This window comes from Larimichthys crocea, chromosome XVIII (assembly GCF_000972845.2).
Source record: "Larimichthys crocea isolate SSNF chromosome XVIII, L_crocea_2.0, whole genome shotgun sequence".
NCBI classification, from domain to species: Eukaryota; Metazoa; Chordata; class Actinopteri; family Sciaenidae; genus Larimichthys; species Larimichthys crocea.
The window spans coordinates 9,084,821-9,228,999 of NC_040028.1; the positions used below are offsets into that span (position 1 = coordinate 9,084,821).

The 144,179-nt window shown below is 40.1% G+C and overlaps 1 protein-coding gene across 1 annotated transcript; it reads right to left on the reverse strand.

The window, feature by feature from the left end:
* Positions 1-5,288: 5,288 nt before the first annotated feature.
* Positions 5,289-104,040, reverse strand: epha3 (eph receptor A3). Its single transcript, XM_027291040.1, has 20 exons — positions 103,873-104,040; positions 101,393-101,562; positions 100,995-101,070; positions 98,120-98,350; positions 90,372-90,436; positions 81,013-81,673; positions 49,429-49,584; positions 45,533-45,892; positions 39,593-39,717; positions 33,212-33,374; positions 32,436-32,541; positions 31,728-31,792; positions 30,134-30,259; positions 26,311-26,496; positions 22,954-23,015; positions 20,697-20,906; positions 18,873-19,022; positions 18,264-18,457; positions 12,854-13,009; positions 5,289-7,653 (listed from the first exon to the last, which is right to left on the reverse strand). Exons 4-20 carry the CDS (start codon positions 98,211-98,213, stop codon positions 7,548-7,550), a joined length of 2,985 nt encoding a protein of 994 aa, XP_027146841.1. The 5' UTR covers positions 98,214-98,350; positions 100,995-101,070; positions 101,393-101,562; positions 103,873-104,040; the 3' UTR covers positions 5,289-7,547.
* Positions 104,041-144,179: the final 40,139 nt, after the last annotated feature.

Consider the following 144,179-nt stretch of genomic DNA (forward strand, 5'->3'; position numbering starts at 1 on the left):
ATGTATTTTGTGTAATTGTGATACAGAAACTATTTCAAAACTGAGTAAGGAAACTATTAAAAATAACTAATATTCTTATGGATATTGTTTGGCCTGTTTCAAACCTTCTGTTATTGTTATTATTATTAATATTATTAATAATATGATTATGATTATGGTTATTATTAGACTCTTTCCTGCTCACGTGTATTTGTTGAAGAATGCAATACACGAGGAAAAAGAAAAAGACTATCACGCCTAACTGTGTGAGATTCTCATAAGAGAATGATGCAAAGAGTGTGACAGCAGTGGAAATCCAGCTCTCATTTAGCATCATGATCTCATCATGCAATCATTCTGTCTGCTGCTATACGGAGAGAGAGAGAGGGAGAGAAGGAGGGAGGAGGAGGGCAAGAGTCGCCTATTTACTTCAGTTTAATTAATACTTATACGCTGTTAATGTCTATAAATTAATCTTACTGGATACTATGTATATCACTGTGATGTCAATAAAGTGGAACTGACTCAAAGACCAGAGGAGAGATGATGAGTGAAGGAAAGGAGGAGCTGAAAAGTGAGGACAGAGGGCAAAGAGGTAAAGAACAAGGAGATGATACTGCTGAAAAAAAAGGAGGGAGGAAAAGGAGAAAAAGAGAGAAAGGAGAATGTATAGAGTACAAGAGATGATGTAGAGACAGAGAAAGACAGAGAAAGATGACAGACGACTGACATCAGAGGGCCAGTAGACCGTCCACATCACTCAGCCTTCATGGAAAATCAATTCTCTCCGGTTCGGACAATGGTGTCAACAGGAGGCAGGACCAGCAGCTCTAGCCTCGCTTCAACCATTAACATGAACAGACAGAGTGGTATTAGCACTCTTCAGGTGTCATTACAGTCAATGTGATCTTCATATGGTGTTCTGGGATGTGTTCCAAAGTGGGTTTTTCATTACTAATAATTGAATGGCAAATTAAATTTTAGAGGTTATTTTGTGAGAATTTGCGGGAAAGAACAGATTTATCACTACGTAATATAACCACCAAATGCCGTCAGTTGTTCAAATTTAAACATAAAACATATATTTGCTCTCTAAGTAAAATCCTTATATCATTTGTAACTTTATACATCTTGGCTTGTGGCTATGCCAACCTTTCTAGCATTGCGATGGGTATTAAAACTCAACTGTGTAAATGACGTGTGAGTGTACCAGGTAATGTTTACATTGGTCGCTATTGTAGTTTAGCATGTTGAGATGGAAACATTTAGCTCATTTGCACGTAACTTAAAGTGATCGTCATCATCATCAGTTGAGGCTGAAAATTGTCACAAATTAACATTTTGACCAGATGATGAGATGGTGGTGAAGGAAAAGTCAGGGATCACTAAACTCATTTGGATACATTATCTGGGAACCAGGCATATCTTTCAAACATTTCAATGCAATCTATAAAATAGTTCTGGAGATAATTCATCCTGGAAAAAACTGACTAAAATTGTCATCTCCCAAGCTATACAACTGAGTACATAAAACAAGGAGATCAAGCGACTTTGAGTCACCATTTCAGTGACTTAAATGACCTCCTCTTAGTGTGAGTCGAAGAGGAGCTTGAAGCTCAAGTCACTGATGAGCTTTCTTTGAACAGCTCAGTATGGACTTTCCTACCCATAACAGTAGCTGAAACCACAAACTTTAAATATACAGACTTCATTTGATGGGACTGGATATTCCCCTGTTAAAATACAGGGTGTAAAACAATGTCTTGTCTCCTCATGCATAGATGTTTATGCTGATGTTTGTGATCAGTCGCTGAAGACATGGAGAAACATTTCATTAATCTAGGGGTGACACGCAAAAATCCTTAGTGTAATTTTAAACCTCTGATGAACACACTTTTCTTTGCGAGATTATCCCACTTGAGACACCTCTGTGACAGTGGTTTTACCTGAGGCCTCGCTTGATCAAAATACACCCCTACCTGTAAAAAAAGATAAATATCTTTGTAGTGTCTCTTCACCGTACCATCGCTGTTGAGGAGACGGTGATGATAGCTTCACTTCCCTTTGTGATGACACCATTTGTTAAAGTGACAGAAGTGGTCTAAGCATTGCAGTCCTGGGACCTGTGTGTGTGTGTGTGCATGCAGTGATGATAACACTGTATGTTACTTTGGTAATAAAATGATTGAAGAGTCAGTGTGTGCTTAGGTTCCATAGAGAGCACAGGCATTACGAAGCCAACAACCAACATCCATTTGTCTGTGTATGTGTGCACATGTACGTGTGTGTGGCGGAGACAGTATTGTGACAGCTTAGTGCTCCCTGCAGTGTACATGTGTACATATAACATCCTCTTTGTGTCAGCACAGCCTCGCTTCGTGTGTGTTCTCGCACGTTCTGCACAACACTTGTGGGGGGAAAAGCCTTAATTCATCCACAATCTACTGCTGGAGACAAATAAACATAGATTGCAACAAAGATAATTAACACATGACATTCTGGTTCCTTGTCAGTGAACTTTGAACCCAGGAAGTGAGCTTATGAGGATGACATTCTCACAGCGGGCCGTAGGGGTAGCTGAACAGAGCGATATGAGTTTGCAACATGGCGTCAGGCCCTGCGAAGCAGCTGCACACAGCTGGAGGCCAGTTTTTACCAGAAACCAAAAGGGGAGAGAGAGAGAGCAGATAGACGGATGAGGCCACAGAACGGGCTTCAAAGGGATAAAATTGCTACATGGAGAGTGTAGGATGGGATATCGGCCACTGTCCGCCTCTTTTACAAAAGAAAAAAAAAAAAATCAGGTGTGTTTCCATCAGCTGTATTTAAGTGACTAAACATGCTTTTGAATCAACGGATAAGTGACTGACTGAAGCTAATGATGACTGTAATTCCTGCTGTCTTAAAACGAAAATAAATAAACACATAGATCAAAAACACGATGGACGATATAGTCAGGGAGGGGAGTCTGTATAACCATGCTAGGACAATAAATGAATAACTTGTGCTTGTGTGTTTTTTTTTGCTCTATTCTTTTTACTGTAGTGTGTACACATGCATAACATTAAGAAGATGGTTTGGCCCATGAAGAGGGCATGTTATTTACTCAAATAAAATTCAAGTTAAAAACCACAGTAGCAAAACTGTCACTGATGGTTCTGTGACATCTGAGCCCACATAGAAACAGTCTGGGAAAAAAAAGCAGAGTTGTGGGCCTATTTTGGATGATTGCATATTACCCCTGTTCAAAATGGGAAATGGATTTTACACATCATGACTTTGTTTTCTCATTATCATTACTCTCCAAGTGGAACCATGCTTTCTGTATCAGTAGCAGCTAAGGGAGCACATTTCAACAGCATCTTGCCAAGCACGATGATGAATGGTGCTGGTTAATCTGCATTATTGCATTATCATATGCCACTGTTCGGAAAGTTCTTATCAACTTGGACAGAACTGCCACAGGCATCATACTGCCAGCACACCTGACTTCTATCCTCCTCTCCATGGTTTCCTCTCCCCTTCACTCTCTACCTCCCCCACTTTTTTTTTGCCTTTCCCATCACCCCAGTGGTTTTAGTCCCATAGAGGTCTTTCTTAGATAAAAGCAACATACTGGTGCTGTTGTCAAGCATACTGTGTTCATTGTTTCCTGAATTGGGGAGGGCAATGTCCTGTTTTCTCTCTGTGCACATCTGCCTGGAAACATCTGGATAATGTCAGCCTTTCAACATTGAGCAGAACGACCATCACTCTTTCCCCTGTCTGACACATCTCATCTCCTCCCAAAAAGAAAAAAGAAGAGAAAATCCAGATCTTCCACAATAAAATCACACAACAAATCTACTTTAACTACGGACGATCGGAAACAAAATGCTTTATTAGATGTGGCCAGGAACAAGGATGGAAGGGATTAGAAACAGAGGTTGAGGTGGTTAAGTTGGGAGCTGGTTCACAGATGTGGGAGGGTTTGTGGACAAAGTGGATTAGGTCCAGTATAGACAGGTTGAGTGAAAAATGTGATGATGCATCTTGTGACAATCCTTTAACCAGACAGAATGATAATATTTGGCAAAGCTGATATTTAATGATATCTAACTTTTATTGTATCCAGACTGAGAAGAGAAACAGACATGTCCTTTTTCATTAGCATACACTGGATTCTCTCAGGTGTCTTTTAATGAAATCTGTCAAAGCCGCACATCAAAACCACAATGGCAGGTTAAAACATTCGACAAGGTGAAATCAATCATAGTATGTCAGTAGTATAGATGTATGTAAGAATTCAACCACACTTTTCACTTAAACTAAGAATCTGAAATAAGTTGAAAGTAATAGTTTTGGTTCATGATGTTGTGCACCTAAAGGTTATTTCTCTATTTTACCATATGATATTTAATATTACACACAATTTTACTGCTTTTTCTTTATCTTTCTTTACTTTCAATATATAATTTGCACGTCAGATGTGTATTTCTATTTTGTTAGAGAGAGCCTGTATTTTACGGATTCTTAGAGTTTGGACATTGATGGCGAAGACCTTTTATTCGTTATGAATGACCTCTCTATGGACTCTTTCTCTGTTCATGTTGATTGCCCTGTGAACTGTAGTAATTTAAAACACCTGTCCTGTACACTATATATGTCAGTCAGATGATTGCTGTCTTTTATCTTGAAGAAGGCAGGATGTGCCAAAAGATTGATCTATGGAATGTAAAATAAAATAAAATAAAAAGAAAAGATGACATTTGAGTTATGAGTGTTCCACTTGTGATCTTTTAAACATATGGAAATATGCTTACAGTTAAAAGAAAGGCCAGCGTCATTTGTAGGTCTGCAACATCATCACACACGATGAAATAAAAACACGGGAGCAGGTCTATCGTCATCCATTTTTTGGAAAATATTTTGCGAATATTTATTATAAAAATATAAATGTTTCCACTACAAATCATTTTACATTAGTAGACAAGGCCATCTACATTTGCACACATAAATTCTCACACAGACACAGGGGTCAGTCTTGAGACAGAAAATGAGGGATCTGGATATAGGGTGCATAACAGTATTGCTCTCTCAGATGTCCCAGGTTTATAAAGTAAGTCAAAAAACCAAAACACAGATAGCACTGACACATAATTTACTGTATGCTACAAAAAAACAAAAAAAAAACATTGACATTGCGTTGTATAATGTTAACAAATAAATAATAATGTAATCATAATTGCCTTTTTATTGTAGAAAAGAAAAAAAAACACAGAACAGAGAAATATAATTCAAAATAAGATAAAATATAATACAGATGATTTTTGTCTCTTTTTTTAATTAAAAATGTTGCACAATTTTTTTTATTTTTTATTTATTCTTTTATACATACAAACATTTGTACAAAGAAGGATGGCCATGTACATATAGTGGGATCTGTAGCGCTAGTTGCTATCATTACGATGGTTTACATTATGTACATGCTAATTAGAACACATAGCAGCAACAGCAGCATCCACAGGTAGACCAAGTAACAGAGGACTGACTGACACACTGAACAGGGCTGGGTTTCCCAAAAGCACCAAAACTCATCCCTGTCCATTAGATAAGTCTATAGCCAAGGCAATTAGATTTCCATTCAAAGTGCTCAAATATTGTGTACTACAGTAAGTGCTTGGAAAAAGCTTAAAGATAGTACCCTCATGATTCAAGATTACCCATCCAGCAGCACAAAGTACCAAAGCGCCAGTTTAGAAATACTGGGTATATGTTGCACTGAGGGATTGAAAGGGTGATATCAAAGCAGGAGAGTAACATCTTTAAGTCTGTACTTCATAGTACAAACATCATCTCGGTTCTAAGGTGCCTTTAGGAAATCCCATCCTGGACATCATGATGTACTAGGATACTATCTCAGAAAGTAATCATTTATTGGAAGTGTTGCATTTCTTACAGGGCATGTTCACACCTTGTTAGTTAAGGGCAGTGATTTAAAAAACCCCAAAAACATGCCCCTAAGAGAACAGAAAAAAATACTTCTTTCAAAATAAATCAAGCTTTTTGCTTCCTAATCCCACCACGATCCAACCCAACTAGAGGAGGCACTCTACTTTTTGCATTAAACACACCAGGATTTATAGACTAACAGCTAATTTGAGTTACTTTTTACAGCAAATGTATGCTTTTGTTAATAAGTTATGGATTCAGACCAAAGCAAATGGACTAAAACACTCTCAGATCAGCAGTGTTGATTTTCTGAATTGATCGTAAACACAAATGAACAAATCCCATTCCTTAGAAGGAAGTGATACTTGATGTGTGGGGTTGATGATGCTGACCTGTCTTACCTATAAAAAAAAAAAAACTCAAGTACAAACTCACTTCTAGTTTAAAACACTTTTGTCACACAGCAACTCTCTGTAGCAGAGGTCTTCATAACACCACTTCATCTTTATAAGTTCTCTTTTTCCTCTTGTCAATTTCTCTCTTACAGTTTCACCTTTTCTTGCTCCTGTCTCTCTTAACCTGCACTCTCAGTTCCTGGCTCTGTTCTCTCTTTCTGTTTCCCCTTGTTAGAGAAAGTAGAACAAATAACGTATACATCCTGAGATTTCACACAAAGGGCATTGGGTTGAGGGAACAGCACTATAACTGTACAATATCTGTTCAGAAGCACATAAAACATAGATGTCGCCATAAAAATAAAAAAAAATGTGTGTGTGTGTGAAGTGTGTTATGGCCCCTCTCCCTTCAAAGCACAGCGTTCAATACATTGTATATGTGACAGAATCATGGCTTCCATACAATGAGACTATTTAACTGATTATCATAATTATTGCTTTTATGTGACATGTCTACTGAATGCAAATACTATAGGTTAGAGCTACAGAGTTAAAATGGCTCGGTTATTGTCTAGGTGTGTCCATACCAGCTCAGTTCACTCATGGATAGAGACAGTAAATGTAGGTAGTTACAACAAAATCTCACGCCTCAGACCTCATTAGTCCAGGAAGGGTCCACATCCAGGTGAGCTGCTGCTGCTGTCTGCCATGCTCTTCTACACAAGGCATCTCAGCCGTTTCACCGCCTCTTTCCACAGGCTGCTAGTCAGGCATGGTGGGAGGAGACTGTGAGCATGCCAGTCCCCTTTCAACCGTAAAGGGAAGGCTATGCAATCCAGCTTAGCCAATATGGGAGAGCTCTGGCTTTATGTTAGTCCAAGTCCTTGCCCTGTATCCCAGTCCAGTCCCAGTTTGTATCCCTGGCCAGATCTCACTGACCTTCTTGGCTTTACATCTACCCACCTATTTGTCTGTAAGGCATTTCAACTTGGGCATGGAGGTACGGAGGAGTTGAAGAGTCAGCCAGTTAACTAGCTGGCAGGTCTGCACTGAACTCTTTCCATATCTCTGCCAGGACTTGACATCATCTTTCAACGAAACAATGGAAGCCCTCATTTGAATCATATTTTTCCTCCATTTCCACCCGTTTCCAGTTTAAATATGAAGCCACCGTGTTGGACTGTGATTAGCAACCACACCGACAGACAGGTCTCTGGTGTTAGAATTTGTTGGGCTCATTTCTTAAACAGGTACTGGGCCATTCTTGGTGTGGGAATCTAGGGCTTTGAGGCTGCTCACGATCTTCTTCTGTGGTCCTACGATAGTCACTCCAACCTTTTTCAGATCCCTGATTTATGAAGGATAGGGCAGAGAAAGGAAAAGAGGGAAGTGGGGGTGACAAATCAGACACAATCAGGGAGAGAGAGAGAGAGAGAGAGAGAGATATGCGATGGAGAAAAAGATCGGGAGGGGAAAAAAGATGGAAAGTGTGCATTAATGTTGGAGGATGTGACACCCATGTGACATTTCATGACATGCTCCCAGTGCTGCTCCCTTCACTTTCCCATGCATCTGTCATTCACAGAGGACTGCATTTCCCAGAAGGCTAGTGGGCTGCCACATGTCTGGAAGTGGTTTGTGGTCTCAGGTCTAATGCACGGTGGACTCTCCATCACTAAGAAACAGGGAGGTGGACCTATGGGGCTACACTGGGCTACACTGACAGCTGCTATTATGACCCTGTCAGTGTAGGAAACAGAGGCCAGCGAGGGCCACAGTGGCATAAAAGGCCTAGTTTCCTGCATTGAGCCGGATTGCTTTGACAGGGTAGGTATAAGTATGTAGAAAGGAGCAGCATTGGTACATGTGTAGGATCTGATGCAGATAGATCTTTTCTTGTTAATACTCTTAAAAGATTAGTTACATGCATCCAAGTGTAAGAAAAGACCGTTTGTATAGAAAGATTATTTAAAGCTGCAGCATCGGTTTCACGTGTTATTCATCATACACATCAAATACACACAGTGGTTAGTCTGCTTAATTAACATCAAGCTCTTTTTTTTGCAACATACAGTAACTACAACCTTAAAATACATAATATATACAAAGCATCATTCATATTACAGTACACAAGAAGTCACAGCACATCTCTTCTGCTCATCTGGTAGTAATAACATTTGTATTGTATTAGTAGAAGCAGTGAAGTTGCAGTCGAAGTGGTGGCATTACTACAACCAGCACTTTCAGAGACATTTTAGTGTTATTCGAAAATGATCGCAATAAAGTTTGTATTATTCAGATGCAAGCAGAGCATTTAGTCCTCCAAGGCAGCCAAAATAGCAGACATTTAGAAACATCTTGACCACCCAGAAACTGAAAAATGACAAATATCACAATGTTGTCTCTCTCTGTGTTACAATGTAAAGGGATAGTTTATTCAAATTTAGTATTATTTAAATAATTTTTAATGTTAACTGTACAATTTATTATGAGATCACAATAAACAAAACCAGCTTTTTGTTGCTGCCAAACAGCACCAGTATGCCACAGACAACAGCTATTTTTCCATCCATAAACTAATACTGTAAATTATAATGTTAAATGAATCAGCCTTAAGTAAACTAACAGTTTGTTGTATATCTCCTAAATGTTTGACAGACATCAAAGTTCATATGACACAAATGCCATAACAGCCTTTACAACCTAATATTGTCTATTGTAATACTCATGACATGGTATGTGTCCAAATGTTCTTCTGATTTGCATTAACACACATATTAATAATCATATATGTAATATTAATCAACATTACCAGGTGCTAACTGTCTAAATGAATTATAGCTTATAGCTGAATGGAAACATAGCTGTTGAGTTATCACTGAATAGCAACTATCCCTTTAAAAGTCAGACGAGTGAGAGCTCAGTCAGCGGTTCTTGAGGTAGGTTAGTGCTTCCAGACGGAGCCTAGGTCTTGGTCCACCACCCACCATCCAGAGCCTGAGGAGGCGGAGAGGAGCTGGGCGTTAGAGAGTGGTGATTCCCATGGACGGCTCCCATTCTGGGCAAGTGGCCGGCGTGACATGGACCTCCGTCAGAACCACTCTACTGAGACACAGCCAGGTCCAGCAACATTAACACTTTAAACTGGATGTCATAAACATTGTGCTTTCTGTAGATTGGTATTTAAAGTACATTTTAGCTGTAATAAATCAGGCTAAAGTACCAATACGCTGTAAAACAAACATTAGAGACAGGAAAGGAAAATACTCTATGTATCCTTAAAACTTGAAGTACTGTGGACAGTAACTCATATGTTTGTGAACACTGTAACATGACATATGTATGACCTCAAAATATATAGAAAATCATATTTATTGCACATAGACGGACAGTCCTTGATGGTTGTTTGCTCAGCAATGTGAAGTTGTTTGCTTTTGGGATTTAACCATTAATCATTTGAATACTTTTTTAACCAAGGAGCTGGGATCAGAAGGGTAAAAGGGCCTTCCACCCATAGACTGTCCAAGAGTGCAATGACATTTGAAAAGCAGAGAAGACCACAGCATTAACCCACAACCCAACAGCGTTAAGTTAAAACACATTATAATTTCATAGAGACAATCTAGAAGCCATGCATACTCAAGTTGTTGAAATCATTAACCATAATGCAAAAACTGTGTGCTGCAGACGCTTCCCAATATGTCATGTAGACAAGTTTTGATGTCTTGTGGAGACCAAAAACTGAAACATCATTATAAATTTGAAACACAATAACTCATCTATGCAGAACGCTGTTCTATTGACAGTCATAACAGTTGTTTTGTCATCTTTTCTTTGCATGACAAAAGTTAGGTTTTGCATTGTTGAGTCAACATGTTCTCCTCATAGCAATGAAACTTCTTCCTCATGTTAATTAGAAGGGTTGTTGTTTTTTTATGTAGAGGAAGCCACAAGAATCATCTGAAGAACAGACAGTGAGGAAACGAGAATACATTAAACTGCTGCCACATGAAACATATGAGGTATGACCATGAAATATAGAAAAAAAATGTCATTTGTGTTTATGCAGAGTAAAACATCTGCAGACTGTTTTTTTCAGTGTAGTTAAAAGTGAATTTTGGTGGTTTTGTGAACAGAAACAAACTAGCTTTAACCACATGGGCACAGATACAGTACTCGTCCCATTTGAGCTGCTGAAAGAAAGTGGACACTGGGTAAGGTTAGGCTATGACAATGTTTTCTCACCCTGTGCGAGGACGGGTTGTTGGCCAAGGAGCACAAATTCAGTGTATCGAAAATGTCAATGTTTTGTCACTCCCTTTGTCTAGCACTTTAGATGAAGTACCTGAAATGAACTTTACATGCACTCTGTCCACATGAAGAAAATAGTCCAACTGATGCAGTATTTTCTCGTCAATCCATTTGATCCCATCTCGAAAAAAGGACTTCAATTACTCCAGCAGATGAGTCAGCAAACTGCAGCCAAGTATGATTACTGTTCCTCAGAGGTCAGTGCATTGCCAAGCCTTGTGCTGAATATCAAGGACTAGATTAAGACTGTACAAATCAATAGAGCAATCCATACTGAGCAATGCATAGTCTCAGCCAAGTCTGCTAGCCTTGTAGCTGAGCTAGCCTTGGGTGCCTGAGCTCAGCCTTCAGTGGATTAATACTGCAGTGATCCAATTTAGCATCAGGCTACAGAAAAAGCATCACAGACAGTATGATTTCTTTAGTATGCGGTTACTTCGGTGCAATTTATCAGCAATGTATTTGTGTCTATACAGATTGTGAATATCCAACTAGTATGCAGAATAACAGAACTTTCCACTGATTAATTGCAGTCATTGAATGAAAGGCATAAGAAACGTCACAAGAAAAAAACACATCTTTTGTGTTTCGTCCTTGAGGAAAAAAATGAGCGAGAAATCATCATTAAAAAATCTCATTATTACTATTCAAACAGATGTCTTTTCCGCACTCAGTGCTCTCTTCAAAGAAAACAACACTTTGCCTCAAATTTCTAGAAAATTAAAAAAAGTTTTATTTTTTATTGCAACTCATAGCTGCCAGACTGTGAAGCTGCCATTGCCAAAGATTTAAACTCAACTTTTTTTGTGTAGTATTTTTAAAAGGTCCAAAAAGAATTCATAATTATTTAAAAGGACACATTGCTTCTTTTAAACACATTAAGCGCAACACTGTTAATGACTGGAGGTTTGGAGTTACAGCTGGCTACAGCACTGACCACCACGTTCCAACTGCCCCCTGTTGCTGCCATCACCACAGTGAATGGCTGCTTTGATCACAATGATTGGAAATGTCCAATTATTTCCCCTCTCACATTCCACATCAATTAGACCAGCAGCAGGCCAACAGAGGGAGGGAGAAAAGAGAGAACTGTATTGAGCAAACACCATAAAATTTAAACTAGTCAGCTTTTCCCAAGTAGCTGAACTCTGAACTCCAAGTCAAAGGGAGGCTTGTTCATCAGTATAATCTCTCAGTCTATTATCACTGTCCTCTGGATTTATAATTCCTTTCAGTATGCCAGTGCAGGACTCTGGCCAGAATATGATCCACTATCTCAGAACCTTTTGTCAGCCTGGGGATCCTGTCAGCTGAAGTCAGTCCTATAATCTCTGTCTCCGGTTCTAACTCTCCTTTATCCAGGGACATTGACACAATAAACCCTATGTTGTGACAAATACCATGTCTAATGGAACTTTCCACCAAATGTTCCTTGTACTACAGATGTGTACTAACTCAGATCCAATAAATAAGATCCAATAAAGATCCAATAAATCCTAAAAAGTACAACTAATTTCAGGCAGTGCCCAAATAATTAAGTAACAGTAATTTACAGTGAGGATGTGAGAGCGTGTCAACTTTCGTGCTTAAAGTTGAAGTTGTTTAGGGAACAAGAGATATGCAGAACCATAAAAATAACCATGAAAATATCTGATTGCAGATCAGTTCAGTACCACCTCTCTTTTTTACTGTACGAACAACGATTGACCAGACTTTGGCATATGGACAGTGTTACTTTGCTTTGTATTTTTATGCTTCACTGTATAGCGTGCCATGCTTACCCTTTCGCTACACTTTTATTTTCTCTTTCAAAGGCTTTTCTCTCTACTCTTTTACATTGTCAAATCTCCCACTTGTTTGCTCCCTCAATAGTTTCTCTTTTATTCCATCTCCTGCAACTCTTCTCCTCTTTTTGCCCTGTCTGCCTTTTATCTTTCTCTACTTATCTCTTTCTTTTAATGCTCTCACCTTCTCTCTCTGTGGTCATACTTGCAACATTGTGAGCATATCTAAAGGCCTGTCATTATGAATTACCATGACTCTCATCCGGACACCTTCAGTAAGAGCTCTATAGCTTTCTTTACTCACTGAGAACAAGTGTGTGTGAGTGTGTGTTCTTCACCAAGAACCTCTTCAAATTCCTGGGTCTTGCCATGGGCACTGAGGCTCTGTAAACACTGCTGACATGAATAGGCAGAGAAGCTTAGTGTGTGTATCTGTGTGTGTGGTTGTCTTACTCTGTGGAGGTCTTGGCCAGGGTATCACAAGAGCTGTAGCTGACCCCAGAGAAGGCCTCCTTGCAGGGCAAGGTCCTCATTCCATCCATCCAGTCACCCATCGTCCCCATTGAGGGAACCTCTGAACTGCTCCTGTCCAGCAACAAGTTGGCTGGCCTAAGAGAACACAGGTGGAGTAACATGAAACAAACATAAATGGATAATGAAAAAATGATAATTTCCATTTCCTTACCATATGTTGTAGAGTGTAGTTGGACAATCTATTTAATAGCACCGTGTATATGTATGCCATGTATATAATAATAATTTTATTTAAATTATATTTAAACATTCAAACTATGCATTCTGTGCTGGCACACAGATACAAAGCTAAACATGAACCAGACTGCTGTTCTCGAGCAGGACTCATCGGGGAGCACACCTACACAACTACGCACACATACACACACAGTGGCCATATGTCTGTTGCATACAGCAATCCTGAAAAATGCCTTTGGGCTTTGAATACATGGGGGAAATCAAACCATCACAGAAAATATTTCCATAATATATTTAACATATTCAAGAACAAGATTACTAACAAAACCAGCATCAGTTTCTGTCTAATGTCATTACAGTTTCCTGCAGCACATGTACCATGCGGCAAGATGCAGCATTAGATTTGATTAGACTTGATGGTTTCAATTGGATCAAATCAAATTAAATGCACTGCGTTGGGCTTCAGAGTGCTCAGTCAACAGTAGAGAGTGAAGGAAAGGCTGCGGGCTCTGTGCTGACTCGCTCTGATTGATGGTTGCCGAGGAAGGGGGAAGAGGAAGGACGAGGGAGGAAGAGAGACATACAGAGAGACAGAGGAGAGAGAGTGGAGGAGAAGCTGAAGACAAAGAAAACTGGTTTCTAGTTTCAGCGTCTAATCTCTAATGTCACTCCACATGACGTGTCTTATACAAATGCGGTTCACTTTGCTGTAGTGAAAACTGATCACATCAAGGTAAGAACCTTAGGCAAGAAACTGAACACAATGATCAATCACACTTGAACTGTGCATTTATTGCTGAATTTGTGAGTGGCATTTAAAACTGGGTTGCAAAGGCACTCTTTTTTTTATTTTTTATAAGGACAGCCTGCACCTGTCTTGCAGCGTAGACAAAGGCACCTACGTCAAGATCTCAAGGCTCAAACACAAACACTCACACACACACGTACACACATGCACACAAGGGAATGGAGCCTTGCGAACAAGGCAGGACAGAACAGGAAAAAGGGTAGTTCTCCCTTAGGGAATACTATTCATAGGCTTGTAAATAAACTCATTAGAATACCAGGAAGTCCACCTCTGCCTGGCTGATTTGGATTGGCAGGAAGGTTTGGAGCCATTGTGTGTGTTTACTGTATGTGTATGAGAATCTGGAAAATATAACCCAAGGCTAACTTCAGGGAATTAAGAAGGTGTAATCCCATAAGGCAGGTGGAAAACTGACTGACTGAAAAATGTTTGTAAAGTAGTCCTTTGTAAAAGGTGATTTGACAAAAAAATAATGTATGTGAAATTACAAGTTAAAGTAAAACACAAGATGCATTTCCTCTGATTCTCTTGGGATGCCTCATTAAATTAATAATTTATTAGCTGTCACTTAACACAAATAAAATGTCTAAGATACTTTAACTCACCGAGAGTTTTACTTGACCATCATCTTATTTCATAACAAAAGATACAAATATCAAGGTGGAGTGAGAGGATCAAGCTCTTATTCATTTAACAGGTGTCTATGGAGATATTGGAAGGAATGGTCAACGCTGTATAAAAACTTGAACTTGGAGATGAGAGATACCTAAACTAGATATACTCTCTGTAGCCTTCATGCTGATTTAATATATTTTGATTTTAAAGAAGCAATAGAACAAATAATCGAACTTTACAATCAAAAAATCATCAAGCTGCCATCACACAACATTGACAAAAATGCCATATGAAGCCAACAAAGAGGTAAACAGGGACAAGAAAGGCAAGATGACAGCTTAAACAGACAGAGTGGAAAAAAAGGCAGAGAAAAAAAAAAAGATGCATCTGAGATAGTCGAGTGGGTGTTGTTACAATGATTGAGTCTTTTCCTGCCAGATCAGAGGGCTGTCAAAATTCTGAGGGCCCCCCAGGACCCCTTAGGGAGACTGGTTTGTAGGGGGAATCGGGGACTGGGAGGTGGGGGTGGTCTACATGAGGGGGAAAAAAAGTATGACTCTCCCCGAGAGGACAGTAGTAAACTTTTTACTAGAAAAAGTGCAAAAACGCAAGTTGCTATATATATATATATAGATATAGATATATATATAGATATATAATATATAGCGATATATATTATATATATATGGGAATGATGAGAAATGTCTTGGATTCTCGAACTTTTGGGCTGTCAGGATAAGAATGTTCAGCCTATTGATCCTGTCTTCGTCTCTCCTCTCCTATGCCCCTTTGCTTTTTTTTCCCTCCTCAGATCTCCTCTTCCCCTTTATCCTCTACTTTCTTTTCCCCTCTCCAGTCTCCTCTGAGAGATAAACTGCAAATGACCTTCTTTCCCCTCCCCTTATCATTTTCTTTGTTTTCTTTGTTGTTACATTTTCAGCAACATCTCACTGCAACTCAGGAGACAAGATGATTGGAGAGGAAACAGAGAAACAGAGAGATGCTACGAAGAGGTAAATAAAGAGAAAAGAAAGCATCTGCCTGACGGTAGAGGGGGGTTTAAAATCCCTTATGGACTTAACACCATATAAGAATGCAGAAAACACCCGCTCAAACAGAAGGAGGCATAAATACACCGGAGAGAGAATAAAGTCTACCCCCCTTCTCGTTTTCATTTCCCTTCCCCTTTTCTGCTCCATCTTTCATTCTTTTGACCTCTAAATAACCAGGGCTGTGTAGTCTCTTGTTTTTAGAGCTCTCATGGGAGGAGTAAGGAGAATGAGAAGAAGAGCATCAACAGATACATGTGGGCAGGACAGAGTGGGAGGAATTCAGCTCTCACTGTGTTACTGGGACAATTCCCAGGGTATCAACAGGGAGAGGTTAGAATGATGTACTGTACAGGACCAATATTAGTCCTTTGAATTGAAATTTTGACATGTGGCCATTTGGTATCCTCTGCTGGATGTGATGGATACGATGCATTTGTAATCAATAGTACTCAGGTGGTCTGAGGGAGGCTATTGCCCTAAATGATTCAAGTGTGACATTTTAATTTGATTCCAGTCAAGCATGCATGGCTCTTAATATGAACTCCTAATCCATCTTACTATGCAGCATTTCAATATAAAGTCTTGGCTGTCTTTGACAAAATATTGCCATTTGGCTAATTTCATTTCAAGGTATTGGTCCTTCATGCACTTGAAACAAGAGCTAACCTGTTCCCTGGTGAAAGGCAGGGGAAAAGTAACTCGGACTGAGGCTTGGGCAAAGCAGAGTATCAATGATGTACCCCCCACCCAGGTTACCCATCATACACATTTAAAACTGTTTAATTTACTTGCCTGGTGGATGGTTTTGTCCTATGATCTGCATTTGCATAAATACATATATATAATGGGAACCTTCCCTCCCCGTTTCCATTCTCAGTCCTAACCTTACCCTACGGGCCAAGATCCACACCAGCATAGTTCTCCATCAGTGGCGATGGCCCAAGCCTCAGTCCCCGTTACTTTCTCCCCTGCCTTTCACCAGGGAACGGGTTAAGCTCTTGTTTCAACTCCAACCCCATTTCCAGCCCACCCCTAACTACTGAAAATTAACCAAAGACCCCTATTCTCAAGACGGAGATTGTTTAAATTATATAGCAGATTAATGTAATAAATCTGATTAGTTGTTATGTTCAGTCTTGTCATTAGTCATTTTGCCTTGTATAGCTTGGCGAAAAAGCCCAAACCGACTACGTCTGTAGCAATGCATTGCTGACCACTGCACATTAAAATTGACTGACATGTATTTAGAAGGAGGACTAGTTGTATTCTGAACTTTGGTTGCAACAATTTCTATGTTTGGATGAAGAGAGACATTTTTCTGTTTGAAAACAGGATAACCTGTGATCTCATATGTTTTAGACACTCTGTAAAGCCAATCGGATAGACGGTGGCCTCTAACCCTGGCTGGGCTCCTGTTGGCCCATAATTAGTCTCTGACAGCCAACCTTGGCCCCCTGACCCCAGTCCCTCTCCATCCACATACAGGGACACTAAACTCTGACCAGGTCCCACCCCTGAAATCTCCAGATGCTCTACTCTGGTCCCAGGCGTTGGTTTGAGCTCTGTGGAGGAGGGGCTGTTCCATTAGCGAGCCAGGACAGCCCTGAGACAAACGAGGTGTGTGAAGCTGAGTGCAGCTGCTCCCGCTGTGCAACTGCCACCACACACACACACATGCAGATACACACATGCACACACAGTTCTCATAAATCACCACAGCCGCCTCTGTCGGCCAGCCTCTGCTCGCCCGGTGTTAAAAGCCAATCAGGGAAATTACATACAAACTCCAAGGGACCTATTTTCACTTTCTTAAGAAATCATTAGTCAATGTTATGAGCTCTGACTTCTCCATAATATCACGGCCGTCTGCCACAGACTCAGCGCCTGTCCCCCTCCCTGCTCAGAACTGACAACTGTACAGTACATGGGTTGCCCTGGTTCCCCATAGACCCCTGGGAGAGAATGCTTGTCCCAACAAAGGATCAAAGCATGAGGGAGGGTAGAAAGGAGAAAAAAACACAACATAAGAACAAGGGAAAGAGTAGAGAGGAATACGACCTTAGACTGCATGGGAAAGGGAAATTAATAAATTAAAAAAGGTTTTAAATAAATATAGGGGGAGATGATAAAGCTAATTGTCATGCAAACACAGTAAGCAGGAAGGCAATATTTACATCGAGCTCCCGTAGTGCCTGGTTCCAAAAACAAACAGTAATGTACCAAGGGAGATTCACTCTAATACAAAAGCTCAACTGTATCCCTTCATCCTTTCACTGACCATTACATTGTTATTAGTCTATTGTGCTCCACTCATGGAAAATAAAGCTGCCAGTACTACCGCAATTCTTTCTGATCAGAGCAGGAAGTGCAGTGAGCATTAACCCATAATGCTGTGCATAGAACGTATAAATGGGAACTACTTCCAGTTTTGGACTGCCTGGAGCCAGGTGTCTGTTAGTCAGACACATGTGAACTAAAAAAAGGAGAAAAAAAAAACAGCCTGGAATACAATAGGCATCCGTCATCAGACAATCTATGAAACCAGCAAAGGTCTAGACCAGCAGATGATGGCGCCTCACGTTTGCTTCTTTGGAGGCTATGAGTTCTTTACTTCCTGTGTTAAAGCAACAAACAGCAAAAATTTAAATAAATAAAAAGCACAATATACTTCTGATACCTGGATGTGGTATTGGCCGTGATTTTGAGGCTACCGGGGTTGCGGATGAGTTTATCCAGGATGCTGACGATCTGTTCAAACTTAGGCCGGTTGTTCCTCTCTTTCTGCCAGCAGTCCAACATCAGCTGGTAAAGCGTGGCAGGGCAGTCCATAGGTGGGGGAAGGCGGTAACCCTCATCTACAGCCTTTATTACCTAAATGTAGAAAGGAAAAGATAGAGGAGCTATGTTCAACATCCATGTTCTACTGTAGTAGAAGTACCAAGCTTTTTTAGACAATTCAAAAGAAACTCCTGGAGTCAGTATATGGTCATTAGGCTGAAACAACATGTTTTCATTATATTGGTCTTGATATTTCAAAGGTTTAACAATACTTCTTTGTCCCAAACTGACTTTGTATTCCAGGCAATGTTTTTTGCCCTGAATGTCTGAAGTGGCCTACTGGGATTACAGTCCCTCGTTTCCCCACATGCCATAATCGTGAACTAAACATCTCAGCTTGCTGGTGCCTTACATCCCATCAAAGCTGGCAGCACTAATGGAATGGTGGGCGCACCACACAGACTCTCCTGTTGAAGGAAGTTAACTTGGCAACATTGGCATTACTTACATCCTGATTGGACATCTCCCAATATGGCCTCTCCCCATATGACATCACTTCCCAGAGCACAATGCCATAGCTCCAAGCGTCACTGGCTGATGTAAACTTCCTGTAGGCGATGGCCTCTGGAGCCGTCCAGCGAATTGGGATCTTGCCACCCTGAGAGCAAGAGAATGATTAATAGGTCTTTCAGTTTGTCTGTCAGTCAATCATTCAATACATCAACATTTTTTATGTCAATCACGCTACCCGATATTACAGTATAATTTGGCTATTTTGGCAAACCTAGCAACAATTATCTGACATATTATTGTGGTGTAGAGGACCATCAGTGAAATATTTTTCAGACAAAGTTGAAAGTGGTCATGTATAATGACAACGAACCTTATTGTAACAAACAAATAAATTATAACAAATAATAACAAATAATCACTATATTCAGTTTAAATGTAAAAACAAAAATAAAAAAATAAAAAATAAAGTATCTGCATCAACCTTAAAAAAAACAAAGAAAAAAAAACATATTACAATCAAACCATAATCCAAAGTTTCCTGCATAACCTCTCAATGTAATGTCTGCTCCATTTGTCATTCTAGCTGAAAAGCAGGACAAATTGGGCTGAGGAAAAGAGGCCATTGGCAGCCAAAGCTAACAGAGACGTTGGCCAAGTTGCTCAGCCCTTGCCTGGTGCTGTGCAGTCACACACATACACACTGGCCTCTAAAACACACTCTTATACTGATCTGATCAGTAATGGCTCCACAAATGAACACAGGTACACACAGAAACATACAATGCAAGCACAAACACATGGGCTGCTTACATTTATTCACACTGGACTTGAATGCACAGAAACACTCAGAAACAAAGTATGCTATATGTTCTGTCTAAAAAGTAGAGGCTAGAGAAGTAAAGTAAAGTAAAAAGCAAGTTTCAGTGAAGGATTGATATCTGCCAGCATGTGTGGAGTGTTGTTAGTTCCTGCAACGTGGCAGAGTTTATTATTCTGGCTTATTATTTTAGATTATGTATTTCTGGGAGAAAGGCAAACGGCACGCCGACTGTTTATTTGACAAGCAATTCTCAGCCAGCAAATTATACTGTGTTTAAAGGGGCTGCACGGATTGTCTGGACCACAGGATCCTATGATGAAAATGACCACACACACACTGCATAAATCTAGATAAATGCCTGTGTCATGTCATGTCTATTGATAATGTTTAATTTTGTGACAAATGCTTTAAGAAGTTAAACAAGTAAAATAAGGTGACCTGAATATATTTCAGTGCAAATCTCGTCCGTCTGTCATCTGTTTACCTCCAAGATGTTTAAACTTGTTTCTCCCACCCACTGGGGTGACTAGTTAGAGGTTTTTATTCTCAAGGTTTCTCCTAAGATGTTAATTTTTCCTTGCTTGATATCTCAGAAGATATTAATTTCCAACAACTCAGTAAAGGTGCTATGGGAAATCTTTTATTTCAGTTTTGTGCAAATCAGTTGAAACCCAAATTGTCCTTGAGAGCAGTAGAGTTTGGGGTTATTCATAAAGACAAGCACATAATACTGTTTCTGTTTCTGAACATTTTTGCTAGAGAGAAAATAGAATTATTCCGATTGAAAAAGGAAACAGGAGATGCTGTATCCAGTTTTACAGTAAAAGGAAAATAATATAAGGAGCACCATATTGCACTGCTGTGTTCAGTGAGTTTTATTTAGCACTACATTTTAAGAAACACATTCCTCTAAAAAAAGTTGTGTGCCCCAGGACAGTGCCCAGCATATTTATTCATGCTGTCATTTATGTCCTTAATTGTGTTTTTGTTCCAGCTCACCCTGGTGGTGTAAGCAGCCTCCGGGTCGTCCTCCAGGACTCGGGACAAGCCGAAGTCTGACACCTTACAGACCAGATTGCTGTTGACCAGGATGTTTCGAGCTGCCAGGTCTCTGTGAACGTAGCCCATGTCTGACAGATACTTCATGCCCGAGGCGATGCCACGCAGCATGCCAACCAACTGGATGCCTGTAAACTGGGCATCGTGTTTCTAAAAGCAAGAGGGAAAAAAAGAGAAGTATTAAAGTAAAGAGGTATAAACTGTTAATGCAACACTTTTAATATATATTACATAGAACACAAAGGGAGTCTGACCTTTCTGACTATTTGCATAAAATGAAACATTTCTACATTAGTACCCCCAGCATTTTCATTAACCTTTAAACGCCACCTTTGGCATTCTGTACCTCATCTTCAGCTCAACTGTGAAATACCACAGCTACAGACACAGTAATGTATGGAAATTAGCATCAGACCAAAATATAAATGAGATTGTCTTTCTTTTTAAATCCGTCTAGTTCCACTACTCATACGATGCAATATTCTATTCACCATATTTATTGTATAATGGCGAACGATGATTAGCAATGGCAACCCTTTATCTTGAGCAGACTTATGTCTGTGACATTTTGGTTGATCCATATCCATAAATATGTATTTTACTATAATTTTCAGTTATGCAGTCTCATATACAAATACAAATACTTCTCTCTGACAAGTACATATACATATACATATGCATAATGAAAGCAATGTATATAAAAAATAAATAAATGCATGCATTAAGCACAGTGGTATTTAAAACATTTGGGAGCTGATCTTCAGAAAGAACCAGGTAAAAAAACTTTAAAGCTACTCAGACAACACAAAGAAATCAGTTCATAATGCAAATACTTAAAATCTCAATGTGTATTTTTTTTTAGCTCAACAAAATGTTTGCAAAGTGGTTAGATGCAGCCTTTAAACAGAGACTGGATGAGATATAAACACAAATCACATTTTTTTTTTCTGTTTGCATTAGTGAGCGAGAGTGTTTACATTGTTTTACACTGGCAAATGTTTATAAGTAAGGCTATATGTCTGGTTGGGAAAGCAACATCAACAAAGCAGACACGTGGAAAGCAAGATGAAAAAGAAATACTGTTAGAAAGCAGACAGTGTTGAGCAACACAGTATTTGGTCCTATCTTTCGGATCTGTCTGTCTGCCTGTCTGTGATACTTTTTCACACTGGGTTTTATTTAACATGTGGAGGAAAATGTGTCCACTTGCATTATCATCCATTCCTCCTTACGTGCACTGATTTGCTCTTTGTTAGTCAAAGACTGCATCATTTGTCAGATGACTACGAGATGAGTATGTTTCTTTTTGTAAACCGACTGGACCCACCTAGCCTCCCATTTTGTCTGGAGCAATTTTGTGGCCAAAACCACTTGGCTTATTCATCTCAAAGCTTGGCAGATGTATTTCGCATGTTTGAGTGTGTTTGCACATATGACACATTTCCAATGATGAAGTGCAGACCTCTGAGAAAATGTCAGGAAACAACAGCTACTCCTGCTGCATGTGTCCTGGATACTGTGCAGACACATGTGGAAAAAAGCTAAAACAGGCATCAGTACACATGCTTCCATGCCAGTGTTGTGGTTTGGCTGTTGTGCTTTGGCTAATTTCAGTGAGGCAGGTCAATTCCTCTTTAAGGAGAGAGAGGCATGGCAAGAATCAATTTCACTCCCGGCCAGAAGTGCAGTAGGGATAAAGTTCATAAAACCTTGTCATTTGATAAGTCCTGTGTGAAGGGTTCGGCTGAACCAGTCAGAACTGCTAAAATCAACTGTTCTCAGGTACAGTATTTACTGGAAACTACAGAGTCATGTTTTTCTTTAAAGTGAGGGAATTTGCTTTTTTTAATAATAATAATTCCACTACTGTGAGAAATATATATATAGAACATAAATAAAGTCATATGTTTGAACCAGATGTATTTGCATTTGACAAATTCAAGCTTTGTAGACAGATATCAAAATGTTAGATGTTAATATCTAAAAGCAAAGATTTACTGTACGGCTTACAGATTGACCTGATGTGTCCTTGTTTGATCAGACTGTGTTGTACAGGTGGAAGATATTAAAGTGTTCCCTGGTGTCTGTTCCTTAATCCTCACCTAGCCATATGTGATCTCCCAACTGCCTCAGGGTGTGTATCTCTATGATACATCATGATCCATGCTAGACTGTGTTTATCCATGTTAATACTCACCCTCAAGAAACTGTCCAAGGATCCGTTCTCCATGTATTCCGTGACAATCATGACGGGTTTACCTGTGACAAAAAGGGAGGTTTCAGTCTACAGTCTTCAATTACATCATATCAAAGTCAGAACAACAGCTTCTGTTTGCTGTGCAATAGAACTACCAGCCAAACAAAACACACTAATAGTCCAACATAAACTCTCCGAAACTGGCAAATCATATGGAGTCACAAGGGAGGGGCTGCAACTTGACTTAAAGCAGACATGCTGGGACCAGGTTGAACTCACACTCTTTCCTGTCTGTCACACACACACACACACACACACAGACACTCAATAGAATAAAACGATCTTAGTCACAGTTTAAGGGTCCCAGCAGGTCAGCTGTCAAAGTGTGACATCTTTATTTCTGTGGAAGATCTGGCTGTAAATCCACACTGCCTGCTATCATCTGTACCTGATCAGACTATACAGCCAACACGAGGTTTATTACAGAGGTGGGGGGGAGGAGAAAAAAAAATCTCTTTAAGAAACCTTTAAATCAGCCATTATTAAATGAACAGCATGGGTGTCAGGACTTGTTCGTGTCCCAGATGGCTTTGTTCTCCCTGCTTCACTCTTGACTTACCACCAGCCGTATGCTTCTTCTCCATTTTATTCTGATTAATGTGCCCTCCTCCCTCCTCCCCTGCCCCTTTTCATTCCCGACCTACCTTTCCTCTATCACCCCTGGCTCTCTCTTTCCCAATCACCCCATCCTTCCCTTTTCCTTCCATCTCGCTTGCATGTATTAATGTGAACCCTCCCCACATCTGGCGAGACAGACTTTCTTTTTTTTTTTTTTTCCTTCAGGAATGGCACAGGTTGAGTGGAGAGGGTGATGGAACCGGTCGTTAAAAGAAACAAATCCATTACAGTTATTGGGAAAAAAAACAATGTTTCCATTAATAATGATGGAAGTTGGCTCACTGAATATATTTAATTAAATCAAAGCAGATCTGAACAAAGCATATTGAATTACAAATCAAATTTTGTCCCTGTGAGTCAATCAGAAAAAAAAAGTTGTATTTGGCACAACGAACAGCTTAAAGTAAATGAGCCAAGACAGAAGGTGTGCTTGAGTTATGTTAGGGCTGTGGAGATAAATAAACTCTGACTTCCAATTTGTGATTATCACGAAGCAAACAAACGGCAATTTAAACAAACATATTTTTGTTTCTCCCCTGTTGTAGTTTATTACTGACATATGCTTTTCTCCCTTTTTGCCACTGTTAGAAAAGAGATTTAACTCTCCCAACAGCATGGATTGTTTCAATACAGTCACGACACTTCTCTTACAATTAAAGTAAAAAATACAGATACACCCTCCACCCACAATCCCATCCCTAAAAGGCTGTGATGGATCGCTCCATTTACCAGCGGACGGCTTTTATAGTTGCAGACGGGAACACACACACACACACACACACACACACACACACACACGGTCCTCCCTCCTGTCCTCCACCCTCTTCCCTTCCCTCTTTCTCTCTATTCTCAACACTGGCAGCAAAGATAAAGGCCCCCAAGCCCCGTTTGTTCTGTGAACACTGTGTGTCTGTGTATGTGTGTTTATGTGCATGTGTATGGACGTGAGAGAAAAGTGCGCTGACGTGTGTGTGTGTGTGTGTGTGTGTGTGTTCCTGCAAATATGCTGCCTGTGGATCAGCCAAAAGCACCAGCAAGGTAAATGGGGTGTGAAAGTCTCAGGATTATTAAGAATTAACAGGAGCAGCTTAATAAATCACCCTACAGCACTGTGTGTGTGTGTGTGTGTGTGTGTGTGTGTGTGTGTGTGTGTGTGTGTGTGAGAGTATATCAAATGGACCTCCTAAAACTGTGCCCTGCACTTATGCTGCTTCAACTCACGCACATGTGTTCAGGGTATCCCTCCAGAAGTCATGTATACTGTACACACACACACACACACACACACACACGGACTCTCCCTATTAGTCTAAAAGCAGCAAATGAAACCAAAGTCTTATTGCGGCATTTCTCACTGGCTGGACATTAATAGGACGAGTGGTGTAAGATGTGTTACACAAACACTCTCAAAGATGAGGGATCACACACATAAAAATACAGGGTGTGCTGCGTTCAAGGCTGAATAACAATGAGCAGGAACAAAGCTAATTTTTTGAGCGAATTGGATTTTTACAAACGTTTTTATTGTTATTTTTCACTTTTTTGTGTTATTCACAAAAAATTGTCAATGAAAGAAAAAATGTAAATGTGTACAACCTTTTTTTTTTTTAAATTTCATTCAGAGTTTGAAGAAAAATAATGTTTACCTTAAAGAATTTAATCTATATTATTTTTGCAAGAAATCCCACAACGCAAAGTTTATTCTTATGGACAGATGTGTAAACATTCAACATGGAACATGATTCCTGTCAACTGTGACTCAAAACGGTAAATCATAAGTTTGTCTGAAATATCAATTTTCAGTCTTTTGCATGTTTTTTTTTTGCAGTTGTTTGACGTGTCTGCAAAAACTATAACTACAGAGAGAACACAAGAGAAACAGAAAATGAAGGGCCATTAAATCAACACATTATGGTTTAAACGCCCTGTCTGCTGATGTCTGCGCATCACATTTGTTCTTTATTTGATTAGAAGAAGTCATGCGACTAAGTGATTGAGAAGACGCAAGGAGCAATTAAAGCACATTACACAAAAAAATGTGGTGACGAAGAAAAGGAGAACAAAAATTGGGGACAATAAAGTAAGGAAAGTTCTCCATGTATTTTATTCTACTCTTTAGAATAACCATACTGGCAGAGCTACTTAACAAGCCCGGTGCCGGAGGGAGAGATAGAGGCCAGGCCCGTTTCTCAGCGACAAAGTTCAGACTCATTATTTCCCCTTTTCTGCAGTCATTCTTTTTTAAAGAAGCCTTCTGTGTGCTAATGATAGTCTCATAAAGAGGCCCAGAGGGGAGCGAGTCAGAGATATGGATTTATGGATTTATGCCCCGCTTTGGACACAGGCTTTGATCAGAGCACATTGATCTGCAGAGATTTACACCACGGCAACTCAATAAAACTCCTGCGCTCTTTCACAGAAGTGTCGGCCACTTTAGAGACATTTGTCAAAGACAATTGCAAATTCGGAATCGCTAAAAAGACTCTAGTGAGGCCAGATCTGTGATGGAATGTGAATGCAAATCATAGATCTGTTTTCTCTTACTCTGCCTTTCTCTATATTACTCTCTTCTACTCTATTCTTCTTCTCAAACTTTATTTGTTAGACCTTATTGCTAATTGTCTGATGAAAGTAAATTCCCTTCAGTGTGCCTTTAAGTCATGAGTTATGGATACTTACTGCGTGTTACCACCCCCTCCAGTCTGATGATGTTGGGATGGTCAAACTGCCCCATGATTGACGCCTCAGCAAGGAAGTCCCGCCTCTGTTTGTCTGTATATCCTCCTTTAAGAGTCTTGATGGCCACACAGATCTCCTTCTTGCTGGGCAACTTCAGGCGACCACTGCACACCTCGCCAAACTCACCTGGAGATAAAATCATGGAGGGAAAACAAAGTGTTAGAGACAGTGTTTTTTAAACAGAATGATTAATATTTAATGCTATGAGTTTGTATTGTCTTGTAGTTATTGGCGAATGTGGTGCAAATGTTCAATGTCCATCTAAAAATCCAATGAGAAATTATTTTGAAATTCTTTTAATTCCTGATAAAACTTCCATCTTTATTAACTATGGTTCAAATAGAAACGGACACAATCTGTAGAAAAGCAAATGCTTTCTTCTTCTTAGTATTCTTGTGAACATCCAAAAACTTGTTTTTCATAACTCATTTGAAACACCAAAAATAGCCCCTGGATTAGCTATTGCAACTAACCGGAGGGCAACTTTACTGGGAAACTAAACCAGCTGCCGTGTCCGGAGTGTATTTTCATATTGAGCCCAATTACAGCAGAGAAAGAAGCTATGTTCAAAGTATCATTAATTTTTTAAAGGGGGTTTGAAGTCACTTAGGTGCCACCCATGGATGACACGACCAATTTCACCGTTGAGAGTATTGCTAACAAGGTTAGCCTGAGGCAAAAAAAAGTACTGTACATACAGTTCTTGTGAACTGAAACACAATAGTGGCTCAGCTGTTTTTTTTTTTTTTTTTTGAAGTTTCATGATATAGAGATGAAGCAGCAGATCAAAGAGGATCGTGTTGATTGCTCTGCCATTACTTAACTCCCATTATTCAGGACATGTCTTTATTGATTTTGGAGAGAAATGACTGCATAATTATGTGTTACGACCGCTAACTACACTAATGACACCACGTGTAGTAATGCACTTTGAAATCGATCCACCTAAATCCACATTCCATACAACAACTCCACATTGAACAGATCGCAAATTGACCTTTCAGCTTTCAATGTCGTATTAAAACTCAGCGTGACTCAACATCCACTCTGGGAGAGATCAATTAGCGTTCCTCGCTGGTGAGGGGATGTCTGTGTGTGTTTACCTCAGCCCACACTTGTGTTAATGTGTGTGTTTCACTATGGGCACTGTGAGGTTTGTAGGCACAACTTCAGTCTATAGAAGGTGAGTGAAATGTGTATCTGTGTGTATGTATTTCTGTGTGTGTGTTACACCATGATGCATATGCATATTGAGTGTGCTCATGTGAGGTGATGTCACAGCTAAGACATGTGCAGAGCCCTCTCAGTCCAGTACAATCATTCCCCACAGCAGCTCTGGATCAGAGAGCATGGGTCAAACCCTGGACTTGAAGCAACAGGGTCTGGAAGAAGTTAAGCCAGAATAATTACAACCTGTCTAAATACCAAACGCATGCCTGTTCTTTCCTACTCCGCTCTGTTCTTCTGGCCCTCAGCAGTGGACAGACGAGCCAGACTGAGGCACCTTTTTATGTGGTCACTCCAAGAAAGAAGATCTCGGTCTAATAAGGCTTGATTAGGGACACTCATTCCTTTTCCTGCTCTAGGTATCCTACTTTGATGTTAAAACCTGACCCATGTAAGCAGAGTGAAGCATGTGTTCTGTCTTTTAACACACAATCACCAATTGGCAAGCAGATCAAAGTCTTGTTAACATGTTTAATGAAGACAGATGGGGATTGAGGCATGGATAGAGAGAGGAGAGGCATGTTGTGTATTGTTCAGTGTGCTGTTATGGTTTCAAATCACACAGATGGGTGGCACGTTGTATTCAAGATGACGGACAGAAATGTTAACATCATGGGTTAAGCGTTAATGTTCACCTCTAGTGTTGACTTCAAATTTACTTTTGAGATTTAGAGTAGAGAGCTGATGTACTACTCCCTTTCCTAGCAAACCTACGTCCATCTATAACTCAATGGGGGGTTCTGATAGTCATGACAATGACAATGTCCATATTTTAAGATAAGTTGCTGTCTTCTACAGTAGTGGTGATTACGATTTGATCACCTTGGTGTTTTAATCATGGTAAAACTCTTATTCTATTAGCACTCAAAAGTCTTTAAGAGAGCTTTGGATGCTGAATGCTAAAACAATAATCATCATTTTGTTGAAACGAAAAAGATATAGGTATGATTTTGAGGCCAATTGAAACATTGGACCATCCAGAGTTTTCCCCAAGTGGCTCCAATCATCTCACATCTAAAGTGTGTATGTTGTAGTGTGAAAGCAAAGCAATTATTTGTTACTAGTAGTAAGATATATAATTTGCATCCTGAACATGATTTCGCAGTTGCTTTCCAGCATAGATAAACATAGACTTATTGCACAATATCAACTTTAAGTATGGAGACATACTAAAATAAATATACTTTGTCTCAGCTATGCAGTGTGGGCATTAAAAATGTAAAATGTATAGCATACTGTAGTACAGGTTTCTTTAGGGTGAAGTGGCTGTGAGGGTATTGATCTTGATATCAATTGGTTTTATATATTTTATATTACAAAGACAACGTTTCTCTCATGTTTTTATCAAAAATAATACAGGAGCTAACTGTATTTTTTTTACTCATTGTATATTGCTGTAAATGTGATATTAACTTATGTACTGTGAACTCTGAACCTTTGTTGATGAGTAAAAATTGAACACAAATACTTCATATCTGAAGTAGACAACACTGACTTGTCTGTTTCTGGTTTCTAATTTTTTTAAAAAAGGCTAATATCTACCCATGTATCACTGTAGCCCTATAGAGATTAATATGCTTTGTCTCTACTATATACTATGAAAAATGCATTGTGTGAGTGTAGCACAGTCCAGGGTGGACTCAGGTATTAGACTTTCAGGCTGTCCTGACAGTTTTACAATGTGGAGGGCTGGTGGGACTCTGGAGACCAGCCTGCCGTTATGTGCTGTGTGCTTTAGTCTCCATCTATTCTGCCTGCACTCGACATGAATCACAATGCATTACCCTCCCGTCTGCACTCCTGCTTAACTTATCAGGGACTGCATGAGGAGAGTAGAGGAGAGGAGAGGAGAGGAGAGGAGAGGAGAGGAGAGGAGAGGAAGCTACTTTTACTGTTGCGATCATGAGACTTAATGAGACATTAGACAGAATTAGAACAACAGCCAACTGCCTATGGGAAATGTACAGAAAGAAGGGTATTAAGGGAGAAGAATAAAGTAAGGTAAGAGGAAAAGTAGATATGAACATACTGAAGGTGAGGGGAACATTTGACAATCTTTCACAATCTCTCCCTCCATCACAGGGGGAAGGAGGGACCCTAGACTGGGGCATAAAATGCTTCTCATTCCCAGCTGTGCAGTATATCGCACAAAGTTAAACTATGCTGCTACAGTATGAGAATGCAGAAGCTCTACATGCACTTCATTTTTTTCTATATGCGGTGTGCACTTGGCGTGTCTTTGTCATTTAAATAGAGCGTGAAAGCAAGAAAGTATGAGGTGAGACCGAAGAAGAGGTCAGGGAGAGAAGGAAACCATTTATTTCTTTTAATCTACTTTCTATTTTTACACTTTTTAAAAATCTGGAATAACTCTTCAGTGCCTGGACTGATCAACTTCTCCTTTGATGACCTGAGAAAACTGGTGATCTGATTATCATCAGAGCCTATTTATTTAAATGTATGCACTACTTTATACATTGAGTTGATTGTCAGTACTTTCTAATACTTTATGGTGTCTGTGTATGCATGTTCTCACCTGCTCCCACCACTTTATCAATGGCGATGCAGGAGGCATCTAGCTCCTTGGCGAACTCGTGCACAGCCTGGCTTGGGTCCTCATATGTGTGGGGGTCTACGTAGGTCCTGATCCCTGGTAGACGCACTGCAGCAGCACAGAGCAGGTTACATTAGTTAATAAGCATTTTAAAAACTGTCACCACATTTATTTGTCCTCTGAACATTTTAATGACTTTAAACTTTGAAAGGATATATCACCTTGTAAGTGCTCAGCTTTACTGTACTTCTTGTTTCAATTACGCCTTAATGTCATTTATTACAGTGCTTTACAGATGCTGCTAAGTTGAACAACATGGCATATCTCCAAGGAAAATAGTTTTTTATGCATTTGAGTAAATATCAGTCAGAAAATTCATAGACAGATGCACACACAGTCTGATGTCTGCACGGCTGAGATAAATCCATAAACTAAATCTCAACAAACAAATAGGCATGAAGACAGTTGACTTAAAGGGCAATGGGTTTTTCTCCAAACTGTGTTCCCTGGCTTAGCACTGGGGGAGGGATAGTAATACAAACAGAGGATCTGTACTAAAAAGACTACTAGATTTGTCTTAGTAAGATAGAAAAAATGTACTTTTGCACAGTGAGAAGACTGTGGATATCATCCAGCATGAGCAATCCCAGTGACCAAAAACTGTTTCAACATACATATCGGCATGTGAGTATTGTTTTAGGACAGTGACTTGAAAGAAAATGAGAACTTTTCCTTTTAGTAATAAAGTTGTATTTTATTAGTCCCTGTTGGGAAATTTATGCTCTGCGCCTGACCCATCCTCACTATTCATGAAGCAGTGAACAGCCGCAGTTCAGTGCCTAGGGAGTTTGGGGGCCAATACCTGGGTCAAGGTTAAAGGTAGGAAGGAAGGAGTATGCCTAATAAATAACACATCGTATATGAATAAAGGCATAAAGGAGAACAAGCAACAAAGTACGGAGATGTAAAGAAAGTAAAGAAAAACATATTTTAAACATGTTGTCTCTTCGTGTTGGTTCAGTTGTATTTTACTATGCTATGCTGCATTTTACACGTTGGTCCAATTTTATGTGACAAATTTCAAGTTTACATAAAGCCACAGAAGGGAGACTATTTTGTCACTGGTCAAGATTGTATCAATGGAAAGGACTTTTTCTGGAGTAAAGCCTATAATTAGAACTCGCTTAAACCTTAACTCTCAGTACTTGCTGTAGCTGGCCAGAGAAACAGTCTGATCTTGTTTCCTTTCCAAATGAAGCCTCGAGGATTGGTTTGCAAATGGACCGAAAAACCTCCTTCTCAACATGGTCTCGGTCCAATTACTGTCTTCTCATATGACCAAATGAACCAAAGTAAAGGGAAACCACTTCAAGCTTGGAAATAGCTGCTTTAAGACAACCACTGTTGGTAAAGATGTGTGAAAATGTCCTGGAAAAAAAAAAAAAAAGTCTCCTCGATTGGAACTATCAGACGACCTATAATGTAAATAACTAGTTGTATTTCTACTCATTGAACAGTAAAGTGCGAAAAGGACAGATTGAACCAGGCCTCAGAAAAAACAGAGTCCAGTACTTACAGTGTCCGTTGCCAAAGTGCAGTCTTTTCTCATCAGGATGTTTGGATTTGCTGTGGCAACAAAACCTGCCAATCCAAACAGAGAAAGGTCATAAGTAGTGCCACATCTCTCAATCCGACTTCACCCATCGGCCCAGCTTGGAGGCTAGTAAGAGCTTTCTATGTATGTGTGTATATATGTATATACATATATGTATATATCTGTGTGTGTGTGTTACATATATATATTCCCAGCTCTTACTGTATAAGCCAAGAGAGGATCAGTAAGTCTTATAATGAGCCGTAGATTTATACTCTCGCTGAACAGTACTGACTGCCAACTTCAGCCACACACACAGGCATGCACATACACACCTAAACGCGCACAGAAAAAAAGAAAGAAAGAGCTTTCCCCCCTCTCTCTCTATCTTACACAAACACACACACACACACACACACACACACACACACACACCTAAATACAGGTGTTACAATATCTTTTACAGGAATTACAGGGGAGAAACACAGGGAAACCTATTTGGTGAAAATTCACGGTATGTGGTGTTAAAGGTAGGTAAGCAGTAAGTAGGTACTGTAGGCAGGTAAATGGTCATTTTGAAGTATACAGACACACACTCAACTTTCAGGTACCACTGAGGGGAGAGAGTTAAAGGATTGCTGTGATTAGAGGGGAAATCACTCTGGTGGTGGTGGATGCTGGTGGACAAACCTGCCAATCAGGACGTAGAGCAGCACAGTGAGCAGGATGATGGCCACCGCGGAGGAAATGGCGATTAGAACAACTTGGCTGTTTTCACTGGAGATGGAGAAGGCTGCTGAATGACAGAAAGCAACAGCAAAGTAATGAACAGTGTTAACATTTTTGATACACGTGAAAGTACTCACATCATTTACCTTCTCTCTCTACTTCCCCATCTGCATTACATTATCAATAACATATATTAATTTCATTTAATGTCTGTTAATGTATAAGACAACATAAAAATTGTTAACGATGACTTTCAGGACACTTGGTAATAATATATATTTGAAATTATTGCGCTTCGACAGTGCGCCCCTCAAAATGTACTAATAACTTAACAAAACTAAACATAATTGATTATTAAGACAACAATAACTCACTATCATTCACATAAAACACGAGCATCAACAAGTTCACATTATTTTGTTTTTAAGACCAATAATAGCTATAGCTGATTTTGTGCCAGTAAATGCACTGATATTTAAAATATGCCCCAAAGAATTGAGGACTATTGTCTAGCAAAAGCTTCTACGACCCTTCTTTGAAACCCAGGATGAAGAAATAGCGTGCATACTTGTGCGGTTTTCAATAAGAATGGCTCCAATATTTCAGCATTCATTATCAGTTATTTGTTTTATGATGGGACAGTATTGGCTCTGTGTCTAACCATCAAACAATAACCGTACTTTCAACTACACTAGTAAAAGAATAAATATGAAACATCTATGCTGTGCTGAACTCACAGTCAGGGCTGGTCTCAAACTGGAAACTGGGGCTACTGGCTCCATATCCAGCAGCGGTGCGAGCTCTGATCTGCAGCAGGTACGCAGTGTTGGGCTTCAGGCCATTCAGAGTCACATTACAACCCCGGGCACGCAGGATGGTGTAGCTGGTCTCCTGCTCCTCCTGTAAGACAAGGCGGACAGATTAAAACAAAGACAGACAAAGGAATTCAGTATATGCTAAACAGCTGACTTTTATTTTTTTAAGAATAATACTACAGTTTAGTTTGGATTGGACCTATTAATGAATATACAATATGTACAATGCAGCATAGTATACATTATGTGCATGGACATTTTCCCACACTCGCACACACCCACACACAAACACGTACAAACATCCCAGACAGTTTGGCAGCTTTCTTCTCAGTCTGATGAATTATGCCTTTTATATTTTATGACTTCTCTCCTACTGATCTCCTCTGATAAAACAACAGGAGGATTTACACACCAAGTCTGCGTTCGACACATTGTTTCCAGATGTGAAAGGAAGAAAAACGGAGGGGAAAAGATTAGAGGGCAGGAGGTAGATGAGGGAGAGGCAAACGGATAGAAAGTAGCCCCTTCATTTTGGTTCTGTACAGTGTTATTTCCACACGGGTTGTTGAATTTCTATCTTATTATATATTTATGTATTTTATGCTTATGTCTACTCAGTGATCAGCTGTTATTTATATGGAAACAAAAAATGTGGTGCTCCATTTAGTTACACCTTATTTACTACTGTGCACCAAACATTTTAATGTATAAATAACACAACATGCATAAAACATCTTTTGAGATTATTAAAGAAGGATAATATTAATATTAATTGTTACATCTCAAGACAGCTTCACCTTACACTAAGCGGCCCGTCAGGACGAAGAGGCACAACATAGTGGCAAAAACTTGACGATTAAAGAAGCTAAAATATTGCTTAAGCAAAAAAAACAAAAACAAACAAACAACAAAAAAAAACATTTTACACCAAATGTCTGTCTGTGCCTCACAGCATGCTTGAATCGTCCAGAGTGAAAATTGCTGAGACAATCCCTGCTCCAGACAGGCTCGCAACCACATTATTATTGACCCGATTCAATGCTACGAAACAAATTGTTAAATAGGGAGAAAATAGGACAAGGCACATCTTAAATCTTAATGGCAACCTATTAGGGATGACTTCAACAATCCTGAAAATGAGCTACATATTTTTCAGTGTAGCCAAGCTCATAAAAATCATTCAAGGCCGAATCATGTTCAGGCATAGTCAAATCCTCATTTTATAGACGCAGTTATAAAGGGGCACTCATTGGTACAGGCAACTGCATAAACACTCATAGACAGTCACGTACACACACACACAAGCAGCGTCTAAAAGAAACTTCACGCCCATTAATGGAGTGGATCAGACTTTTATGGTTCACAAAGCTTTTTAAACTGCTATATGTGTGAGGAGGTAACTGATACACCAGACCTGCACTGGGACAACGCTTCATCACAACTATAAATCTACTCTCAGCTTGTCACCGTTCCCCGTTCAGGACAGCACGTGATCCCCTGAAAATCATACACAGGTGTGGCACAAGCACCTTTGTGTGTGTGTGTGTGTGTGTGTGTGTGTGTGTGTGTGTGTGTGTGTGTGTGAGAGAGAGAGAGAGAGAGAGAGAGAGAGAGAGAGAGAGAGATACTGTCTGACAAGCTGTGTGATTGTGAACTGTCCACTCGTGTGTGTCCCACCAGAACACTGCTAGAATTTAATATGGCCTCTGTGCTGCGTTCTGCTTTGACAATCTAAACAAAGCTGTGGCAAATTATAGCTTGTGTAAGGCACGCACATACACACAGACGCACACAGATGCAAACTCATACGGACCCAAAAACAGGAGATGTACAGCAGAAGTCTTGTAAATACAGTGTTTCAGCCAGCATTCCTTCCATCTAAGACTAAATAAACAACCCAAATTAAAATGGATTTGAAGTTCATTCTCTGTTCTTTAGATTACAGTGATAAAACATGCAAAAATAATCAGCAAAGTGTATTCCCACAAATTCTATTTTCACAAAGTGCACTTAGAAATGCCTTATCGGCTGTGGAGCGCCCTTTAGCTTGTTAATGCGACAGGACGATCGTATAGTTAGCCTGGGATTTCCAAAGATGAAACACCTCTTCTTCTTCTGGGAAGCTTACTGGTTGGAAATTCCCAAGAATATCACCAAACATTCCCTAAAAATTCCCATATATAGGACACATAGTTCAGGAGCAGCCCTCGCGCTTTAGAAACTCTGGCCTCTGGTTTCAGGACTGCGTGACACAGTGGTATGTGCTGGCAGAAACAGCAGTGCAGGCAAAGACAGACGCAAAAAAAAAAAAAACTGGCCAAGTGTTTTTAATGAAAAAATTATGAGCTGCGAGGTTTTTCTTGGATTGAGCCATGTCAGCTACTGCTAATATCCTAATTTGAGATCTGTAGTGAGATCCATCAACCTCCTGACAGACAGATAAGACATATGTCCTAAAATAACAATTATAGATGAATAAGTGACTTATTCAGCTATAATTGTTATTTATTTCTATTTGAATGTCAAAACACAGAAATATATTACTCAGCAGTACTACATGAAGAATTTAGTTTTGGGAGAGGTAGTATTACCAAGTACTTAATCATTAAAACACTGACTAAAGATTCAGAGTTCTAGATCATAAAGCATCACATTTAGTACATTTAATAATTTTGCACTGTACTTAACACACTTTTCAGTCTTTTACATGCCTAACTTCACTTTGTTACTTACAATAACACATATTTTTTGTCAGTACTGTGTTCATGTGTCTTGACTTTCCAAGTTTTACTCAACAGTGGGTTTATGGTAGGCTATATTCTTCTCATTTTGCATCAGTATAATATGCAGCGTCAGTTGCAAAGACCCTTTCGGTAGAAACAATAGGAATGTGATCATTCCAGCTGTTTCCAATTAAGTATTTATTTCATGTTCAACTCCTGTTGTAAATTAGACTCTACATCCTAAGAAAGCTTTAAACATGTTTCAAAAAGTTTAAAACGGTCATTTTTTTTAGTGTCGGTTTTGGAATTTTGGAAACAATTGCTTCCATCACAATGACACATATTTAGGCTACTGACCTGCTAATGTCTCACTTGGAGTTATGGAGGCACCAATGACTTAACACCATCTTATGTGTTAGCATGATGAAGTGAAATGATCTATTGGTTGCACACAGACGATTATGAGGTCTGTGTTTTCATCATTTGGCAGCAAATGTTGCACAAAACTGGTGCATTAGTCCAAAAGTCCAATCAGCACTTAGGGTTTCCAGTGGTATGAGACTAAATGACTTGTGACGATTAATATTTGTGTTCTGCCTCACATTATAGTGCTCAAAGTGGAAAGCCCTAAGCCATACAAATAAAATATCTCAACTTTTAAATGCCTCTACTTGTTCTGCTTCCTCTACAAAACGGCCTTGCTAGATTTTTTTAACCCCAGAACAAAAACATAGCTATAATTGCATGACTTTCCTTGTCTGTTTGGTTAGACCCCAAAAATCTATTGGTGCACTGAGTAATTAATCTATTACACGAAAATATTTTGCTTTGAATGATGTCGTGTAGTGGTTGGGCAAAGGTTCAGTTTTCTACATTAAGAGACGCTAGGGCCATTGGTAAATTGCTATTGAATTACACGATAATGTACACTGTTTCAAACTTGTGTAAATACAGACTGAGAAAACCACAAACACATAAAAGCACAAAGTCTGGCTGATTTTGCAAATCTGAACATCTTCTTGCTAAAAGCTCTCTTTTAATCTCTGTCTGGTCTGTTTTTGTGTTTTTTGTTTCACCATCCTGTTTATGTGTATATGCAATTATGTCTGCGTGTGTCTGTGTATGTGTCTCTCAAAAGCTTCTTTCTGTCTCATAAGTGACTCATGGTGTGGTCTTGGTGTGGGGAAAACTCTTGTCCTCCTGTGGCCTTGATCCTTGGCATGCTAGAGGGCCTCAGCGTCCCTCTGCCTGCCACACGAAGAGGCCTCTATCCTGGGTTGTTACGGGTGTCTCCTACGGTTGTCTCTGTTCGCTCTTATGCATGGAAGAGCCTTTTGTCTGGGGTTTGAAATCCCTGGGTATGTATCGCTGTGTGAAGAATCCTCTGGGAACTTGGTTTGTGCATATGTGTGGGTGTTTGTGTGTCTGTTCGCAGAGTGTGTGCCGCGATTCTTGAGAAACAGTGATTAATAGGGATCAGTGCAAGGGCCCAGATATGTTTCATTATAAAAGTCTGTCACAGAGACTTATCTTTAAACTCCCCTCTGTCATTCTTGTCCCTATCCACTTTTAATGAATATGCATTTGTGATGTGTGAGAATGTGTGTGTATAAATCTGTGTACCACAGCTGAGAATTAGACCTACAGTGAGCTCTGACCCAGTATCAGTCATTAACTTTGCCTTTCAATGTTTCCTAGCCTTGCTTTAACATCTTAGGTAAGGATGGCTGAGCAGGGAACAGAGTTTAGAGAGGAAACAGCTTCTGTCGGCCTACTAATCAAGAGATTAGGGGCCACTGTTGGCATTCAAGCAAACTGTGATCTGGGACACACACACACACTTACACACACACTGAATCTGCCAGAGTGATTAAACTTGCATCCACGGCTAATTTCACCATCAAATGTCAGCCATAGCACACCATTGGTGCTGAAAGCCAGCGTAATTCGTTCTGCACTAATTTCCCTCACAGAGGAATGAGTGACCCCACAGACGCATTTACTGTCTGCCATAAAACTTGTCTCCATTAAGGAGAGGAGTGGGGAGGAGGACAGGATGTGAAATAGAAGAGGAGATGAAAAGAAGCGATGAGAGGTAGGAGCGAGGGAGAGACGGAAGGAGTACGGAGCAGAAGAATGAAGACACAAACAAGAAAAAAGAGAAATGGATGGCAGTAGTAGGAGTAGAAAGATAGGGTAGGAAAGGATAGGAAATGAGAAAAGGGAAGATACAGGATGAGAAAAAAACATGAAGGTTGATATAGTAAGAAATACTGGACACCAGTTCCATGCTGTTTAGCACTTTTGTATCTCGAACTCTCATTTATAAATAAATATAATCCATCTATCCATTAACTATACACGTCTATCCTGTAGGGTCTGAGACATAGAGACAGACGACCATCCACACATACTGTACGTATGCAATTCAGATTGGTCTATGAACCTAACCTATGTCTTGGAGAAAACCCACAGAGGCTGCAGACTTTCTGCAAGAAGCCAAAACAAAAATCTCAGTACATTGTTTAAAGCTTCTGTAAAATTGAAAATATGACTTTGTATTCAACTTTAGTCTAATTTAATCTAATTCTAATATTACTAACATCTATATAATATGCAATGTCATACCATATTTCAGTGTGAACACACACAAATGAAATCAGACCAATACATAGCACCTAAAAATGAGTAACCAGGACCAGACATCATTTTGCCCTCCTAAACATTCCAATGCCAACTGAAATACCTAATTATGTTGTGTTATGTTGTGTTGTGTTGTGTTGTGTTGTGTGACCTTTAACAAGACATACAAAAACAAAACAATCCAGCAAAAACACTGCACCTAAAGTAATAATTCGTTATTTTGCAAATGTATTTATTTGCAATCTTGCAAAGAGTTAGATGGAAAAGTTTAAACCATTCTCTTACAGTATATTTTTGATTAATAGCCTTAGCAGATGGTTAGCTTAGCTTAGCACAACTTTTGGAGAACCGCATGACGTACAGTAGTCCAGAAAGCATTCTTCCTATCCCAGACAAAAACACCACAAAAGAACTCTTTTTTTTTATTGTCAGGATTTCATCCATTAGCTCCAAGAACATTTGGAAGGTCTAAAAGAATTGTATGATTAAATTATTCTATCCCATCCATGGAGCCAAGTCACCGGGCTTGGCCAAAAGGAATTCTCAAGCGTGTCTGCCCTCAACCAACATGTCTGGGGAAGGCCTCTAGTGCACAGACTCTATGCAACTTTTTCAGATTATACACCCACTGAGCAACTTTCATGAATGTTTGAACTCGGTTTCCAGTTTTCTTGAATACATTAAGATTGTAAAACAACTACCATGGCTCTGTCCAAAAGGTAACAAAATCCACCTTCTATAACTCTATAAACTCTAAAACTCCCCCAGTTAACCCATTATATGCTGCTGGCTGCAGCCTTATAGCCACAGTATCAATCTTCTTATCAAACTCTCATCAAAAAAGCAAACAAATTAATTTACCAAACTGGTGCAGTTTATGATGTTGGTTTGCTCAAAAGTACACAAGGTAAAGAAACATGAAATATCCTGCACCAACCTTTTCGTAGTATTTGATCTCATAGTCGAGGATGATACCGTTGGGTCTTTCTGGCTGCTGCCAGGACAGGGAGACACTGTTTCGAGACGTCTTCTCCTTTTTGATCACTGTTACAGGTGAGGGAGCTGGGTAGGAGACACAGACAGACACAGGGTGAAAAAAGAGAGAGTGAGTTCCTTTACGGTGAGGTTCAGTGGAAGTTCAGTTCACTGTGTTGCATCCTGGTCATTGTCTATGGTTCCTGTTAGCTTAATTCAGTTTGCTGCCCAGTGGGGCTGCAATAAAGTGGGCGGAACGAGACAAGGTAATGCTAACAATGACTTGTGCAACCATACTGACACGTGCTTTGTTTTGTTTTGATGTATCACATATTTATACTATTTAAAAGGAATTTTCATGAATCATTTTTTTTTTAAATCTATGTTTATTAGTTATACTGGTAGTGGCAGCATAAAACTTCATGCCGTCACCTCAACACTCTTCAGTATGTACCCACATCTGTGTCCTAAGAAACATTTACATTTTAACCCTAACCTTGAAGGCATAACACATGCACATATGCAATATACTACAGTAGATTACTTGTGTTATAACTCAAGGTATCGAGATGGTGTTTAGAAGAGTGTCTGCTTAGACTTTCCTAAAAAACCCTGAAACGACAGATAAAGACAAACCGGATAAATACGGTGAAATAGAGTAGTAACTAGATGCAGCAGACACGGAAAAGACAGCCAGAATAAAATTGAGAAGCAGAAATCTCTGTAAGGAATCACTTGCTAATTTCATTCAAATAAATACAAATAAGGCCATGCTTAACTATCATGTTAACTGTGTTTGGAGATGATGAAAATATGAAAAAAAAATTCAAAATTTTACATGTTATATTGCTTAGGGAGCATTTTCTCACCAGAGCACAATGGTTTGCATTTTGTAGCCTCTATTGTTCCTTGTTGTTTTCTATATCTTAAAGATGTGTGGTATTTTTTAATTTAAAACCCTATAAACAATCTCTTTCCCTTTTCAGTGCGGTGTTTCCTCCTTCACCAATCTTCCTCACCAATCCTTCTCCCAATGCTTCGCCTTGCCTCAAGGAGTTCACATGGTCCCAATCTAGTAATTCAGCACATCCCTCCCTCTATCAAGCCAAGCAACCCCTCCTTCATTCTTCTGTCTCTCTCTCCCTTCACTCCCTTTCTCATTTCCCTCTTTTACTGCTCTCTAATTGCCAGGCAGCTCTGGGGCCAGCCCTGCATCGGAGGCATCGACTTTTAATTTTATTAGACCACAGGAAAAAACATGTTTGTCTTTAAAATGTTCGAGCCTTTCTTGATTGTGATTATATAGCTGCAGTGCAGAGTGTGTCCGTGTGTGTATTTGTGTCTTTCCATGCATATACACGCTTGTATTTCCGCGGGAAGTTATTTTTTCTCCTGTAATGAATCCAGATGGGGAGAATCTGTTTCTATACCCCCTGCTCCTGCTCTCCTCCTCCTCTCCCTCTGGTTCTGATAGTGGGGTGAGGCTGTGCTTTTTTATTGGCTCTGTGGTTTATGGTGGTAATGATTTACTGAGTCTGGGGTGCTTGGAGGCAGCTTCAAGTTCCTCTCCTACTCCTTTTCCTTCTTCTCGCTTTCCTCTCTCTCTCTCTCTCTGTTTGTATGTCTATTGCCAAGCACCTAATTTGCTGTCACTCTCAAGTTCTGTCTGTGGTACAAACTGTAAAACTGATACAGCATACCTGCTCTATAATGGCCTGACCTTCAGCGTCACTCACCTGTGATTTTAGGGGCATGATGTGGCTGTTGGAGTACATCTATTTAGTATGTACAGGACAGATGCACAATTAGAGTGATAGCACAAGTATTAAGACACTTTTACTTAAGTAAAGGTACTAATACAACAAAGTACTCAATCGACTTGATCTATAAAGTAACTAGTAACTAAGTTCATGAGACGTACAAAGTACAGTAAAGTGAAGTAAAGTAAAGAGCTGTGTACAGTACAGTACAGAGTGAATGCAGTTACATTCTAATGAGAAGAGGTGCTGTCCAGGGGCTTAAAAGCATTGCTTAAATCTAATACTGGCAAACTACTTAGTAGTCCATTTGCTTACTATATCTCACTTTCTACATTCCCATCTTCCAGTCACACCATTTTGTTTGTACATTCTCTTGAACAGCACAGCTACTGATTATCGCCACCTTCAGACTTTGTAGGAATACATTATTGACATGTGAACAGCTGAAATAGTGATGTGACCTGAAGAAACTATGTTTCAACATGGTCACCAATAACAACATCATCATATCATAACGTCATATCAATAAGCAGGCGAGGAAGGGAGTCACACAGGCATGTGTATATACTGTATGTGCTTACGCTTTCTTCTGTCAAACCTACACTGCCAAGTTCAGCCGGAGTTCAGACTGTTGATATTGGACTACTCTAAATGTGGATCACGGTTACTCTGCTGTTAGCGTAGTTATGACAATGAGTAGAGGGCAAAGGAGGTGGAAGGAAGAGAACTATCTGACAGCACCTTGACAGTGCAGCCAGGACACACTGCTCCTTCCCAGGGAAACACTTAATCCGGCTTTTAACAGCTTTGGCATCTGTACGTGTGTGTGTTTATGTGAGGGAAAGTGTATAGACGGGTGGGGCTAGTGCACTGACATACCTAATCCTTGTAAACTCTCAGGGCTGATGGAGAGTGTGCAGCTGCAGGCTGCGATATTTGTTAGACAGAGAGTGGACTGTGTGTGGATGTGTGTGTGTGTGTGTGTGGTAGGGAAGGTGTGTGTTTTTGTGCTTCTATGTGTGTGCTTGATCTATGATATGGAAAGATGGAGATCCATGTCTTCTGATGATCACTCAAACATTAAAGATGGTTTTAAATATTCAGAGCACACACAGCCGTTGTTGATAAGTCCTCTTCAAATCTAATATGAATTCCATTCGCATACAGCTTCTCCCAGACTAACCACAGACAGATTATACTGCTTACTAACAAAAGACCCTTTGCTGAACCATTTTGTCTTTTTCATTTGGACTGCCTTTACTTAAAATGTGTAGCCTTTCATCCTTGTTGCCCCTTCTTCTTCACAACAGATTACTCAAGTTCTGATTTATCTTCAGCCTTGACACATTTACATGGATGTGAGCATGCGCACACTGAAACACAAAATCTATATTAACTTCTCATCTTGTCACCATAAAGAGGTCATGTCTGGATGTTGTCACTTATGTTACAACCAAGCTGTGATAACACAGAGAAAACACAGACAGAGCAGACATCTGTCTATATACTGTATGTATTCTGTGTGTATATACAACCTTCAACATTTGCATATTTATTACACTGACAGATAATTATAACTATAAGGTTGCGTGTATGATCATCATTAGGATTTTTACTTAGTAAGCCCAGCACAGTCTAAATAAAGAGTTCAAGTCACAAAGCTGGGAGTTTAACCCAAAGCTTAATCGACTTGCTCCATTAGTTATGTTGAGTACACCCCTTTCAAAACTTCTGCAGCACTGTTTTAATATTTAATATCTAAAGTTAATACTCCACATGAGATGTCTTCTTAAACCAACATTCTGAAACTTTTCTACCATCAAATCACAGAAAATAATGTTGATGCTACACTGACTGTAATTAGGATAATGGTCAATCTGTCATTCCCACTCTGCATCATAAACTCATAAAATCAGTTATTGACCGCGTTTCCTGATGGACAGTAAAATAAACTGCTGTAAACTATAGCTTCTTTTAGCTTAGGTTAGTTCAGTTTGTTAGCTGAGCTGCCTGGACTCTAAGCTCAGCTTTTGGACCACTGGGAAGAGGAGGTTTTCAGATGAACGCCGATGGGGAGGGGAGCTGGTGTTGTGCCAGAACTGGAGCTGGGCAAGGGGGCTTAGCAGCCTCTATGGACATAACAACAGAGGCAAAAAGACTGAAGACGATGTTAATGTTAGCTGGCTGCTATGTCTTGTGTTGTTGCATGGGGACGCTAAATTGCTACCTCTATGCAGCATTACTTTCCTGCCCTGAATGGCATTGTTCTGTCTTACTGATTTTGCCTAAAAATAGCCAATGCAGGTTTTACAGTAAACCTGCAAATCAATGCGACTCTTATGCTCTTGAAATAAAGCAGGTACAGGGTGATACCATGACTACATTCGAGCCCAAACAACAAAGGACTTGAGGCACTATCGGTTTCACTACATCAGCAATGCTTTACGATACACCTACTCCCACCACTCTGCTTAAATTCATGGCTTTTGCCATCTGCCTATCATCATCGATATGATAGAGTGTGCAAGTCTGACCTTGCTTTATGACAACTTATGAGAGAAACTCCCATCTGTCCACTCTGCTCAAAAACCACATACCAAGGGCTAAATCACCTTCGAAGGTCTGGAACAAAAAAGCCCTACAGAGAAGTGGGGGAAACACATAAAGAAGAAGAGAAGAGTGGGATGTGGGTTGAGTTTGGAAAATGACAGTTAGAAATAAAGGATCCAGTGACCAGATGAAGAGACAAAGGGAAACGGAGACCAAAGACATGACTGAGAGGAAAACAGAGAAAAAAAACTAAAGTTGCGAAACAAAAATATGTACAAATACAAAAGGCAAACTGTGTACGTATCAGCAAAGGGAGTGGGAAAAGGAAAAGAATAAATCGATGTATTACAGCGAGACCTTTGTACATTCTTTGCTCGAGTCATGGATTTCTGAGGTTTGGCGCTTTCTACTGCAGCTAGATTTATTTTACTCTTGGAATTTCAAAGCACCACTTCCCATTGCCGTCTGATTCTTCTAAGGACTGGATGTGTGAAGATTGATGGGAATTTTAGGAGCCCATCTTCACTTTAAGACTAGTCTGTTAAAAGGTTGAGAATTTTTTTTTGCGAAGGAGGAAGATATTCAATCCTGGTCGTTAAACAAGAGAATAGCGGCCTGGGATCGCCTTGTAAATGTCCAGGACTGATGGTTGGAGTGCATATGTTTGGAGCATATAAATTATAGGCTAGTGTATTATATGACAAGGATATTTAGAGGGGGAGGGAGAGAGTGCGTAAAGTTTAGAGAGATGTACTTTTTAAGGAATCTCCTATTTTTTTACATTTAGACACTTACTTGCAGTGTTGCACAATACACTTTTCTTCCTTCACAACTATAATACACCCATACATAGAGTCCCTGGGTGCTTGTGGTCTTGTAGTTCACAGTGTAAGCTCCAACTAAAGCCAGCGCCAACCTAAATCTGGCAAGGTTTGTGAAAATCCTATCAAGAGAATATTCAGTGAGAATCAATCAAGCAGCTCATTCAAAAAAAAATGCTCCAATCAGTGAATCTAGGGGAGTGGTCTAGGGGAGATGATGATGTGACTCATTATTCCTTGAAAAGTCCTGAACCTATACTATTTAAACCTGGACTTGAGCCAAAGAGGGGTGTAGTTTATATTACTGTAGAAAACCACTGTCAATCATTTGCAATCATTTGAAATGATTCATTTCCCTAGGTGGATGTCTATTGACTTCTGCCAGACCTTAATATGCGAAGCAAAATCTGTGGGCTGGATCTGCAATTTATTTGCCTCTTTTCAGCTCATGCCTTTGCTTTATCGTCCAATTAAGATGACAGTGGTTTTGAATGATCTTCCTGGTCGTAGGAAAGTTAAAGACAGCTGGGCTTGCTGAGTGATCTTGAAGATGTCTATCTACTGGTGATTTCATAGCTATTTACAGCTTTACTTATAAGAGACATCAATGTTTAAATGATGCACAGAAGATAAAATGGCAGAACAGTAGAACTGATGATAATCCTGGTTTAGTGGTTGTTTGGAATAAAAACCAGGACTTTGATAAAATGTGAGATTTCTATAAAGCATGTCTGATTGTATGACTGCATGACATCTCCTGTGACATCTCACCGGCTTGGTTGGTTGTGATGGTGACAGCGGCATACTGCCTCATCTTGGGTGCCAGCGATGACACACCATTTTGCGCTTCAATCTCAAATGTGTAGTTAGTGTGGGCCAGCAGATCGGCCACCGTCACTGTGGTATTGTGGAGGCCCGTGGCTCTCGGCAGAAAGCGAACATTGCTCCGGCAGGGCTCACAACGCTGGGTCCCAGCGGTGCTGCCATTAGCAGGAGCACCACGACAGCGTTTGCAGAGGACAGTGAAGGTGATGTCCCTGCGCCCACCACTGTCCTCCGGCCAGCTCCAGTCCAGGATAACTGAAGTCTCATTGATGGAAGAGATCACATTTCGGGGAGCTGAAGGAGGACCTGGTAGACAGAGAAGAGGTGAGATAGAGGTGAAAAAAAAAGAGGAGGAGTATGTCATTGGATATAGAGGAGGAGAAAACGGTTTTGGGTGGGTGGAAAGAAAATTGAGTAGTACAAAGGAAATAGAAGAAAGGGAAATGAGAGGAGAAAAGTAGAAACAATCTAAACAGCAGACTGACATTAGATAAATTAGATTTAACAGCACTGTCATCTGCCAAGCAGAGAACCAGCATTGTGTACGATGAACATAATTGATTCACTCTTCATATTACACAAAATGTAAGAGATTCAACACCATGTTATGTTTTACACTGTGTAAAAAACAAAGCAAAATATTGACTAATCTCTCAGCAAACTTTTCTTATTAGAAAAACTATTTTCCGACAAGTACTGCGTGAGTATTCACACCTGGAAGATGCCCAACAATGACTAAATGGGAGTTAAGTGCCTTGTCCAATGGCTTAGTGGCAGAAGTTTGTCAGTTTTACTGAAAGACCAGATCTCCATTTCATGGGATTAAATTGCAAAAGTAGTGTGATTTGGATTTAAGGGAACTGTTATAATATGCGGTGTGTAATGTATACATAACTACCTATGTCATTGTGTAATATCGGGGTTTCGTTAATATGAGCCTGTGCATGTAATACAGTATGTGTCTATTTCCCTCTGTCTTTCTGGATCAGTAAGAAAAGAGAAGGGCCCGACACAGCTCTTTCACATACAAAAAAAACCCCCAAGTCTGTCAAAGTCAGGCTGACATATAAAAGTAAAAACGTCTTATTACAAACAGATTTCTCTGAATATTTCCAGATTTTTATATCAAAGCTATGACTGTAATTACATGGAGGACAAAACAAAACTGCCAAATAACTCTGCAGAGAAAAGGGAGGGAAGGAAAGAGAGTGAAATGGGCTTGGATTGTCTCTTGAGATGAAATGCTTTGCTTGGTTTGTTTGACTTGACAAGAATTTACTTCACTTCCAAGCCATTCATAGCTCCTGTCTTGGTAATCAAAGACTCAGAAAGAGAGAAAATACAACAAATATGCAGCTGTAAATAAACTCTGAAAATGACATCAGACTATCCTTTTATTGTTGTAACGTTGTCATGTTAAAGAGCAGTTTAGATTTGACTTAATGTAAAATACATGACCATTGTACTAAGCTGGTCATTGCCATAGCCATGTTGTTTCTGTATTCCCTTTGTCTGTCTTGTCTTCTATTTGTGTGTTTTTGTTGTGGGGGATGGCTATTCCTGTCTGTAATCAGCTTGTCTGAGTTAACTTGCAGTATATCAACCAAAGCTCTGTGGTAGCTACACTTCCAGTGTAGGCCAAGGCCAACTCAGTTTATAATCTTAGTGCTTTCAAATCTCTTCTAACATGCCTCTATGTGTCCTAGGATCATCACTTGCCCGCCAGTCTTCCTGATAATCTGTCTGCCTGCCATGCTTCACCATCTCCCGCCGGCCTATCTGTCCTCGGCCCCTGTCAGCCATCATCTCCTCTCCACTTCACCTCCAATCCCCAATATATTCCAATGAATCTGTCAAATTCTGTCTGTCTTCTTGTCTGTGTTTGGGTCCACCTTTAAACTGTAGCACAACAAGACTGTTACATTTGGCTATTATGCCAGTAACGGTCAAACTCATTTATGTTTTTGTACGTTTTCATTTCCACTATCAACCTCAACAAAAATCACCAAATGCAAAGCATTGAGAAATGACATCCTGTTGAATTATATTTGATTAGGCACATTTGATTGGAAGTATGAACAGAGAGCACATCTCATAATAAATATCAAATCTGAGCTGACATTCAAGGGGCTCTCAGCCAATTCAGTCAATCAAACAGCCTAAGATATTTTGTCAAAAGTATGACTCATTTTCCAATGAATATTATTAAAATGTATATTACACCTGACTCTTAAAAGTGAGACTATTTTATTTGATACTAATCTGACCATGATAGTCCTCTGGCTCACCTATACAGCTAACTCCAGTGACCACTTTAATCGCTTGGACGTGTACTGTCTATAAATATTACCTGCAAAGACATGCATATGTACACATGCAGGCAATCATACTAATTCCAAATGTCAAAATAAGACATTGATATCGAGATTAACATGTGACATGAATTATGGTGCATATGAATTGAGGATGTGTGAGTAATCTGCAATCCCTCACAAAGGTACTTATGTATTGACAATTCTCTTTAGGCTCTTTCCAGCCTCATACTAATCAGTGGAGATGTCAGCAGATGCCAAAACGTTCAATTTCACAGTGACTTTCAGCAACAGCAACCCAGCACTTGCATTTTTTGTGCTAATTTAGAGGCGGTGCTGTGGGACGTAGGGGAATGCATTGATCCATTTTTAATTGGTGGAACTGAATTCTTGGGAGTAGACAAACTATACTTTATACATTGTTAAGACAGCTGTTACAGAAAGGGCTCATGTTGGATACAGAAGGAAATACCACACAATTTAATGTTTGTTTGTTTTTTTCAGTATTTAAGTTTTCGGAGTTTAGCATTCTCATTTTCCTGCTTTCTAAGATTTGCCTGTAAACATGTCTCAAATTTCCAGAGTCAATTCTAAACAACCTCTATCACACCACTAACAGCACAATCCCTCTTCTGAGATAATCATGATCATTATCTTCTAACAACGTATCTATTCATTTGCAGCCCTTGCGTTGCTCAATCTGTCCCAATGATGTGAAATTTGCCTAGTTGACAAGATGGTATTGAGATAATCACAACAGGGACCTGCCGTGACTGTCTTTCTAATTAGGATTCTGTCTATGGCTGTGGGCGGCAATTTGTATATTCTACTCTTCTCCACACAATTTTTTTTTTCGTCCTCTCTAGCCCATTTAGTAACGGATGTATCCATAACCTGACATTAGGGAATGCGGTGATTTATAGTTTTATGGGGAATGCATTTTGGAAGGCTCGCAGGAGGCATCTGCATCTGCATCTGCAATCTATTTGCATCAGCGGGAGACAAAGGAGAATCATGTAGCGAGCGGAAAAGGTGATAAAGAGTTCTTGGGGCAGCCATAGCTTGGGTGACCTTTAAAATAAGTAGGAATAAATAAGGAATTCAATGCTCTTTGTCTATTCGTTAGCTATTGTTTTGGTGAATTGGAACATTGCACTCTAGCACAACATCTTCAACTGTATTATGTGTAGAAATCCAGCTGTAAATTAGGTCCTGCTAACTAGAAAACAAACATAAAACACTTTCAGAGTGTTCAGAAAAACAATATTTTTAGACATAATTCTGAAGCCTCTGGGTTAAGTTTGCATATATACACCTATGTTTTGGAAATAGCTTTTACATGGGCATGTGTACAACAGTAAGCTGTTGCAGAACGGTTTTCATGGTGAAATAGTACTACGCTAAGCATTTAGATCGCTGTAGATTAGGGAGGAACCTGCATCACATCAGGATGCCACTGACTCCTCTTATGATATACAACTTCAAATAACCCCAAATGTGAAGCCAACTGAAGTTTAAAAGCACACTTACGGGTACAGGCCATGGAAGGAGGATCCCCTTCAGCACGGAAGTAGTTTTTCTCGCAGCCACAGTGCAGCGACCCCTCATGGTGAGAGAAACTATGAGGCGGACACTTTGAACACTCCGTATTTCCGAGCGAAGACTTGTAGAAGCCTGCCCTGCACACTGGAAACAAAAGAACACAGACAGATGCATCAGTGTCATGCTGAACCAGCACATCGATAGCTATCTAATAGCTGCATTCTTTGTCAGAGCACCTACAACATGAGCAAGTAACAAAATGAAAGATGGGGATTATTTAATGCACACACACACACACACACACACAGAAACAAACTGCAAGAACAGGACTGCATGTAAATCTGCCGTTAATGTAACAAGAGTCCATCGAATGCCGGTAAAAAACAAAAAATCTCTCAAATGTCTTTGTCTCTATTTCTCCCTCTCTTCATCTCTCAGAAGGCACAACATGAATAATGCAAATTGTCCCCTCAGATAAAAGGGCTGTTCTCTTTAAATATCTGTGGTATTAAATCTGCACTCAGCAGCTCTTTTAACTCCTACTCACCACAAATCTGTTGCAATCTGTGCAAGTAGGGTGACACTCCACCTGTGTAAAGTATATTGCATGTGTAAAGTGTGTGTGGGGGTTTGTACGCCTGTGTAGGAAGAAAGATCAAGGGGAACTTCTCCTTCTGTTTTTTTTTCTCCTTTCTTTCTCTAGTTAGTTCCAACCCACTGCTTTATTCTCCACTTCTTTCTTCTTCTATCACAGGTTGAACCTCTCATCATCTTTTCTACGCTTGATGATGATACAAAAAGCCTTTCTCCATGATGGTAAAGTCAACTGTATTGACATTGGTTACAACAGTACTGTACTTCCAAGCACTAGAGGTGTTTCTACTACCCGTACACAGTAACTGCAAATTCAGAAAACAGGATTATAGCAAATTTGGCAGAAACCAGTGTGTTTGAAAAGTATTAAAAAGTATTTTATGTTTCATGTAAAAAACAACAACATTTATATTAATTTAAAGGATTACCATAAAGAAAAAGGATAGTACTGATTAATGATGCAATAAATAATTAACCAATCACCTAATATGCAACCATGTCTATTAAATAAGAGTTGGATGACATGACCGAACCTGCTTTCTATTAAAATATAAACATGGAACCTTTACAGTAATCTGATACTGCTGCACAAATAAACAGACAAACAAGCATGCCCGTACCTTCTCCCTCTCTTTCTCTCGCTCTCTCTCTCTCTCTCAAACACACACACACGCACGCACACAGACATGAACACACACATGAACACACCAGATTAAAAAAAAAAAAAAAAAGCAGCAATAGCAGCGAGCCAACAGAATGTGTGGGCTCAGCAGAACAGGTCTGACAGATCCCAGTGGTGGACAACACACTCCTGCAAAAGCCAACACTGCTGATACTACTGCCATATCCATCACTGACACTGGCACAAGGTCCCTGTGCTGTACTAAATACTCCTCTTACCTCCCCTTTACAGTGTGTGTGTGTGTGTGTGTGTGTGTGTGTGTGTGTGTGTGGGAGGAGAGAGTAATAGAATGTGAAGTAGGTTTGAACAGCCCAATATGATCCTACTGATGGAATGACAACCACAACACTTGCTGACAACACAAAACAGACCACCCTGATTGGACGACGCACCAGGAAATTAGACCTGACAGCCAGCGCCCCCAGCCAATCAGGTGGAAGAAGCGAGCGAGATAAATGCTGGCTCAGCAGAAATGTACTAGGACCAAAAAACAGAAGTGCGGATAAACAGAACAAAAAATTAGGATGAATTAATCTCATAATAGCAGCAGAATGACCCTCCATGTGACACAACACACATGCCCCTAGCAGTTCACCCTTGGGTAATGCAGAACAAAAATCCCTGTAATTACCATATTCACTGGACAGTTAAACCACTGGGCTCAAATCCAACTGGACCTGTTTTCATTTAGCTGGCATTGATCTCACAGCAGATAGAAACTTATCAGTTATAGAGACTGACGTGAAGTTTTTCCGGTTCTGTGGGACACAGGAAACAGACGAGACTCAGATAAGAGTCAGAGATAGTCATTCTAAGTTCTTCTTCTCAAAATGAGCTTTTGTAGTCTGGACTCTCTGTGGCTCTCAGTACTGAACCCATCGGCTCCTACTGAAATAACTCTTCTGATTCACAACTATATATTTTTTAACTTGAAAAAGGCCAAGTGCTTTCTTAGTTTTTAGCAAACTACTCACAATGGAGTAAACAGTTCATATGTTGGGGACTATTTTCAGCTGTGGATTGATACACTATTTGAGCATCATTGCATATTTAAGCTTCCAGGGGTTTGTGGCACTCACTAAAATTAAACTGCATTTCACATGATAATTGTAATTTACGTCCTCTTGTGCAATGATGTGGCTCACTGATGTGTTTTTAGACAACACTGGAGATCAAGCACAGAGGAACAAACTGTGTTTTCTGTTCTTTTCTTTCTTTTTAACAAAAATACTTGTTCATTGGATCAGTATTAATCCTTTATGTTTATCCTCTACAACTGCCGGAGCAGCTTATCATCTTTCTAGACTTGGACGAATTACCCTGGCAAGTCAACACCCGACACTCCACTTGAAAGTTGAAAATATATAGGAACTTTTCAGTCCGTAACACAGCCGTGAAACTTATTAGGCACTAAGAGGATCCCATAAACTTTCAATGTAAAAATTAATAACCAAAGCTGCACTTACGGTATGAGGTTTTCATATGACAGTATATTGATATGTTGTATTTTCTTAACCGCAACCCTAAAAATATTTTTTATAACACTTGGAAAGGGATAATAAAGGGCCTGTTTCTTCCCTGTGAGTCTGCCAGGACAGAAAGCAGCTCTGACAGAGGCTGATGGTGAAATCAGATTTGGCTCACAGGAGGTTAACTACTCATCTAGAGGAGAACCGAGATGGGTTACATTGACATTCACCAGCAGTGTGTGAAGGGGCATGAGTGGATAGTATGATATCATGAGTGTGTATGTGTGTGTGTGTGCCCTAAAAAGGAAGCACAGTGCCTCTTTAGATCACAGATTATATGTGATTAATTAAAATGTGCGTATGTGAAAATAACACATGCATACACACACATTTCACAAGAGCATCGCTGCCTTGACAAATGAAAGGGAAAATTTAATATTTGCAGAAGAGAAAAATATGAAGGTTATCTCCCCATGAATCATCTTTTATTTATTTTCAAATCAATAACAGCAGCAGGGACAGCATGTAAGGACTGTATCACTGTCCCTGTAAGTAGTCCTTTGTGACACACACACACACACACACACCTAAACACACACACACAAACAGGCATTCAAGTTAAAATTCAGGGGCATAACACAATGTCTTGCTACTTTCACGACATGATGACAGCTGAAACACAATCTCTTCATTCACTTTTAAAGAGCAGTGCACACTTACGTTTACACACACACACGTGCACACATACACACACACACGTGCACACATATTCAGCTGCAGCAGCCACATGATACGGTGGCTGTAAAATAACGGGCTGCAATTTGCTCAATCAATAGTCTAGGTTATAGGACACCCTCATCAATAATTAACATAGCTGCTGGATGGTCTTGTGGTCGCATGCACTCCCTCTTATTACCACATGTTGGATCAAAACCTGACCTGACCTTGGCGAGTCCGAAATTGTGTTACTATGCAGCTTTTGAATGGGAATAATTTCAAAGAATTTAGCGATGACAATGAGAATTTATTATCTAAATTGGTTTCGTTGCTAAGGCTTAGTTACTTTTAAATCCCTAAAGTCTAACAATACATCCAATAAATGACAGCAACTTTAGAGTCACAAATCTATTACATGATTCTGTAATCTCATTAAAAGGTTAAGGAGGTTTTATTAGATATATTGTAATCATCAGAAAAAATGTGACTGAAGATCGCACCCAGCATGTTGCTTCTCAGATGCCTTATGTCCTCTTGACCTCACTTAATACTTGTAAATCGATTGGGGTCACGCGAGGAAGTCTGCCCTTGACCCCTATCTTTGTGTGGGCCTAACCTGAAGCTTCACCTCTCTCTCTTCTCTCTCTTCTCTCTCTCTCTCTCTCTCTTCTCTCTCTTCTCTCTCTCTCTCATGCGCACACTTCAAGGTTGAGTCCAGCTGCACGCGCAGCTAGAGAAAAACAACAACCCAACAATTGATTTCCTGTTTCCATACCACCTCCGCCTCTTTTCTTTTTCAATCCGACAAGATCCCAATGACTTCCACTCCCTCTCTCCTCCCCTTCCATCTTCCACTGTCTTCACCTCCCCTTTATCCTGCCCACCCTCCTCCAGTTCTTTTCTGCGGCTTTCCCTCCTCTTTCTTTCGCTCCATCCTGCTTTCCCTAATTGGAATAGCTCTCTTTGAAATGGAAAAGTTATTTACTTTGACAGCTTAGGCATTTGGCTGGCGGTCTTATCCGGAGCCACTTGTAATGTTACTGGAAACATGGCAACAGTAAACATTTTGCCCTCCTGCCATGAAATCCCCCCTTAGGCCAACCAGTAACAAGTTACAGAAATCTGGAAAAGGGCAAAGTCTTTTATGATACCATCGCACATTTTGGTGGGGAATTTTGACTGCCTAATAATTATGTCATTGTTTCAAAGTAGGGCATCATGGTATGACTCAGGGACATTGATGACTAATATATAAAAATAGAAGCAGAGTGACATTTTCAACAATTATGATCTTGTTATAATAAATCTGAAAATCAGTCTGAGGGGAAAATAAGAGGTACTTACTCTTGAAGTATTTATGAAGGATTTATGGCATATTTTTCAAAGGCACGGTATTTTGGATACCAGCATCTACAATACTTATATATAATCATCTTTATTAGCTTTTAAAAACTTATAAGAGCCTAATTATGTCAAGGACACACTGTATGTCATAGGAAGAAAAGACACTGATATACTGACGGCTCCAGTTCATGACTACATCACTCTAGTGCACAAAGTGACACAGACATCCATTGTGCTGAATTACAATCAATTTGTTAAAGCTAATATGTCCGTAACCCAATACAATGAACTAATTTCTGTCAGAAATACAAATGAAAGTAATCATCAAAATGGAGAGGTTCTGTCTTGGGGCAAATTGCTGAGCATTCCATCTCTCTTATGTTCAATTATTATGTCATTTGCCATGATAATCACATTGGGAACATATTTATTCATATGTTAGTTTGTGCTTTTGCTTGCTATCCTGAGCAGGGAAGTGATTCCTTACATCTGCAAGTTTTCAGAGCAAGCATCCATCAAATAGAGGATGCATTAACTATCCAAACTAAACCTTTAAAGTAATTTAGTTTCTGCGACAGTGATGAGAGCTGCCAAAGCTAATCAGAGTATAACAAAGGCCTGTAATAGACTCTCAGCTCTTAAGGTCGTAATTGCTGAGGATTTTATATTGTGGTCCTTTGAGTCCTGTGCTGCCGCAGCATAAGTTAGTGGAAGGATCAGGTGGGATATAGCAGGAAAATCTGCAGCGTTTAGTGGTTTCTTTGTTGATCTGTGAGCGATCTGAATGTTTGTACAAGCCCCCTTTTTCAATTCTAGCTGGGATATTATGAAATGGGCACGTACCGTACATCAAGGGCACATGATAAAAGATGTAATCTCAAAGAAATCGAGCACTATTTGAACATGGAATTGCCTATTAATTTTCTTGCCCGCTGGTACAAAATAGTGAATGCATATGGAGATTTTTTTAATTTTCATTTCCATACAAGAAAGCCAAATCTATATAATGACATGGATATAAATGAAACAATATGGTATTACTGATCCTATGACTCAAATTTCTCAGTAAAATTAGCAATAAAACAGCTGTGTGATAGAAAAACACACTACTATTCTAATCTAGCTTTCACCAGAAATCAACCACCAGAACAATTTCTGACCCTAATGTTCAGTTTTATCATTGCCGTAACCTCATAAGCTGCATTTTCAGCAGCCACAGGAAGTAGTTGGCTTCATCAACTGAGCACTGGAGGGCCAGATTGGAGACTGTGGCACTAAAGGCAGGCTAATGGCCTAGAGAGACCCCACTCTTCACGTCTGTTTATCTGTACACACTTAAGAGACTCTTCTGCTGCCTAGATGCAATGTGTGTGTGTGTGTGTGTGTGTGTGTATGATTCGGAATACTAATCATTATACCATACAACCACCAGCAGTTTCTGTCTGTGTGAAAGAAAGTTACCGTGTGTGTGTGTGTGTTTGTGTGCGAGTGTGTGTCTTTGCACAAACTGGCACAGTAAAGCTTAATTAAGTGATCTGATCCAACACTGATTTGCATAATAAAGCGGCCTGATGAGGAGGATAAGAGGAGGACGAAAGGATGTAGATGAGGATGAAGGGTGGATGTGAGAAGGTGAAAGAGAGGAGGAAGTGGAAGAGGAAGAAGTGCAAAGCTAGGAAGGTCCGCATTAGATGTATTGTAGCAGACAGGGAACGAGAAGGGAAACGTATTTGTAACTAAAAACACACCGAGCCACACAAATACTGTGTGTTTGTGTTACATGTTTCCCACTATGTTTTCAAAAAAACACACTGATTTACAATAATTACTGTTCGGCCACGTACACAATTATTTCCAGTACGTAGAGAGAACGTTAAATGATTAATGTTATGTAATCATTTAACAAGCAGTTTAGCCAAAGTGTGCTGCCTGCTCTAAATTAGATTATAATAGTAGCTAATATTAGCTTTCATATATCAGTGTAACCTTGATGATGAAAAAGACTGAGCTCCTCTCTCTTTTATATTCACAATAGCTCTGCTCAGTTCAAGGGGAAATTAGCAGAATCAACACATCGGGTGTCTATGAGAATACTTGTTTGCTGTGATATCAGCCTGAGACTCTGTAAACCTGATAAATACATTGAGGGGCATGGATGTGAGTCAGTTCATGTCTCAAGATATGCCAGATTTATGGAGATTTTTAAAAACAAGTTTGAGCTGCTTACCATTTCTAAAGCATTCTATAAGGTAAAAGTGGTTAAATGTCCATTTATTTACAATGACATTACATTTTTTATCATTAATAACAAGCTCAACGCAAGTCACCTCATCAAGCACAACTGTGTCTCTAAAGTATGGCAGTATACAGCGTGTGGTGCATTACCTTAAAGCTAAATAAATGGAGCAGAGAGAGAAATAGCATCTTTGTGTATATGTGTGTCTAGGTGTGTATGAGTATGCGTGTCCAACTACTGTTATGTGAAGGACAATAAACTGGGGCAAAACAGGGCAAGTACTGTACAAACCCCACACACGCAGAGGCATGGATCAACTCCCTGCTGTATCCATCAAGGATGCAATAACTATTTCCTACACTCGCCACACTCCAGAGGTTAGCCAGGTCAGTCATAAAATCCAGGACATCCAGCACAAACCTATTCTCCAAATACACACACACACACACACACACACACACACACACACACACACACGTGCGCACGCTGAGATTGTGTTCACTGCCATAGATGTGGCGAGACAGGATTTTACCACACACAAAACAATTTGCTCATTTGTCCTTATTAAATCTGTATCAAGTTACATATTGATCACTTTGTTAACCCAAACTGTGTGTGTGTGTGTGTGTTGGGGGGATAGACGGGGAGGAGGATGGAAAAGAGAAAACGAGAATGGAAGAGGTTGAAAAGATGAGAATATATTAGTACATTCCCACACATAAACACTAATCATGCACACACACACTAACAATAAACCTATTTGTCCTGATCCATCACACACAAAGTACCACTACCGCTATTGACATTTTCACAACCCACTGGTACATGTGTATATGCATCCTTTTGTGTTATGTTTGAAGATGACGCTGACCTCTTAATGCCCTCTCACTTTTGTCCAAACACACACACACAAATACACACACACACACATTCCACTGTTACACTCCTTGGAAACACACATTACACAAACCTAACCGGCCTTAAATCCATTTGCCTCCACTCATCCTTTTCAGGACTATTGTGTTGCTTTGAATACAACTGATAACCAGCCATGTACACCACACACACATTCACACGAACACACTAGCTGTTGTCATCTCGGTAATTTAGAGCTGGACAAACCATTGTGCCATAATCCCATGTGTGACAAAAGTAGCCGGTGGCAACCATGTCACCGTTTCCATGCTGATATGGGAAAATTAATGTGGAACTCAGACAGATTTCCTTCCTTTGCTTGGCTTTCCAATGACAAATAGGTGCAGTAATGTTACTAAAACAAGATTTAAAAGTATTGTTATATAAACTATATATCTACTTTATGTTACAAGTCCTATATCATCATTTGTATACGCTGGATCTTTTTTATGAAAACCAAACCTCAACTATCCATCCTTGAAATTAAAGAGAAATATGTCAATGACAAAAGTTTCTATATTCAGAAATGGTTCAACTATGAGAGAATATTGACTAGTTACAAGAACACAGCCTGGGGTGAAGTGTGCACTATTTTATAATGGGTAGATGATACTTGATACTGGTAAACACTGACATTACAACACCATATGCTTCTTTAAACATCAAGTAAATATGTGCCTATTTTTGTGTGTTTGTTTGTGTGTGCCAGGTCCTTTTTTTTTTCTTTCACAGCAACACTAGGACAGTTTTATTGACCAGTACCAGAGAGGACATGCTCTCAACTTTAAGAGAAAATAGGCCATCTAAAAAAGCTGCTGGACACACACGCACGCACACACACACATACGCACGCACACGCACGCACACACACACGCACACGCACACACACACACACACACACACACGCGCGCAATGACCCACTTCACTCAATGTGTTCAGTCGGCAAGACTTACACAAAGAAATTGATGTTAGGCACTTTTATAATAACACTGATGCAAGACGGCACACAAACACAAACAACTGCACTATTCCAAACCTCTGATATGACTGATATTAAAAACATGTTTTATTACATACAGAATTTATGTTAGAACTGATATATACTGTAAGGGTCGCCTATTGACAACCCCTAACTAACTGGAATTGAATATAAAACAACATTTTGATAAGAGGCAGTTAATTCAGTGCATTTCAAATTATTGTCATTGTCATTTAATGAGTTTTAGTGGCATTTTAAATGCTATTTCAGAATGTTCACACATTTTTTCAATTCAATGAAATGAGTAAATCTTTAAATATTTCCTATCTTTCATGAATAATATGATAATATATATAGACAGTATATATTATATATATAACATATATATAACTTCTGTGCTCTACATCCGGTTTGAAGTCCCTCTAGTATCTACTGTAATTAAAATAAATAGACGTCCATATGGTTGCTGACACTGAGCCCCAGTCGGGGAGAAGCTGCCCTGTCTGCTGAGTTCTGGGTGAAGAAGTGTAGTAAAGCTCACTAGGGAGGACCATTTTCACCGCTGGAGCACCAGAGGACGACTGAAGGACGCACACACTCACATATATATATATATATGCATACGCTGACAGGCACCTACACACAAGCCTCAGTACGTGGCTGCTGCCATATGCTAAAGAGCCCCCAGGCTCCTCTCACTTCAAACAACATGACATGACATTGCCCACCGTGTTACTCTCACTGGGATCTGAACCACCCAAACTGGAGAATGGAAGCTGGAGTATATTGAAAACTGAAAAACATTTAGTTCAAACTCATAATTGCTGGTTATTGTTTTCTAGTACTTACAGTTAGCATCATCATTAAGAGATTATTAGAGGATGAGATTTCATTCATAAACATTTTTGTCACCCCTTTCTGTGCAGCGCAGTGAAGTGTGCTACAGATGATTTCATTCTGAAACAAATAACAGAAACACTGGTATTCTGCAGTCTGAACTTCCAACATCTGGTTTGCATTTGTTGTTACGGGAAACAACATAAACTATCAGAAAAACAGGGATATGATCTATAATGATTGTATCCACTCAAACTGTTTCTTTACTTTTAAAGACACTTAGAAAATGTCTTTTTCAGTTCAAATAGGTGTATATGCCCATAAAGACTATAGGGCAGCAGTGATCAAAAGGCCACATGTGGAATAAGAGAATTAAACTGCTTCTTCAGCTAAAGATACCACGTACCATTTCTCAAAAGTACAATCATACAATCGCTCATCTTATTACAAACCAAACCAAATATTTCAAATGCTTCTCATTAGTTCTCACCTTGAAAGGGAACGTCACCCTACGAATACTTGACAGGAGCGAGAAGGTCAGAATAATTTGCTAAGGTCTCAGAATTCCTCTGTGTAGCCCATGCTCGAGGTGGCTAATAGGATTCTCCTGCATGCCACGGGGGATGAAATGAGAGGCAATTTGATCAAGGTCTCGTATAACAAAATAATAATCACATTCACAGCTCCATACCAATGTTGCAGCCGCTTCTACTTGCAGTGTTGTGCATTCAAATTAGCTGTATCTCATTTGACGTCCTGTTGTGTTCCCCTGTGACGCTGCTAACCTGTGGCACAACTTTGAACAACAGCAAGATACTGAAAGTCACAGGCAAGATGTAGATTTGATCGTGTTGTTGTTTTCCTTTCTTCAATTTGATTAAAACGGAAAAAAAAAGCATCCAAATAACCTGGAACCCAGAGACTACACCTGGCTCAGAGCCTGAATGACACCATCATCCAAATGAGCATTTGTGAATAATTATTTGTTATTTTCTTTGGACTGTTATTTGGACCAGTGAACTAATTGTTTTGTACCGTTGTCATGGGAAAACACATCTGCTGAGCGGAAAGAATTTGAGTATGTTACCGTGGAAGAGACTTCAATTGGCTTAACAAAACAAAAAAAATGCCTATAAAGTTCTTTTTCTATCATATTGTGTATTCATTTACCTTTCACATTACCTTTAAGGGAGATAAAGCGTGCTGTTGTCCTAGAATGGTAAAAAAAGATTCCTTTTAGAAGATTTCATGGTGCCTCAATCTTACCAATTCCACCCCAACCTTATGCATAAAAAAGCACCAAATCATCAATCTGAAACTCAGTCTGACCTCGTACAAAGTATTTGCCACACATGCTGGAAGAAGCTTAATTTCCATAAGTGGTGGTCTATGGAATAAGTATCTGTTCCCAAAGTTCTGCCATTTACTTTGGCTACAATATGATTTTTCTTGTCTATAATGGTTAAAAATGCAAGCCCTATGTTTTGGTTGGATTTTAGTGAGAACGCAACTGATTTGTATCCATTTTGGTGGTGGTGAACTTTCATGGATGTTCCCCTCCCCTGAACCCAATGCATGCTGGGACAGTGTCCAGTCCAAGGACCCTCTGGAAAGGATTAAGCGGTTAGAGAAAATTCAGGAATTCATAACTGACTCAGATCCGCTGAGAGCTGGTATGCAATGCTTTGCGGAAATAGCAAAATGGGGTCTCCTCAGGCAATAGGGACAATAAGTGCATTAGCAGGTTATGATAGTGCTAAACTACTATGTGAATATATGTCCGCTATGTGCACATGTTAAAAATTATGTACCCACAGAAATATGTATGTGTGTGTGCAGCAGGATTCCTGGGGCAGGTGTCTCAGCAGTGGTTGGGGCAGAGCAGCGCTAAATCACTCCTCAACTGACACACCTCACCACAGGGTGTCCTGCCATGTGTTACTGCTAAGAGGGAGAGGGGGTGAGAGAGACCCAGGGGTAGTGGTTACTGGGTCACAGAGAGAGATATAAACCTCTCCATAAATCAGCATCATATGATTTAGGTGTATGTTATGGAGAGGGAGAATGTATGAATACCTGTTATGTCCTTGAAAGTGTGTGTTACTGCATCAATGTGTGCACAGTGTCTGCTAGTTTCAGTGTGTATGTGTGTGTGTGTGTGTGTGACAGACCAGCGCAGGTGAAGTATAGACAGAGCCAGACATCCTGGCACGATCCAAGTACACATCAAGACTCTCGCCTTACCCCTTGCCCCAACTCTCCTCTGGCTCCTCCTCTCCCATCTAACCAGCTGCTGCCATAGACATACATGCAATCACACACACACACATGCAAAGGTGCAAAAAACTAATTAGTGTTAATGAGCATTCATGTATTCTTCTTTACTTGTCCTTTCCTTACTTACTTTATTAATATGAGAATGTGGGTATGTGTTGTTATGTGTCGTACATAATGCACGCAATGCCACAAATCAAACACACATGTACACACACACATATGCTGTGTACACATATAGGCGCGTGATCCTGCTGAGTGTGTAAACAACACGTTGTGTGCAGTGATGAGTCATGACTGATGACACACCATGGATAGTATTCACATGGGTCCATTCAAAACAAACTTCCTGAACTAATGTTAGAGCAAACACACACATGACACACACACACATACACAATCATGGAGATTCATAGGAGCTCTGAGACATCACGCTAGAGACCAATTAAGAATAAGAACAATAACAAGGAACATTAATATATGAACACACAGTTGAGCAATTTATACAGATACAATAAAACCCATATTGCTGCATTATTGGCAAGATGTAAGAACCATGGGAAGTGTACATCACCTCAGCAATCCAGTGCAGTTTTTGTATTTCAGCTTTGAATTACAAATACAATTATTGTTGGAATTTGATTGCATTATAATGAAAAGGAACATGGATGAGCTGCAGAAAAAAAGCATGTAACAACATAGAGGAGTGTGCAAAATGAAAGCTGAACTCAGATAATAAAAACATAGGGTAAAACTGAGTAAAAGAATTTGAGCATCTTAAAGTCAAAACAATCTAAAAAAAAGAGCTTTGCTCAGGAATGACTAAGTCTCGACTTTGTAGACTTTGATTTCTGTGACTTTGTGCCCTAGGGGTGCAGTGGAATGGGTATTTTGATGGTGGTTGGGGTTGAGACACTGGGGGGAAATGCAGGATCAGCAGAAATGTATTTCCACATTTCTACATGTGGCTCCCTGCAGGGCTAACGTTTTTCAACTGCAAAGCCCCGGCTCATTCGCAGTGGGAAACAAAAGTCAAATAGCCAGATTCTAGTCGTCATCTCACCCAAAGCAATGCTTACAGGTTTCAGCTGAAGTTGCTGTTATGTGCAAAAACAGTATGCTCAGTCTCGCTTGCTCTAACACACACACATGTGTGCATGCTGTGCTCAAAATAATACACTTGAGAACAAGCGCACATATTGAGAGCTGTTCACCTCACACATTGTTCTTGTTCTATTATTATCATTCTTGGATCTTGTAAAGCAGGATGTGTGTCTGTACAGAGTTAGTCATGATAGAGGTATTATTTCCCGAGGACCGGGGCAGCAATACAAACTGAGTTAAGTACAAAGCTTTTTAGAGTGTGTCTGTGTGTCACATCAGCATCAGCAGACTGATCATCAATCAAGGAAGCGCTTCTTTGGGCAGCAGCAACCAGAGCTGACTCACATTGTCTGTCAAGATGATATTGGCCTTTTAATAGAAATCCGATACTGGCCAGTCTGTGTCATCCGCAGCTTCCTCCCTGACCACAGTTAGTGAAACTTAACTCAACACTCTGTAAAACTAACAGTGAAACCTGCTTCACCCCATCCTAAAAGTTATAGTGTCCCATGATGGCCCAAATGCTTTTACCCGTCTCCCCACATTTAGCAGAAACACAGGATTTATGTTTTTAATCCTTAATTACACAAAATTACAATTTCATTATGTAAAATTGATGGTTATTATCACAGAATTTCAGTCAATCTCTTCTCTTCCCACAGTTTATATTTGTTGAAAAGGGCTAACTGTCAATACAAACGAGACACCAGCCAAACCAATTAACTCTTGTTCAGGAAAATTATCCTTTCGTTTTAGCATCATTGGATGGCGTTACCGTAGGTTAATGTTATGAGGAATGGCAAGAGCCAGAAAGGCTCTCTCTGCAGCCATTCATCACGGGGGGAAAGTGAACATTCATCATAGCGTTGCCAAAGAGTCGTGTAAAGAATGGACTGCCACGGCCCATTTAAGTTCAAACCACAATTTGAATTCCTTTGTGTATTATTTTAGTATTAAGGAGCATTATTAAGGAGCCGAGTATATTGTTTCTTTCTATTTGAGAAATTATTTGTAATTAGTGTAATGGCGAATATTTGGACAAAACACAAAGCTGCTGGGAAGACACTCTATACCCCCCCTCCTCTCTCTCTCCCACACACACACACACACACACAGTGCACATACATGCACTCGTGTCCCCCTTAATACAGGGGCCAGTGACAGGCTGAAAGGCGAGAGTGATGGATGGGCAGGGCTTAATCACCTTTAATCAGCTCCGTCCTTGAATAATGATGAACAGCCCCCTTTTTACACACACAGAATGCAGAGAGAAAGAGGAAAAAGGGGAGCGAAGAGACGCTTTGAGGAAAAAAAAAAGATGCGTGTTGCATACTCTTTGTTGAATTCATAAGTAGTGGCAGATGCCGTCCCTCCTGCTCTGCTTTCATTCCATACATCCACTTAGTCAATGCCACAGTTTTACAAAGCTACTGGCTGCTATGTTCCCCCCCGTTTGGCTCACACAGCCTCATCTGTGTATCTTTACCGTATAACAAAATAAAGTGACAACAGACACGTCCTCATTACGCTCCGCAAATGCTAGAAGGAGGTGTTGTTTTGGTACGTGACTAGCACTTTACTATAGAAATTCCATGCAGAGCTGAGACAGAAATATGTTGCAGCTCTGAGTGGCAGGCAATGTGAATGCTAAAATGTGCTCGCAGCTCTCCAGGTGTGAAAAGCATGCAGACGTCCTGTTAAACACAAAAGTTTGAATTTTTCAATCATTTCATGGTTGAATGCAACTCAGCACGTCTTTTCTCTGCAACCAGGTTCTATATAAAGTTTTCATCTTAAGCATGTATTGAAAAAAAAAGCACAAACTTTAGGAATTGCAGTACACATTTCATGTACAGCTCTGGATAAGAAGTCCCCATCATTTCCAAATGACCTGAATGTAGCATAAGCCCCAGCACCCGGCCTCATCCTCTTGACCCCTCCCACTCTCCCATCAACCACCCCAGGCTTGGCGTGGTTGACAGGCAGCTGAAGGGCAGTGCTGTCAGGGAGGCCAAAGGCTGGAGCGTGGGGGGCCTGGCAGGACGGCTGAGCCCCAGGACAATGCCATTACAGTGGGGATGAGGACTGCATGAATGACCTGAGGAAATCATGGGGCCAGCAGGAATGTTCTCCTGCTGGGCGCACACATGGTATTTCACTCTGCAGCAGCGTGATAACCCCCACTCTCCCCAATAACAGCCACCCAGAACAGTCCATCATTAAAAAGAAACCTGGTGAAGGGTTCTCATAGCAGTCAGATGGAGAATGTGGCATGGTTACATGTATGCAAACATAAAGCTGTTCAAAAACTTTACAGAAGACTGTCGAGCTCATCATGCAGGTACATGAACGCTTGACCTTGCTTCCTTTCTTTTAGATTTACTTATTTTATCAATGTTTCATCAAACTTTTGTCCATGATGATGCTCTGAGGCCTCCCTTGAAAACTACAAACTAAAAAAAAATGCTTATCTTATCATCTATATCTCACTCTTTACTGCTCAAACACACGGTAGCCAGCCTTCAGCTGCATTCGTCAGCATGTGTCCGTGACCTCTGATTGAAGGGGATCCTGAGTTCCATGCAGCCTCACGTGGCCCAGTAGGTTTTAAGCCTCAAAGGAGCCAACAGTAGCCTGTTACAACCCCATACGGATTAGTCTATAGTGTGAGTTACATACTCTTCATTCACAGCCACCATAGGTCACTATAGTTGACCAGTTGACAAGAGTCTTACACTCTTTTAAGCCTCAACGGGACCAATAGCTGCATAGTCACTCACAGCAAAAGTGGCTGTGCTGTTACATTTGATCAAATACTAGCAGAATAAAGTGTGTTTATTTTATTTTTTTTAATGATAGAGAGACACGCTCCATCTCGTATACATGAAAGCCGCAATCACCATGTACACTTTAAAACCGCCACATACCATAATGTTATTTTCCATTGAGAGGCATCTTTTGCTGGGTAAAGTATCTACAGCAGCTATGCAAATGCAATCAAAAACGTGGATACATCATATCTGACTTTGCTACATGTCATACATACTGCTTTGAAGGCAGGGAGACAATTTATCTTTAAGGTTTCAATTGTATACTTTATCATATTGTACCTGGATTATTTGTATGTGTGGGATTTGTTTTTGTAAATCAAAACCAAAAAGACAATAAACTAAACTATTGCCTATTTAAATTCATGTAATTTTGTCTATTTTAACCTGTTTGTTTTGTCTCCCCCATGCCTATCGGGTAGCTCGTATAGATAGGCTTAATTTTACAGACTAGCTGTGATATGTCAAACAAACATACTGCATATAATGTGAAAACATCTTCCAATGTTAACCATATGTTAAGAATCCAGTGCAATTAACTGAAAGTGATGTGGTATGCTCCATCAAAACTCAACAGGCTTCTTCATCTTTCCCATGCACTGGGAGCGTCTGTCGTGCCAGTAAAACCCTTCTTCTTTTTCCTTATTGTTTTTATAGGCCCATAAATAGTCCAGGCTAAATTAATGAGGCCACAGAGACGGTGATTGAGGAGTTAGGGGGTAAAGGAATGGAGAGATGAAGGGAGTGATAGATGGCATCATTATAACGCAGCACATCTCACTTAACAGAACTGTTGGCTTTGGAAGTTGCATGTTTTAGCATGTGCCAATTCTTGTCTGGTCTTGCGTGAATGTACACACATACATGCACATACAAAGTATACAAAGTAAAGCTGACAAAGCTCTTTCAAGCACTGTATTCACACACACCCCCTTTACAGATACGCATGAACATACACACAAATATACTACATGAAAGCAGGACCAATGAGCTCACTTTAAGCCTTCCCAAGCAAGACTAACACACACACACACACAAGCATCATAATTAGCTGAACTGCAGCTATGAGAAATGAAGATAGCCTATTCTTTCCCCACCTGGGGACAATTTACTGACTATCTCAGTTAAGCTGAACACACTGGTAATTAACACAGAACCACAGTCAGTTAGCTGGCTGATAGCAGAACTCCGCATTACTGCATTGTTTTAGATGAAAGACTTCACAGAGCCCATTTTTTGGCAAACAAGAATGAGCCATTCTTCACTGCAGTGTCCTCGCACAAGGAGGAGAACGTAAAATGCATAAGGAGGGAGAGACTAATTACTGTAAAACTAAAATGCACTTCAAGAGTGCTAAACTACGCAAGTCTCAAGCTCTGTGGCACACTCAAAGACATGATGTCTATGAGTTTCTGGACTCACTTGCTTCTAATATAATTCTTTAGTTTTAGGAGTCTCCAAATTTGTTGGTTTTAAATGTAAAAACGGACAAATGCCTTCCTAAATCCTAAATATTCAGATTTTGCTAACTCAAGGCCTGAGTGCAACAAATTGCACCAACATTTGGCTGACAAAGACATATATAAAGTAAATAATAGGTGTTATAAGATACCTATTTGGGTGCCCACACATAGGTAATACTGTCAAGAAGGTTTTTGATTGATTGATTGATTGGTTGCTTATTTCAAATATGCAAAAAATAAAAATCAGGCAAAACATTTAAACATAGAAATCCATATTCGAAAAGGAGTAAGAAAAAGAATAACTTATAAACTCCCACCCCTTCAAGGTAATGCATCATGGTTTTTTTTATGTATGATAATTAAATGACAATGCAAATGTTCCTCCAAATAAATAAATAATAGTAAAGTTCTAAAATTAAAATGCACAGAGAAAAAGAATCCCAGATGCAGCGCAGAGATGTGGGAGGAGATTGACACGCTAGATGAAAGATGTTTGCTTCATAATTAGAAGGTGTGCACGCTTGTGGTAAATGTACGATACTGTAATTAACACCTTATTTTGCTGATAATGGGATGCAGTGCAATCTATCAGCGATCATGCAGTCATGTCTCGCTCTCCCCAGTCTTTCCGTCTCTCAACTCCAAAATTTCTGCATGCGTGTTGAGAGCGTATGTGTCACTCAGCACGACATTAGTATGGTAAGTGCATGCAGATGGCAGCCACAGCCAGTAACCTTTCAGGAGCCATTTACATGTAAATCAATGGATTAATTGGCTAAAGCTCATTAGAGCTGGGGTCTCATCAATACCACACACCTCAATTACCCTCGGCGCTGAGCTGTCATCACCAACCCACCCCCCTCACACACACCGCAAGACGCAAGATTTACATTTAAACAGAAGAACATAGAAGTCATTAACTTTCTACTATTATTTTGAAGTTTCTTAAAGTACAACTGACAAGACGGCGTCTTTATGTTATCCTGAATTCAGATATTCATCAAATGTGAGCAGAATTTAACAATATTTCCCTGAGATTGGCACCTTTGGAGAGTCTTTGCAATTGCACTGAAGTCAAAGGATACTAAAGTCTGAACACTTTTGCAGAATTTGATCAAAATGTCACACTCCAAGTATTTCAGATTCAACCAAACTGCATCTGTGGATGTGTTGTGTGATTAAATAAAAAAAAAATCACATTATATCAAAGGTGGAGGACAAAAATATGATATCCAGGTTTTAGTTGAAGGCCACAAACAGCCCTGACACATCAATATAGCACCAACAGCAATACAAAGCCAGTCAGAAAGAGCAGGGAATCACGCAGGAGCCAGTGCAGAGGCCTTGCATTAATCAGTGAGATTTCTCTAACATTCCTTGGAGGCTTTGCACTTTGGCATCGCCTCCAGGTGCTGAAATTGAATACTTAATAGCAAAAGACCAGCAGAGCGGAAGAGATGGAAAAATTGGTCAGTTGTATCACTAGGTGTGGGCCGTGCTACCTTCACCTTGACAAATGCCTGGTGCCATCCATTTGAACAGGCAGAGATGAAGGGAAATGAATCGGAGGAGGTGGGAAATCTGTGGATGATGAGTACAGTAATCTTGTTGGACACTGCTGTCTGCCATTTTTCTCTGCTCATCTTCACAGTGCTTCTAACCTTCCATGCATATTTCTGTGTGTATGTATGTATGTGTGTGTGTGTGTGTGTGTGTGTGAAACAGAGACAGAGAGAGAAAGAAAGAGAGTATGTGTGTGTGTGTGTAATTTGTAAGAAAGGTCAGTGCTCATCTCCACAGTATCCCTCAACCTTTAAAGGTTGGATCCTTTGTCCTGGTATAAGTGACAATTTATTCCAGCCTCTTCAAGAGGAGAGGCGTAGACAAAGCCAAACAGAGAGAGGCCTTTAGTTTGAAACACTTTTGGCAGCGTAAATACTTGTTGACACACAGTGATAAAGCCATTGCATTGCCTAGGGACTAAGAGTGTAGGTCTAACTTCCCCATCCCTGTGAGCAACTCATTGATATCATGACCCATTACCACAGCTTAACACTACAATCTCCAGCATGTTTGTATGGACATAGACAAGTCAGCATTCATTTAGGATTAGGATTATAGATTGATTGATATTGAAAGGTAAGATAGATAAAAACGACAATCAATCAATCAAAAAAAAAGTATCTATGTCACATTTATACACACTTTGCAAATCATTTGCCAATCAAATTATTATTCTGTCTGTCTGACATAAAAGACTTAAAAGGAGTTTGTTTGACACCCACTGGAGAATTCACCCGAAGCAGTACATAAGCCTTCACACTCAATATAGTGTTTTTTCAGTTGCTGAAAATTGGTATAGAAAGATTAAAAAAACAATTCTATCCAATACAAGTGGTTCTTATCTAGATTGCTCGGTCGGTGAAGAACATAAAGGCAAACACTCAAGTGGGAAACACACACACATGCACACACACACAGCTGTGGACCTTTAAGGTTGTCCTGTGAGGTCTAGCTTCGCAGTCCTCCATGCTCGGCTGCTCTGGGCATGCTCTGTTGTGTTTGGCATTCAGAGTGCAGGGACAGCTAAAGGCGTGATCACTGATGCCTGACTGGCTTTAATCAGCACACGCAAACTGACACACACTCATATGCATACACAGCAGTAGTACATATCTCACACGCAAATGACCCCCTCCTTCTTTCTCACAGACGCACACATTTGCACACGTACGCGTACTCGCACACACCAGAAGGGCATGTCATTCCATCTGACACCATTTCTAAGTCAACCGCCGTGGCTGAAGGTAAAATGTCACCGCTCTGCTTCCTGTGGGTGGATAGGGATGGCTAGAGTATGCACTAAATGAGCGCAGGGACTTTTTCCTTTTATCTCTATCAAATGTGGGAGTGGGGAGAGTCACGGATGCATGTAGTCTGAGTCTATGGATCATTTGTGGAAGACAGGACTGTCTGGGACATCAGTGACTCTTCCACGGGGGCGCAAGCTGAGAAATAAGTTCTCTTGAGATGGATTACTTTATTCTGTGTAACGGGTGTGCGTGTGTGTTTTAGCAATGAGTGAATGGAATCCACTTGCATTGGATTGCTTAATGTCTTTACAGTTCATGCAGGTAAAGTTCTGCATAAATACCTATGAGACATCTTTACCCCAACGTTCTCTTCATTCGGCTCCATCGCTGAGAGTGAAGACAGCAACCATAAAAGAAAGGTCACTCCAGCTGCTTGTCTCCTCAGCGACATTTTTCAAAACCCAAGCTTGAGCTTATGCTGGTGACTGAGGTCATATTTGATGGTAACAACAATTGACCTGTAACCCAAAGACCTTTTGTGGCTTTGTGGATTAACTCTTGCTTTACCGTGGCTGCCCAATATAGCTGCTGCAACAAACACATGCTCACTTTAATGCTTTAAACTAAACTTGTGAACAAAATCAGGATAGCAGTGGAGTAGTTTTTTTTTCCCATAGAGAACTGTGACCTCCGCCTCGTTGAGGTTTACCTTCATAACAGACTTGTAAAGTGCCAATCTTTGCTGTTGATGTCAGTTAAATTAATGCAACAAACAGAAGGGTAGAAGTTACATCTTGTCCACAGTTTGGTTCACACCATGAATAAACCTACAGCACTTTTGTGGTATAAAGTCCAAATAGATCAGTAGAGGCCGAGTACCCCAGAGTGTTTCCTACAGGATACCTTGGGAGTCTCAATCATAGTTTGAATGAAAAGAGTGCAATAGAAATTTGACAACCTTAGAACCTATGACTGGACCTGAAAACTCTTTTCACAGCCTTTCATTTCAAACCTTGAAATTGCAGGATTTTCTTTTAAAACTTGCCTCTGACCAGGTTGCTTTGATCCATTCCAGCCTGCTCTGGGTCAAAAAGAGGAGCACTGCTGACAGACAGCCGGTCCATCCCAAGGCTGTGGAAAATGTCCAGGACTTTTAGAAACACTGGAAAATGATGTCTTAATAGGCAGGAGGACACATGAGTGAACGATGGTCGATGAAAGATTGACTCATTAACCAATCACATGCATAGAACAAGTTAAATCATTTTCTTCAAGCATATATACATACAGTATATGTGTGTGTGTGTGTGTGTGTGTGTGTGTGTGTGTGTGTGTAACAAAGAAGTGGCTCCTGCTGTGGTAAGCACTTTGTCTTTCTCTCTTCACCTCTGCTCACTTCTGGTTTACTAATGACCTGTATATATTGACAGACATGTCTCTCACACTCATGTCGTGCACTTATTATCTCTTTCTCTCTCTCTCACACACACGCACACACACACACACACACACACGTATATATATATATATACACGACCACACATAGATCCCAGAGGAGCTCTGGAGCCTCACTTCCTGCAGACCGGATGACCGGATTAAGATGGAAGACACAAACAACAACACAAAAAAACATCAAGGTTACCATAGCAAGGTCAAAAACACACAAGTAGACACAGGTACGAGGAAATCAAAATTCAAAATTACAAAGCAGTCAAAGTAAACTACAGATCAATTGGGTGAGGTTAGATCTCAGCCTTTTTCATTGAGGTTTCTGAACCTTGCTAAGACCTATGACCTACAGTGTATACTGTGCATTGATAGTTTGGATATAAAGTTATGCACGTTGATTTAAAACAAACAAAACTCAAAGTAACATACATATATCCGTGGATCAGAATGGGCTGACATAATAATGAAAAAATAAAAATAAATTAATTAATAAACCTGTAAAATGCCGATGCATAGACTGTGGTGTATAGTAGGTAGGTAGTAGGCTGCTAGCAGATCCAAAAATAAATAAAAAATCAGTGGTGCCTTATTATCATCAACATTTTGTTGATCATCTAAAGTTATTTGTAAATGGGGTTTCCTGGTCTACCGGTCGATCAAGACACCTTACAACACTTGTCACCCATATACACACATAATTACATCCTGATGGCAGAGGGTGTCATGCATTGTGCCAGTCAACTGTCCACCATGAGCGATACAGTGCTTCCTTTCCAAAGTGCTCACAATGATGCTGAGCTCGTCCATACACACATACACATGCACATGGCACAGCCATCAGGAACAATTTGTGGTTCGCTATCTTGCCCAAGTATACTTCAACTGGGAGCCAGGAATCCCTCTGATGACTAGATGTCCCATAAAGACAGTATGAGAGGTGCAAGAAGAATCCAGCCTGCACTTACTCCAGATTCAGGTCAATAACCCAATATGTTTAGTTCAAGAGTGACTGCTTAGACTTGAATGTGTCAGGACATTACATTTAGCGTTAGAGAAAAGTGCTAGTGCTGTCAATGCGGAAAGCAAATAGATATAAAAAATGCCATGAGTGCAGCAGCTCTAACACGTCTCTACATCAGTGCTTACTGTCTGTACAACTATAACTGGCTGAGAGATGGCTATAGTATCGCCACCAGATTTCCATGCTGCACCCTTAACTCTCAAACGTGTTAAAACAGACATCGCTGCCTTTACTTGGCTGTCATTAAAGATTGCAGTGTTTGTTGAAACGGAAAGGTTGTCATGCTGACATCTGTGATGTAGCAGCACAGCGAGATCAGACAGCTGCCGGAAGACACACATTTACGTGGCGACGCTTGGGTGTTCCAAAAATGAAATGACACTCAGAGGCTTCCCTTCACTGAACGCATCGCAGATGTACAATGAGATGATGCGTCTGACAGCTACTTGCAGTGCCACTATGCATGCCTACAAGACATGTTTAGATAAGTGAGACACTTGACAGCCGAAAGCCCCCGGATGTGTCTGAGGTTGCAACTGGGGGCATCTTCAGCACCAAGGACAGCAGACATCACACAGACTAGATTTACAGTAATAGGTCTATTTTATTCATGAGTTGGATACAGAATGTGATAGAAACTAACACTGAATATTCACTGCTTATTGAAGCAGTCGTATTAAAGGAGCACTTCTGACTGGGTTCTCTGACAGACTATGACTGTATTCTGTATCGTATTTGCCTTTTGTGCAATCATTTGAACTCCCACGCTGAAGCGCATGATAAAGCAAAGGATGGTGAAGTGGAACACTGATAATAGTAGTTGAGAGTGGTGATAGAGAGTGAAGATTAAAAAAAGTAAAACGCAAATGAGCTGCTGATCATGCTGTAGATCAGCCTGAGTCCCTGAAGTAATTACAAAAAACTAAATAATAATAATAATAATGATAAAAAAACAATGACGCATAATGTTCACCTCAGAAATGTGTTTTTCTAATCAATAGCTCCAAAGTTTTTGGACGGTTTTTATGCTGATTGAATATACAAATGGAAGGAATGAGCCATTGTGAAAGAAAAACTAAATGTTTGTTGACTTTAGCAAATGTCACTATTTTATCATTCAACCCGTGCGCCAAGTTGTGATGGAAACTGTTTTGATCAGCAATGATCAAATGCACAAGGGGGAAAGGATTAATGGAGCAATGCTGAAAAACAAAAAAAAACAAAAAAACATAAAACACACGTCAGCCTCTGTGGATATTGAATTGATAGCAGTAACATCACAAATCACAAAACAAGCATTTTGTGCCAAAGAGTTTTTAGTGGGGGTCTATATCCCGTTGACAGCTCACTTTCTTTTTTCTCGTGTCTTCACCCTCCCCCTCCGCCCACCTCTACTCCCTCTTCCACCTCCCTTTACAACTTGCTCCCTCTCGTCTATCAGGAATGATGGAGTGACTCTCCTCTTCCACTTTCCCATTTCCCTCCCCTGTTACATTACATGTGTTTCCAAACATCCTCTGTGTCTGTCAAACAGGACGTTTTCCTGCGGTGTCCATCTCTCTCTCCTCGCCTGTGCACCGCCACACATACACAGACACACACACAAGTGATGTCAGGAGTCCCACAGTGATCGTCCATCAGTGTTAAGCCACACCCATCGGCTGCATGTGTCCAACTGTCCACAAGCGCACACATATTCATATCCACACATACAGAGAAATTATATATGTGGGTTCTTTTCTTTTTGTGTGCACATACTGTACGCAGGAAAAAAAAAAAAAAACCTGCACATGTATGCAGACAGACACACACAGACCGACCACTGTGAAGTGATCCTATAAACTGACAGGGGCCTCTTCAACAAATAAACACCCCATCTATCTATCCCTCCATTTCTGTTTTAGGCTTGGTTGTGTCTGTGTGTGTGTGTGTGTGTGTGTGTGTATGTGGGTGTATTTGTCTGTTTGAATTCCTGAGCCTGTGGTTACCAACAGCTTTGAAGTTCCAACAGCACCAGGGTCCCGGGGTGACAGGCTTACCCGCCACCCCCAGCCTGCACTGGAAGGCCCATGAAGAGAAAAGCAAACAGGCGATAATACCCCGAATGAGCAAACCTTTCCTGCATCTTTGGCTACAGCCGCCTCCTTGGCCCTTGCATGCCAGAGACACACACACACACACGCTGGCATACACACACACATACACACACACATAGACACTGCATATGAATGCACTCAGAAGTTGACATTGATTCAAGAGGGACTGAGAGACAAACAGACATACGCTCATGCATTCTTTCGATCTGCATGTACAGCATATGAATGCTCTCTCTCTCTTTTTCTCCCCTCTCATGCATGAAGGCATTCTTTCTCACACACACACACACACACACACACACACAGATGTGTATACACCATGCATGTGTACAACATTATTGCTGAGTTTCCTTGCTTAGTGAGTAACTCCTGCCTTTGGACTACAGCTGAATGGTGTCTCTAATTAACTCTGTGTTCATTATCTCTCTCTCTCTCTCTCTCTCTCTCTCTCTCTCTTCCCTTACTTTCTCTCCTTTCCCTCCCTCCAGTCATATTTTCCTCCCGGCCTCTGTGTTGTGGTGTGGGAGTCAGTATGATTGCTATAGGCTTTATGGCATGCTTTAATTAGCTCTTTTTTTTTTTTTTTTTGCACATCAAGGTTATGGAAGATCCTCAAAAAGTCAAAAAGTACCGGAAGGGCTCAAAATTTGGGAGTTGATTAAAACATTACAAAATTTAAAAAAAAAAAAGTCAAAACAAACAGATCAGCTTAAATCGAGAAAGTCTTTCATTACTGCAGGCACACTTTCGTGTGTGAGTGCCTAGACTCCCTTTTGCCTCATCTTCACCCACAACACAGTGGCCTACAAGTCACTAAAAGAGGGTAAACAGAGGGAGAGCCACTGACAACGCTTTGACAGATGATATATCTCAAAAAATCCCCAAGAAATTCCTGAAAAGCTTCTGTCATCAACTTTGTCTGAAGGGAGTGTTACTGTTTAGGGCTGAGTTTATGTTTTACTCATTCTGATTTTAAGTCAGCATGTGCCTTTTATGTACCTCTTCTAGTTGGAATGGGCTTCAGTGATTTGAGGGGAGGATGGGTGGATTACATTTAGCAAATTTTGATATAGTATAGTGTTCATGATTCAAGACCTTTCTCATTGGAGCACTCAATCCAGGCCTTGTCCTTTCTTCCAGCCTCCCCTCTCATTTTCAGCTCCAAAAAGGCGCAATGCCAGGCAGCACACAGCCAAAAGGCTGTAGCAAAGAAAGCCTCCACACTAAGCTGAACTGACAAGAGAGGAGGAGACTGATGCAATGGAACACTAGTGCTAGAGCAGGGCCATGTACAGTATAACACTTCATTTACGCAAACAAACCCACACACGCAGGACAGCATGAAACGATGTGATTGCGTGGATCAGCTTTGAAAATGTGTGCGGCGGAAGTATATGAGCAACACCCACTCTCAACCAGGAGTGTGGAGGTGCCCCTCAACAAAGAACCGAACACCCAACAGGGTATTGTTATACTCTGATAGACTGTGCAGCTCTCATTGTGAATGTGTCCAACTTTGGTATATGATGTGCAGCAGGGCGCTGCTGGAAAAAAAGGAACAATGGCTCAGAGGACTCAGTGAACTGCATAAATAAAAGCTACAACACATAGAAGCACACACAGACAAGCACAAGTACAGCACATGCAAAAAATATTTGGTAACAAAAGAAGTAAAGAATGTGTGATGTATATTAGCCTGTTGCTGGATCGGACATGCTGTCATTGTAATTTAGGCGCTGTGCTGTTTAGCGCGTGTGTGTTCGTGTGTGCGTTCGACTGACATGTTCTTGTGGAGAGCGCTGGCAGTTATATAATGGCCAACACAAACAAACACAGTCCTTCCAAGGGGACCAGAGGAGAGCCAATAGTTCCATGAATCCACACCACTCAAGCCTCAACAGCGTGGTAGAAAAATATACCAAAAAACAATGTGGACGATGAGAAAAAATAAGAAGGGGAAAAAGTAAGCAGAACCGTGGGACTTCTACAGTACTAGATTTTTTTCTGCTTTTATTGATCGGCCTGAATGGGTATTTGATCAATAAATATTTGAAGCAGGAGACAAAAAAGAAAGAAACAAGATACTATACAGTATATGGCACATACATGGTCCACAAAATTAGTTGAATCTCACATTGAATCCATCAAAAACATCTGTACAATACATATTTTTAAAATCAAAGGTTTAACTGGATAGCATATATGTCTTTTATAATAAACAGTAAGTTGCATGAAATGATTTCGGTTCAGTCGGGGACAAAGACACTCACGAAACAAAACAAAAAAAAAAACAGAACACTGGCATCCCATTGGACTCCAGTATGTTGTTACGTGATGAATACAAGTTCAATATGGACTGGTGTGGTCTGACCACTCGTGAGAAAAGTAAGCGAGTTCCTGTTTGAATGCTAAATGCTAAATGAACCACACCATCTCCACCATTCTGCATCGACCCCAGGGACCAGCGAATCAAAACAACAAGATGAAATAGAGATTGTGGGATTGGCAATATACTAGCAACCCCAAATGACATTACAGTAAGTCATTTGATTCATTGTCGAAGATGAATACAGCTTTGATTATAGTCAAACGATAAAGTATTTCATTGGTCAGGTTGATGTAGGTTTTGCGTGACAAAGCCAATGAAAGATGTGTAATGTGTGTGTGTGTGTGTGTGCGCTTAAAAGCCAACTGATGTCTGCGCATAAGGGCAGCAGCTAAATCACTTAAGAGGGAGAGTGGAGAGTGATATAAAACATTCGACGTGAGATGGACAGCAGGCTTTGAACCAGTGGCCAAGACCATCAACCACAGGAGGGGAGCAGAGAGGGAGGGAAGGAAGAAGAAGGAAAGGAAGTAAACAAGGAGGAACAAAAAACAAAAAAACATTTATTTGGAAATGTTGATATCACTGGAGTTATCAAACACAAATTATGATCTATTAGAAATCATTTGTAATTTTTACTCTATAGTGTCGTAAAACTTGGTAAAATAACTTCTATTTCAAGAGTTTTTTCTCTTTTCTGCCACTTTTAATAAGATATGGTAAGTAATCCAGCAACTCAGGCTTAAGCAGGCTTGAGTATATGTGTCTCTGTGTCAGTGTATATGGATTTACTGTATATGTGTAATTATAATAAGCTGGCAAGTTTGAGGATTGTGTGTCTTGATAAATCCAGTAAGAATGTAAACCTGTGTCTCTCCCGACAATGTACAGCAGAACAGCTGCTCGCATTTCCAACGCGCACACACACGCATACGCACACACTCTCAAACTCAGCAGACAGACACCCGTTTGCTGTTTTAGGATCAAATTAGTGTTGCAGGAATTTCACACTGATGGTAGATGGGAGTTAGTTCACCTGCTCCAGTCTGTTCTAATGACAGATGAAAGACTGACTTAGCGAGATTAAGTCCGGCCTCACATTCTCTGTGGAAAAGCTGAAGCCTGCTCACAAAACATACAGTAATCCAGACGATGACTGACACGTCCATTCACCTCGTACAGTCCTCTCACTCCATGTCCTCTCACCACATTTCTCCCTGACAAAAGATCCGATAACATCTTCTGCTCTGATACGGATGATGAAATATCAAAATATGTTCACAGCAATATACACTCTATGCTGTGAAATATGTAATGACACACTGCAGCCATCGTTCACACACACGCACACACGCACACTCTCGCAACAGCAGCTCACACATGGCGTCCCCATTGCCAGAGCCAGACAGAATCCGTGTGTTCGTTCGAAGGGCGCCACTGAAAAAAACATCTTCACTTTCACAAACATGTCTGGCTATACACACAAACACACACACACACACAGCCCAGCAACATAATGACATCCTAATACTTGAGTGCATTCTGTTAAAGCCCTTAAACACACTTTGGAGTCTGTATAAACAAATGCAACTGCCCTCTCTTCCACTCTCATTCGTACACACACACACACACATAGGAGAGAGACAGGGAAATAGAAGATGCTGCTTCTAGACGGTCAAAGAAAACAAAGCATGAAATATTCATCGAAGGTGCTGCATCCACATCTGACTCAGTCAAAGACAACTACGCTCAATACAAACACCTCTCCATGGGTCATGAATCTACCTTACTGCTGCTGCCTGACAGCATGTATGTTTAATCATGAGATTACCAAACAACAAGGACATTTATTCGACTACTGAATGTACTTTTTTTTTTTTCTTCACCAAGTCAATTTAATAATAAATCAACAACCAAATTCTTTCTGTGGGGAGTCATGGGATTAAAATATAAAGATGTGAGTACTGGAGTAAATTTGACTCAGCTTGTAGGTCTGTGACATATAAAACCATGATTATAAAAACGTCTGTTTCTTTCTGTTTTTGTGCCACTGTAAATATGTTTTTATCTTTTTCGTTATCTGTCCATACGGTGACCTAACACCCATGCACTCATCTATCTGTTAACACAGAGGGCCTGAAGAGCGGTATACATGCTGGGGGCCCCCCAGCGTCTGCACGCGGGGGGCTGTGGGGGCCTGTTGGTGCAGCTGTCCCACTCCAGAGTAACATAAGACCTTATTAGAGTCCATTAGACCTCTCTGAAACCAATAAGAGATTGTCAAATACATCCAAACATTCACACAATTCACAGGGAGACAGGAAGTGAAAGGAGGGCGGTAGGAAAGGGGGGAAAGGGTCTGCCATTTGTCTACATAATGTGTCATTCTTGTATCTACAACGTTTGTCCTTTCACATTTGAGGGGGAAAGGATTAATTTGTGGATTTAACACTCAGTTATGTTGTATAACATGTTAGAACTAAATAGTTGCCATAATACCATATCAATAAAGAGAATGAACATAAATAAAGAAATGGGGTGCTAGCACCGACCTAATGTGTGTTTTTAATCAGCACATTTATATCTCATGCTTATCCTTGTTTTTGTTAGCATTTGTTTTTTGCCTACACTCTTACACCTTCCCCTAACTGTGCACAGTTTGTACATATAAGGTTTTCAGCTGCAGCAAAGAGTCCAGAGGCCCGGAAAAAGAGCTTCCTTTGGCCCTGACAGCAGGGGCTTGACCTGGGAGAGTGCCTTTGATCTTTAATTAACACTGGGCATGGCTCTGGAGAGGAGATAGTTGATGAAGATGGGAGCGTTTAGGTAGCAGCTACAGTAAGTAAGAGAGCTACAGACAGACTGCTTTTTCTTCTTTCTGTTTCAACTTTAAAGCCATTGTGCAACAGCCGCAGTGCAGAGGTGGCTGCTTTCAAATGTGTCTGGCTCCTCAAGCAGAGTGAAGCTCTCGCTGAACAACATGGGCCACAGAAAGCAACAAGCCTCAACAAAGAGAAGGTGGAGTTTCATGGTACATGTAGCTGGAGCTTCGCTCTGTCTTGCCAAAGCCGCTGTGAGCACACATGATACAAACAAACACACATAATACAACAAATCCTAAAAATGTAAAGGAAGCAAGTACGTACAACTTCTATTGTAATTATATATATATATATATATATATATATAAAATGTGTTTGAAGCTGAAATGAGTTTGAATGCTTTCTAGAGACGCCATTATGCAGTTGCTGCAGTCGATGAGAAACTGTAATTGATGAAAGCTGTTACAGTAGCCACAGAAGCCACTCACTGGAAATTTCATTTTGCAAAGTTATCTAGTTATGTTATGTCTGTGCGCATACATGCAATCCTTTATGAAGAAAAGGTTTCATGAAAAAGAAAATGAATGTGAGTTATGATCAGATGTACGGGGACTATATGATGAGATGAAATGAAATTTAATCTTTGAACCAACTGGTTGCTTGATCCAATTTACTTTGAGTTTTTGAGAAAGTAGTTGAGGTGAAAGAAAGTGAGATGAAGTGACATGGATGGACAAAGGACAATTACAATCAATTAGCAAGCGTTCTGGAAAACAGCTGCATCTGCTTCTAAAACCATCAGGTAAGGAGTGTTTCACAGTGCCGATCCAGTTCTCTAGCACCGGGAGCCAAAAAACCTTTCCAATAACTGACTGGCAGTAATTCAGATCAGTTCCCCTGCAAAGCATGTGTTATGATGATGTTGCAGACAGTCTGAAAATGAAAGGCTGGGCAGCCAGACAGACACTTTTTTGGATTTTTACAACCACCCCCAAAGGCGACTGTGGGGTGAGACCGAGTATCTCCAGACTCCAATATCTACCCACTCATCATGACTCCACCAGCACCCACAACCATCACCACAACTATTCCATTATTCACCATCCACTCCAGCCCACTCCTTTCTTCTACGTTATCAGTCCCATCCTTGCTACTCTGGTTAAGATCTTCCCATAGCTAATGATGTGTCACAGAGAAGATTACTATTGAACTACTGCATGCTGTACCCCGTAGCTCAAAGACCTGGAGAACACATCACAGAGCACACGCATGGAAATATATATGTGCATAACTATCCACCAACACTCTGTGATACTTGGCTTCTTTTGAAGGCATCACACATACACAAACACACATGTATACATAAAGGTTGGGCTTCAGACAGTAAAGGTTGTGGGCTGACAGATATGAAGTGTGACAGTCTTCTCATCAAACACACAAAGCACGCTTTGAAGCCAAATTTTGCATTGTGTCACATGTTATTATGCATGAATATAAAAGAAATATCAGATTTTGTAGGTTTCAGGTTGCAAGATAGTCAACTAAGGATGAAGAAAGTATGAGAGGACTGAGAAATGAAATGTATGAATGAAAGAAGTCTTACTTTGGCAGGTGCTGCTTCTCTCCTCGTACCCTGGGTTACATAGACACTTCCCAATAGGCACGAGCCACTCCCCCTCTGTGCTGCAGTACATTCGTGGAGGCTCCTCCTCTTTCGAGTGATTGACACATGAGCCTTTGACCTCCACCAGCGACTGGGAGTCCATGGGCACCGTATCAGGGAAGGAGGCCAGATTCCTTACAGTGTGCGGGCACTTCTTGAAGTAAACCCTCACTGACACTAAAGCTACGCAGGCGCCCACATCCTGGAATGCAAGGTAGAAGCCCTTCTTGGTCATGGGACCCACCTCCCGCACCTCAGTATTGAGTTTGAGTATGCGATCTCCGAGGTCCATTTGGGTGAAACTCTCATCAGCAGCGATGGTGTCAATCTTCGAGAACTGGTGCTCTCGGAAGTGGCTTCCCTGGTCATCGTCGGTCTCCTGATAGAGGAGGTTGAAGGTCTCCTTACAGGTGCCCAAGACCAGCGGGATGGAGTTGCAGTCCCTCAGGGTGAACTTCAGCTCCACGTAGATCTTCTGAGCTGACTGACGGGGAATCCAGTTGGTGCGAAGCCAGTTGTTCTGGCTGTACTCCATCACATTGCAGACCTGGAAGGTCCTGATGGGAGTGTAGTGCTCGTCCACCCCACTGATCTCCTCCCACTGAAAGAGATGGAAAGAGAGAGAAGATGGGAGAGAGAAATGGAGGGAGATGAAAAGGAGCAACAGACAAGAGAGATTGCAAACCAAATGTGTGTGTGGGGGGGGGCAGATTTTAAGAAAAATTGAGAAAAGGAAGTGATGGAAAGGAGGGAATGGTGAAGGAACCAGACATAGTTATAAGGACAGATGGGATGAAGAATGTGATGAAAAAGATTAGGTAAAAAGATGTGAGGAAAAATAAGGAGACAGACAGCAGGGGATGAAAAGAGGGTTTGGGGGGGGTCAAAAGAGAATAAAAAGGAGCACAGACACCGAAGGAAGGTTGAAGAGGAAGGAATAGGAAAGAGGGAATTTGAGTTAGAGAAGGAGTTAGACAGAGGAAAGGAGGGGAAGATAGCAGAGAGAGAGAGAAAAAAGAAAAGTTATCTCCACCCTGTAAGCATTTACATATGAATTATTTAGATTCAGATTCACTCTTGCTGAATACTAAGCATCTAATAAACACTTAAGGGTGAAAAATCACACTACCAGATCTCTTGTAAATTACTCAAATTAATTAAAAGCAAACTTGCTGCCTTAGCCAAAATTTCTACATCCGAGCACTGTGAAAATATCTCAGAGAAAAGTGTGATTCCCTCCCATCTCAGTCCTAGTAAGACATGTGTGTGGAGCTGCTTAAATTGCTGTTAAATATTGGCAAAATCTTATAGTGTTTTTTTCCACCCTTATACTAATATGTTTTTCTCTACAAGTGAGGACTTTCAAGCTGCAGTCTTGGTTATTTGCATCACAGTACTACTGCTACTAAAGGAAACGTGCTGAATCCACTATGAAACAAAAAGAAGCTACGAAGTATAGACAGATGTGAGTGTATACCAGGAACGTTCGTGTCTATCTTACATTTTCCCTCCACTGGGAGAAAGCAATGAGGAGGAGAGGAGAAAAAAAGAAAGCGGGGTCATTCCTTTTGAATTCAACACAGCGGGAAGACTCATTGATCATGCACTTTGGCTTCGCTGTCCAGGCAAATCAACACTGAATCAGAGCGATGATGAATGGACAAACACCTGAAACACTGGGCTCATTGTGATTAAAATGACAGTCATTAAAATGAATGAGTCTAAATGTGCAAATGGATGCTTTTTTTTTTTTTTTCTATTTTCCTCTTTCCGTGAAATTCAGAATGGATGTATGCCTGAGTGAGCAGTGCTTTCTTCAGAGAAAGACAGACAGAGAGACAGAGAAAAGAGAAACAGTCTCTGGGTAAGTGGAAACTGAATTATCGCTGCTTTCACACAAGCATTAATGGAAACATAAACCCACACACACATATACATTCACATAAGGCTCATGTGAAGTGTTTAAAGTCCCGTAGCAGGCAGACACAGCAGGTGCTTTCAACCCCGAACACAGGAATTAATGACGAGCTAAGAAAGTCTAGGTTCTCTATTACATGTTTTTGTGTGTGTGCGGTGTGTGTGGGTGTAAAGCACATCTATGAGTGCCTGGTTTTCAAGGAGCTCTCAGACTGAAGGATGGCCACTTGCTTTTCATCTCACGGTAAAGTTAATGAAACACCCCTGAGAGAGAGAGAGAGAAAGAAAGAGAGGGAGAAAGAGAATAAGGAAGAAAAGTAGAGAAAGTAGAAGAGACAGAGCTGAAAAACAGCAACAGGAAGAAGGAGTGAGAGATAAAGTGAGAGCAAAATTGAGGGGAGAGATTCCGTCGGTGTTTAGTCTCCCCCGTCGTGCCTTCCTTGGCGTCACCTCATTCATCAGTGTAGTCCATGCTCTCCACAGGTCCAACAATAACAGAGAAAAGTAGACAGAACTGAGTGGGGCTAAATATAAAGAGGTGAAGCTAAACTTAACATTTCACCTCGTTTTTACTCCCAAGTCTAATCGCTTGACTCAAAATATGTGTAGAAATAATGACGTGGTGACATGCAAAAAGGTTCGATGACAGACCTTGACACAACAAAAAGCAGAGGGGAGGACACAATCTGCCATTATGATTAGTGATTCTGGTGACATGTTTGATAAGACAATGTACTTACTTGAAGGGAATGAAAATCCTAATCTGCTTCATCTTTATGAGCATGTTTTTTTTTTTTCTTTTCTGTCATAGTTACATGTCTTTCTGTCAGGATTAAAAATAGCTAAACTTTTTTTTTTTTGTGCAGATGGGATCCATCACTGCTGTTGGTTAAAAATGTTCAATAGAAATATGACCTGCTAAAAGTACAGAAATATTCTGTCCAAATATACATGAAAATAGGCCATAAGGAGTCAACCTTATCACGCAAAGTTGAAATGTCAGTACAGTAGCATAGTCTGAGCATATATTTTGTCCCCTAGAAATTACGTTAGAATTATAATGTAATTATTTTATAGCTAATGAACACATTTTGAGAGAAACATCATTTTTCACCAGTTATGTTTTGTATCATGTTAATGAGGAGATATTTTAATGAAAGTCACTAAAAACCTATTAATTCATTTGTTTTCCTTCTGTATCTGTTTGTAGCACCGTAGCATAAAGCATGTTTAATGTTTTTTTTAAGCACTCAGAGTTCTTAGTCATGAATAGAAAAAGATCTTGGTCTTGGTTAGATATTTAATAAGTTAATGTGGACTTGAAGCAGTGGACAGAATAAATTTACTTTTTATATATTTGCCCCAAACCACAAAAAACTCGTGTTTGGTGTCACAGTTCTGCACTTCATGAAAGACAAAAAGACATTGTGAGTTTATATAATCCAGGCAATATTCTTGTTTCCTCAAAAGAATATTTGCCAAACCAAAATAAATGTAATTTCTTTAGTTCAGTGTTGTTTGTAAAATGTCCAATAAGATTAGGTGTACCTAATATTTTCAACACAATAGTGGCAAACAGCAATGTGGCCATATAAAAATGTAAAATATTCCTGACTATAGCTGTAAAAATACAGTTTTGAATCAAATATAAAACGTGCACAGCATGTACACTCGCTCTGTGCTTCATGCTTTTCTATGATCTGAGATCCAATGAAAAACCTAAGTGGATGGAGCAAATGTAAATGGAGCAGACTTAAGTATCTACTGCCCTGTCTCATTGCTTCAAAAGCTTTTAAACATATTCACTGAATTATTCTTACATTTCATTGTGCCACATTTAATGTCCCCTAAACCCTGAAAAGTAAACTGGTTTAACCGAACACGTGGGCTGAAGGTGGAGGACAAAGTGTGTGTGTGCGTGTGTGTGTGCACAGTATTTGTGCATTACATATGCCTGCCTTGTATATATTGAGTGAGCAAATGTGTGTGTTTGGAATATGAAATTGCTTAACTATGTAGGAGCATGTTGTGTGCATCTGTGCAAATGTGTTTCTTTATAAATGTGTGTGTGTGTGCATATTACTCAGTCTTTGTAAGCAGATGTCCGTGTGCGCTGCAGGCTTCATGTCTTATCCCTTTATGTACTTTCATGTCCACCAGTATGATGCAAACTGGGCTAAATCTAAAGCGACTGCGAGTTCCAAGCCGTCTTTGGGAGGGGTATGAAGTTTGCAGAACATAAACACACACAGGCTTCAAAATCAAACCCAGGTGTGTGTATATGTGTCTGTATGTCTGAGTGTGTTGGGTGTGCTATATCATATTCCAGAGAAGATGACTTGACTTGAGCAAGTCTATGCCAGAGTAAATGAGACCCTCTGCTATGATGTGAGGATCCCCCTCTGGAGGATAGCATCTATTACATGGAACTAGCTCCTAACTCCTCCGCTTCCGTCCCCAAACATTACATCATACGAATGATCTCTTTCAACCTTGAATTACTTTCCTGCGTTAGTTACATTGTCTTTGGCTTGATAAGGATGAAGAAAGAGTGGGCGAGTAAACAGAAAATGTCTTAATATAAGTGCATCGCTCCAGATCCAAAGAAGCATTCGTTAAGACAGAGTGATCTTCTCGATTGTTTGGTGGAGGCATCACTTGTATGGAATGAAATGACACTACGGCACCCATGAGTCTGCAACCACTGCTATGAAAACATGTGAGCCACAGAGTCAAGATCAGAGCTTGAGCGTGTTTTTCATGAGAGTCTTCAACGATTTTTCAACTCTAATTATATTTAATGACAGTGTTGCTTTTTTGTAATCCAGGGGCAATATATTACCACTACTACTTTGCACTTTCTGCAACAGCAGGAAGCTCTGCCATCAGCAACTCCCTGTTGAATGTGTGGCAGTGTTTGTATGTCAGCCAGGAGGAATAAAATCTAAACTGAGCAGCCACTCCCTTGTTTCTCTCCAGGGGGTGTAACTTCCGTCTCCCTGCCCTCTAATTGATATATAACAACACTTTGACCGTGTCACCAGTCCTCGTGACCTCTGACCCCGACCCCTGATGGTCACAGTTGGGCCACATATTGGTGTGAGCTTGCCCCAAGTTCCTCTGATCTGTGCTGTAGGTAGGTGAAACAGCTTAAGGGACGGTAAAATGGAGTGCCGTAACTTGATCTGCTTACAACTACGGCAACAGGCACGTCTAAGCGTCACTGAGTCAGCGCACCAGTTCACCCACTTCAAAGACACGCAGGTCAACGGGAGTTAATGGAGCAGTATATGGGCCAGTATAGGGTAACAGTGCATGTATACAAAGACTTTGTATTTTAGGAAACATGATTTAGAATCAGCATCCTTTATTCACAGGTTAAAAAAGAATGGCTTTATTTTTTATAGAATCCTTTATTCACAGGTTAAAAAAGAATGGCTTTATTTTTTATAGAAAGTCAATGGTGGATTTTACAACTTATTAATTTTTTTCTGTCCTACTGGACCCTTTTCTAGTAATGTATAAATATAAATAAACACTTTGATTTATTATATAGATATTGTATTTAATACAGAATCGGTTAATATCAAAAACATAACTATGTAAAAGAGTTAAGATTTTTTTTTGTGTTTACATTTTTATTTTTAATCAAGCTCTTGTAAAAATATTCTTCTTTTGGACATGGACTTGCTAAATAGTGCTTTATATTTAAAAAATCATGGGAGTTCATATGTAGTGTATTAACAACTGTCCATTATACTTCTCCAGCTGGAGAGGGGTGAATCTAAAGACCGGAGCGCACACAACAAGTGCAGCGCCAGCTCACGTTCGGAGCTCCACAGAGGTCAATGGTGTCACTGACTCGACAACTGCAGCATATCAGTCAGACGACATTTCATCAGCCGGTTTTACAAAAAGGAGACCCCCGAACACACACACACTTCTCTTCTTCGCCCCTTCCTCCTGTTTTTGAACAGCTCCAAGCCTTGCCCCGCTAATCCTTGTTTACGCTTTGCTCAAGGACACATCAGAAACAATCGCTGAATGATTCATTCCTTTTCAATGAACCACGTCTGCACTACATTCATAATACTCCGGGTTGTGTTTGTTAGACTGGTAGGACATCTGTTAATGTGTTATTCATGGCTTTTCAATAATACAACGGTCTAATATTTTGTATTGTTTTTTTGGGGAATATTCATGTACAATTGGGTTGTGTTTCTTGTACCGCTGTAATTGGTGTATTTGATATAACTTTTAAAAAGTTTTCATGTTGTACTTGTTATCAGTCAAAGGGTTTGCATCAGCTGTTCTACCAGGAAGAAAGTAACTATAACACACTTTATACTTCCTCCTCTTCCTCCTCCCTGGTCCCTTGCCTTGCCCTATTAATCCTCGTTTATGGATAGGCTTTTCTCTGTACACTCCCTCTTTCTGTGGTGCTGTTGGGGGGGCATTTTGTGCTGGTCAGACGGATTTTGTAGATGGGGGCTATAAGAGCCCTTAGGTGACAAAAAAAGTTGAAACAGCAGTGTGAGAGCAAAAAAAAAAAAAGGAAAAAAATATTAAAAAGCTGACTGAAGAAAATATAAAAAGCCAAACCATACTGTGCCTGTATCCCCCCGACCCGCCCGCCCCATCTCACAGTCTCCTTCCAGACGTGAGAAATGGAACGTGAGATGTGTGATGTCTGTGCGTGTTTAATATTTCTCATTATTCCTGCTGGCTTTTTTTTCTGTATATGTCAAGCTTTGATCAACGCCGTGCCATTGCTTTTACAAAAGACTTACAAAGTTAGAGTAGAGTATAAGCCAAAACATGTGAAAAAAATGTGTGTCAAATATTTAGGATATTTCCCCACGCAAAGAAATCATACATCTTTATTTTATTTATTTATTCATTTGTTGGGATGCTGATTTAGCAGTCTTATTGACATAACATCAAAAACTTTACTATAAGCTATTCATAAAAATCCTTCAAAATAAAGTAGCAAAAATAAGAATTTAGATGACTGTTAGATATGGGATTATTCTTTTTAAACTTTATCTTTCAGCATTCCAGTGAAACACATCAAACTGTGCATTGGAAAATATGACTTAGCTAAGCTTAACTGATTATCCAGAAACAATCAGGTCATAACGAAACAGTTGTACCCCCCGTTGGTTCCTATGACAAATGGACTTCACTTTGCGTGTGCCCATTAATTCTGTTTTGTATGCGTGGCCAGTGTCTAGGGTGTTGGTTTGTTGCTAAAGAATGCTTTCAAAGCACGCAAGAATGTAATCTTTAACACTCTTTAGTCTTGTGAAGGGCTAAGCCCCCTGGACGGTGCTCAGCAATCAGCCTGCCTCCCAGACAGATAACAGTATATCTGGATCACACGCACTCTCTCTCTCTCTCTCTCTCTCTCAATCGCTCACACACACACACACACACACACACACACACACACACACTCGTCAGTCCAGTCGGTGGCTCTAGAGTGAACATCCTGGGTAGGCTAAGCTCTTAATTTGTTATGACCGGAGCACGTTGTGTCTCGGTAGGCCAGTAGCCGTGGCCTCTCCATCAATGTGAATGAGTGTTTGTGTGTGTGTGTGTGTGTGTGTGTGTGTGTGTGTGTGTGTGTGTGTGTGAGGGCTCAGTGCCACTGCCACATTATGAGAAATCATTTGTGAGCAGCAGTCTCCCAGGGCAGGCTGCTTATCGGAGCGCAGTCAGTGGATGACGTGAGTAATTACAGATGATTCACCTTGAGGACTTGTTCATCAGCAATATCTCTCTTTCAGTCTCTTGCCCATCCTTTCCTGTCCTTCCCCTCTCTCTTTTTTTTCTCCCTCTCTTCCTCTCTTTCTCTCTCTCTTTCTCCCTCTTTTTGATCTTCTCCTATCCCTTCTCTTTCTCTCTGGAGTCATTCTCATTTAAGAATGACATTGGTTTCCATTTCCCGGAGCATTTTTTTTATGAACTGTACAACCACTCGCTTTTCTTCTTGAACTTGTTCAAAGCAAATAACTTGAAATAAAGCAGAGCTCTCTGCGCACACTGCAAAACTTCTGTCACACATTCCAGTGTCCATCGGTACGCATTTTCCTAGTTTGCTTACACGTGAATAACTTCTATCAGCACAACATCAATCTCTCCATTGAAATGGTCACGCAATTGTTCTATAACCTGCAATTGTCTTTGGACTAAATGCATTTTAAACAGCCTGCAGTTTTTCCTTTGGGTCATTTTTTTTTTCATTGTGGTTCAACCTCATGAAGAAACTCTGAGCGTTTTGTTAGTGCCAGCACGGTATATGACCGAGGGAAACAAGGTTTGGCAGCTCAACGGAACAAATGACTGGATTACCTTAAACCACTGCCAAGGAGTAATTCTAACACTTAATAAAGGAAAAAGAAGGAAGTGTGGTATATATATATGTGTGTGTGTGTGTGTGTCAGTGGGCCAGCCCCGAGGCACAGTAGTCTAACTAGTTAGGCAAATAAACACTGAGCAAGAGCCCACTGGAGGGACTCTGGTAGCAGTGAGAGAGAGAGAGAGGCTGATAGATGAGGCTGCAGACATTGTTTTTTGAAAGTTTGGGACTATGTTGCAGCAACATTACTGGTTGTTCTTTATAAAAGCTAGGCAATTCTCACATGTACTAAAAAATAAAAAATAAATGTGGTAGAAAAAGTTGAGAAATTGTCTTACAAACTTTTTTTTTCTATAAAAGTACAGAGCAGGTCTTGGAAAAAAAAAACACAACAGAGGTCAAATTCAGAAAAGTACATTTTGATTATGATGATTGTATAATTTCCTTTTTTTTTCGTAAAGAGGTGTGTTGAAAGATGAATAACTGTAAAGCATGTGTAACAGACAGAATGAGGTGCTGTGCATTTTCAATTCAAAATGAACGGATGGATTAATGAGTGAAATCCCAACGATGGAATTATGATGTTTACATGAAACAGCGCTGAAATATCTAATTCTGTTGTTGCTTCTGATAGATTTACTAAAAGGGGTTGAGCTTATCTACATTCTTATGCGGATGCTGTTGTGCCTACAACCTAAAATCCCCTAATGCCTTAATCTTTCTTTAAACACACGCAATATTTTCCCTTAAGCATCTCGACCATATGGCGAACCACGAATGCTTAACCCTTAACCTGCGAGACAGAGAATATACAAAAAAAAAAAAATGTCTAAAGGAAAAGTGGGTTAATCTGCACATGGCTCATTGAGTCAACATGACATAGTGAGAACCGCAGGAGTTTGAAAATCCTGACTTCATGCGGTGTGCGGCTAAAATCCAGTTCATGTCGGCGGATCCTGTCTCCAAAATGTAAGCATATTCAGACATGATGTGGGTAAACAAAGAAATAGAGGATACTCACCCCATGCGTTGGGTAGGAAATCCATCCTAACTCCCCTTGGCTTGCTTTAGAGTCTAACAGATTGACTGTGGTGAAGAAGAGAAAGAGAGAGAGGAAAACAAAGGGAACATATGAGTGTCTAGTCCTTGTTAGCCCCAATTAGCCTTCATCTAATCCCAAAGGAGGGATGACCAACCTCAAGCACTGATCATGACTCTATTTGCTCAGCTGCCACTTACTTACACATACACACACAGACACATACACACTACACACATCCTAAGCTGGCCTTCTTGTCTTGCTGCGGAAAGCGTCAAAATAGAGGTTGGCTGGGATAACTGGCTACACACAGATATCCTGGAGAGAACTAAAGTACAGGCTTTTTCAAAAGTCAGAATGTGAAGTGTTTATTTTACAAGTCTCATGCTTTTGGCCACTGTTCTACCAAGCCACACATATACCTAACAGTGATTGGACTACCAGGTCAAGCAAAATGTCATCAAATCTAAATTCCCATCCAACTGGCAGTTTCCGAAGTGGTCAGAAATGTAACACAAATCCATTTAGTATGACTGGAAATACAATTTCGCATGTGTCCTGCCAAGAATGCCTTCGTATCAAACAGAAACCAAGACGAGAGGGGGAGAGGGAAATCCATGTCTAATAGATGGAATATGACAGAGGACAAATAAGACAAGGAGCTCCATTAGTGTGACGGTGCAAGTTAAGGCTTTGGGTTGGTGAAAGGGATTTTCATATGGCGAACGGTGTGGTACCAAAGTAGCAGCCGTGTCGGCGCAGAGCAATTTTGGTGTCATGGCTTACTGGTAATTGCACTTCTGTCTCCCAAATCCCAAGACCAAAACCAGATTCAGCTTACCAACCCTTTATGTACACGTGTGGCCAAACTCTGACTCTATCAGACAGGGTCCTCAACATTTTCTATTCTTAGCATGTCCACATGGCTGTGGTGTAAATGATTGTCATCGAATACAACTGTGAGTACGGACCGTGACTTATGGAGCGGGGAATGTAGAGGAAGTTCAGTAGCCAAACTGTCTTCTGTTTAAAGTTAGTGAAGAAACAATAATCGAATACAGCTTCAGAATCATTCCATTCCAAATAAAATAACAGAAAGTGTCTCTTTATGTAGCTGCACAAAAAAATAATGTGAATACGTTGGTAATATTCATTTAAATTCATTGGATTTTGAGTTTATTTTTGCTTCCATTTCATTTCATTTCTCAAAAAGAGAACTAAGAAAACTAATATGATACCTTATTGTAGTGTGACTGAGAAGCTACTGCAGTGTGAAGAAGAAACAAACAGATAAACATGTGTGACAAATGTGTTGTTACAACCACAAGACTCTAGATATATTTAACCCTAACCCTTTTAGTATTATTATTATTATTATTTTATTATTATTATTATTATTGAGCAAATAACTGACTTAACTTTCTAAAACTGCTTGTTTCAAAGACTCTTTCTGGGTACAAATCTACATTAATCTAAAACAATTAATCTATGTGTTTACTGTGCCGCATTTTCTAATGTAATCTAGCACCCACTAATTAAATAAGCATCCACTCATCCACTAAGAGACTGGCATGGAAGACTGGAGGATAAATGATCAGCTAAGTAAATAGATTTTACAATAAAGTTTCACTGTTGTGATGGGCTCTCCCTTTAAGCTTGAACATGGAGCCGCTTTCTCATCCTGCTGAGCAAATCAGTCCACAGCTCAACACACACACACACACACACACACACACTTACTCAAGTGAGCGCACACATACACAACAAAGCAGCAGCAGCGCAGTAAGGCCCTGCAGCTGTAACTCTATTCACTGTGGAAAAAAAAACGAGGAATACAATCTCCCTGTGTTCTCCCATTCAAAGCTCCAGTAAGCAAGAGTGTACACATCTCCGAAGACAGTCAAAGAGAGTATTTGTGGGTCAGGAAGGACCGCTGTGTAACTGTGAAAACTATTTCAGTCAAGCAAAATGTACCCCATGACAAGCAGCGTGAATGAAATTTGCAGTGTAAAGCAATTTTGTCGCTCCGTGAACTAATTGTTGTCTTGCGTTGGGATAAAAGTTGAGATGGAAATCGTTTTCTTCAAACAAGTCTGATAACTATCAGCGAGTTTGGCAAAAAATAAAGAAAGGAAAGTGGAGAAAGGAAGATACACGCACAGCAGAAGACTTATTATCAAATCCCGGGGCTGAAAAATCTACTAAACTGATGCTCACCTGAGCTGCAGCCATGCTAAGCCACTCAGCCAGTTGAGTGGCAGTAGACACATTCCTATTAGAGTCTAATGAAGCTATCTGTTCATGTCAGATAATAGCAGCTCAGCATCCAGGGCCATTGCTTCCAATTTACATTTCTCAACGAGCCGAGCCCACCACTCCAATTGAGCCGAGCGGGGGAATTTGAGAGCAGAAAATTAGACGGCTCTCATATCGCAGGAGGAAAAAAAAGCCCCCTCCAGCTGCACTTGGCTGGGGAAATCAGCACCCACACGTGCACACAAAAACGCAACTAACAAATGCAACTAACTAACTAAACTGCATAGTTATGGAAAAAAAAACAACAAAGACAAAGTAACACCAAAAGATGCACCCTATCTAAGAGGAGTAAACACACACTGAAACAAGTTTAACTTTGTAATAAAACACACATAATAAAAGAATTCACAAACGCACATATGCACACAACCGCCTATACTGCATGCACACACTCTTTTGGATGCACACCAAAACATGAACACATTCCTGCGCATGCGTATCCAAGCAGGCACAACATAAGAGCATACACAAACATTTGCTGACAGTCCTTCTTACTCTCCATCTAACACACACACGCACACACACACACACACACACACAGTCAGTTAGCAAGCTAGCGTCAGCCAAGCATATAGCCCCTGCCCCATTGGGGAGTGCCTCTAAACGGGAACTAGGAGTATTAATAGCAAAGTGAGCCAGCCTGTCTGGGAGGGAGCAAAACATCACAGAGGTAGAAACAGGTGAATCAATCTATAACACATGCCTAGACCACCATCAAACCCCCCAAACACATAAAACCACCCTGACATAACAGACACAGGAGAAGACACAAGTTTCATGACACACTGATGGGAATAAATTGATTTTTCTTCTTTGGAGGGTCAGGGTGGGACTAGGCATGGTATACTGTATCATCAGCCAGTAAATCCAATAAGCACCCTCGCAAATACAATTTAATTCTCTTTTTTTCGCCCGCTTGCTAGTGACCTTGTATCGCCCGGCATAGCGTACGTTTAAAATATTAACATGAAACATTGGAGCAAAAAATCTGCAGGGTGCCTATTCTGATGTCTCTGTTCTCATAATTTAACAGCTATGTTAACCATTCAATAGCGCCCCCGCTTCCAGTAAAATATGACGAAGGAAACCCGATTCACAGCAGATGCACGCGGAAATTTAATCCGCAGACACAAGACACAATTAAAATTTGGGATGGGTGAGAAGAAGCTGGAGACGATGGTCTAGAATCAACACATGGCTTGATCAGCAAAGCAGAGACCATCCCGTCTGGACTAAGTCAGTCTGTTCAGGATAGAAGAGAAAAGTTGCACATGTTCTTTGATTATGTGCAGTTTAATTGTGAACAAAGTGCAGAGGGCTTTGTCTGTGCAGACTGGCTCTGTGCATGTGAAGGCTGGCAGGCCGCAGTGCAGGCAAAGCAAGGCGACTTGTGTCTGTGTTAAAGGGTGAAGTGTTCACCTCCCATTATGAATTATTCAAGTGCAGAATCGCTCTGTCTGATGTTGCTGCTGCTTGCCCAACCCCTCTGCCCCCATTCCTCTTTCTTTCTTTCTTTCTTTCTTTCTTTCTTTCTTTCTTTCTTTTTCTTCTATCCTTACACCTCATGCCGTATACTTATATAAATGCATATACTTCAACTTGCATAAAGACATATAGCACTCCTGCTGCACATGCTGTATAATCTTATATATCTACACTCACACACAGAAACACACACACACACACACACACACACACACACACACACGTTTCTGTCTAACTTTCAAGCCTAAAACACATGCTGTTAAATTGAAGATGCCACCCTCCATGTTCAGCTCAATGTTTGGCCAAGACACACATATAAATATAGACTTGTAGTATATGTACAGAAAGGGGGTTTATTTTTAAAGGAGGGGGATGTGTAAGCACATTTCCAGCACCTCTGAAAGGTACCATCGCTCACAAACGCCCATTCGTCCCAGCGGGACTGCTGCGCTGGGCTCTCCGGGCCAAGCCTCCCTACAGCCGGCTAAAAATACCCGAGGCCTCCCGACGCCCCACAGCGGGCCAACATCACACTACGCAACCACGCACAAGGGACACACTGCAACACAGCAAAAGCAACTTTTTTTTCCCGATTAAATAACGTAAAGACATATTTTAAAACAATATCTGTCTGAAGTTAAAATGAATCCGCGTCCTTGAATGATTTCCCTCTAAGTTTTATACCAGATCATTACGACCTAATGAAAGCCACACAGTAAATGTTGTTCTTCAAAAAAATGTTGGCCGAGGCACCGTGCCGAGATGGGATAGACTACATGAAATGTAGACTTCTGGTTTTATTCTAAATGGGGAGGAAAATAATAAAATAACAACATCATGTTCACAGCTGAGGTTTGTTTTACATGAACATATATTATATTTTTTCTAGTATATATTCTCATTGTGTAATTCATGTATCTATTCTAGCTATATCTATATCTATTCTATCAAGTCTATGAAAAGTCCCACCCAGTATACAAGTTGGCAGGCCTTGAAATAATTTCCTAATTTACCGATAGTCTTAATAAACTTGAAACGAATTTACAGCAGATCTTTTTCACGGCCATCGATTTTCTTTGATTAACTATTTACTTATTATTTATTTATTTTCATAATCTGCTGCGCGCTCACAGGCTCGATTCGATCAGCAGCTGTCTGTCGGCATAAAACTAAAAAAAAAAAAAAAAACGGGGTAATAAGTTTGTTTTTCCTCCACTCACTCACTTTTTTATTTCTTTTTATTTAAAGATGGCATGTTTGGTGACTTAAAAAAAAAGTCCCAAAATCTGCTTCTCTCAGAGTCAGAGTTCGTGTTAGAATCAGAAACGCTGCTCATCTGTGAGTTTGTAACTTTTGTCATGTGTTCCTTCGCTTCACTTCGACTTTATGAGACAACAATTTATGGCAGGGGGCTGCTCTTTTTGATTGCCTCTGGAAACTGGAGGATAATCGGGTTTATAAAGCAGAACAGTTTGAATCAACACGGTTAACCCTTTAAGCAGGACGAGAGAAACAGCTCTCCGCACACACATATATATGTATATGTATATGTGTATATATAATATGTATGTTTGGATTATGGGGTCATATTTTTGTGGTATAGTAGCATAATAGAGATTTCTATAATATAGAGACGGAGCGGCTCGATACTGACACTCTCTGGCAGATTTATGTTTTGGGAAGGTGATATTTAATTGGTCGATTTGTTTTTCATATTGAAACTTGGCACCTTCCCTGTTCCAACTAACTTGTAACCGACTTACACGATTTCTCTCTTTCTTCTTTTTTGACACTTTTAACGCTTCTCTCTCTCTCTCTCTCTCTCTCTCTCTCTCTCTCTTTATTTGACACTCTTTGTAGACTTGTATGTTTTGTCTTTCTTTTTTTTCCAGTGCTGAGATCGTTCATACTAATAATCCACCAGCTTCATGTTCCAATAAACCACTTCACTCTCGAATATTAGATAATACATTTTTTAAAATAATGTTTTTTCCTGGGCGAAGGCAATTTACAGATTCACAGAGCAGATTTGCAGCCACACACAGCCACCTTATGATCAGTTTATTTATTTATTTCTATATATCATTTTAGTCAATTTATCCTTTCATGCTTAAAGTATTAGAAACAAAACCTATTGGCATCGTGCACTGCGGAGCAGAGAGCAGGACTGACGAGCTGAGCCTGACACAAGATGTGGGACGTGGCGCACAAAGAGACAAAACTGTAAACAAGGTCATTTGTTAAATATATATTGGAGGGATACTGAAAATGAAATGTCATTTTCATTCAGGACACGAAAATAAGCAGTTTTTTTTTAGGTTTGAACTTGTTAAAGGACTGTGTTCGACAAAGTATCCTATAACTTTCAAAGGTCTGCTTGTTTGTGGTCTGTGTCCTCAGCAGTGTGGATTACAAGTAAACTTAACATAATCGATGGGTTTGGGTTAAATGTGTGTTCTGGAAAGTTTCTCTTTGGAATATTTCTATTAGATTAGAGCTGCCCTCTTGACGTGGCCTTTGGACCCAAACTTTCCAAACATAAGGATGGGTTACTTCTGCTTCCTTCCTTCTTACAGTTGTCTACATGAGCGACAGGAGGATCGGGAACATGTTTTTTCTGCCTTTATTGCTCCACTCTGTCTGTCTCTGATCATTGAATCACTGCAGAGTGGATTACACCCACTGAAGGCTCATTCCGATTTGTTTAATTGCTTTATTGTCATTAGGGTTTGAATCACTCAAATCTATGTTGATATCATTCTCACTTATTGACGTGAAGCGCCATTTTAGACTAGAGAACTATCAGTTCATTTTACTCATTATATATGTATATCTAGATTTTTTCTTTACAGTGTCAAAAATCACGTTATACAGTGTGACCCAAATCTTTACCCACATGTATCCCCCCCCCCTCCTCCACCCCCGTGGGCAGTTTTAACCTTAACTCAGCTGCTCCTTCAGCACGCGAGCCTTTCCTTTTCACTTTGACCCCACAACAAAACACTTTAACCATGACAAGTATTTACTACAGGGTGCAGCGGTTCCTTCTTTAAGATTTAAAGAAAGTTAAAGTATAAGGGGAGCCTTTTTTTATTTCCAGCGCAGTCTTACGTCTGGAGAGTCTTCTGAACATGTATCGGTCCGCCCGGGTCCAAAATATTGGCACATGCTCCTGATATTTTTTAAAGAAGTGAGAGAGACTCTGAGTGGAAATAAGTGAAATGAAGTCGTCATTTTCCCCTCACATATATAGGTGAAACACAGTCGTTACATGAGTTCGTAAAGGCGGACAGTTTACAACATCCACGACACGAGCCTGCAACTGTTTTGTTTTGTCAACTGTTTCTGGATGGATTGAGGTCAGAACCATAAAAACAGACATCCGCGTCTTTTTACGCACGGTGCGTATTGTTCTCATCTTCTGTTTATTGCCTTTAAATCGGTGTTACTGGAAAGCCAAACTGGGGCGTCTACCCCCTAGAACGGATTCTTGGATGAAGCAGAACCTCTAATGGAAGCACAGACATCGGAGTTTCTTTAGGTCTCTTCGGTCCTGTGTTAACTCCGATCTGCGCTTCGGGAGCTGTCTCGCCATCATTCTCATTTAAACAACTATTAAAACCGCTCCGTCCGCCAAATTAGGCTACCTTGTCTGCCTTGTTTGGGTCTACTTTCAAGTTTATTGCCTTATTTGTGTGTGTTAGTGGTGATAGTGCCTGACTCTCCGCGATCATAAGTGTCACCTCCACGAGCTTCAAATCATCTTGTTATTAGTATCACTAGAATTTGGACACAGGCAAGTCCGCGACGAGCGCACAGCAGTGCCCGAGACGGGTGCTGTAGCGCACCATTCACACATAACACGTACTCAAACACACACACACACACACACACGTACATACACATGTCCGCAGGCAGAGTTGCCTTACCTTCATTAGGGGGGTAGATGATGGGGAACGCAGGAATAACGCAGGACAATAAAAGAGGTAAAATGAAAAGGAGTGATCGCGGATTGCAATCCATGGCGGCGGATCAGAGGTACATAACTCCATGAAGCCACTGACTGATCTGAGAGCGTCTTCTCGCCACTCAGCTTTCTCCCTCTCTCTTGCTCCCGTCTCCCTCCGGTTGGAGCACTTTTCCGCTGGGTCCTACAGAGTCTGACAGGCAGGAAAAAAAAAAAAAAAGCACCGCGCAGGTTCACCACAGGTCAGTTTAGATCCTTTAGCACGTGAGTGACAACCAGTCAGCATGTTTAAAAAAAAAAAAAAAATTCACAGTCAATGCAAAACTGTATTTTGAGTCACTAAGATTCAGACAGAGAAATATTAGAAATCTACCTGGTAACTAAATGATGACATCATATATTCTTGTGGCCTACTGCTGTGATGATCCAGTCACATTCACCAAATATACCTGCTTTATTCTCCCAGGAAGTTAAACACGTACTAAAGTTTATTCATGAGGTGACAGGATGTGATTTACTCTATGTAATATGTTTTTTTGAACCTGTATTTGGGACTGATAGAAAAACAGTTGTTCAGTTTATTTTGTCACAGGGAAAGTGATGCAGCTCATACGAACAAAAGAACAATTAACAATTAATGCATGTACAGATGTTATTCATTGTTCATATCACCGTGGCTTATGAAAATCACAAACTTGAAGTCATGGTAAAACGAAAAAAGTTTAAAATTGTTCAATTTTTTAAATGAAATACATAAGGTTTACATACATGTGTCATTTACAACATTTTAACACTGATGGAAAAATAAAAAAATAATATAATTTACATACTGTTGGGCAGAGGTGTATTCATCATTGTTAGGAGGGACACATATCGTGTGCTTGTATTCAGGTCTACTTTGTGCATTTTTCTGTGAGGGCCATTAGGGTCCCCTGACACCACAATGCTTGATCCGCACTGAAAGGCTGGGGTGGCAGTGTAACGTCAGGGTCCTCGCTGAGACGCCAGCTGTTGTGGTGGGGGGTTGGAGACTTGGAGTTTGGGAAGGCATGTGACGTGTGGGAAAAGTTAAAAAGGACACAGAACAAACAAGCACAAGAACACAGCTACACTAGAAACTGTTAGAAAACCCAAATGAATTTAAAATTCCCTTAATGTGATTTATGGCACTGTTGGATTAGGATGTCTCATTAATATTGAAAAGAAATTCCTCTTGTGTGAAATCAGACAAAATATTTTTCTGCGATGGAAAAAATTATCTAGTGAGCATATTTCATCGGTGGGGATTTTTCCAATTCTGAAAAAAAAAAAAAAAAAAACTGAGGGTGATGCCAAAAGTCACAGCAGCGCCCAGTTTTAAGTAATGCTAATGTTATGCTCCCACTGAATGAACTTAATGGACTTTTTTTTTTTAGAAGAATAATTATACAAACCATTACCACACGTGAAAAAAAAATGTGGAAATGTGTCTGAGTCTATGCAAATGACACGGTGCATTTTGACAAATTGTGTGGAGCATCACTTTCACACACGACTGAATCAGCAGGAGAAAATCTACATTAAAATTATTTTTATTATTTGTCTCGCCCAGTTTATTATAGTACTGACAGTGTGTTCAAAAGTCCTTTAAAATGAACTGGGTCATTTTTTTAATGCAGATATTTTATAACAAATGACTTAACAGCAAATTCAGAGCCCAGTCTTACTCTGAGACATTTATTAGTTTCAGGTTGTCAATGGATACAGCGAAGAATGATGCCAGGAGGTCTCCGGCCACATTATTAAGTGGCTGTGGCATGTGGATTTACAGCAGGTTTTAGACGTGCCAGCCTTCGTCGTACATCATCTTCTACATCCCACTAATTCACTTATTACGCACTGAAAGAGATTAATACAAGAGGCTCCACGGCTAACAATCAATTCAAAGGCTGGTGGTTCTGGGCTCATAGGTTGCACACATGAAGATGTAGTTTCAGTGGAGAACTTTCTGAGAATGGAAAACAACTGCATTTATTTTCAAATGCTACATATTCATGGCAAATTGTCAGGATTATAACTCTACTGGAAGTTGGAAATAGGATAAGGAATTCAATTAATTTAAATAATGTTGCACTTTTCCTCCAAAAACTCATTAAGATGAATGTTGACAACAGAAAATTAAATTAGTCTTATCAAGTAAAACAAAAAAGTCAACCAAGAAACAAATGATATTCTCAATAATACAGTATCAATGAATCTGATTATATTATCTAATATAAAAGAACTTCATGCCGAACATAATGAGTTGTAATCATCCTCATTTGGTTGTCTGAGAGTTGTTGCTGTTTTTTAGTCAATAAACCTGCAAGTTAGTTCAGACTAATTGTCGAAAATCTGTTTCTGATTGTGGTGAATTGGAAAAATGCGATGGGTCCCTCCCGTCTATCCGCTTCAACATTTTTTCCTTCTTCTCAATGAGCGCTTGTCCATTCTTGAACTCCTGCCAGTGGAACAATCCAGTACGAGATGGAGGAAAATATTGATTTAAAGCCGCAATTGTAAGTCATGATGTGTCCTGACACGACTGTATAATGCTCCAAACTCACAGAGCAGATGTTGTTAAGGAGCAGCTTCGAAAGCTGCAGAGGCCTGGCCTTCTTATACAGTAACATACAAACAAACAAACAGATAGGCTGACTGTGTTTACTGCTTGCTGTCAGTACCCTCTTCCTCCCTGTGGTTCTCAGGCGGCACATTCCTCCATACGCACAGCGTACAGAAGGAGGAGAAGCCAGCGGGCTGCTGGCATGTAACACTATCCCCCCACACCAGACATCATAGCGGGGACACTTTCTTACCATTGCCAGCACCACCACTCTTCACCCTTTTCCCTCTGCCTTTGATTTTGCTGCAGCACCACAGGGGATTCTAAAACTGAAGGAAATTTCAATGACTGTTATTGTTCTCAATGAAGCACAATTATTGTTTTCTTATGTACATTATACCCATGTGCATTATAAAAAAAACACTTCATCCATTTAATCCAAAAGGAACAATAACAACTGGTACTAATACAACTACTTTTGTCAGACAAAACCACGTGTTTCACTGAGTTAGGATAGATGTCTAACTATCACCCAACATACCGAGCTGGAGTTGAACTGTTTACATAAAGAAATCAAGTGCCCCTCTATTTCATGTATCTGCACCAATGATTAATTGGGTCATGGTTCATGTGGCAAATTCTCCTTCTTACCCTCTGAGAGACAGCTCTGATAGGACCGGCCGACCTGCCATAACAGGGTCCTGTGAGACCAGATCTGGGCCTCCTTCCCACCACGAACAACTCTCTCTCCCTCGCTCTCCCCTTTCCACATGGAGCCACAATAATGTCCCATCAAATCTCTGAAGTGCAGTGGGAAGAGGCTGAAACAGAGAAGAGTAGAAGATTTATGGATTATTCTTTTTATCCCTTCAAAATAAAAGATAGGATTATTGTCCATTGTTAAAGAAAAGACTGTCTCCCGGAAAATAAAAGTTGCAACACCCTTTAGTACGCCCTTCAGTAAACACTACTCCTCCATGATTTGTGGTCTACAATGTTTTTTCACTGGCTTGTTTCTGCCAAGGCAGAAACATTGGTCAAATATACGGTCACACGTGTGTCTGTGAGAGTGACAGCAGTATAAGCAGCTGGCTGTGTTATTCCCCCAGAAAAGCATCAACACGTCAGGACAAAACCCAGAGCTGAAAGTAGTACCAAAGTTCTGAACTGAAGTAAAAGTGGCAATACTACTAAATACTACACTTGATTACAATACAGTATTTGAAGGGGATTTTATGATTTCAGATCAGTTACAGGGCAGGAAGCCAAAAAGAAAGAAAGAAAGAAAGAAAGAAAGAAAGAAAGAAAGAAAGAAAGAAAGAAAGAAAGAAAGAAAGAAAGAAAGAAAGAAAGCTCTGAGTGAATGGAAAAATCTAAAACTTAATTACAGTCACCACACAAATGTGCTGAAGAAACAAAAGGCAAAACAGTGAGATAGAAAATCTCTCAAAATGGAAATACTCAATTACAAGCACCTCAAAATTGGTCTCACGTACTGAAACTGGGTAATTCTACACTGTTATTTTCTAACCCAAATTTGCCATAATTAAAAGCTTTTTTTAATATTCAACTTGAAAAAAAAAAAGAGATAGAAATATCTCAAAACAAAAAGACACCCAACTGTCTGAAAGTGATAAACCTCACGTTCCTCCATCCTGGTGCTCTGCATGTATTGATGTAGTGTTGTTAGGTTAAACAGTGCAGGGTGACTTTTCTCCCACGGAAGTAATTAAAATTTCTTTTTATGGTGCTTTTTTTTTTCTCCCTCTCTCTCTCTGTCCTGGGTGGCTCATGCAAACCAACCACTTCAAAAATGTCTTAAATGTATGACACGTAACTTCCCATGTTCCTGAGGATCCTTTCCTGGGAAAGACTGACCAGAAGAGCAAAGCCTTCCTGAATGAACTACAGGCTACACCACTAATTTACTCAGACAAGACATGATATATCTTAAGATATATAACTGGCAGTCCTACCTGGGTACACATTTAGGCAGTAAGGGCTCAAGCCGAGAAATGCTCTGAAACAAAACAGTCTGACATGATGGTTTATTTACCAGAGGACGACTAAACAAGGCTAAACCATAAGAGCTGGTAATTAGAGAGGGAGGAAACAACATTTGGTCTTCTTGATGGCATTGAGGTTTTGTCACAAGGAGACAAAAAATGCAAACAAGCAGACAGAAACTCACTCCCACTCTTTCTCCTACATACACACAAACGCACAAAACACAACTGGACTGGCAAAGTTAACAAACAAAGTATTTTCCTGTAAATCATTCAAACCCACCGAGCTGACCTCTGAATATAATATAAAACCATGACAAAAATCTAACTGCGTTTAAGTTTCAATTCAACTAGAATTAAAACAGCAGTGATTTTGGTCTTAAATCTAATATTGAAATGTAAAAATTAAGATTTTTGTTTTCAATACCACTGTTGTATACTGTACACTGTATATTACCTATGAGTATCTTACTTATGACTTTTATTTCATGAAGCTCTCACTAGTGACTAAAAGTCCGCCCCAGATTAACTCTTGCCTGGTGACCACGCTCTACTTTTCTCTCCTTTGCTTCTTCCATCAAAGTTCACTTTCTGCATGAGCCACATCCAGGTTATGTCCGGTTACACTGCCGGCTCACCTGGCTTCCCGGTGGTCCAAAACACCTGTGGTACAAAAGCTAACAGTCCTCAGCAGTTTACTTTACAGTCCATCAGGAAACATTGTAAATCACCAAGAGTTGAGGCGGAGCAGTCAGAGGACATCAGAGTGAAAAAGTGAAAATGTTTTCTCCATTAAATATGATTTGGCTTCTCCAAAATAGTTGGTGGTGTATGACTCAGTGCTATAAAGTGTTACATACTTCTTACCAGTGATCTTATTCACAGCACAGTTATATATAGTGCATACAGGGAGCAGACTAGGACACCATTCACCTGATTACACATCAATGGAGGATCAACGTGATTTAAAATCTGTTATTTTACGGCAGAAAAGTCACACTGGGTTGCTTTAACTCAGAAAAAACATTTGTTTTAAGGAGAAAACTTCACAACATCTCTAATTTAGCTGTAATAATAAACTCATTTCGTTGTGTTGCAACATAACAGTCATGGCCAAATACTTACTGAGTTAATTAGGTAAAGTAAATGGAAGCATTGTGTTTTCTGGGAAGAAGTTCTGTCCTGGTAAAAGAAGACGTCCATCATAGAATCAGCTCTCATCAATCTTTGAAGGATAGTGACCTCCCTCTGCTGTTCCTTCTGCCAGTGTTGTCTTGGATACTATTCCTCGTCCATCTGCTATAGGATTAGATTCACACACATGCACGCACACACACACACACACACGCAAACACACTAACTCAGGTCTTAAAACAATGTCTGCCAAATAAGACCTTGGCAATAATGCACTTTACTTCCAAAACAACTACAGAGTGGTGAATTCAGTTTATCTATTTTTATTCATGAAATCACATAATGAGGGGAATTGATGGGACCAATGGCATCTCAGCTATGTAGATTAAAAGAAAACCCTGATAAAGCAACACATAAATATTGTTAAAAACCTCACATGTGACAGTTTTGGTCATTCAAAACATATTTGGATTATTTGGCTTGGAGACTCTTCAGCAGTGATTGATTGATTTTATCTGCTAACATGAATTATTAAATCCCGACAACGACAATACCTCTGAAACCAGTTCCAAATGCAAAAACAAGAAGTTCTGATATTAATCAAACATCGTTAAGGAGGTATCAGTCACTGTAGTCATGTGTGTGTGCACGCCTGTATGTTTCTAATGGCTTAACACAGAGCAGCAGGCTTCGTTGGCAAGACAGTCAGGTCTGTTGCTGCGCTGTTGCAGAGACGTTTTGCTAAAATATTCAGGAGAAAAGCACCTTAATTATACAGATGATGGAGTACAGACCCTGAAGTAGTGTGTGTGCGTGCGCGTGTGTGTGTGTTTGTCTGTATCGCACAGCTTCCATAATAGCATCTAATTGGCCTATGGCTTCACAGATCTCTCACTCTCATTGGATGCATCTGTGTCGTCTAGACTGTTGCCACACTTTCTTTTTTTCCCTCCTTAAGAGACACATTTATACAGAATGCACCGATACACACACACGTATGTATGCATGTATCTCTGTACAACACAGATATGCAACACACACATCTACACACATGCAAACACACGGACGACAATTGTGCACAAACATTTGCCAGCTATGCACGTCCACAAATAAGTGTGGTGCATTGTGACAGACTTTTGTGTTTACTTCTGGTGCTGCGGGAGAGGAAGACGAGACAAAATAGAAGACACTGTGGAGTCGGGAAGCATAAACACACAAACACGCACACCTACGCACACACACACACACACACACACGTGCACACTTGTTGCCTGCTTCCTGTCAAAGCTACTAAATGAGGTGTTCCTTTTTCATTAATCATGGCTGTTGTTCAGGTTACCTGAGCGACACGCAGTCAAGCAGTTGGGCAAAAAAAAAAAAGGCAGCTGGAGCACTGAGTGACACTGAGCAGCATTGCATAGGTACTAATTACATTAATATGTTTATTTCAACACCTACTCATTAAATTGCACTCTCTCAGCCGGCACAGAGCATTTTTATATATGGTATGATTTATTTGTGGAGGAAAACGTATAAGGCTTGGACACAGAAGCGAGCGATACAGAACAACATGAGGATTAATGTGCTGTGCTGATGGATGACGTAAAACAAAGTGCTGCTTTGAGACTTTTACTGTAAGCTAAAGCAAAGAGAGCAGGGTGTGATGCAAACTTCTTAATAGTAATGTCTTTGTCTACCAGTGTAAACCACCGTTATGTGGATTTTTGTGTTTCTGTCATCTCCCGCCTGTGGAGTTATGAACAGTTGGCAAGCATGGTGAAAACCAAGGCTATGGGTGTGGTGCACATCTACAAATTTAATCTCAACTGTGTTTGTAAGACCTTGTGCTGAAACATCAGTGTGTCCTGACTATATCCTTTACTGGAAGCCTCGCTGGAATGTCTGTTTTGTTTGTGGCAACACTCCTAACTGTGCTGCGATGCTTAATATGCTGATTGCAAGCCCACTGAAAACACAGCTAAACCTTTCTTCCAATATACTGTAGCTATTCATTACTCAAACATGGAGGAGACAAAAACTTTCAGCCACGAGGCATTTTTCAACTACTGTGGACTGTGAAGTCGCTTCAAGAAATGCTTTCCTTGATGTGTAATGTGTTTCAAAGACGATTAAAGGCCCATTAGAAGCATGAAATGACTTAAAAGTTACTTTAGATGTATTATCATCTGTAACGTGGCCAAAAAAGTATTAAACTTGGGTGCTGTTTTGAGTGCAGTAATAAACATGCATTTACAAGGAGCTTACAGAGCATTAAAACGCTTTATGGGAACTCTTGGAAGAAGTGTAGTTGACTCTATAGACAAAAAAAACACTCTGTCAAAGAGCTTAAGTGAAACATTAGAAGAAAGTGATGCTGAGCTGCTTGATGTGAGAAAAGCGAACAATTATGTGTGCTCCTTGGACTGGGAATGATTATATTTGCTCAGTTGAACATAATCACATCAACTCATAATAAGAGGTTGTCACATTAGTGATTATACATTGCTGACGATGCTCAAATTGACTGCTCATCACATAAACTTGCACACTAGGACAAAACCCACCATGTATGAAAAATAACTTTTTATTACCCACAGTGAGTCTTGCTGGGAGTGTTCACTCTGCTCCAGCCACACTTTGCCAATGCAAACGGTTACAAAAGCACCTGACAGATGTCCAGTAAGACCTGGATGTGCACATGACATGAGACAAAACAACTATAAGCACTGGGTCCCATATTATGTATTAATGAAGGCATCAGCCCAGGTCAAAATGAGCCAGTGACTCAATCATTGCTCATCATAACAACCCTGTTCCCGTAAAAAACAAACAGCACTTCATCATGGATCAGGTATTTTGGCATCCATTATCCCATTATTTGTCAGTGCAGTCTAAGTACGTATATCCTCTGGCGCACATGGTTACCATCAGCACGACTCTCCGACCACAAAACCACAGTGTTAGTCTAATCTCTAAATACCGTGTGTAATGGGCCCCTGTGTCATTATGTTGCTTCGCTTTATGACACACACACACAGTCCTCAGAAACGGCACAGCGATGAGTGTGTTTGTACCACATCCAAGAGAAACACTGTATTACTGAATGGCAAAACCCTCATCAGTTTGTCACTGCGGTAATCTTTCATGCGAGAAGCGTCTGATGCTCTTCCTGTCTTGTTTTCAGAATGCAAGAGGGCTTAACGTGCTTTCACCAGCAAGCCCGGAAGACACCTGAAATTCTGCAAGCTTTGGTTCTTTTGTTTTGCTAAAGAGGAAGGTGGAGCGGTGGCATGACTAGAAAGTAAAAAAACACATGTAAACTTATGTCATTCTTTGTCCGTCTTTAACTGTCACTATCTGTCTTTCTTTCTATGTCTCTGCTACCAAGACTCCAAGAGAGAACAAGGGAGATTACCACCATTTGTCTTCATTAGCATATTAGCCCCTGTGCTGGAGCCCGTGGGAAACTGCTGTAATTGCTAAGATAGCTGTAGACTAAATCACGGAAGGAATCCATAGAGCTGTGTGTATGTGCATGTTTCAGTAATGGAGGGATTTTAGAGATGAACTTCACCTTGACTCTCATGTCTTATGCCCCTCGCTTCTGTCTTATATCTCTGTGTGCACGCCGTGTGAGAGCAGCAAGGAAACAACAGCCCAGAAAATTAGTCTGAGCAGCCAGCTGTTTCTGAATCTCATCATTGGAATTTATCAACAAGCATAATTCTGGCAGAAACCTCCTATGGCGCTACCAACATTTCCATGAAAAGAATCATCGCACACAACTTCCCAGTCCTCACTTGTGAGAGCTAGCTGCTTATGAGGGGTATTTTTGAGTTTTCAATTCATCCGGATGAAAGCAGAAATGAATTATCCTTGCGTATCCGAATTACTTGGGAGGAGAGGTTGTTTGATCCGTTCTAATATATGGATGATTGCAATACACTGTGATTCAAATTATGAAGCGTGCACTCATCCTCAAAAACACCCTATACAGTCCAACTGGAAGCTGAAATGCTCCTAATTGCAAGGCACAAACAAACACAAAAATTACAGCAACTGTGCCCAATTAGGGGATATTTTTGCAATGCTCTCTGCGCTTCTATGGTTGATTAGCTGCCTGTTCAGGTAAGCAGTTACTATTGAATACATCAGAAGTTCAGAGAGCTCGGGTCAGATGTGTTTCCAAAGTTTGCTGTAAATTTAACAGAATTTGCTGGAGTTGAATCAATAAACATAATAAACATAATAATAGTAATGCTAATGCTTTTACCTGTATAGCACAAAGCACCTTCTATAGAAGCCCATAACAAACAAACAAACCAGACCAAACAAAAGTCATGTCCACATAAATCATCCAGGAGGTAGAAGAAGCAATAAAGAACTATTAAATCAAAATTATAATTGGGGGATTGCAGGAATGTAACCAAATACTGGTTGAATACGTGTCTTAAGATAGGATTTAAAAGCAGAAACAGTGTCAGACAATTGAATAAGAAAGAATGTTCCAAAGCTAAGATGCCATTAGAGCAAATGCTCGATCACCCTTTGACTTTAACCTGAATGGTCTTTCCAGACTAGGAGTGACTTGATTGTAATTAGACCTGATGATAAGCTCTTCTGTTTTGTCAGTGTTTAATTGCAAAAAGTTGTGGGACATCCACTCACATCTAGGCTCTCACATCAGCTATAGTTGTTTATATAAATTCAGTAGTAAACTGTAAGGGCAAGGTTGCTCTTACAGTCAAGGTTGCTTGCATACGCTGCATTAGTCAACATACAGTATGAATCCTAATTTTAACATTGAATCATTGTTGACAAAAAGAGCAACAGAAAAGAAGGGCCAGAACTAAAAAACAAACAAGGAAAAAAAAAAGAAACACAACGGCCTTAATTATTATACATATGTAAGCACAGAATACACTAATTTGTCCTGGGGGTGCTTGGCTTGCGTGTTCAATCCAACCAACCAACATACACACGCACCCTTGTTAGACAGTCTAACACGCTGTAACACAGTGGCACAGTTTCAGCATCACGCTATCACTTGCCTTCAAATGACCTTCCTGTTTAGCAATATTCTGTGCAGTAGAGAAATCTCATGTCGCCTATTGTGAAATTTAAGAGAGACGGTATGATTCATAACATAGACAAACAAAACCAAATGTATTTCAAGTTTTGATGTCACCAATTGAGGCTGGCCTTGAGCCAAACATGTTAATTATTTTTAACAATCTGTACACCAATGCGCATTGGCTATTGTTGCCTTTCTCAAGTGATTATCTCAGGTCAGTGGAGTGCCTAAGGATGGCATTCATACATAAAGGCGCTTACAGTTTTGCTCATTTCAGCTGATCTGTCAGAGCAGAAAACAAAAGTTGCCGCTATGAAAAGAAGTTCCTAGCATGAGATCTGAGAGTCTTCTCATCCATTTTTCCTTTGACAGACAGAAAAATAGTCCATCAGGTACTGTCATTTCCGAGACATGCAATTTATGTCTTTCTAAAACCTTCATCTTGAGAAACAAACAGACTTGAGACACCGATGAAAAACACCAAAGTAGGCCAAGCTAAGTATTTGTAGTCACAAGCATGTCAGGAAATACCACTAGTTTTAAAAATGGAAAATTAAATAATGAGAAAAGCATTGGACGCTAGAAATTGACAACTAAATCCATTCTTTTCATGGGCCAAGGTGCAGTCTGACGAGATGAGTTTTAAATCTGATGTGAGGAAGATGTGTAGTTTCCGTTATCCTGATATTGACAGGGAGATCGTTCTACCATTATGGAGCCAGGGCCACAAATAATCTAAATTTTGTTGAGCGATAGTTGGACCCATCATACAGTAGTAAAGGAGTAGCAAACTGTTTGGCAGCAGCAGGGTGTAGTAGACGGGCTGGGGTGCATGGTGCGACTGGCGGTATGTTTGGTATACAGTGTGGGTGGCAGAGAGAGTGGTCAAATAAAAAAACAAAGTAGGAAGTTTGAATGAAGTGGAAAGAATGATGATAGAAGGTAAGAGACTGGTGGAGTTTGGTAGTGATGTTGGCTTGGGCCATCTATACAGGACTGATTAAATGTGATTAGAGGAGCCATGCTGTCTGCCATGGTACTCCGGTACCACTTCGATTCTGCTCTTTGTGCCAAGCCACTCAGGCTTACACGTCTGCCTCCCATCTATCCTCTAGTCTTCTGTATCCATCCATCCATCTATCCATAGTTGCGTGTTTACCATGAGCAATTCCAAAGAGAACAGCATTTCATTTGTGTTGACTAAAAAAACTGCTCAATTGACCTGTCTGGTTGAATGAAGAAGGGCAATACCGCCTTCCTTTTTCCACACATTATCTCCACGGTCGTCCTTTCCATCCCTTCCCTCACTGCTGTCTACACTTCAGAGTCAAGGCTATTCCAGGCCCTGCCAGGTCGGGGAGCTCAGCCGCATGTCAGACATCTCACTCTGACACACTATCCCTCCCTTTCTTCTGTCTCTGCCAACCCTCCACCTCATCCTCCCATAGGCTTTCATGGAAAGCTGCCCTCTTTTGTTGTGCCAGAAGCTGCATCCCAACACTCCTCCATTCCTCTCGCTCTCAATCATATCAAGCAAAGGTAGTAGAGATCTTTAAGATGGATTATTTTACTCCTAACTAAAGCAATAAATCATATGCTGGGCTGTTCGGTCAGAGCTAGTTATTTCTTTCTGTTGTAAGTAAATCAGGGCATTCTGACAGCTCGGATAACTGTTCAAGGACTGACTTAATCACTATCCTCTAATGGCCTCACACAAATCCCAGGTCAATCAGTTGAAGTAAACAGTCAAGTATTTCTGTGCTGTGTTTGATCAATGTTTTTTTTTTTCTCTCGAGGATGATACTGATGTCAGTATTTTAAAGTGCAAGGTACTATATTACTACTACCCCACGAACTCTGAATCTTGCCAAGCTTCAAGCTTGTGCCTGAACCACAGCGATTCAGACCAATGGTATTTTTTCACTGAAAGAAGAGCAAAGAGTGGCATTGAAGGTTTTCTTTCAATGGAAAAGATGCTTTCTGCTGCAAACTCTTACTAACAGTGAGTTCTACATTATATGGTTCGTTAATATGATTGGTTGATGTTCGCATGTTTGATAAATGTCACCTGCTGCACAGAATATTGCTTAAAGTATTTTTTTTTTAAATGCCTGTCCTTTTCTAAACAGTTTCCAACGATGACTTCTTAAATGGTTTAGTGTAACAAACCATGTTGTGCAATAATGACAGCAATAATTCCTAAAATAATAATGTATGCATATGATACCCTTAAATTCCAGACTTAAAAGTACATAAATACTGGTGGTTCTGTTTCTATGAGGTAATGTAAACTTACCTCGATGTATTGGCAAACTTTATGTTGGCTTAAACCAGTTACATATTCACATGCTGGCATACTGCCAGAACAGTGAGCCAAAAGTTGGACAGCTTTCCGCACGATACATCCAAACTCTCATCTTCACACCTCATGGCCATTTATGTTATGTGGGTTTCTTTCTGATCACCTATAGATTTACAGCGGACCACCTGCGAGACTCACAAACCAAGCACAGACACGCTGACACATGCCGACACACACAAAATACAACCAGCTGGCAGACAAGCAGAGATCCAGTAAAGGAAGGCTATGATTGATGCCTAAACACAGAGGAACAAATGAAACCAATCAAAACTAATCAGGAATGGCAGCTCGATACAACGGAGGATGGGCAAACATAAGGAATATGTCCGCGGGTTGACAAGGATGCAGCTACATCCTCTGATTACAATAGCGTGCCATACTTTATACAATCTGTTTCACTGTTAGTCTCGGTTCAGTGTACAAATGTTTACCTTCAGCAGCGGACAATGAACAATGACTTTCATGGGAAATAGATGAACAATATTTTACTGACACTTGAAACATTCACTGAAAACAATCACATGACGTTTTGGCTGGAGTTCATGTAGAAGCATCCAAACCGATCATCATGTTGTCCTCACAGTGCCAAGTACGCCAGGCATGTCCGAAGTGCAAAAGTGCCTAAGCCAAGGTGGATACTGACTGTTTTGAAGTGTTGAAGGATCATTTCTTTGTAATAATAACATGTTTATTCACTTAAAAAGTTGAAAGTTGATAGTTAACAGATTATTAGGTACACCTAATGCATCCTAAAACAACAGTCCTACAATAAATCCTCGCTCTAAGAAGTCATAATGTTCAAACTTTTGTTGAAACTGTTTCTGATGCCAGTGGCCTGTATGGCCTGCATTCTATTATGAGTTATTTTGTTATTTAGCCTGCCCTAACTGATTTCACTCGGGTCAACAAAATAATAGTTTCTAACAGTTACAATTTATAGGATGACTGGCCTCCAAGAGAACAGGACTGGATTTGTTGCCTTGAGCTGTGGGTTGTAATTTTACTGTGGCATTGTACAAAATAACACTTTACCCTTGAGTTAAAAAAACACACCTGGCAATCATCACTTTTATAGGTTAGTTTTCCAAACTACTTCCAATGCTCCAAAAAGGCAACATCTGCAGGTAGATAAATAAAAAAAATAAGAATAATAAATTATTTTATGTGTCAGGTTGTGACCAAACACCGACAAAACTGGCAAATGAGTTGCAAGAAACTAGTATATAACTGGCACACAGCATGGGAAGTGTACGGGAAGTTGACAAAAACAGTTAACTTCTTGCAACTTGTGATGCCCTAACATGACCATGATCGCTATAAATAATTGATGAAACCTTTGGCACTTGTCCATCCTTTAGTAGGCGAGAGCCTTTCATGGAGAGGGAGGAAGTATTCCCCCCTTTTTTTTTTCTTTCTTTCTCTCTTTTTCATTTGTGAAAAGCAGACAGGGCTGTCTGTTTCTGAGACTTTAAAAAATCCAGGGCAACACAGACCTCTGTCTGAATTTTTAACGAACAGTCCTGCAGCACTTCTGAGAGAGTATAAAAACAGGGTGGGAACCTATTAATGGTTTAAAAGTAATTAGCACAATATAGTAATTAAGTCTTGCCAGAATTACAGTATATATGGGTGTATACTTTCTTCTGGTAATCCCAATTATACTGCGGTCTGCTGTATCCTGGCGTTGGTGTGACAGTTGATTTAAGCAGGAACAGTGAATTGCAGCAGCTTGAATGACATTCTCCAATCTGAAGGTCATTCATTAAGCCTCTCTCGTTGTTAGTGTGCTCCAAACATGTTGACAGCAGATGTCTTTTCTGCCTCAGCCAGTTACTGGCATCACAAACTGGTGGTAGTAAAATATAGTCACAGTAACTGTACCATTAATCATATCTTTGCGGTGAACTTACTCACCCCTCACAACACGCACACACACACACCCACATTAACACATAATGATGGTGCCGTTACTCTTCATAAAGCAGCAATGTTTACTTAAGCAACCACACAAAGGAAATTAACTGTTTTTCTTCTGTCACAAACACACCCGCAGAAAATGCACACATCACGTTAATTACATGTAGCTACGTCTCCTTACATAAACTAGCGGAAATTAGGTGTTTTCTGTCCATGGCTGACGCTGAGATCTTAATTCACAGCTTGGGTTCATTAGCAAGTAGCTGCTGTCGGGCTTTCCGAATCCACACTGGACACATTAGAGAATCCGCTGGAGCTGTTACAGTTACTCGAAGCACATTCATGGCTGTTTGTAAAAGTTTCTGTGTGGTACCTGTGATGTGACATTGGCTAAGAAAGCAACTCAGAGAGAGTACATCATCTGGACGATGTTGGACACGAGACACAGCTCAAGTCAACAGCGACTTATTGTAAGTTACATACATATGTAACGTATTTTACAGAGTAATTTTGGTTACCATGACAACAAAGTGTCTTTGTCTTTTCCTGCACATCTAAATCATGACATCAATAGGACATTAAATGACTTGCAAAATGCCTATAAAGAGGTTTTAAGTGATGTGAAATGTCATGTATGTTAATATGTCCCACCCTGTGCTCTACACTCTCAGAATAAAAGGACTCCTGTCTGCCCTCAGAGTTAAAAAGAAGTCCTTTGGTTGCAGGTAATTTTCTTATTGTGCCTCTGGAATAATCTCCCTGTCAATGTCAGACAGTCTAACTTTGTTAAGGTCTTAAAATCTAAGCTAAAAACTATGTTTTTCGAATTCCAATCATTTGATACTTCACGTCTCTGTTCCTTACAGCGAGTCAATCTTCATTAATCTATCAACTTTAGTACTTCTGGTCCATGTTTATCCTGCTGAAAAGAAATCAACAAACTGTAAACTTCTAAAAACCGCAGCGTTTCCCTAACTTCCGTTGTTTTTGTTTCTGTTTCCCACAAGCTGCCAAGCTGTGCGTCTCTCTTTCTTTCTCTCTCTCTCTTTTCTGTCTCTTCCCTCTCTCTAGTTTTCACCTCTCTTTTCACTCTGGCTCCTCTCTGTTGGACCATCGACAGTCCGGGAATCTCTCCCTCCTCTCCTGGCTTGTCGGTGCCTCATCCAGACATTTGGATCAAGATCATCTTTCCCCAGGAGGTTCACCCTCTCCTCTCTACCTAGTTTGCGTGTTATCACGTCTCTCTCTCTTTGTTTGTGTTTGTCTGTCCTACTTCCAGGTCTCATTGGTGGGGAGGGGGTTTATGTGCAGCTCAACATCCTCCATACCTTTCATTTATGTTTTACAATGTATATCTTAAGCTTGTCATCAAAATGTTTATATGTTGCGATGTTATCTATTCTGTACACACATTTATTGCATGCCTGTCAGTCCTGGGAGAGAGATCTGACTTCTGTTGCTCTTTCTGAGGTTTCTTCCATTTTCCCCCCATTAAAGGGTTTCGGAGTAGTTTTTCCATATCTGAATCGAGGATCTAAGCACAGAGAGTATGCTGTACAGACTGTAAAGCCCCTTGAGGAAAACCCTGATTTGTGATTCTGGGCTACAGAAATAAAACTGACTTGACATTCAAAAACACAAAATGACTTCAGGAGATTTAATAACAGAATCTCTCAGAGGCATATTTCTTGTTTCCTTTTCTCAAATGACAACAAAGCAAAACCCAAAGAGAATGCAAACAAGATTCAGGAAGAAAACATCTCATTGTCAGCAGGTTAAAATGAGAAGTAGTAAATCTATTGACTCACCTGGCTGAGCCACAGCCATGGCGTCAAATTAACTTAGCATTTTTATTAGGTTTGGTTTGTTGCGTATACTTATGCAATATACACAAATATTTTAACAGTATAGTCTGGACACGTGCTACAAGGTACCAGGAGAACAATGACCCCCCCAGCTTTTGCGAAATAAATGAAACAACAGTGATGGTACAATCTGATGCGCACAAGACTAAATCCATAACTCCACCACGAGCAAATGCTGTCAAAGAAGTAATTACTGCTCTGTGTTATTATTGCTGCGCTTCAACGATATTACTTCTGCAGTTATTTCAAGAGAAGGCAAGCCAGAAATGACACCCACTGGGATCTGGAATCTCCCAAAAACAATAAAATGTCTTGTGGGCAAGAATTTACTGAAGCAATATATTCTAAGAATATAAAGTAATAAAAAATAAAAGAGCCGATTGAGGTGTTTAATACTGGGCATGCTCATTATCAAATTGGGCAATGAGGTGTGGCGTGGTCACGTGAAGCAAAATAGAGGTAAAACCCTGTGTGTGTAGTTATCAGGTTCACTCACTAGAAATATGTTTCAGGTTCATGTTTTTAATACACTGAACTGACGATTACTGAAGTAAAAATGTACACACTACTGTACTGTATAAGCAATATAAAGTACTGCTTGAACAACATAAAGTCATACAATGGGCAGTTTCACCATTTTCTGATGTAAATAGAAGGCCAGATGTAGTACAGGCCCAAGGGATGCTATCGTTTACTCAGCCTGACCTACAGAAAAAAAAAAAGAAAAAAAAAAAACGTCTGGATTTTGTCTCATGATTTTATAAATGCTGTCAGAGGCTGCCAAGAGTACAATTCTCAAAGACTATGAAAATTATTTTTAAAAAATCCATATTTGTGTAACTTAAAATCCAAACCAGAAAAATGTTACATGAAATATAATGACTGGTGGACCTATACTCTTCAATTTTAAAAAAAGGCACAGTTCAGCTGGAGTCATTGAGGCCACATACCATCAGTGAACCACCTTGGAAAGGAGTACATCCTGTTTTTCAGACCATCACAGTATTGAGTTGTTCTCCCAGAAGGCCCTTCCTCTGTTGCAGCTAGCTTAAGTTATTACACACAGTGTGAGGACGGTGATGTTTCCCCTGGAGGTGGTCAAGAGGTAAATTGGAACTGAAGTGAGGGGCTCTGTGTCCACTGTGCAGAGCAGGGCCCAGACGAACCCTGGGGTCTTCAAACCCCTCGTTAGCAGACTGGCCTACATGTTTTCATTTGCTGGCGAACTGCAGGAGGTCAATTGCTGCTAAATTACCAGCTTTGGCTGGGAAAACAGCGTGCAGATAATTAGTTCACTCTGTCTGTCCACACGATTAAGTTTTCTGAAAAACAGTCTAAGAGACGATTCAGGGCCCCAGTCCTACAATTAGTCCAACATTATTCCAGCATTTGTGCCTGTGCGTATATCTGTTTGAGTAGTAAATAGGAGGGTTTAGAGAAAAATGCTGCTCAGTGTTTACACTGACAAAATAAATGAATAAATAAACATCTTGTGACTGTTGCAACAACAAAAGTTAGACACATAATCTATGTTAAATTTGAGCTACTTATAAATTCTTCTGTTTCAGCTCTATTAATAGGCATATAATTTCTCCAGTTTCATGCGCATGCCAGCGTAGGTATTTTTTTTCTTAAAAGTGGCAAAAATAAATATCATTGACAGCCAAAGCACTATCTGAGCATGACTAAGTAATTCAAACCTGTCAACGACCTGTTTTGAATAACAGTCCCCAAAAGCAATTCTTCATCCATTTCCCAGACACAGACAAACAACTGTAGAACCCTCTGGCTGAAGATTAAATTGATGTATTACAAACACAGCCACACGCTGAGATAGAGTTGTGGAAGCGAAGAAGGATTGATGTCTCTTATGAAGGTAACAGGCCCACAGCATTAGCTGACAATTCGGTATGAACTGAATGTGTTTGTTCATGTGTTTCAGTTTGAATGAGCGACTGTTTTTGAAGATTTTCACACAAACACACAAAGCTGGAAAATGCCAATAAAAACTTTGTCAATGTAGAAAACATTTAATTCAGAGGACAACTCAACTCAGCTTCAATATAATCATATAAATACAATCAGTTTAGAAACAAATTCCATAATGGAAAGGTAAGCATGATAAACTCTGTCAATGCTTCATTAAAACCATTTCTCAAGCACAAAGCTGCTCTGAAACAATGCACAAATTGAGATAAGTGGGAGGGGGAAAAAAGATAAAAGAACAGAGCGGAATAGTGGATTTTAACCTTAAGAGTAAAAGAAAGAGAATTTGGCATTTGCATACTAAGTAAGATGAAACATTTTAGAAAGGTAAGAAGAGGTTTGAGCTTTAAATTCACCAGCTAGCTGAGGCATTTCCGTGAAACTGCCTTATGTCAGAGAACAGGAAACTTCACCAAAGGTGTTAATGTGTGTTATCTGTATGTCAGCCATAAGGTGGATGGACCAGCAACCTTTGGTGTTGGGATTGGCTCCAGCTTTTAACAACCATATATATAGCAGCTGGGGTAGAACATTGATGAATGGGGAAGAAGAAAACAAGATAGTCCAAGACAGTTGGACAAACTGTGGAGATGGAGACTTGAAGATATCCAGTGATAACACAAGAACAAACAAAGTGTTGTTGATTGCAATCGATGAACAAACATAAGGCTCAGAACCAAGCACAGCAAGGGAAATCTGTTAAAGATATTATATTAGTCTGTCATACCTGCCTACACTTATTCAGAGCGAAAGAGTTTGGAGTCTGTCCCAGCATACATCTTGCAACAGCCCAGGAAACACCCATATTGGCAGTCAAATATCTTGAAATTGCATAATCATTGCAGCATTCGCTGAAACATTGAGTCGTGGAAGTTTTTGTCCATGTTTTGAACCAAATTCTAATGTGCTGAGATGTGTCATGTGGTTATCCATATGCTCCTTTCAGAAATAATGTTCCTCTCACGGTGGAGTTAAGAGGTAACTTTCTAATTGCATTGCTCATTTAGCCGCTGGGAGGAGAGCGTGCCAAATGTGTCAAAGTGCACACTTGAACACTGGATACATGGAATACTGATGTGCAACTAGGTTTCAACAGTACCAGAAAATTGACGGTTAACATACCATGTACATACAATCTATGGCGACAAATTCTAGTTTATCAATGTAAACAATCATACATAATTAGTTTTATGAAATTCTGTGAAATTATAATGAAGTTTGCATTCTTTTAATAACATTAATAATCAAGATTGTAATCCGTAGACCATATTTTCTGAGACAGTTATCAAGATGTGAGAACCGTTGCAAGCTTATGTGCAACATAATGGCATTAGGCTTCCCTTCTATCCGACTACGGTACAGTAAAGACATAATAGGTTCTGGGTCATGAGGCCCATAGTGAGCCCTGCTGACCTGGGAGGGTTGAGCATCGGGTCCAATCTTCCCTCTGTGTTTCATAAACAACCTGTGGAATTCTGAGGCAGTGAGATCACTAGAATGTGGCCTAGTTCTGCAGTTTTTGCAGTAAACATGGTCCTGAACTCACTGGCATCTGAACAGAGAAGAGAAACGGACACATTACGACATAATAAATAAATGCGATAACATGATTGTAATTACACATCTCAGGTGTGAATCGATAGGAAATCTAAATATACAGGTTCAAGATCTAAAGGAAATCTCTTTAAGTCTTTAACTTCATTCAATCAGGGGGAAAAAAGGAAATATGATTCATGAGAAACTAGCTTTCCTTTGCATGACCCTATTTAAATTATTAACGATAGAACTTTTTTTTTGCAAAACTAAAATAGCTGCTGAATATGACTATTTCTTCTTTAAGTGTACAAAATGACTTGATTACACAACAGCAATGGATGCTCTTTGTGCACTGATACATGGATTGTGTAATTCAGTAACAAAATGCACTGCATGTCCAGCTTGGTTTCAGTGTTAGCAGTCTGTACACTTAAGTAAATAAATGTTTCTTTGTTCCATTGTTTTTTGTTTGTTTTACTTCCCCTTTCTCCAGTTATTTTTTTATTTCTTTACAGATCCATTTATCTCACTATTCAGTACATAAATTATATATTGTATCAGGCAATTCTAGTAGGTCAGACCAAAGATATACATATTTTAAAAGTAAGTAAAACTGTTACTGAATACATTTACTTAAACAAAAACACTGCAGCTCAAATTCAAAATAAATCTTTTAAATTATCCGTTTACAATGCTGTTGGTCATTTTCAAATCTGCTAAGTCTTTCACAAGGTCTTTTTGTCTAAGACCAAAAACAAATGTTGACATTCGAAATTGAATGGATAATGGAATAATGTCCAGGTGGAAGCAACGCTGACAGGCCTTCTAAGCAACAGTTGCTGCAGTTATCTCCAATTATCTGCAGCATATAATCCACGGGGTAAATAGAAAGTAATATTTGGGCTGTGGACACAAGGATTTACTCTCGTATGCGTTGAGACGGCGATGCAAACACAGTTATCTGCTGCACATCCACCTAGCTGCGGGCAAACTGCTCAGCTTTTAATGCTGGACTGACCATTACCCATGATGCACACACAGGCCAACAGACAGAGCAAACACAACCACCACACGCATGCATGCACAAAATGCTTGTGTGCATGCTCTCAGTGTGCAAACACGTTGAATGGGGGGAATCATGCATGTGTGTAGGCCAGGCACATAACACACAACACATACATTGCGATTCTATTATCTGACTCTCTCTTGCTATCTCCATCATACAGGCCTCCTGTGACCCCGAGGGTCAGAGCTGGGTGTGCATCCTCCCCCAGTGACCTTTGTTTGAGGTTAGCAAGAGAGAACCCCGGGGAGAATCTCCACTATGAACAAAGCCACACACACACACACAAGTACACAACACTCAACTAACCCTGATATAAACAGGCTATATATAAACATACTGGTTAACTCTAGCTGCAAAGAACTAAGGGGACTGTAAATGTATACAGGAATTATGCCTATACATGCCCGGATGTATACTTACACGCACTTACTTACTCAGTGCATTTCACACAGCCACAGTTTGATACGATACAACAGGAAAGACTCATTGCTAAAGTGCTTGGAACACACTTTTATGTTGGATGTAAGAAGTAGAAGAAGAAAATGCGGTAAAAGGTCGCGATAATCATTTCCGGTAAGTGCACAACACCCGTACACAAATTGAGACAACACTACCTTGACAAAATTAGCGCACACCAGGACCAACAGGAAGTACACAGTCTAGTATGTAGAAGTGTACTAGCTGTGTATCTGAATTGAGAGAAAGCAATGGACATGTACAGTATATACACACAGTCTAGTTTAATTTTTCAGTTGGCTGTTTTAACCTAAATTTTAAAGCCTGGTTGTGACATTACATCTGTCAAATCACTCCTATATAACAAAGTTTGTCCTGTTAACATGAAAAATCAATCTACTGACCATAAGTGACCATGAAGCAGAGGAAAAATAAAGCAAACTGTTGCCTTTTATCCAGAGTGACAGAATAACAGCCAGCAGAAGGGCCACACAGTGGACTGATTATTATTGTTAATTAGTGATTAGTAAGTCATTTTGTGGTAACGATTAGACTGTGTTAAAGTCACAAACACTGCCTATCTCCTCAAGAGTCAAATTATTTATCTTTGTAATGCTGAAACACTTTTCTATACCGCCACACTATTAAACCGAGTCATCTTTAATAGTTCAACATTATGAAGCTGCATCACTCCCCTATACATCTGGGGGTACAGTACCAAGCTATGTCACAATGTAATAAATTATATTTATTATTGAGCAGTGTGTTCTACAACAAAGGCTGATACCCCAGCTGTTATCTGGATAATCAAACAGATGTTCCATTGTGAAAAATGAGCATTGCCCTTTTAGTGGACAACACACACAAAGGCTGTTTTAATTTTAAAATCAGTACCTCATTCACTATTGCTACATAATACACACTTAATGGTTCTATTCTATGGGGAGCAGTAAATTGAGATGTAGGTCATTTATAAATCAAGATTTATTTTTTTTCCGTTACCACGACGAGCACAGTGTTGCATAACTACGATTTACACAATTATTGACTGTGCATCATTGCATTAAGCAAAAGTAGATAGTAATGGTTTCAGACAGTCACAGACACGCAGATGCTCACATAAGCTCATACAGAATGGATGATTTTATTGTTTACTAGCGTGCTTCTCTATCTCAACAGTTAAAATGATTTCAGTACAAAAATAACTTTCAATTAAAAGCTTTAGACCTTCGACGTTTGAGAATATTTTGTGACATAAACTCCAAACTAAGACTTTCCTCCAGTCTGCAGGACACAATGACTTCCATTCTTAGCGTGAAAATCTATGGGACATTATTGGCCAAATCTCCTCTCTATCAGGGATTGGCTTCCAGTTAATCCACCTATTGTTATTCATTAGGCCCATCTCTTATCACAGCTTCATCTGTGACCTTTGACTCTTCTGTCGACATAGATTAGCTCATCGACTCTGATTAGGACATCATCTGCCCCACCTCAGGGGTCAAGTTCATTATGCGCTGTCCTACAGATTTACCTTGTTTAATTGGATACATTTGGTTGGGCCTACAACCAAACCAAATCAACCAAAAATCACTATAAATTCTGTTGATTTCAGATATTATACTGACATGATGAGGGTGGCATTTCAGCTTGCAACAAGTAAGTCTCCACAGAGCACTACAGGGACTAAATGAGTGTCATTGTCAAACATTTCCTGAGACCAATCATCAAAATAATTTAACTTTTCATCAAAGTGCTTCACCCTGGTTCCCTCATCTATTTCTAATTCCAGTTGGAAAGGCCTCCTTCATTTGGAGCTGGTAGATGTGAGTGGTGGCTATGAGTCAAGTAGATGGATTGAGAGAGAGAAGAAAAGGAAAGGAGAGGGGCCCGGCTCTTGTATGAACAGTATAGTGAAATATACACCTGACATTTTCCTAAAGGACCATTTCTTTTTCTTTTTCTTTTTTTCTTTTTTATCTAGCTAGTAGAAATGGAATATATAATGAGGCTATATTTAGGGCTTGATAGCATGACCGCACTGAGTAATGAAATAGCGAAGGTGGAGATTCATTACCTGCCGCATTATGATTTAATCAAACTGCACAAAATGATATTAATTTTTCCTCGACAAAGGGCTCATTCATATGCGGCCTTTTCCCCTTTGAGTCTGCATGAGGTCGAGGGGTGTCACTGAGAAACTCTTGGCTCAAGGTCTGTGGCAGGAAGACGAGGCATTGTTTAATGGATGTGGTATGAAAAAAAAAAGATGATTTGATTTGACCATCCAAGGTGCTGTTACACCAACATTAGTTTGCTTAATCATTGGGTTCTATCAGCCTTTAACTACAAAAAATAGAAATTCAATATCATCAACCTGCTGCTTTACATAATTTAATCTCTTAAGTTATTAACTTCATTAAAAATAATGTTATAGGAATTCTTTACCTCCATTTTTATCCTGAAGAAAGACCCACCCATCTACTATTACTGCTAGCATTCAAACCTCATTACTGGTCAAAGATCTGCTGTTTCTCAACCTAAATTGTTTAAGTCATGTCTGCTTTGCTTTACATCAACTACACAGACATACATTAGATATGTATAGACATGAACATGAACTTAGCTAGCCAGTAGCCCCTTGCACAGGTCAGCAGGGCAAACAAAGGGAAATAGCTGGAAAATAGGTCTCACCTGTGAATGTGCTTGAGGATTGTCCCAGTACAGTTTCTGTGGAATTGGCCTGACAATCAGAAGGAATTGACATTTTGTTTTACTTTATTCATTCAGCCTGACATTGTGTTCATGTTAGCTGACTTCTTGTTGGGAGGGAGGTTATTTTGTTTTACCCTTTAAACCGATACATGAAACATGTCAAGAGCTGTTATTTCTGTAAGTTAACATAAACAACAAAAAAGAGGGAAAATACAATGTTTACTGTCGAGAACGTCACAGTTTTTCCTGATCTGTCCCAATCAACAGAACATTGTTTGTGTCTGCCTAAACTGTTACAAATCACCGTCTGAAAAATAATATGTTCTATGATCTGACAATGCCACGGTTAAGGTTTGGTTAAAAAATTTAAATGACTTGGTTAGGTTTAGGGGAAAACAATGGTCTGGGCAATATAAGTGGTTTGTTAAGACAGGGTAACATTTGTCATGGTTACTATAATATCCACATGGTCAAGTTTAGGGTATTACCACGGACATGGTTAATAAAAACCCACATTGTCTATGGGTAGAAATTGGGAAATCAACAAAGGTTTCCTCAGACAGGTTCCACATTTGGTTGGTCAATCCATTCAGCCTGATTTCAGTGTGGCTTTAAAACAATGATGCCCACCTTTCCGCTAAGGGGCTTTGTGACTCTTTTCCTTTTTGAGAATTTTCTGAAACAAATGATGTTGATATCTGTTTGCTTGGGAAAACAGTGTCTTGTCACATTTTTCTTGTAACTAGCTAGCTATTTAGGACGATAACATCCCCATTTTTAATCCTGCCTACCAAGATCTGAATTGGCAATTGACAGTGATTCTTAATATGGATACAGTACATCACTAACATAACAATCAACAAAGCAAAAGTCTGTCCAAACTTATTACTACTGTAGCTCCTCAACCATTCAAAAATTCCAGAAGTGCTACCAAATGGACCAGGATCTTAGACTGTTGTCAACTACTTTTAAGGCAGAGAATGAATCATGAATCTCAGATACAATATGACTATGACTGCTAAAGCCATTGCGACGAATGAGGAATGATTGCCTTAAAACATGTTTTGTGTTTCAGAATTACCTGTAAGGTCATGGACAAAATATTGTCATAATATCATGAGTTACCCAATGACTCTGCGCACTAGCATGTCTCTTTGTGCCAAGTAAAGGTATCTGCCAAAGAAGATTGTTTGTTAATACCACTGACCCTGTTATGCTTGCTGCCTCTGTAATACCTCATTGAGATGCACACTTTGCAAGGTAAACAGCATTTTAAAGGATCCTAAATGAGGTAATCCAAATATGGCCTCTCCTCCTCTTGCCCCAGGCAGGGTTTTGAATGCAAGAACTGTTACACACCCTCTTTTATGTTAATCTGCTCCTCTGGCTGCTAAATAAGAACCACATGTCTGGCAGAAAGTGCTTCAGAGTGCACTCACAGACTGGTCTTTCATGGAGTGGATGCTTTAGGACCTGGCAGGGACACCATCGGACTGGCTGAAAGACACTCTTAGTTGGAGAGATATTCCAAGATATTGATAGATGTGGTTATTTACTAAACTTGACACTTGGCAATCTTGTTTAAGGGAAAAGCCAGATTTGTAGAAATCAAAACAAATCTATGAGAACTCACAGAGCGCTACTTCCTTTTCCCTACCTATTCACTTTCACAAACTTGGACACTCGCTCACACTCTCTCTGACTTTCTGTTCTTGTTGCATTTCATTGAACCAAAGGTAACACATTTACACCTTGATTTGACACAAACTTTGTTAACGTCCAAGTCTATAGAGCGGGCTGGCTGTCCCTGGTGTATTATTCAAGTATCCAACACATCATGTTGAAGTCACAGAGAGAGAAAAAAATGGTGGAAGGAAAATGGTGACCTAAACTGCAGACAAAATACTGATTAACAAAACTGAGGTCTACAGTTATGTCAGTGAGAATACTAGCATGTTGATATTTAACAAATAATTAATTACATTCGCTTTTGCTAACATTTGTTAATTAACACAAAACACAAGGTAGGGTTGAGGCTGATGGCAATTTGATTTGTTTTGTAGCATTTTGGACATAAACCAAAGCATTTGACTAGGGATGTCAATGGTTAAAGGATAATCAATTAACCGCAACAGCATTTTTGACCAGTGTTGCATATCGGCCTATAGATTAATTTGTATACACAATCCGCTCACAGCTTCCTCAGCTAGCAGTCTGAGGTTAAAGATGAGATGTGCTCCTGTGTGAGATCATTTGCTCCAGAAGAGCAGCAAACTCATTCTGCATGGCTGTTCTTCAGTTTAGTGGTGGTATTAGCATTATGCCGTACCACATTAAAAGCAAGCACCCAGCTGCCACGTGGACAAAAGAAGAAATTGAGCTAATCCTGGCACAAAGCGAAAATAAGTCATCAAAAGTATTGCAATTCACCCTGTTCCCAAAATGTCTTTGCAAACCATCCAAGAGTTATCAAAACATCCCATCACGGTTCTGGAGGAAAAGTCAGTGGATCAACAAAGTCATTAAAATTCATCTGGTCACCACAGTCTGTGCCAAATTACATGGCAATCCGTCAAATTTTATATTTTTGCCAGCCATGTCTCTTTTTTTCCTATTTTTTTGGTTTAGGACGGTTTGGGTGTGATGCAGCGATTTTAAATGCAGACTCTTAAGTGAACTGTCAGTCCTAACACTGAACAGTTTCAATAAATCCACCTTTCTCCTTGTGCCTCCATCTCACTTTGTGTCTCTGCACTTTTATAAGAACCAGTTCTTCCCTCTAATCAAAGCATTGATTTGCCGTCCACCTGTCCGTTACGACGTAGCTTTGTTTGAAGCAACTATAAGCTCCCAGATGTGTTATTCTAATTAAATCTATAGTGTAGTTTACTTCTTTGACAGGCCCCCTTCACTAAGTTATCCATCTTGCCTTCGAAACAGAGTGGTATTCACTCTGTGTAATTGAAAGATTTCCCTGGAACTGCTCCAGGCTTTAATGTGTCTGGTATTTGCAGCTCAGGGCTGTTTGCCTATTTCTTTTGCACTTCTAATACATTAGCCATCTTGTTGTGATTGAGCACAGCAATAGATCTTTCAAAAGGCCAAAAAATTGCCCATTACAGTTATTGTTTCCTTGAATGCTATGCACTTGCTGTATGTGCTTAATGGCTAAAAAGTGAAAAGAAACTGCTGTTTTCTCTCCTGTGTGTTCTTAAAGTGGCACATTAATGGCTGTTATTGCATATAACTCTTTTATAGGCAGGACTTTAAAGTTTGTTTCTAGTTTTATTCATCTTTCTTTATTGAATAGAAGAACTATTGTACGTAATCTATGAGGCTTTCATTCCATTCAAACATAGAAACAAACAACACCAAAAAACAAATGTCTCACGCTCATCAATCACCTTTATGTGTTCCTACAGCTAATCACTATCTGTATTGAGAACCACTTAACAGTGTTAAACAGAAGTATGAAAAATTGTTTTCCAGGTAATTATGACACATTTATACAGTCTCCTATATCTCAGTTAAAACAGCATCTACCAGGAGGGAGGGCAACGCAGCGTAACATGATCCCTACTGTAGGTTTACTTAACCAGCACTATAAGCACAGTGCAATTATACCTATTTTCATGTGATAATACCGTCTGTAACGCTCATACAGGCTCACTGTTTCCCCAGTCTTTTCACCTAAAATTATTACCAGACCAAATCGACAAATTCAAGGAAGAAAGGCAATACTGTTTGTTTAGCCTATGACCAACCATGGCCAACTCTCTGTGCACCGAGGATACAGCCACATGAGAAAGGAGTGGGAGCTAATGGAGAAAGGGATCGCCGACGTGAGAGGGCAGCGCCGGGCTGAGAGTATACATGTGTAACCCATTTCGCAGAGCCACGCCATGGGAAATATCTACCTTACTCTCAGCTCCTTTTTCCATAAGATTAATTCAGGGAGAAATAATAACAAAACTGCAGCACTTGTTAATTGGGTCATATTTCAACACTTGCACAGATCTGTCCATTAATGATATTAAAACACACAAGGGTGAAATGTTTTTTTTTCTTATACCTAGCCAAGGAAGGGGCTTCCCCATGTGCACCTTGGGGTTGGAAAAAAAATTGTCTTGGGTCCAAAACAACCTGCTCAAGCTTTACACAAAGCTAAATCCATCCCACAGAGATCTTTGGAAAAGTCTTTACATCTTTGTGGGAATGTACAGTAGAAGGTGGAGTGGATCACTTGCTCATTTCCTCTTCCTGTTTCTTTTCCTCAGGTGTATGTGTGTCGGCTGCGTCCCCGTCTGAGCCTGGGTAGTGGTCATTAACAACAGAGGGCGTTATTGAATGGCTCAGTGGTCATTTCCCTTCCTAATACCACCATTTACCACTTGAGCCTTTAATTTCCACTCCTTAGCCAAATATACAGTCACTGACACACACACACACACACATGTGCACACACACACACATAAAACCATCTGTATGAGAATGCAACAACTGGATTCATACAGTTAATATATATGAACCACCAATACATTAAACATGACACAATCATTAGTAGTATTACTACTATACTCTACTATTACTACTATACTATTAATACAATTCTCAACAAACAAATACATTTCCCAATGGAAAAATTCTATTTTTCCTGGTTGGTGAGCAGGACGGTATTTTCTCAGGAAACTTTGGCAGATGTCAGAACTTGAGTGATTGGTCTCCAGCAAACCAAGCAGCCATGCAATTACTCACCAGTGAGCCATACTTGCCACATATGAATTGCAGAGTTAAAGTTATAATAACTATAAAGTCAAACCCAATTTTTGACACATGCCTTTCTAGCCTTCTGAACACTCAAGACGCTTTTACACATCTTGTTCGCCCATTCATACATGTATATTTATACATGGACAGCACCGGTGCCAGCCATCAAAAAGAAGATAATCATTCACACACAATCACACACTGCTGGCACAGCCTACTTCAAGAGCAATTCGGGATTCAGTATCTTGCCCAAGGACATGACTAGAGGAGCCACCAATCTACTGATTAGTGGTCAACCCGCTGTACTCCCCATGTATTTACTCACATTTATTACCAAGAGCTTCGTCTGCCATTTAGGCCTATATATATTTGCTTAAGCAGGCATTAACATACCTGCCCTAGCTTTAGAGCATCTATACCATACTTGTTATGCTGAGGCTAAGTTAGGAGTTCTGGAATCCAGGGGTCAGCCCCATCTGAAGCCCCCTTGCACAAACAACAGCCCTAAACTCCCATTAGCCATGCAAATCCAATCTGTGAATACTGATTGTCTAAAGAAGAGAAAGAAGCTGGAAGTCTTAACCAGGATCCAGTTCAGTCCCTTCACCCTTTCTTTTTGCCCCTCTTTCTTCCCCCCTTCTCCCACCCCTCAACTCTGTCACCATGTATTGCTCATCACGTACATGGTGAGTGTCTCTGTGCATGCCTCCCCTCACTGTAGCCCGGTTTTAACCGAAGACATTGTCCGTGTCTCCTTAAGTAATTTCTCTCCCTGCCACAGCCACACAATGCCCCCCGTACCAACAACTGTGTTACGGCGCGCTCGACTGTAAAGGCGCTGCTATGACTGCACAGATTGAGACCATGCTACAGGAATTAGGCGCGCGCACACACACACACACACACAAACACACAAACGAGCGCCACATGCACGCACACATATACACACACACACAAAGAAAAGCCCACTCATACTGCCAAGTGAATCGTCGGATTTGCATCTCATTTCACTGGTGTGTGTGTGTGTGCATTAGTTTTAGGTTGTGTGATTTTTTTTTATAGCTCTTTGAATACCTTGGTGGCACACAAAGGCTCTCTCTCTCTCTCTCTGTGGAAAGGCCCGTACCATTGCAATAGGAAACAGATTTAGATGCGCAGTGACAGCTTAATAAACTGGATGTCTTTGAATGCCTCCATCTGCAGGGGGAGGTGTCTGGGTGGCTCGGGTAGCTGCTCAAGATGCATCAATAGGAGGAGGATCTTTCTCTGGTGGTGCTAAGGCCTGCACAAAGCCCACAGTGGCTGACCTACAAAATGGTGGTCAAGATGTGGCTTTGTGTTTAAGGGCTGAAAGGGAGGAGAGGTCTGATTAGTAGGTTAGGAAGAGTTCAGTGGCTCTCTAAGGCTCTGGAAGACCTGCCGACTGGGGTTTGAATAGGCCTGGTGGCATGGTAAACTGGCTGAATAGGAATCCAAGGCGAGGGGAGTGGAGCAGTAGCGCTAGGTAGGAGGAGAAATGCTTGTCTGGGTTCAGGGAACCCTCACAAGAGCTGTGTAGAGGGCACTGGCCCTGAGTCTAGAACCCATTGAGGCTGGTGCTCTGTGAAAACGGGGCTCCATGGCATGGTGTTAAACCAATCCCACTTCACAGCTAACCTCCAATTTATTCATCATCAAAGCAGGAGCAAGAGCTCATGATCATAGGAGCCTTGGAGCAAATTCAGATATGTTGTGAATACCTATTTTGTTACAATAAGATCTTACAAGAAGGCAGCACATGGGATACCACCTCCATATCAACTTTGAACACCATGTCTCCATATTTTACATCCATCCTGCGGTGCCTACCAAGTATAGACAAAGGAGAAGCCCAACCAAAAAATGTCAACAATGATGTTCAGTGCCAACCGATTGCCAATTCCTCCTGAATGAAACCTATTTTTCTCTTTCCGTCGCTCTCTCGCACGCTTTTGTTCCTCCGCCGGCCTACATTTGATCAGTACTGTACACATCTCTGGTTTTGTTTTTGCTATTGTCCAACAAAAATTGGTTTGGAACTCTCTGGGGGCCCATTTGAGTCCATTGTAATGTAGTTTTTTTTTCTTCTCTTTCATTAAAATCAAAATGGGACCCATCCCAGGAGTAGAGGAGGGTAGCGAGAGGGAGAGAGACAGAAAGGCTACTTCCAACTATTGTGCTCAGCCACAGACGTAAGCAGAGATCTCTCTGCCTCTGTCAAGCATTGTGATACTGATACAGGCTAAAGATTCTTTATTAGGATAATTATGAGTAGCAGACATGTGGCTGTCCTCTCTACAGTTGCACTATTCATTTGCTTCCTTTACTCATTTGAATCCAACACTGAATAACAAAAGTGATCATTCACTGCAGTACAGTTTATCCAGTGCTGCTGTACTTCAACCATGCACTTCTGTATCCTCCCTAACTGCTTTAGCAAGAGATCCATCCATCCTCTTTCTACCATCCCAGGGCCATTCATGGAGTTCAGCACCAGTCCTCCCAACTCAATCAGAGTGAATTAGGTGAGCCGGAATGGGGATTGCTCAGTACCTTCTGCTGTGCTCCGGTGTCCAGCAATTATGGTAATGCTAAGCGGTGGCCCTGTATGCGTAGCCCCGGGGCAGAGCAAGTGGACCACTCCCCATTCAGACGCTTAACCCCAATCTAATGCTCCATTAGTGCCACAATACTATAGCTCTCAGTTTGAATGCTAACTGGCTGTTTTTTTGTTTTTTTTTTGTTTTTTTGCAGGCAAGCAGGCCATAAGCACACACAGACGTCTGTTAGTAATCCACTCTGTGTTTGTTTGAATGGGTTTCCATGAGATGAGAATTAACAATAGCATGGTAATCTTTCACATTTTACGTCTATGCAAATGAAGACATATTAAAGAGCCAAGTCTGAAAGGAAACTTCACATTTGGGCTTTATTTTTGTCATATGTTGTTTAAAAAAATCTGTCTGTATATCTAATGTATGTGTAAAAATACCTATACTTGTACTTGTGTGTGTTTGATTTTCTAAGCGTACAAGTTCGGTGAGAATAAAAATGTCTGTTGTGCATTATGAGCATTGTGCCCCTCCTGTCCATACTTTGTCGTTCGAGGGAGCATGGTTAACTTCTCGCTCTTTACTGGAACAACAGAATCAGTCAAAACACTTGAATGTCACAGAGCTCTGTGAAAAAAATAAAAATAAATCTGCCCCCTTCAATACAGAACATCCATTATTCAAGTGAAATCGTATCCACGCTGCCTGCATATTAGCATTGTCATGAATATCATCTCTCAGCCAGTGTGGACATCTCCTAATGAGTCTGTCTGGTCCTGTTTTCCCATAATATCCTTAGATGCTACCTAACACTGTGACAACACCAGTCTGGAGCCCGAGCCTTTTTTTTTTTCTAGAGAGCCAGACAGAGTGGAAACCGTTATTAAATTCCAACAGAGATGCTCATTCCGAGCCAGACTCAGCTCATTAAATTAAAATGATGAGGATCTTTATTTGCTGCAACAACAGAAGAGCCTGCTAATTGCCTTTTTGATATGAGGAGCTCTCGACTCCAAAATAAATCAATCCAACTTTTTAAATAAGCCACAGGAGCTGAGAGACACTGATTTTGAACACAGTGTGTGAACCCACGTAGAAGATTAAATTGATTGTTGATGTCGAAAAAAAAAAAAAAAAAAAGAAGCTTAGTGTCTTCTGCTGGCTTCTCGGTGTTCATGTGAAAGCTGTTCACCGGTGTTCACCAGTACAAGTCTGGTAATATTCTAAAATCTGCAGCTTAGAGAAAAAAAAAAACATATTAAACCTTTCATACTAGAATAAAAAGGGTAAAACGCAACGTTTGATACTACACTCATGGAATGTGTAAGTCTGATCAAGCCTGTTAAAAGCCTCATCCCTGCATGGCCTTCCTCGTTTGTTTTGGACAAACTAGAGTTCACTGTGGTTAAGCTGAACCCGCTAGCCCACATCTCTTGGCACGCGGAGCGCTCCTGTGTGTGTTTGGTGTGTGTGTGTGTGTGTGTGTCTGTGTGTGCGTGCAAACAGGATTTATCTAGCATGTCGTACACAAGGTTGTGGTGACTGGCAATCTGGATGACCACAGTGGGAAACTAAGCCTCACAATATAGAGTAAAGTCTCTCTGTGTACACACACACACACACACACACACACACACACACACACACATTAAAGACAGAGAGAGAAAGATGATAGAAAATCCTATTTGCTTTGTGCTTGGACATGGTATCCTAGACCCACACAAACACACTCATAAAAAACACTTAACCAAAGTCTTCCTATTCTGTCATACACACTTAGTAATAGTCAAAACACACAATCTATGTTGGGTCACATTCAACAGCTCTAAACCATTATAATTATAGGTGTGCATGTTTGATTTATTACATTCTATTTCCATTTCCATTTAAGTACTTATATTATACTTATGAAACAGTTGTTTCTGCCACCGATCAGATAAAATGAAGTAGGAAAGCTTCAACTTACACCGGGTTTAGACTACACTATATCAGCCTGAAAACAGACCCAACAGTCTGAGTGTAAACATCACTCATTAATTTGTGAATAACCATTTTGTAGCTTTGAGTTCAGCATTAGGGACAATGGCATCTTGGGTATTGTAGTGCAACTTGACTTGAACATTAAACTAAAATATGTTTCTGAAAACATCTAAAGAGAGAAATAGGTAAAGTAGTAACAAAATTATGATACATATTTGATCAGCACTGACTAGTTTGACAGTTTGATCTGAGCCTGATTTCATCTGTGTTACTCTAAATGAGACCGTTATTTACATGCTGTATAGAGGAGGACTTTAAACCAATAATTGAGATGATAAACTAATAGGAAAACTGTTTACTGAGGTAATAAATCAAGTGAGAAGTAAGATTATTTTTCCATAAAGCTCAATGCAATCAGTGTTTTGCAGCCAATGGAGCTGCCCCCTGCTGGACATTAGAAAGAATGCAAGCTTATGCTTGACAGACCTGGAAGCCCTGTCCACTAACTATACAGCAAAAACAACAGACATTGGAACAAAAATGTGTATCTGGCCATAACTGATCATTTCACAACCAATGCCTTTTTGCCTTATCTTGACAAACTCTACAACTGGGTGAAACTGTGAAGGTCACAAAGGTCTTTTTTTTTTTCTATTTGTAGTACACAAGACAGCCAGTATCATAAACAGAGCTTCCATTGTTTGTTTCATGTTCCCAAATTTGGTCCTTAACACCTCCGTCCCAATGGCATCATGGAGGTCATGAAAGATGACAAGCCATTATTGGTCGTGCAGTGTGTCATGGCAGTTTATGGCCATCCATAACAGACAGAAATGTTGTGAGGTCTGAACCCACAGAAACACAAACTCACACAAGTCGTTATTATTTTTCTTTCAAGAATCCACTCAAAACTCACTTGACTGCTGGATGGAAACATACTCTGTCTCTCTACACCCATACTTCTCTATTTCTCTGACTAAATATATGCCGTGTTTAAAAGGAGCAGCTCAAATCAACACTCATCAATTACATCTTCAGTCTTCCCTCTCCTCGCTCGCTGCCTCGCCTTTCAGTCAGCTATCTTTCACACACACACCTACAGACACACACACACACACTAACGCACACACCCTTTCAGATGGTTTTGGCCAACGCAAGCAGAAACACACCTCTCCACAAGGACATAGTAGTTGTTTTCCACCCTTTCCTGCTCCAGTCAGCAGCAAAAAAATTAATATTCTCTCACGTCAATCTGCACTTGAGGAACATGCTAAAGGAGAGGGGTGTATTTATAGAGACTGCTTTGACATGCAACCTTTTCTTTCAGTTCCTTCCTAGTTCTCCACATACACCTAGACCTCACTGTCTTCAAATCCAATCCAGATGATCTATTTCTCTATCCATCCATTCAGTGTAACACAACAATGTAAATTAAAATGACAGTTGTTCTCACAGAAGTTAAAGTGTTGTGGAGGGGAAATCATTACATTAGCAGGGCTGCTCAATACACCTGATATCAGTCACCTGTAACAACCTAATCCACAAGTAAAATCAGTTCAAAACGTCTCCAATCTGATCTCTGATCATTTAAACCCTTTCAAGACTTTAACACCGACATGAGATGTTAAATACAGATGACTAGTAATGCCCATGAGGCAATACTACTGTGTGAAGTTAAAGTAGTTACAGTAGTATTATTGTTCTGTTTATAAACACAAACAGCCCATAGAGGCAATTAAGGTACCTTAGTCCAATTGCCATTTAATGCGTCAAAATAATAAAAATCTGGAAACAAAAACAAGATGCACACAATTTTAGAATCAGCATGACTTACAGTTTCAGAGGATGTGATTTTTTTGTTTTTTTCCATGTCCATCGTGAATAAACATCCATAAATCCGCTTGGAAATCATAAAAGAAGATTGATGCCAGAACTTGCCTTAGAATAATCACGTTTTTAAGTTTTCTTCCTTATCAAGGTATTCCAGTGACAGTCATCTGCACGTCCACGGGTACAATGTGAACAGAAACTGCTAATAGATCATTCGGCATACTTTTAATGGTGCAAATCTACCAAGTAGCATAAACAAACATAGGTTAAAAAGTTGTAGGCGACAGCATAACGTGTGCACTACAACATTAGATTTCCGGCATACATCCCCCAAAGCATTATGGGATCTGTATTTTACAAAATTATAAATTTAATAGTATTTAGCTATTTATTTAGTAGCAGTGACTATTTACCAAATACAAGTCAGAGAAACAATAATTTGATTAATTACAAAATTACCAGTCCAGTGTGTAAGATTTAGACAATATGGCAAAAATGGAAAATAATATGCATAAGTATGTTTTCTTTAGTGCGTAATAATTTGAAAATTAAAAGAATTGCTATGTTTTTGTTACCTTTGGATTAGTTTTTATATATATATAAACAGACACTGCATGTCACCTTCAAGCCCTCAGAAAGAAGCCACTTTGACCTACTGGCCAAACCGTGTAGTCGCAGCAATGGCGGCATCCATTGCATCATGTACAGTGGCTCAAAAGCATACACTGTGAAAGAAGCATCTGTAAAATGGTGGATACACGTTTAATATTAATAAAAAAAAATTATAACATTTCTCAAGTCTAGAAGAGCTGCACAATTAAATATTTTATCGCTATTCAAGTGTACCGGGAGATAAATCGTAAGTCTCTAGTGCACTTGCTCTATCGGCCACACAATGCATATGCAGAAGACCCAGGTAATTTTGTACATGGAAATCAAACATTTTTGACTTCATGTGCTACTAAGCAGCTTGCAAGAATGAACAGATATCTGCCTCCAAACTGTATACAGTTGTCTTTATACATGCATCGTCTGCCATGTTAAACTGTCATGTTTCTAAAGTGGCCCAGAATGAATGAACTGAATACTGTCTCTAGGTAGGGCATTTTTCAAATCTTTCACGGCCACCATATTTTCTTCTTCACACTAGGGAGAACAGTGTGAGGCAACGCAATTTCAGTCAGAAACTATACCACTAGATGGCACTAAATCCTACAGACTACTTCTTTAATATACACTTTTTTCATTGGCAATCCATCTAATAGTTGTAGAGATATTTAGACCAACCGTCCAACCAGCAACACCACTAACATGGCTAGTCTTGGGATACATAAGAATCCATTTCTCTCAAGTCTCCGAGTCGACGCGTCAGTGTGTTTGATTGGCAGCGGCGCCAAGAATGAGCCTTGATAGAAGCACGTAGAGAGAAACAAACTTTGGTAACTGTAACCTGCAATTTAATTTCTGTTGGACTTTAAACAATTTAAAAATATATTATATAGTAAAGTCAAAACCACAACAAGGCCAGAGTTGGTCAACATTTGGCATTGTTCACAGGCATTGGGGGCCATATTGTTAGAACAGCACATGCATAGGCTCTAGCTGGTGGTATTTTTGTCAGTCTTTGCCTTTTTTTATGAGCCTGTTGAGTGTACTTTAGTGAGTAGTATTAAAGCATTTGGAGAGATCATCGATGTGTGGTTTTTCTGGTCAGGGCAGTCTGTTTTTTTACACTCTGATGTTAACATTACAGTACGGCCCCACCCAGTAATAGCTTTTATTGCAGCCCCTCCTGTGAATTTTCAAATAATTCAAGTCTGACTTATAACTCTGTTCTACCTCAAGAGACTGAGCTTTAACTGCCACGACAACCAAAGAGTATTGTGAAAAATAAACTGAAATGTGATTCAATCTCATGATAAACGAAGTCTCATGAGGATAAATCAGGATGCTGAGGCGAATGCTGGCTTTTGTTGGGGAATGTAAATGGTCTGTAGTCGTATCTAAAGAGACGGAGAGAAAAAAGGGGAAAAAAAAGATTTACGCAGGAAGCTCACAACTGTTGGTGGTAATTTGCATGTATTGTTTACTCTTCAAAGTAAATCATGTCTGCTGTGCCCTTGCCGGTCTCTACAACTTATATGGAGATTGAGACACAGGGAACCAAAGAAAACATTTCTCTTCCTCCATTCCTCACCCTCCATTTATTCCTCCCCGCCTCTCATTCTTACAAAGGATGGGACCATTACAAATGTCACGCTGACAGGTGGGAACTATCCATCACTCTATTAGAGCTACAGTTTGTGGGATTTGCAGCCACCCAGTTCACAGCACTGCTAAAGTGTGGGTGGGCTAAACAAGCAGCAAATTACAGTAGTCCAACTCACTGGTGGCAAGGACCACAAATGAGAACAAATGCAGATGTAAAAGTGGTGTTCAGGTAACACTTTCAAAACCGGCATTTTGCTCAAATTAAGTAAAATTGGGAACTAAATTATAGATTACCTAACTTAGGGGTAAATATTAGCTTGTTTGAAGAGTGAATGTGCATCTGATATGAAGGAGAGGATAATGTTCTTTTAGTTGCACGCATAGAAAATGAGTCAATTTATTTGTAACAATGAAATCCTCTGGAATATTCCAGCCTTTGTAAGTTTGGACACTATACTTTCAAAAGTTCTTACTGACTCGAACATCACAAAAACTAAATCCGACTCAAGACGGGATGTCCAGGGTCATTCAAGACTCAACCAGGTTGTGAACAAGACAAAGGTTTATCTACCACTTTGTTTAGGAGTGAAACGAAAACTAAATACACCTGTCATCTGGAAATAATCTCTATTTAGGAAAACTGTGTGTGATGCTGCAGACGTGGACAGACTCGGGTTCAGAGTCTAGTCAGGCAGTATTGAAAAAAAATAACACTAATGCAATAAAACTAAGATATACAATCTGTCTTTCATGGAAATTAAAACATCAAACATTTGTCCCTGTCCAATACAGATTTCAAACTGGCTGGTAGGCATCTATTTTTTAAAAGCACAATAATCTCCTCATAAGTCACTCCAACTTAATTTTTACCGCTCTGCTCCTCTCGTATGAGAGGAGTGAAAGATGGGTACTGGAGGTCACAATGGTCTGATTAAAACCAGGCGATGAGAAGGAGCACGCTGATGAAAGCTAAATGACCCTGGGTGATGGAGTGAGCAAAACAAACAGCAAACGATGGTCAACCAACTGAGCGCTAATGAAACTCTCTGTGGTCATGGTCGTTAAGATAAGGAACAGTTGAGGTCTACGTGAAAAACATCTCAATATGCATAATTTATGATTCATGAAGTGTCAAAATACAAATTTACACAAATCTGCATATGTACACACATACAGCACACACGCTGTTTGATTGTTGTCATTTAGCTTGTTTGGAAAGTGTTGAGCACCGTCCAGCTCATCTTCTCTGTGTCTGTGTATAGTCATGTGTCATTTTACTTATTATAATACCCACCAACTACTCTAAGGATCTAATATTGAATCCTGACACAACATTTGACTGATAAAAAACATGGCGAGGAGTTTCCCAGATATCTCCACAGTCTCAAAGCCTTGGCAGAGAAAAATGCTTTATGAAAAAGCAAATTACCTCATAAAATATTGACACTCTGCATGGGTTTGTTGTCCAATTATGCTGCTTGGTGTGTTTTGCTTGAAAATAACATTCACATCCATTCCCTGATATCTTTGGAGACAATGCATTAAGTTGAAGTATACTTTCAAGCCTTTTAAACCGGTGGAGTTCATTGAGGTTGTGCAAATTTGGGTCTAAGGAAGTGATATGAAAACTTGTTTTCATCATAAAGCCTTATGTTTCTCTACAATTTTGTTTTTTTATCAGTGAAGTGTATGAACTGTGTACGTTCACAGTGACAGACAGATAGATCTCTGATATATCCTCATCTCGTGTACATCAGTATACTCAGTATACTCACTGTGTTGCATTATTATAAACAATTGTGGGTCATCCAGGCGTTGTCTTTCCCTCTTCATCTCCTTGCAGTTCTCATGTACTGTGTGGCTGCTTTGACAATATGTTATTGTTCAAGTTTGCTGTCTGTGTAAATTCTCAAATTAGATATGGAAACCCCAGCAACCCCAACTATGCTGCTGAGGGTATGTCTTTTTGTGTTGAATGTAACCGCTGTGAAACAATCAGGAAAAAACTTTTTATTCTGCTGATTAACCAGCTTTATCGAGGCCAACACTCGCTCACTCTGTTTCGTCTCACCATTTTGTCAGTTGTGAGCTGGTTACATGAAATAAACAGTCAGAACACAACAGGTAGAGTATCAAAAAAATAGTCCTTGAATCCACCTGGATAGCCTCAGCTTCAGTGACATTTCAGGCGGACTGTGGAGGTTTGACCGGTCTGATCATTAGATTGGTGGTCGCAGCATGACGTCGGGCTGTGTTTTTTCAAAACTTAACTTCTCTGCCGCATGTGGCTCTGTCTTTTGGCAGACACCGCTGCAGCCAAAACAGACTACCTCCACTAAAATAAATGAAAAAACCTGTGTTTTTGCCGCAGCACCGGATCTTGTTTGAATGCGGCCATAGAATAGTCACGTGCACATTACATGGTAAATGAAATCCAAACCCATCCCTCATTCGCCTTCTCCAATTTTCACATTTTTAAGCAATGTGTGGCCTTCACATGTAAGAAAAATGCACGAGTCTATTTAGAACTATGTTTTTAAAAGTTTTTTGATGGGGCTGGGCTCAGTCCTTGATGGTTAACAGTCCAGCCATCGCCCCTTTTGGTCACGTTATATTTAGGATTCCTTCTAAGATACAATGAACAGACTCTCAAGACACAGCCAAGAAGCAGAAGAGAGAAGAAGAAGGCTGCCCAGGTTGGCAACCTTGCTTTGTCAGTGATGTAGGTCTGTCTGATTTAAAATCATATCAGCACTTTGATGAATCTGCCCGGACCTACAATACTCAAACACAAGCAACTTGAAGGTGGAGCTCTCAGTTTATCACTTGATACATTTCAACTTTTGCCTGTAGCCATTAGCACTGTATACTGAATAAAAGAAGATCACAGCCAAAAGGAGTTTTCTGTGCAGGCTCATCTTCAAGAAAAGCATGAACAGTTCAGAAATCTGAAAAAGAGCTAAGAGTTGAACCCGTGCTTCTTCAAGTTATTTCCGGCACCTCATCAGGATACCTCCTGGACGTTTGTGGACATTTCCCTTTATCAGTGTTTCATTCGGCTGGCCAGTGGCTTGGTAATGAAGCTTTAACAGCCACCTAGAGAAAGAAATTAAATATGCAGGAGGTCAGGCTATTCCTTCATCTTATGGTGTGTCTTGCTCCATTTATCTTAACTTTCATTTACCTCCATTTGCTTATTTCCTTCTTTTCTGTCTCCTTACAAATTTTCATTCTGCTTGATCATTTTCAAAAGTAATATACAGGGAATACTGTCAATACACTTTGCATTTTATCTACAGCTTTTGGGAATTGAACATTCTTATTTGTTCCTTATGCAGAATTTAAGCAAAATGGATGCTATTTAAATTATGAGTGTAAATTGTTAGTTATTGATTTTATCTACCTTTTTTGTGATCAACTTTTTTTTCTTTCTTAATATTTCTATTTAAACTTGATTGCCTTCGATGAACATCATAGTTTACGTACCTTTTTTATGTAAGACTACTGTTTCCTCTTCATAAAGGCCTCCTAATCCCTACTACTATTGTTCTCAGTCTTCACCACACCACACCTGCTTTCTAAAGCATGTCGCTGGACCAGCTGGCAAAGACAGGGTCACTTCAGGGTCTTGTTTCCAGGGATGTGATCCTTCAGTACCAGACGAGAATCACTAAGCTTCCCTCTGGAGGCCGAGACAACACAGAGGAAAGGGCACGGAGAGATTGGAAGGTAATGAGTCTATTAATTAAAAGGTTTTTCAAAACCCGTCTGCAGTCTCAGCCACACACACACACAAGAAACCACAATCCCTAAGGTTTTCAGACACAACACAGGTGACCGCTCAATTTCTGCTCTCGTCTTCCCATTAGGCATCTGACTGGTGACACGTGATTTAGATGACATGAATTAAACCTTGTCTATTCGTACTAGAGGCAGGTGTTATATCTAGGGTCCCTGCTTGAGGAGAGAATTGAACAGCAGCAGCTATATTATAATGCTGGTCTGCACATGAGCCTCCTTAGACCTTTGATCTCAGTGTGGAAACCAGTGGTGTCCATCCACCCTTACACACACAGATTCACAACATAGTCCCTAAGGTTTGCAGATCTGGCAGGGGTGACCTGTCATTTCCAGTTCTTCTCTCCTTATTAAGTGTCTGATCACTCAGCTTCGATTTATCTGCCACTGATATAAGGAGTGTGTTTATGTGTGTGTGTGTGTGTGTGTGTGTGTGTGTGTGTGTGTGCTTTGTCTTGGAGTAATAAAGGAATAGACAGCTAGGCTCTGTAGTCATTGATTAGGCCCAAGCAGACCTGACCCTTTTACATCCACCAACTGAAAATCAGCAAGGTGGCTCCATTGATGTGACACACACAGTCCATCGATCACTGTGACATACACTGAAGATGACAGATACACTGACAGTAATCAGTACTGAATGTGAGGAAAGACTTTCTGGAGAGCAAACCAATTTATTACTGGCTGTGACTGAGTGATAGACAGATGGACACACTGATGCATGAGGACAGGTGAAGAGATGAAAGGATAGTTGAGGGAAGAAGAAAAAGATCAGAGGAGCTAAATGGAGGCATGTATGACGAGCCAACAAAGCCAAGACAGAAACATGGAAGAAAATGATGCATGTTGGAGGTCAGCCAGGAGCATTTCCCCCTATTGGTGGCCTCTATCTAGGGTATAGGGTTACACACACACACACATACACATGCACTTTACCTCCACATGGAGACTGAGATTGGATTATTGATCGCATCGAGACAGACGGATCTCAAAGGACAGCAGACTTTTATAGGGAGAATTGTCTGGTGACAGTTACTGCTAACAGGAAAACGATAGGTGACCTTAACTCACGAATGACCAAATCAACTCCCACCTCAGTGACTGTCATACAAGAAAAATGTTCAAATACAGATTTACAAATATATTTTATATTTTTTTTATTACATTGGTGCTTGATTCTGAGATACTAAACCTAGCTTTTATTTTGTCACTGACAATGTATTTCATGTGAATGATGGGTAGGATAATTCTCGCAAATGTTTGGCAGTAGCATGTGCATCCCATGTACTAAGGCTGGGTCCTTGCTGCAGGGACCTGGGTTAGATTCTAACCCACAAGCCTTTCCTGCATGTCATCCTCAATTTCCTGTCAGTCTTCAAACAGATAAAGCCTTAAAAAGCCCCAAAACAAAAGTAATAGCATTTTTAATGCGGCATTGAATCTTGAATCCTGTAAAATAACATCATACTGTACAATATGGATAATGATTACTTCAATTCTGACATCATGAATTTGTAAAACAAAACAAAACAATTTGAAACAAGCACCTTTATCAACCAATATAAGATGATATAAAATAATGAATGTAGATTAAGAAGTCTATCTACACAACTAACATGGTTTCAGTTTTTCTGTTGTGAATTTTACATGAATAAGCTTATATATATACGATTTTATAGGTGTACATAGATATTATGACATAACAGCATACACTCAGTTATTTGATAAAAATGTTGTTTTGAGAAAAACTATACAACATGCAACATTAAACAAACCATGGCTCTCATGTATTATGCCCTCAGGATATTGAGTTATGAGGAGTGTTCAGCCATATCATGTAACACACATGTACGCAAACATAAAGAGCAGAAACAGACAGATACTCCTCACCACCGGCTACCGCACAGACCTGGAGACTAACCTCTGTGATCCACAACCAATTGAGAAAGATTACTGAGTTCTGAGAAAGATAAAATGAAACTTAAGTGAGAACAAAGTTGGTCTTGTCAGCTGCATAATAGGATACAACAAAAAAAAATGAACAGGACTTAGCAAACGTATAGTATAGTATAAAGAAACCGCTGTCAGCTTCAGCATGTGCAATGTGAGAATAAAAACAAGTGAATTAATAACACCTTATATGCAGGATGTGCAAAGAGAAGTGTAGCATTAACATAAACAAAACACAAACAAACAAAGCTATACTCTATGCTTTTCTCTGAATCCTTTAATCACCAGCATTAACACTCACATTTCAGTGTGGCTTATTCATAATAAATAGAGACATTCCACGAGGATAAACTGGTGAGACGATGATATCCCAGCGACAGGAGGTCTCCATTTAGACATTTCAAGGTAAGTTAGAGCCCCTGACCTCGGCTGCTTTCCCATGAAAAAGCCTTATTAGGTCTACTGAGGTCTTGGTTGCTAGGAAATCTTGTCCTGTGCTCAACATACTGTAGGGCAGGGGTGTCCAAATTTCTTTTAAAGAGGGACAGATTTGACAATGTCAAGATGCCTGGGGGCCAATAATAATTACTAATAAAAGTTACATACAAATATATTACAGCACAGTATTATTAGTTTCAAGGATGAGGACTAACTCATTAAGTTGGCAGATATGTCTCAGGGAACATCGTCAGATTTAAAAATACCACCAATGTCAGTCAAAAACTGGCTCATTTCTAACCCGTAACCCTGTGAAATAATGTAGACGTGGAGAAATGCCAAGCTTGACACTTCTACTGTGCCTAGTTAGAGGCTTTAATTGGCAAATCATTATTTTGGGGAAGGGTTTGGCAAATGTTCAATTGTCTCTCAAAAGTCCCATGTCTCATCCTTATCATGGGAGACCAAAGCATGCCAAACAGATGGGTAATGTAGCAGGTAGATTGGAGCTATGGCTGTTACTATTGCTATCAAGGTCTGTGTGGCTCCATGCAGAAATACGTTAGGTGACAGAGCTCTAGTAAGTCTGTGCGGGACAGTCCTCCGTTTAGTTTATGATGACGACTATGTACAGTGCATCAATCAAACATTCAAAAAGAGAAAAAAGCTACTTCTGACCCAATTATGACAGCGTGACATTTTCTTATAATTTTAGACTTTGAAACTTTGAAACTTAACCTTTGTATAAGCATTATGTTTAATATAGACTACTGATACATGCTGAATTGTTTTTGTTTACTTTGTCAAATTCATTTAATGCTATAATTTAATCCAATTCAACAAAGCCAACAGAGTCATTTGTCTTAGCCTGGAGGTGTCTTCTTAACCCTTTAAGGGTCAAATCTTGACCAGACAACCACCAGACAAAAACAAACATGCATGGGGATCATCTGATGGTAATGGGTCCATTCATCATCATTTACTGGTTGTGATAGACTGGTATTTTGTACTTAGTCATAATGGCTTTCTTTCATTCTCCTAACAGACCAGATGTTACCTTCAGAATACGTGCTTCTTTTGAGATCTGTTTCACATCATTTGATATTCACGCAGGTCTGTAAAGATGCAGGACCGGATGTGCAGATGCAGAGGGATCGGACATGCATTCCTGGGTTGAAGCCACGGCAGGTCTGTACAAACATGGTCCATGTGGTAGGAATGATCAGCCTGTGAGAGGTCACTGTTTGCCTCGTATCCCACTGTTTGGACAGGACTCTAACAATCACAGAGATCTCAGCTCACCGGGACATTTAAACAAGTGCCCTGCATGACAAAGCTCCTACCCACATTTGTTAGGTATTAACTTGCCATGCAGTTATTCGCAACCCCATTCTATCTAAATATTTAGAAGAGCTTTAAGATAACTAGCGATCTCAAAGAACATGCTGGATGAGTTTGGGAGTGTGTATTTTGTTGGGAAAGTATTGACCAAAGTACTTGGACGGGCTAAGAATGAGAACATGCTCTGGACTTATTAGATTCTGATCACTTAATCATTCTCTGACCTTACAGAGGAGAATTAGCAAGAGAGGCCCTGGTTCTCATCATTGTTTTGTTTTACCTAGATTTATAAACTAACATAGAGTTATACCAGAGGGATACAACAACGTTAGCATTTTAAAAACTGGATTTTGTTCACATGAATTTGGAAACAATTGTGATGAGTTAAAACGAATGAAATCAGTTCATTTAAAAAATGAAAAAAAAATCTTCTGTT

What these genes read in the sequence shown, in the direction of transcription:
- epha3 (XM_027291040.1), bottom strand. Translation starts at nt 98,213, where the DNA reads ATGGATTGCAATCCGCGATCACTCCTTTTCATTTTACCTCTTTTATTG. An exon ending in CATCTACCCCCCTAATGAAG is followed by an intron (nt 90,437 to 98,119) that starts GTAAGGCAACTC and finishes TCTTCACCACAG; the next exon opens with TCAATCTGTTAGACTCTAAA. An exon ending in GGGAGATGTCCAATCAGGAT is followed by an intron (nt 18,458 to 18,872) that starts GTAAGTAATGCC and finishes TTCTACATTTAG; the next exon opens with GTAATAAAGGCTGTAGATGA.